General features: G+C 41.9%; 3 protein-coding genes across 5 annotated transcripts; all 3 read left to right on the forward strand.

Moving 5' to 3' along the window:
- Positions 1-41,340: 41,340 nt before the first annotated feature.
- Positions 41,341-42,582, forward strand: LOC308397597 (uncharacterized protein F54H12.2-like; the record flags this gene model as incomplete). Its single annotated transcript, XM_080883570.1, has 1 exon — positions 41,341-42,582. The coding sequence occupies one exon, from the start codon at positions 41,341-41,343 to the stop codon at positions 42,580-42,582; it is 1,242 nt and encodes a 413-aa protein (XP_080739696.1).
- Positions 42,583-58,775: 16,193 nt separating this feature from the next.
- LOC308397716 (uncharacterized protein) lies at positions 58,776-65,122 on the forward strand. Its single transcript, XM_080883794.1, has 8 exons — positions 58,776-58,789; positions 59,388-59,466; positions 59,774-59,818; positions 61,872-61,916; positions 62,710-62,754; positions 63,550-63,594; positions 64,507-64,636; positions 64,836-65,122. Exons 2-8 carry the CDS (start codon positions 59,464-59,466, stop codon positions 65,024-65,026), a joined length of 504 nt encoding a protein of 167 aa, XP_080739920.1. The 5' UTR covers positions 58,776-58,789; positions 59,388-59,463; the 3' UTR covers positions 65,027-65,122.
- Positions 65,123-78,611: 13,489 nt separating this feature from the next.
- On the forward strand, positions 78,612-110,679 carry map3k7 (mitogen-activated protein kinase kinase kinase 7). Of its 3 annotated transcripts, none has more exons than XM_080882451.1 (18): positions 78,612-78,884; positions 79,400-79,519; positions 79,638-79,748; positions 79,827-79,892; positions 79,972-80,017; positions 82,443-82,581; positions 85,119-85,243; positions 86,027-86,155; positions 86,482-86,612; positions 96,136-96,217; positions 99,844-99,974; positions 100,333-100,480; positions 101,223-101,303; positions 105,345-105,412; positions 106,001-106,100; positions 106,772-106,833; positions 108,757-108,872; positions 109,125-110,679. In XM_080882451.1, exons 2-18 carry the CDS (start codon positions 79,427-79,429, stop codon positions 109,303-109,305), a joined length of 1,809 nt encoding a protein of 602 aa, XP_080738577.1. In that variant the 5' UTR covers positions 78,612-78,884; positions 79,400-79,426; the 3' UTR covers positions 109,306-110,679. The 3 variants fall into 3 exon arrangements, with proteins under 3 accessions (XP_080738577.1, XP_080738578.1, XP_080738579.1); XM_080882452.1 differs by having other exon boundaries at positions 79,449-79,519; XM_080882453.1 differs by lacking the exon at positions 101,223-101,303.
- Positions 110,680-121,896: the final 11,217 nt, after the last annotated feature.

Raw genomic sequence — 121,896 nt, forward strand, 5'->3', positions numbered from 1 at the left:
TGTATGTCCAATTTTGAGTATCAGAAAATGGGGATTTATATGTAAGAATGCAGAATTTTTTAAACCCTTTGAACTGAAGTTGAAAAATCTGCATTTCAGTTCATTTTTTGTTTGATTTAAGTGGAATTAAAAGTCTACCGTGATAGCGTACAAAGACAAAATTACTAACACTGTGTCATTGTCCAAAAGAACAGTTAACCTAACAATATATTGGCTGGTTGCTTTCGACCATGGCTCAGGGGGTTGGGAAGTGCATCTGTAACCGGAAGGTCACCGGTTCAATCCCTGGGCTCTCTATCCTGGTCGTTGTGTCCTTGGGCAAGACACTTCACCTACCGCCTACTGGTGTTAGCTAGGGGGGCCGATGGCACGATATGGCAGTTTCGCTTCTGTCAGTCTGCCCCAGGGCAGTTGTGGCTACAACTGTAGCTTGCCTCCACCAGTGTATGAATGTGAGAGTGAATGAATAGTGGAATTGTAAAAGCACTATATAAATGCAATCCATTATTATTATCACATCACAAGAATCTGTGTTAATGACAATTGGCCCAACATCCTCATGTTTTTAGCAAGGTTACTCCAGGGTTAGACCTTTTCACCATTATTGTTTATGCTGTCATTGACTGTCAATGTATTGCTGAGTCAAGGACATCATCGTTTCAGATCATGCACTTTTTCACTTTCACTTGAGTAAATGTAAAGTACAATTTGTACTGAATGTCTGTACGTTTCCTATCTCTGCTAGTGAGAAAAGCAAATGAGAAACAAAAACAATATGGATCTTCTTCGTTTGCTTTAACGAAGAAGAGACCTTCCCTTCTGCTCTTTTGATTTGTGACCATGACACTAAACTAATCATTTGTATGCTGACAAAGAGAAACTACCAGTTGTAGTCAAAAATAAAGTGGTGAAAATTGAGATTTTTTCACCTTTTTTCATAATTTTTCTACAAGGGTTGACCTTTGGGTAACATTGGAGTTATTTGATTTTGATTGAATACCACGAGGAATATACTGTAAAAGTGTATTCTGTTAAGTGATTGTATTGAAAAATGCAACACTTTGGCATAGCTATGTAAAATTTACAGTGAACAGTGTGTTACAATCCACACAGTACTATTTGCTTTAAACAGGTTGAATTGACATTTTAATTACATAATTTGTGTAATTTGATTGCATTACTGCTTCAATTAGCCAGAAAGTATTTCTGCATAGTACTATTATTTCAAGCATGAACAGCTGATTAAGTGTTATATTCTAAAAGCAGAGTGAGACTGGCAACTATAACTATTACACTTGAAATAGAGCAGCACTGACAACACGTTGTTGCTGACCAGAAACACACACACAATATATCTGCAAATTCCTTCATGGTACTCTGCACTATATTTTGACATAGAGTCACCCCATATATGAAATATTAACTTCAACCAAATGTCCACACTTTACTGAGAATATGAGCATGTTGCTGCCTTTGTGTGTTGATGACTGTGGTGGGAGTTGGACAAAGAGCTGTAAATAAAAGAATCACGTTGCTCACAAATAATATGCAATTATCTTATTATACAGATAAATCTGCTAGCTTACAGTGTCAACATTAGTGTGGACTGGAAAACTGGAAAAATGTGAAGCTTGAAAGGTCAAGCTTTACATTTTTCCAGTCAAAGTACTTACTTGAACATTGACATTATTTTTTTAAGTAAAACATACCACTGCTTTGAATGGGTGAAAACATAGTACAGGCTAAGTTCAACCCAGCCAGAACTTAAAAAAAAAAAAAGTTATAATTTGACCATCTTGGAATCACACATGGTTTCATGTATGTGACGTATGTTGTTAATGCCACCTCTTTGAATTCAACTGGCTATTTCACATTTGGCTGCATGCACAGTGTGTGTATATTTTTTCTTACATAGAAAAGGATTTCCAGAAGAGAATCAGTGTCTTTTACAATACCTGTGTGTAAATGCTTAACTGGTGTGATGTTTATATAACTTCCAACACACCTTTTTTTTCTAATTAATTTTGCAAGTGAATGGACATTGTAGAAATGCAGTATGCAGCAGCATACAATTAATATGTTGTGTGAAGTTAACATGTAGCAGCTGGTGAGCAAAACAAGAAATGGAGTACGATTACTGAAAGCAGCAGTTGTGTTCATTAAATTTAAATGTCACTGATACAATGCAAGATTAATAAAAACAGAGGTAATGTAGAAAACAGGATTTATGACTGTTAAACAATCACTGAAAGAGTATACTGAAAAGACATGCCTTAAAAGTAGAACATATTCTGTATCATAAATTAATAAAAAGTCAAAAAAGGAATTCTGTCCAAAGGTCTGAAGACAAAGTTTTTTTTTCCAAAGTAAACCTCTGTGAGAGAATACGACAGCTCTTTATGCCTCGCTGGTAAGCCAGATTTGCAGAGTATGTCAGGCTGGAAATTTGTGGTCTGAAACCTTATCCTCTGCAATCTATGTCAGTCAAATCCATTTGACATGTGGCATTTGAGATAGAGGGCTTATTTCTTCATTTTTGCACAATCACAACACTTTTGTCTGGAGGAAATGGTTTCTGATGACTGAGGTATTTAAGCATGATTACTGAGTCTTTCATCTATCAAAATGGTTTTGCCGTTAAATTGCAACTAAATTTTTTAAAAATAATATTCCGATTGACAAGCTGGTCACTGGAAACATCAAACATAAAGAATGCTAGGAAGCAAAATAAAGAACTGGATTTTGCCAAATGGTTTTCACATTCAAACAAGGGTATCTTTCCCTCAAAGCACAGGCAGACACAGCATTTTATTCATTCTTAAAAATTTTCCAAATCTCACTGTAAAAATCCCAGGTTCCTGCCCTACACACCTGAGGATCATCTCTCACCTTTTCCTGATAAGTTGTTGCTCCCACTATGTAAGGTAGTGGCTGATTTTCCTTCCTTGCTGAATCATTGAAGTATCTCATCAGTGAAACTGTTGTTTCTCGAATTTTGAGAGATTGCTCCGTTTGTTTTTTCCTGGATAACTTTCCGTTTGACTTCCCCTTGTGTGGTGTGTGAGCGTTCCAGAGTCTGAGAGAGAGAGCTTTGTCGTGAACTGGATGTATGGACCTTCTTTACCACCTCGCTTGACCCCTTGGATAACCATTCCCCAGTGTTTTGTTTGGATGAGGTGACTGTAAATGAACCTGTTGAACATTTATGAGAGAGTGAGTATCATGTCTGAGTACTGCCTGCTCCACTGGATGTGACAGACCAATCCAACCTCTATCATGGCCTTAGTGGGCTCAGATCTGGTGCCCCTTTCCCTCTCCACCAAGGAGGTACAACCAACCAGCCAACCAATCCACTATGAGCTCCTCTGCCGCCAGTCATTCTCCATTTGGATCTTCTATTGGATATCAACCTCTGGTCTTCCCCCCAACTGTACTGTACTTTCTCAGGAGGCTGAGGTCTTTTAACATCTGCAGGAAGCTCCTGAGGATGTTTTACCAGTCGGTGGTTGCTGGAGTACTTTTCTATGCTGTGGTGTGCTGGGGGAGCAGCACAGCAAAGAAGGACTCATCCAGGCTGGAGAAACTGATCAGGAAGGCTAGCTCTGTGGTCGGCATGAAGCTGGACACTCTGGTGACAGTGGCAGAGAAAAGGACATTAAAGAAACTGTTGGACATTATGAACAATGCTGGGCATCCTCTGCACATGGCCATTAACAACCAGAAGAGTCTGTTCAGTGACAGGTTGCTTCTCCCCAAGACAAGAACTAACAGACTTAAAAACTCCTTTGTCCCACACGCCATCAAACTGTTTAACTCCTCTCTGGAGGGGAGGGGGGGGGGGGAACAGGAGGACAAAGGAGGGGGGAACAACTAAGCTGTAGTGCCTCTTCACCTCACTGTACAATACCTTGTGCAATACTTTTTGTAAATAGTCAATGGTGCAATAGACCTCAATACTTGAAATGTGCAATTCACTTGTATTTTAATTTTTATTCCTATTTATTCTATTTATCCCCTTCGTATATTTTATTTATATTTGTCTCTGTATTTATATATGTGTATGTGTGTGTGTGTGTGTATATATATATATATATATATATATATATAATATTCTGTAACTCTGTAACTTCTGTCGGTGCTGTGCTTTTTTGGAAATCGAATTTCCCAGAGGAACCCACCCGAGGGATTAATAAAGTTCTATCTTATCTTATCTTATCTTATCTTATCTTATCTTATCTTAACTGAAAGTGAGCTACTTGTCCCATCTGTTCAACATCATCGCTGCAGATGCCAGCACCTTTGGAAATCCACCCTTAACTGACACAACATCTGAGACACTGTTTAAGTAAACCTGTCTTTTCTCTACTGTGCAGGCAATTTTATTTTTTTTAAATCAAAGACACAGGTCAGATGATGTCATTTCCTATCAGCAGCGGAAGCAGTTCTTGTTCAAGGTTGCTTTGCACCCCGTGCACTAGTGATGTTCACCACCAATTTCCTCTCTTATCTGATATCAAGTAAAATTCAGCCTGGTGTCGACAATATTGGTCAGATACCTATACAAAAACTTACCTATACAAAAACTTTATGTGTTTGAAAAAACAAAATTAAAAGTATTGTATTTCAAATCACACCTGAATACAAGGCATTAGACTGAAGACAGACTGAAGAAGTCATTTGGATGAGTGATGAAACGTTTCTTCCACTGAAAACATTACATCCAGATGAACAGAATCAACTTTTGGGGACAATAATTAGACTACTTGTGTCACAGTACCAGGTTTGGGGACCCAGAGTTTGTGTTTTCAGTTTTTTGTTTATATTCTCTGATTTAGTGTTAATCATGTCATAGTCTTTTCTTTAGTTTCTAGGATTTCGGTTTTGTCTCTGTGCCTCCCATGTTCCTTGTGTCATGTGTAGTCACCATTGTCTCTATGTTCCCTCTGTCTTCCCAGTCAGTCATGCTCCATGTTTCATGGTCTAGTCTGTGTTTTTGTGAATTTCTCATGGTTCCTGTTTTACTTTGATAGTCTTGCATCCTTTGCTAATGTTTTCAGTTTTGCTTCCTTCCCGTCTCATTATGTGTGATTACTCCCAGCTGTGCTTTCCTCCTGTGTTTCTCATTTCCTCGCTATCCCTCTGTATATTTAAGCCCTGTGTTTTCCACTGCCCGTTGCTCTGTGCGTCATCTGTGCTCCTGGTTTTCTTTGTCCTTTGTCTCCCGTAAACTAGTTTTCTAGCTTCCCACTGTTTAGTTCGTAGTTTGGTTTGATTTTCTCGAGTTTATTTCATGGAATGTTTTTCTCTTTCCTATAAATCTCACATCAATAATCTCACCCGTTCTGCCTACTTCCATCTACGTAACATTAACAGATTGCTTCCTTCTCTTTCCACCCAGTCTATGTCCATTCTTGTCCATAGTCTTGTTACCTCCCGTATTGACTACTGCAATTCTCTTTTGCATGGTCTCCCCCAAAAATCCCTCCATAAGCTTCAACTGGTTCAGAACTCTGCTGCGCGCATTATCACCAGAACCCCCTCCTACCAGCACATCACCCCTGTTCTTTAGGAACTTCACTGGCTCCCTGTGAAATTCTGGATAATTTTCAAACTTCTTCTGCTCACCTTCAAGGCCATTCATAACCTCGCTCCTCCTTACCTTTCTGACCTGTTAACCACCACCTGTTCTGCCCGTTTACTTCGTTCTTCTTCTATCCAGCTTACTGTACTTTCCTTCCGCCTCACCACCATGGGAAGCAGAGCTATCAGCTGCTCTGCCCCCAGAAATAAGAAACATTGGTTCTCTCCCCCAGTTTAAATCCCAACTCAAAACTCATCTGTTCAAATCTGCATATTCACTGTGAATCCACTGTTTGTTAATTTTATCTTGTGCTTTTATTTTATTGTTCTTATTCTGCCATTGTTTTACTAAGTGTTTTATCCTATTGTAAAGTGTCCTTGGGTGACTTGAAAGGCGCTCATAAATAAAATGTATTAATTCAATTCAATTAAATTTTATTTATATAGCGCCAAATCACATCAAAAGTCGCCTCAAGGCGCTTCATAGATACAGAGAAAAACCCATCAATCATGGGACCCCCTATGAGCAAGCACTTTGGCGACAGTGGGAAGGAAAAACTCCCTTTTAACAGGAAGAAACCTCCGGCAGAACCAGGCTCAGGGAGGGGCGGCCATCTGCTGCGACCGGTTGGGGTGAGAGAAGGAAGACAGGATAAAAGACATGCTGTGGAAGAGAGACAGAGGTTAATAACAGATATGATTCAATGCAGAGAGGTCTATTAATACATAGTGAGTGAGAAAGGTGACTGGAAAGGAAAAACTCAATGCATCATGGAAATCCCCCGGCAGCCTACATCTATTGCAGCATAACTAAGGGAGGATTCAGGGTCACCTGGTCCAGCCCTAACTATATGCTTTAGCAAAAAGGAAAGTTTTAAGCCTAATCTTGAAAGTAGAGATAGTGTCTGCCTCCCGAATCCAAACTGGAAGCTGGTTTCACAGAAGAGGGGCCTGAAAACTGAAGGCTCTCCCTCCCATTCTACTTTTAAATACTCTAGGAACAACAAGTAGGCCTGCAGAGCGAGAGCGAAGTGCTCTAATAGGGTGATATGGTACTACAAGGTCATTAAGATAAGATGGGGCCTGATTATTTAAGACCTTATATGTGAGGAGCAGGATTTTGAATTCAATTCTGGATTTAACAGGAAGCCAATGAAGGGAAGCCAAAACAGGAGAAATATCCTCTCTCTTTCTAGTCCCTGTCAGGACTCTTGCTGCAGCATTTTGGATTAGCTGAAGGCTTTTCAGTGAGTTTTTTGGACATCCTGATAATAATGAATTACAGTAGTCCAGCCTGGAAGTAATAAATGCATGAACTAGTTTTTCAGCGTCACTATGAGACAGGATATTTCTAATTTTAGAGATGTTGCGCAAATGGAAGAACGCAGTCTTACATATTTGTTTAATATGTGCGTTGAAGGACATATCCTGGTCAAAAATGACTCCAAGGTTCCTCACAGCATTACTGGAGGCCAAGGTAATGCCATCCAGAGTAAGAATCTGGTTAAATACTATATTTCTAAGCTTTTCAGGGCCGAGTACAATAACCTCAGTTTTATCTGAATTAAGAAGCAGAAAGTTAGCGGCCATCCAGGTCTTTATGTCTTTAAGACATTCCTGCAGTTTAACTAATTGGTGTGTGTTATCTGGCTTCATGGACAGATAGAGCTGGGTGTCATCTGCATAGCAGTGAAAATGTATGGTATGTCTTCTAATGATGCTGCCTAAGGGAAGCATGTATAATGAAAACAGAATTGGTCCTAGCACTGAACCCTGTGGAACTCCATAATTAACCTCGGTGTGTGAAGAGGACTCTCCATTTACATGCACAAATTGGAATCTATTAGATAGATATGATACAAACCACTGCAGTGCAATACCTGTAATACCTACAGCATGTTCTAATCGCTCTAATAGGATATTATGGTCAACAGTATCGAATGCTGCACTAAGGTCTAGCAGGACAAGCACAGAGATGAGTTCACTGTCAGAGGCCATAAGAAGATCATTTGTAACCTTCACTAAAGCAGTTTCTGTGCTGTGATGAACTCTGAAACCTGACTGAAACTCTTCAAATAAACCATTCCTCTGCAGATGATCTGTTAGCTGTTTGACAACTACTCTTTCAAGGATTTTTGATATGAAAGGAAGGTTGGAGATTGGCCTATAATTAGCTAAGTCTGCTGGGTCTAGAGATGGCTTTTTGAGTAAAGGTTTAACTACAGCCAGCTTGAAGGCCTGTGGTACATAGCCGATTATTAGACATAGGTTGATCATATTTAAGATCGAAGAATTAATTAATGGCAGGACCTCTTTGAGCAGTTTTGTAGGAATGGGGTCTAAAAGACACGTTGATGGTTTGGAGGAAGTAATTATTGAAGTTAACTCAGAATATTACCGCGGAAGCACTAGCTGGTAGTCGGGCCGTACGCATGTCTTAGAGCAGTTGAACATAATCCACAAAGTCCGCTTGTAGTCGAAAAACAAACAGGCAAACATTTATTTCCACAGTTTTGAAATACAGTGATCCATTTGAATGTTCCAGTACACTGCAAACATGGTAAGAAACTGTTTTTCTCCACAGCTAGTTAAAGCCCCCGTTGCTCCACACTGCCTGTCGCCAACCCTCCCCCCGTGCACAGTTACCGTGTGTTAAAGGAACAGTACGTAAAAATTAAATAAGGCAAGAAAAAAAATACAATTTAACTGTAAATCTTACACTAAACAAATCATAAAGTAAAAACTGAAATTCCCCATTATCTTACACTTACCTTATCCAAAATGATTCAAATTATTAACAAATATACACTCTGTGCAATCTGAGTAAACTAAGAGATGATTAGACCTTTATCCTATACATTCCCGGCCCCTAATTGCTCTATAAACGTATAAACAATTATTAACAATTTGGCACAATGATCATATTAACAACATGGGCATTCAGTCCTTAGAACATAATTTCTTCTTTCTTCTGATGTCAGAGGTCACCAGTACATGACATACCGTGGGAGTCCAGCCTTTACCACTGACTCATACTGCCTCTAGGAGCAGACAGACCTTAGTGATTGGTCTATCCAGTTCACTTGTTTTGGTCTTCACACGAACCCTGCGAACAAGGCCATGTTCATCCGGCATGGCTTGAGTGACTCTACCAATGAGCCAAGAGTTTCTCGGTGCTGTTTCGTCCACGAGCAAAACGATGTCTCCAGGCACAAAGTTCCTAGACACCCGTGTCCACTTCTGCCGTGTCTGAAGCTGAGGCAAATACTCTCTCACCCAGCGCTTCCAGAAAACATCTGCCATATATTGAACTTGCCTCCATCGTCGGCGGGCATAGATGTCCTCCCTTTGGAACAGTCCTGGGGGAAGAGATGGCCTTGCTTTTAAGAGCAGGAGATGATTTGGAGTGAGTGCTTCCAAGTCATTAGGGTCATTGGAGGGTGTAGTAATAGGCCGACTGTTGAGGATCGCTTCGGTTTCACAAAGAAATGTCTGAAGGCTCTCCTCATCCAGACTCTGAGTTTTAAGGGTGGCACCAAGGATTTTTCTGACTGATTTAATCAAACGTTCCCATACCCCTCCATGGTGAGAAGCAGCTGGAGTGTTAAAGGTCCACTTAATGCCCTTTTGCGTCAACGTGCTTTCTATTTTACCGGTGTTCCACTCTTGAATAGCCTTCCTAAGTTCTCGTTCTGCACCGACAAAATTGGTCCCGTTATCTGAGCGCAGCTCTACCACTTGTCCTCTTCTTGCGATAAATCTGCGAAGAGCATTGATGAAAGAGTCGGTATCCAAAGATGCTGCCACCTCTAAGTGTACAGCTCGAATGGCCAAACAGGTGAAGATTACACCATATCTCTTCACAGTGCTTCTTTCACGTTTGACTTCAAAGGGCCCAAAATAGTCTACTCCTGTCCTCGTGAATGGCGGTTCGTCAGGTGTAACTCTGTTTTGTGGCAAGTCAGCCATCTGTTGTTGCCCAACGATGCCATGCAGTCGTCGACACACAGTGCATTTGGAAAGAACTTTCCTGATAGCGCTGTTGGCTCCGGGAATCCAGAACCTTTGCCGTAGCTTGGACAGGACATGGTTGCGTCCGCTGTGACCCACCTCCTTGTGTATTTCTTGTAGAATGAGCTCAGACACCCTAGAGCTCTTGTCCAGAATGACGGGGTGTTTGAACTCTTCCGGCAAGGCTGAGCGACTGAGCCTTCCCCCAACTCTCAAGATCCCATCCTGAAGAAGCGGATTGAGCTTGTATATGTGGCTGCTCCTTTTTAACAGGCTCACCCTTTAGTAGGGCAGTGATTTCTTCTTGAAATTTTTGTCCTTGGCAGTGGCTTATAATCTCAAGTTCAGCTTCTTTTAAGTCTTCCACTGTGAGGTTTTCTTTGCGATGGCTTAACCTGATGTTTGTCAGGGTTTGACTTTGCCGTGCTTTACTGATGTCTCGTGCAGTGTCAGCAGTCTGTTCTAGCCGTTCTTTGGCTCGAACCAGCAAGATATTCTTTACCTTAAGGATCCATGCCACAGCTTTCTTAAGGCGTATCCATGAGGAGTAGTGTTCTATCAACTGCTGCAGTACATCCGGTCCTTTATTTAATGCGAAGGTGCTTATGGACACATTCTTTTTGATCTCCGGGTCTGCTGGGTTAAGAGCTTCTAGATGATCAAGAGTCTTTGGCCAACTGTTGTTTGGTGCCGTGAGAAAGTCTGGTCCAGAAATCCAGATGTGGTTCCGTAGGAAAAGGCCTACGTTCTGTCCTCTTGAGACACAATCAGCCGGATTGAGATGTGAGTTGATGTGTCGCCATTGAGAAGCCACGGACACTTTTAGGATTTGAGAGACGCGGTTGGCGACAAAGGTGCGGAACCTTGTTGTCTCGTTGTTTATGTACTTTAGCACCGCTGTACTATCAGTCCAAAACACCGACTCTGCAAGCTGTAGTTGTAGCTCTTTCCTTAACATCTTGTCCATTCGTCCTGCCATAGTTGCTGCTGTTAATTCCAGGCGTGGAATGGTGGTGTGTTTGAGTGGCGCAACTCTTGCCTTCCCCATAACAAAGGAACAATGGACTTGACCATTCCAGCTTTTCTGCACCAGATAGGTTACAGTACCATAAGCCTCCTCACTAGCATCACAGAAATGATGAAGCTGAGCAAATGAAGTGCCTCCAAAATGTGCTGGCTGGAAGATCGCTCAACTTCAAATCCCCGGAGTAACTCCAAATCGTTAAGCCATTCATGCCACTGCTGAGCAAGATGTTCTGGAATGACGCTATCCCAGCTAATCTTTAGCCTACAGCACTCTTGCAAAATCCTTTTAGCCGGCAGAACCACTGGCGCCAAGATGCCTAGTGGGTCGTAGATGGAACTTGCAATAGAAAGAATGTTCCTCCTTGTGGGCTTTTTCTCCTGAATGGCAATTCGGAATTTGAAGCTATCAGACTGGACACACCACTGTACTCCCAGTGCTCTCTCTATGGGCAGTACATCCTGATCCAAGTCCAGATCTTTAACTTCCTTTGCCCTTTCAGTATCAGGAATGGATGCCAGCACCACGCGACTGTTGCTTATCCATTTCATCAACCTGAATCCTCCTGTTTGACAGGCCGCTTTCACATTGTGGAAAAGCAACACAGCTTCATCCTCAGAACCAACTGACTTCAGGCAGTCGTCCACGTAAAAGTTCTGCAGTATGGTTTCAATAGCTCTACTGTCAAACTGGTCCCTGTTGTCCTCAGCACACCGTCTCAGAGCATAGCTGGCACAGCTTGGTGATGACGTTGCGCCAAATAGGTGCACAACCATCCTGTATGCCACCAGAGCTCGGTTAATGTCTCCATTTAGCCACCATAAGAACCTTAAGAGGTCTGTGTCTTCTGGTGGAACCTTTACCTGGTGGAACATGGCTTCCACATCGGCCATGACAGCTACAGGTTCTTGGCGAAATCTTGTGAGAACTCCAATCAGAGTACTGGTAAGGTTCGGCCCTTGAAGAAGTTGCCCATTCAACGTGAACCCCTGATAGGCAGCTCCACAGTCGAATACAACACGCATTTTGTGCTTTTTGGGATGGTACACTCCATGGTGTGGGATGTACCAAACCTTTCCATCACTGCGCTTGAGGTCGTTGTCAGGGACCTTCGCGGCATAGCCCTTGGAGATCAGATCCTCCATGAAAGCAATATAGTCCTCACGAAATGTGGGGTTTTTCAAAAGCTTCTTCTTCAAATTTAAGGCGCGCTGTTCTGCTAGCACTCGGTTGTTGGCCATTTGAATCCCTTTGTTCTTAAGAGGTAGACCAATGCAGTAATGTCCGTTAACCAGCCTGGCAGAATGTGTTACATTGTCCATGAATTGGAGATCTTCCCTAGACATTTCCAGTTGCTCTTCCTGGTTGCATTCAGGAAAGTCATATTTGAGCTGCTGTTTCCACAGGTCATCCAGTTTGGCCACAGATATTTGATTTGATGTGATAGTTACTGCTTTGCTCCGTGCAGCTCTGCAATTGCCATCCCGCAGCGGCCCATTCACTGTCCAGCCAAGGCTTGTTTTTACTGCATAGGGTCCGTCGTCTATGCTGTGAATGACTTCCTCTGGCTCCATAGCCCTTGGTACATTAGTTCCGATTAGCAGACCTATTTCTGCATCGATGTAGGGTATTTGAACCCGCTTTAGATAAGGCCATTTGTCCACGTCTGCCTGCAGTGGAATGTTCCTTTTGTCGGCTGGGATTGCCTTCTGAGAAAACACCTCCTGCAGCTCAATGAAGTTGCAATTTTCTAGGCTGCTAACCTCTAGGCCTGTAACAAGATGACTGCTGACCATTTTCTGTTGCCCCATGATTGTCAACAGTATGTCCATTTTCTTTCGACTGAGATTAAGCTCATTCATTAGCCTTTCAGTACAAAACGTTGCAGTGCTGCCTGGGTCTAAGAAAGCATATGTGATTGCCGCCTTGTCGCCTTTCTTTGCCTTAACTTGGACTGGAACAATAGCAAGGATGCTATCTGCGTCTCCGGCCCCAGTACCAGAGCATAGTGTATTAGCTGTCTCTACAAACCCACTGCTCACAGACTGCTTCTCATCATGTTCTGGTGACTCCTCCTTTGGTGCAGGCTTATCCTTGGTCCTGATGTGCAACACGGTTGGATGAGTCAGTGAACAGAGCTCACAGCTCAATTTCTCCTCACAAGACCTACTCATATGGCCCTGTTTTAAGCAGCTGAAGCAAAGTCCCTTCCCTCGAAGAAATTCTAGTTTCTCTTTGTGTAGAGATTTCCTCAGTCTCTTGCATTGTGCCATGGTATGTTCACTGTGGCAAAACAAACATGGTGTTTTGAATGCGGAGATAGGATTAGTGAGTCCCTTTTTGCCTCCCTTTGCCTCTGCATCGATGCTGCCCGAGTGGTTTACAGGTGTGGCTGTTGTTGTGAAAATGGTCTTGCCACTCTTCCTCCCTAAAGTGACATTTGGTGGAGACTTGGTTGGTGCCTTGTTGCTGTCTTTTATATCTCCAAACACTGGGTGTAATGCTACTTCAGCCTGCGTGTTAATAAACTTGACAAGGTCCATAAACTTAGGCCGCCGAGCTTCTGTCTCCTCTATTTCAAAGGCGACACTCCTCCACCTTCCCCTGAGGTTGTACGGTAGCTTATTCACAATGGCACGCATGTTGGCAACATTATCCAACTCCTCCATGTACTCCATGTCTGACATTGCATTCCCACAGCTGGTGAGGAATAGTGCCAATGCGCTGAGGGCTTCACCATCTTCTGCCTTTATTGGAGGCCAGCCTAGAGCCTTGTTTATGTATGCCACAGAAATCCTGTATTCGTTGCCAAAGTGCTCTTTCAGGAGCCTTTTTGCTTCACAGTAGCCCTTTTCTGGATCCATGTGCAGACAACTGCGTATTAGCTCCCTGGGCTGTCCAGAAGTGTATTGCTCCAAGAAGCAAAGACGATCCTTTCTGCTTTCTGTTTTACACTCCACTCCATGCTCAAAGGCTCTGATAAACAGTCTATATTCCAATGGATCCCCACTAAAGATGGAAATGTTCTGAGGAGGTAGAGTAGAAAGTCTTTGTTGCGTTGCAAGGACTTCTGCAATGTCGTTCTGTCTTTGCATGACAGCTATCAACGTCTGTGAAGCTTCCACGCCCGTTGAGTGAGCAGAACTGTTGCCTGAAAAACAATGGCTGTTCTTTCTGATAACTGGCTGATTGACCTGTACAGTGTTAGCTGATTGAGGCTGGATGATGGGCATCCTGTTTTGCTCACCACCACAATCCTCAATAGTCACTCTGTGATGATCAGTCTGTACCCTAGCTGGCTGCATTTGGACGAAAGATAATTTGTCATCCCTATGTGACACATCTGATCCCTCAAACCTCTGCAAAATCTTAAGTTTAGCATCAGTTGCTGCTAAAGCAGTTCGTAAGTCAAGCTCTTCCTCCTCCAAAGTTCGCCGTTCCTTTAAAGCTGCTGCCTGTGCCAAGAGTGTAGCCTTCTCCAATTCTGCCTTCAAGCGAGCTGAAGATGCTGAAGATTGGCCAGTGCTGCTTTTGGACATTCTAGACTTCCTAGATGCTGCTACTGATATGCTGTCAGTGGGCTGAACACTCTCATCAGCCATTTTTGCTTCCTTCGTACGTTGATGGACTTCCTATATCCAAGCATCCACGTTGTCAACAAAGCTTCTCATTGCATCTGCTTTGGGCTCAAACCAATGCTGCTGATCATTATCCATGTCCTCTCTTGACACAGCTTGCTGAAAGAGCCCCTTTACAGATTTATTCAGTTCACAAAACTCTCCAAAGATGTGATTAAATTCTGTAGACAACTTGGTTTTAACTATTTCCACATTGCCATCATCCTCCATTAACTGCAGCATCTCATTCTTTTTCTCTGTTAGCTGACCCAGCTTAGCCTTTCTTGAGCCTATTTTCCTTTGTAATGCATCCTCCATCACCTTAGCTGTAGGCTTCACCTTCCGCTTTTCCACTGTTGCTGAATCTTTATCATCTTCCATGATTCTCCCATTAGTTTGTTCCACTTAGCTGGGAGCTCAATACAGCTAACTCCCCAATCTCCTCCGTGTCCACGAGTAACTGCACTTACTTTCTGTGCTGAAGGGCTGACTGGTGAATCCTCTCCTCGTATTTCATGTCCATGTGTTGCAGTTACATTTCCAATCCGAAGACTGCGGCCGCGAGGAGACAGTTTCTTACGAATATTACCGCGGAAGCACTAGCTGGTAGTCGGGCCGTACGCGTGTCTTAGTGCAGTTGAACATAATCCACAAAGTCCGCTTGTAGTCGAAAAACAAACAGGCAAACATTTATTTCCACAGTTTTGAAATACAGTGATCCATTTGAATGTTCCAGTACACTGCAAACACGGTAAGAAACTGTTTTTCTCCACAGCTAGTTAAAGCCCCCGTTGCTCCACACTGCCTGTCGCCAACCCTCCCCCCGTGCACAGTTACCGTGTGTTAAAGGAACAGTACGTAAAAATTAAATAAGGCAAGAAAAAAAATACAATTTAACTGTAAATCTTACACTAAACAAATTATAAAGTAAAAACTGAAATTCCCCATTATCTTACACTTATCCTTATCCAAAATGATTCAAATTATTAACAAATATACACTCTGTGCAATCTGAGTAAACTAAGAGATGATTAGACCTTTATCCTATACACAGAAAAATCAATTGGAGAAAAAGAGTCTAACTTAACATCAATAGCTGTAGATAATATTACATCTGTGGGATGATTATTGGTAATTTTTTCTCTAATGATAAAAATTTTATTTGTGAAGAAGTTCATGAAGTCATTACTAGTTAACGTTAAAGGGATGGTTGGCTCAAAAGAGCTCTGACCTTTTGTCAGCCTGGCGACAGTGCTGAAGAGAAACCTGGGGTTGTTCTTATTTTCTTCAATCAGTGATGAATAGTAAGATGTTCTGGCTTTGCGGAGGGCTTTCTTATAAAGCAGCAAACTATTTCTCCAGGCTAAATGATGATCCTCTAAATTTGTGACACGCGTGTTGCTGCCATGAATAGTGCTATTTACTGGTCAAAGAACAATCGAATGGTTAACGTAACTGCTTTTGAGAGGTCTCACGTGTCATTTCCTGGCTTGGAAACATTCATGGCATTAATCATAACATAGTACCCACCTACAGTGGCTTGCAAAAGTATTCGGCCCCGTTGAACTTTTCCACATTTTGTCACATTACAGCCACAAACATGAATAAATTTTATTGGAATTCCACTTGAAAGACCAATACAAAGTGGTGTACACGTGAGAAGTGGAATGAAAATCATACATGATTCCAAACATTTTTTACAAATAAATAACTGAAAAGTGGGGTGTGCATAATTATTCAGCCCCCTTTGGTCTGAGTGCAGTCAGTTGCCCATAGACATTGCCTGATGAGTGCCAATGACTAAATAGAGTGCACCTGTGTGTAATCTAATGTCAGTACAAATACAGCTGCTCTGTGACAGCCTCAGAGGTTGTCTAAGAGAATATTGGGAGCAACAACACTGTGAAGTCCAAAGAACGAACACACACACACACACACACACACACACACACACACACACACACACACACACACACACACACACACACACACACGTCAGGGATAAAGTTATTGAGAAATTTAAAGCAGGCTTAGGCTACAAAAAGATTTCCCAATCCTTGAACATCCCACGGAGCACTGTTCAAGCGATCATTCAGAAATGGAAGGAGTATGGCACACCTGTAAACCCACCCAGAGAGCGGCCCAGCCAGGCAAGATAAACCTGTCTCTGTCAGTCCCTGCATCCTTAAATGTTGTCTTGAGTTCTCTCTGGCTGTCACTTTGGTGCATTTAAACCCCTGTTCCTCCCTGTCCTCATCATCTGTTGTCTTCGTCTCCATTATCAGTCATCATAATTTTACCATCTCTCTGCAAGTCTGCAAATTTCTTTATTAAATCATAAGATTCTTAAATTCATCAAGTCTCTCTGTGCCTGGGTCCTCGTCACAAAACATGACATCACTGTTTTGTACATTTTAACACAATTTAATCCAACATTTGTGAAAGAAAAGCAAAACACTTTTTTGAAAAGTCTGTAACAAAACCATCAAATCTGATAAAGGTTATTTAAATGCTGCCAAAGAAGAATGGATTGGAATAAAAAAAAATACATATCCTAACCTTAATTACTGGGGGAGAATAATGAATGATACTCATAGTGAGTAAAAAGTAAACTGAGTGCATTTTTTTGGACAGAGATTCACTTTTAATGTGTATGTATAATATAATACAGATACATAAAAATACACTCCCAAAACAGAATCAATTATTACAAATAAATTATTACAAAATATTAATATAAAAACTATAAAAATGGAGGCAACTTTGCCTGTGGTAGAATGTATACAATGTATGAAAAAATCTTTATTGCAGATACTAATTTTACTAATTTAATAATACTAATTTTGTGTTGTAAGCTTTATGACTTTCATGCTTTCATCGTGGTCCTTGGGAGAGCTTGACATTTTTTTTATCAGGTGGTACACACTGTAAAAAGTTTGAGAAACACTGATAAGTTAAGTGTATGTGTGCTTTTGGAAAACATTTAAAGCTGCAGTACAGAATCTTTGAAACAAGCTTAAAACATTTTTAGAATATAAACAGAGCACTCTGCTTCTCTTTACAGCTCCTCACTCCACCAGGGCTGTTTGGCACTTTCTGATAGTGTGCAAATGTGATGTACGTACTGCGGCAGTCATACAGACAACTGGACGGTCCAAAAGTTGGCCTACCTATTACTGACTGAGGTTTTAGTAGAGTTGTGGCTGAACCACATAAAAATATATCATTAATTTTAATCTCCCCAATCAATTTTAAGTTATGTTGGAATGTTGTTAAAGATGGTCAAAAATGTTTCAACCTAGTTTGTTTTGCAGATTCTGTATAGCAGCTTTAATATCGGGAGAACACAAGTTTCAGATTGTGTGAGTAAAATCAGGTTTTTTCTCTTTGTCAGTTTAACAGTTTCTGTTGTGCCTGTCACTATTCCCTGTCTGTTTTCTTACCTGGTTCTTCCTGACCTTCCCCTCTTTCCTCTCTCCCTCTTTGGACTGACAATCATACATAAATAGATTGTATTCAATTAGTTGATTCTATTAAGATCACTAACAAAAAGTCCTCTCTCAGTCTACTTTCAACCAAAAGGCAAATAATCAAACCACATGAACATCTAATAAAAGATATAAACATTGAAACACTGATCCAACATTATTCTTGATTGATGGATCATTTGATCTTACACTTTTACCTGAATGTGGCTCCTTTTTTTGAAAAAACTTCCTTATATCCATCATGAACCTGGCTGTCTCTCTGTACACAAACACACACACAACAGGAGTTATAAGGTTAATGGGCATTCAGTCAGTTAGCTAGTTAGTATCCATTTCAAACAGGACAGTGGTAACAACAGTAGGCGGCGGACAATTTAAAGTTTTAGATTTTAAATAGGCTGTATACATTTCAATGGGAGCAACAGGACGGTCAAATGTCGCTGAATTTACTACAGAGCAGGACAGATTGTAGGGTAGCAAACATTGTCGGAAAACACGCTTTCAACACTGCAGGTTACCTGGGTGTAATGTTTTTCAGCTAAAAAGAAACATGGTCTGACTCCTACCTAACTATATAAAGAGTAACTGAAGGTTAAATGCAGCTAACATGTCCTGTTTTAAGCCAGGCACCCCCAAAAATGGGGACACAGCAAACATGTGGAAGAAGGTGCTCTGGTCAGATGAGACCAAAATGGAACTTTTTGGCCAAAATGCAAAACGCTATGTGTGGCGGAAAAATAACACTGTACATCACTCTATACACACCTTGGAAGAAAACCTCTTGGAGTCTGCAAAAGACTTGAGACTGGGGCGGAGGTTCACCTTCCAGCAGGACAACGACCCTAAACATAAAGCCAGGGCAACAATGGAATGGTTTAAAACAAACCATAACCATGTGTTAGAATGGGCCAGTCAAAGTCTAGATCTAAATCCAATCGAGAATCTGTGGAAAGATCTGAAAACTGCTGTTCGCAAACGCTGTCCATCTAATCTGACTGAGCTGGAGCTGTTTTGCAAAGAAGAATGGGCAAGGATTTCAGTCTCTAGATGTGCAAAGCTGGTAGAGACATACCCTAAAAGACTGGCAGCTGTAATTGCAGCAAAAGGTGGTTCTACAAAGTATTGACTAAGGGGGCTGAATAATTACACACACCCCACTTTTCATTTATTTATTTGTAAAAAAATGTACGATTTTCATTCCACTTCTCACGTGTACACCACTTTGTATTGGTCTTTCAAGTGGAATTCCAATAAAATTGATTCATGTTTGTGGCTGTAATGTGACAAAATGTGGAAAAGTTCAAGGGAGCCGAATACTTTTGCAAGCCACTATATATTTCATTTAGGGATAAATCCACATCTTCTCAGTATTTGAAAGTACTCAAGCTGTTTTCTTTCAAGGGCATGGGATAAAAGAGTGAAGCAGTGTGGCTGCTCACAGTTAATGGACCTTGAATGTGGAACGTTCCAAAGGAACAGCCTCCTCACTCTGAAGAGTGACAGGCCCTGATTACAGAAGTGACAGTCTGGACATCATGAATAATTACTGTGATTGTTCTCCTGTAGTCAAAAGAAAGGAGAGAGCATAAAGGATAAAGCACTCTTTATCTAGTCTATCAGATGATTCCATAGTGGAAAGAGCAATAACAATTTCTCTATGAGGACCCAGAGTATTGTGTGTGTTGCACCCATCAGTTTAAGAACCAGTATAGATAAACACAAGCTTTATTATGGATCTGAATTAGTTTTGAATCTGCTTTCTAAGTTACTTTTACCTGATGATTCAGTAGGCTTAAAAATTCAAAAAGAATACATTTGAATCATTTTGAGGTCTACAAACTGCCAAGCTCACTCCATGAGCTTAATGTGCTGCTTCTTTTGCTAATCCTTTTGTCATGCGCCGTGGTGCGCGGGCACGAAAGGATCCAGGCGCAGACTCCGAGCTAACAAAAAGACACTTTATTAAAACAACGAAAGGCGACCCGGGGAAAGTAGAGAGCAAAACAGAAACTAAAAATCCGGGGAAACAATGACACGAGGAAGGGGGGCTGCAATAGAAAGGGGAGATGATTACTAGGGAGCCAGGAAGCGGGGAGAACATATCAGGACTGAGTTAGAGTAGGGGCTTACGATAGAACGGAACCGTGGGAGCTCGGGAGGGAAGTGTGGCAGTCCGTGGGGGCAGGAAGTCCGTGGAATGGCGAGTGGGCCAGGTGAGCGCCGCGAGATCCAGTTGAGCCGGAGGACAGGCAGGTAGCAGACGCAGAGTAGAAATCTGGACAGAAGTAGGCAGGTTAAACAAAGTTCCAAGCAGAAGAGAATGCACACTTTTCGTGGAAGTCTGGTTACCACTGTGGGGATGACTACGGACTGGCGTGGAGCATCCGTCAGCGCCGGATTAAGTGGATCTCCGTGTAATCACCGGGATGGAGAGCAGGTGTGCTAGTGATGGCCCAGCCCGGGGGTGTGGCTACCCGAGCATCACGCATTCCACAGACCATGACAGTGCCCCCCCCTCAAGGGTCGCCCCCAGGCGACCGACCGGACTGCGGCCTGCGGAGAGAAGCGCGGAAATCAGCGATGAGGGACGGGTCCAGAATGAAGGAACGCGGAACCCAGAGGCGGTCCTCGGGACCGTACCCCACCCAGTCCACCAGGAACTGCCACCCACGCCGGCGCTCAGCCACGATGCGCCGGACCGCATAGGCCGGGTGACCGGCGACAAGCCGGGCGGGAGGAGGGGGCTCGGACAGAGGGCACAACGGGCTGCGGCGGACGGGTTTGACCTGGGAAACGTGGAACGTGGGATGTATGCGCCAGGAAGTAGGGAGCTTGAGCCGAACTGCCGCCGGGTTAACAACCGCATCAACTTCATACGGGCCAATGAAGCGGGGGGCCAGCTTCCGGGAGGACACACGCAGCGGAATGTTTTTGGCGGCCAGCCAGACCTTCTGCCCCGGCTGATAGTCGGGGGCGGGGGTGCGACGGCGGTTGGCATGGCGTGTGTGCTGTTCCTTCGTCCGCAGGAGAGCTTGGCGGGCCCTGAGCCAGACCCGCTGGCAGCGCCGGAGATGGTGCCGAGCGGAGGGGACTGCGAGACCGAGTTCGTCTTCAGGGAAAAGAGGAGGCTGATAACCGAGGGATGCCTCGAACGGGGACAAACCTGTGGCAGACGAGGTAAGTGAGTTATGTGCATATTCAACCCAGGGCAGAAAGGTGACCCAGGAAGTGGGGTTTTGGGACGCCATGCACCGTAGCGCAGCCTCTAGCTCCTGGTTAAGCCGCTCGGTCTGGCCGTTAGATTGCGGATGGAAACCCGAGCTTAAACTAACTCTCGCGCCCAAAATGGAACAAAAGGTCCTCCACACTTGTGAAGTGAACTGTGGGCCTCGGTCTGAGACGATGTCAAGGGGAATACCATGGAGCCGGAACACGTTTTCAATTAGGGCTAGGGCTGTGTCAGGGGCGGAGGGTAGTTTCGGTAGCGGGACGAAGTGGGCGGCTTTAGAGAACCGGTCGATGATGGTGAGGATGACGCTCTTTCCCGAGGAACAAGGAAGACCGGTAATGAAATCTAATGAGATATGAGACCAAGGCCGGTGAGGCGTGCTGAGCGGATGGAGCAGGCCCGCTGGGTGCTTAGTGGACAATTTGTTGCGGGCGCAGACAGTGCAGGCAGCCACGTACTCCCTCGCATCTTGTCGTAAAGTCTTCCACCAGAAATGCCGTTTGAGAAGACCAATGGTTCTGCTCACGCCAGGGTGACACGAAAAACGTGCAGTGTGGACCCAATGGATTACCGCTCCGCGGGCAGCAGCGGGGACAAAACGCCGTCCGGGGGGTCCGGTACCCGGGTCAGGGTCTCCCGGGAGGGCCTGGCGGATAACCTCCTCAACATCCCAGGAGAGGGCGCCCACCACACAGGTTGGGGGGAGAATGGTGGTTGGTGACGATGTCTCCGTGTCTGGGGAGTACTGGCGGGAGAGCGCATCTGGCTTGTCATTCCGTGAACCTGGGCGATACGAGAGAGTGAAGTTAAAGCGTGTAAAAAACAGGGACCAGCGGGCTTGGCGAGAGTTTAACCTTTTAGCAGTCCTAAGATAAATTAGATTCTTATGGTCCGTCCATATGAGAAAAGGCTGCTCAGCTCCCTCCAGCCAGTGGCGCCACTCCTCCAAGGCGAGTTTTATGGCCAAGAGCTCCTTATCGCCTACGTCATAATTTCTTTCAGTAGGGGTGAGCCGGCGAGAGAAGTAGGCGCACGGCTGGAGCTTACCTTGAGGTCCAGACCGCTGAGAGAGAACAGCCCCGACTCCGGTGTCGGACGCGTCCACCTTGATGATGAATTGCTTGGTGGTGTCGGGGTGGAGCAGAATGGGCGCCGTAGTGAACAATGCCTTCAATTTGGTGAACGCTGTGTGGGCCTCCAGGGGCCAGGTGAAAGGTACCTTAGGAGAAGTGAGGCGAGTGAGAGGCGCGGCGACGTGGCTGTAGTTTCGAATGAAACGTCGGTAGAAGTTCGCGAACCCGAGAAAGCATTGGAGCTTCTTCCGCGAATCCGGGACTGGCCACTCCAGAACCGCCTTGATCTTAGCTGGGTCCATCTTCACCTGTCCTCCTGCTAAGACATAGCCCAAAAAGGAAACCGATGAGGCGTGAAACTCGCATTTTTCTGCTTTGACAAACAGTCTGTTTTCCAGTAACCGTTGCAGGACGCTCCGGACGTGAACGTGATGCTCCTCCATGGTCCTGGAAAAAACGAGGATGTCATCCAAGTATACAAAAACAAACACGTTCAGGAAGTCTCGGAGCACATCATTCACTAGCGTCTGAAAAACCGCAGGGGCGTTAGTTAAGCCGAATGGCATAACCAAATACTCGAAGTGGCCCAGTGGCGTGTTAAAAGCGGTTTTCCACTCGTCCCCCTCCCTTATTCGGACCAGATGGTATGCGTTTCGCAGGTCCAGTTTTGTGAAAACGGTGGCTTCCTGGAGAGAGCCAAAAACAGAGTTAATCAACGGAAGAGGGTACTTGTTCTTTACGGTGATGTCATTTAAGCCCCGGTAGTCAATGCACGGCCGCAGCGAACCGTCCTTTTTCCCCACGAAGAAGAAGCCCGCAGCCACTGGGGAAGAAGAGGGTCGAATGATACCGGCCGCGAGTGATTCTCGGATGTAGTTTTCCATAGACTCCCTCTCGGGGCGAGACAGGTTGTACAACCGGCCGGAGGGCAGCGGGGCACCAGGTAGCAGGTCGATGGCGCAGTCATAGGGGCGGTGTGGTGGCAGAGAGCAAGCCTTGTCTTTGTTAAACACTTCCTGTAAGTCGTGGTATTCGGGTGGGATGGAGGAGAGGTCAGGTGCTTGTGTAACAGGTGGGGTCGGGTTAGTGGGTGGAGCGAGAACTGCTGATCTCAGGCAATTCGCAAGGCAGAACAAACTCCAACTGGCGATCTTGCTTCCTGCCCAATCGATGTGGGGATTATGTCTTTGCAGCCACGGGTAGCCTAACACGAGCGGGGTGTCGGGAGACGGGAAGGTAAAGAACGAAAGCGATTCGTTGTGGTTCCCGGAAGTGACTAATGTCACGGGCGCGGTCTGATGAGTGATGTAAGCAAACACTTGTTTATTCAGCGCTGACGCAGGGAGGGGAGGTTCCAACAGAGTGAGTGGAATTTCCAGCTCTTTAGCCAGTCTTTCATCCATGAGATTCTGCTCCGCCCCAGAATCCACTAATGCGCTGCATGTGACAGTCTTTTTATTGGTTATTATGGCAACGGACACAATCAATCGGGGTCTAATAGTATTCAATGTGCAGCCCACCCGTATCCCTGAACCTACCGGTGAGCTGGTCCGTTTGGGCGAACCGGGCAGCTGGCGATGCGGTGTCCCGGCTTCCCACAGTATAAGCAGTCCCCGGCCCGAAAACGGCGTTCCCTCTCCTCCGGCGAGAGCCGAGAGTGCCCGATCTGCATCGGCTCCGGCGGAGGAGGAGACTGTGAGCGAGCGCACGCCACTGGAGAGCTAAAAGGGGACAGGGGCAGTGACACGCGCAAGTCTGGGTGCAACACGGGTTTCGGTGGCTTGGACCGCCGTTCGGCCTCCCTCTCCCGTAGACGCTTATCGATCCTACGGGCGAGTGACACCAAATCCTCGAACGTTTTAGCCGCCTCGTGAAACGCGAGCTGATCCTTCATCTGATCGTTCAGGGAGCGTAAAAAAATTCCCCTTAGGGCCGAATCGGGCCAGCCAACAGCGGCTGCCACGGTGCGAAACTCCACTAAATACTCCGCAACGCTACACCGACCCTGGCGGAGCACCAGTAGCTTTTGAGCGGCATCATCCTCGGAAACTGACGGAGAGAAGGTTGCTTTAAACTCGTCGAGGAAGTCATCGAAGTCGCAGCGCTGTATCGGGTTAGCAGATAAATAGGCTTCAGCCCACGCCAACGCCCTTCCCCTCAGCAGTCCCACGAAGTGGGAAATCTTGGCCGCGTCAGTGGGGAAGGCGAGTGGCGAGCGACTGAAGAAAAGAGTACACTGAAAAAGGAACCCCCCACACTGGTCCAATTCGCCGTGGAAGGGTTCCGGCGGCGGAGACGTCACACAGCGGTACGCCGAGTCGGGCTGTTTAGCGCACATCTCTCCCTGTTTCTCGCTCAGCTCCTGATACTGATCCTGAAGCGAAGAAAGTAACTGATCGTGTCGGCCGAGCATGGCACCCTGCTTATTAATAGCTGAACGTATCGGGTCTGCTGGATCCATCTTGGCCAGTCCGTACTGTCATGCGCCGTGGTGCGCGGGCACGAAAGGATCCAGGTGCAGACTCCGAGCTAACAAAAAGACACTTTATTAAAACAACGAAAGGCGACCCGGGGAAAGTAGAGAGCAAAACAGAAACTAAAAATCCGGGGAAACAATGACACGAGGAAGGGGGGCTGCAATAGAAAGGGGAGATGATTACTAGGGAGCCAGGAAGCGGGGAGAACATATCAGGACTGAGTTAGAGTAGGGGCTTACGATAGAACGGAACCGTGGGAGCTCGGGAGGGAAGTGTGGCAGTCCGTGGGGGCAGGAAGTCCGTGGAATGGCGAGTGGGCCAGGTGAGCGCCGCGAGATCCAGTTGAGCCGGAGGACAGGCAGGTAGCAGACGCCGAGTAGAAATCTGGACAGAAGTAGGCAGGTTAAACAAAGTTCCAAGCAGAAGAGAATGCACACTTTTCGTGGAAGTCTGGTTACCACTGTGGGGATGACTACGGACTGGCGTGGAGCATCCGTCAGCGCCGGATTAAGTGGATCTCCGTGTAATCACCGGGATGGAGAGCAGGTGTGCTAGTGATGGCCCAGCCCGGGGGTGTGGCTACCCGAGCATCACGCATTCCACAGACCATGACACCTTTATTGCCTTGAGCTTTTGTGACATTGTCAAGGAGAGTAGATGTTCTGTAACATCTAATCCAAGATGTTACAGAATATGGCCCCGTCCATTGTGAAGTCTTCCTGTACCCTTAGCAATAATAATAATAATAATAACAGCCCCAAAACATGATGTTTCCAACTCAGTGCTTGACTGTGGGGATGCTGTTCTTTGTACCCAACATTTCTCTTCCTCTGAACACAGTAGGTTAAGCTGATGCCAAAGAGGTGGATTTGATTTCATCTGACCACAACACTTTCCTCAAGCCTTTTTCAAATCATTTAGATTTTCACTGGCAAACTAAAAGCCAACGGGAAATGATTTTTCAAGTGGCTCATTATGGCATATGGCACATGATAAAACTCTGGAGCAAATAATTGAGCCATTTTATTGGCTGGGCATTAGTGTCAGCTGGTTAACCAGCCAGCCATCCCAAAAGCACCTTTGCAGCCGTTACCCTTAATGGAGGTCATATTTTAGTACATTGACATGGAGATCATCGGGCCATTTCACCAGAGTGCAAGTGAATATTGCTTTGTATTGGTTCTGGTGGATTATGCAATGTGATAACCCAAAGCAGTGCCGCTGAGGACCACTTCTGCAAAGAGTATGGCGCAGGCGCTGTTTCAGGTCATCTCCCAAGTTGGCATTCCAAAAGAGATACTGACTGACAAGGGCACATGGTTCATGTCTTGTATACTAAAGCAGCTATATGAATTTTTTGGGCATTAAATTTGTTCGGATCAGTGTCTACCACCCTCCGGCTTATGGGCTGGTGGAGCAGCTTAATATAACTTTAAAGTCCATGATTCATAACCCCATTCACAAAAATGAACGCAGCTATTTTTTGCAGTGCGGGAGGTGCCCAGGCCTCCACAGTTAAGCTGGAGTTATTGCTCAGCAGAAAGTCACAGGGTTTGGACCTGATAAAAGCAAGCTGGGAAGAAGGTCTGAGCCAGGTTAAAAATTAAATTCAATACATTCTTGACCTGAGAGTAAAGCTGCACACTTTTGGGGAGGTTGTTACGAAAAAATTTGCTCGAGACCAGCAATGTCAGCACCACCTGTACAACAGAGGGTCTAGATTCAGGCAATTTTTGCTGGGAGATAAAGTGCTTGTATTACTCCCTTCTTCTAGCTCAAAGTTACTCACCAGTAACTTGCGCTTTTAAATGTCCCCCACGGGTGGCAAGGACCCTTTGCTGTCACACGGTAGGGGGGGGGGGACATGGACTGTGAAGTGGTACAGTCAGACAGGGGAGGCCACACAGATATATCATCTCAATCTCCTTAAAGAAAGGAGAGAGGCTGAAATCACTTCTCTGCTGAGTCTGGTGAAGGCGATAGATGATCTGGGGTCAGAGGTCCTAAATTCCACCATTCCTGCCTCCCTCCATTGTGATGACCATCTCACACAAATCCAGAGAGTGGATGTTGTTGCATTGCAACAAGGTTTTGCAGATGTGTTCTCCCCTCTGCCCAGCTGAACCAGTCTCATAGAACACCATTTTGAGACGCCAGCCATCTTCCAACGGCTCATGGACCAGGTGACTATGTGTCTGGGGTACCACTTTGATGGCAAGCAGGTGGGCCTGTAAATGGATGAAGCACCAGCCATTGCATCCTGCCCACGTCCAATGACCAAAAGGATGCAAGGCGGTTCTTGGGGCTGGTTGGTTACTACCGCCAGGCTTTGTGGACATGATCAGGCCCCTGGGTGATCTCACCCAAAAGGGTTGCCAAGATCAGGTCCACTGGAGTGGATTGAGCAGTGCCACATGGCATTCTTGCAGGTGAAGAAGGCTTTCTGTGGGGAACCCTTGCTCTACACCAGCGGTCCCCAACCTTTTTTGCGCCACGGACCGGTTCATGCCCGACAATATTTTCACGGACCGGCCTTTAAGGTGTCGCGGATAAATACAACAAAATAAAACTAGTACCGGTACCGAAAAAAAGAAGATTTATTCATAACACACGTGAAAAGACCCAGGAAAACCAAGTTAACGATAAAAACGATAATAAAATAACGCTGAAAACCGATAAAAACCCTGAAAACCATACATTTCACACCTGAGCCTCAACTCTCGCGGCCCGGTACCAAACAACTCACGGACCGGTACCGGTCCGAGGGGGTTGGGGACCGCTGCTCTACACACCTAACTTCTTCCTCCTTTTTATTCTGTAGACTGATGCCTTGAACGGAGGGCTGGGGGCCATTTTGTCCCAGCAGGTAAGGGGGGTCGACAACCCACTTGTGTACATTAGCAGGAAACGGTCTTTCACCCTCTGTTCATATCTCTCCAAACAGGGGTGTGGTTTGTGGCTCATCTGCAGGGGAGGGGTGGAGCAGTTAGTTCAAGGTGTGGTGTCAAGGGAGGCTAGCTAACACAGCTGTTCTCCATCACACTTTCATGCCACCCTACTTAAGTATGATGCCAGGACCTGACAAGGTTTACCTTGTTTCAAACCCCTGCGTCCCTCTCTATGTGTTTGTGTTTACAGGGAGTGCAGAATTATTAGGCAAATGAGTATTTTGTCCACATCATCCTCTTCATGCATGTTGTCTTACTCCAAGCTGTATAGGCTCGAAAGCCTACTACCAATTAAGCATATTAGGTGATGTGCATCTCTGTAATGAGAAGGGGTGTGGTCTAATGACATCAACATCCTATATCAGGTGTGCATAATTATTAGGCAACGTCCTTTCCTTTGGCAAAATGGGTCAAAAGAAGGACTTGACAGGCTCAGAAATGTCAAAAATAGTGAGATATCTTGCAGAGGGATGCAGCAGTCTCAAAATTGCAAAGCTTCTGAAGCGTGATCATCGAACAATCAAGCGTTTCATTCAAAATAGTCAACAGGGTTGCAAAATAACTGCCCATGAACTGAGAAAAGTCAAGCGTGCAGCTGCCAAGATGCCACTTGCCACCAGTTTGGCCATATTTCAGAGCTGCAACATCACTGGAGTGCCCAAAAGCACAAGGTGTGCAATACTCAGAGACATGGCCAAGGTAAGAAAGGCTGAAAGACGACCACCACTGAACAAGACACACAAGCTGAAACGTCAAGACTGGGCCAAGAAATATCTCAAGACTGATTTTTCCAAGGTTTTATGGACTGATGAAATGAGAGTGAGTCTTGATGGGCCAGATGGATGGGCCCGTGGCTGGATTGGTAAAGGGCTTAGAGCTCCAGTCCGACACAGACGCCAGCAAGGTGGAGGTGGAGTACTGGTTTGGGCTGGTATCATCAAAGATGAGCTTGTGGGGCCTATTCGGGTTGAGGATGGAGTCAAGCTCAACTCCCAGTCCTACTGCCAGTTTCTGGAAGACACCTTCTTCAAGCAGTGGTACAGGAAGAAGTCTGCATCCTTCAAGAAAAACATGATTTTCATGCAGGACAATGCTCCATCACACGCGTCCAAGTACTCCACAGCGTGGCTGGCAAGAAAGGGTATAAAAGAAGAAAAACTAATGACATGGCCACCTTGTTCACCTGATCTGAACCCCATTGAGAACCTGTGGTCCATCATCAAATGTGAGATTTACAAGAAGGGAAAACAGTACACCTCTCTGAACAGTGTCTGGGAGGCTGTGGTTGCTGCTGCACGCAATGTTGATGGTGAACAGATCAAAACACTGACAGAATCCATGGATGGCAGGCTTTTGAGTGTCCTTGCAAAGAAAGGTGGCTATATTGGTCGCTGATTTATTTTTGTTTTGTTTTTGAATGTCAGAAATGTTATATTGGTTTCACTGGTAAAAATAAATAATTGAAATGGGTATATATTTGTTTTTTGTTAAGTTGCCTAATAATTATGCACAGTAATAGTCACCTGCACACACAGATATCCCCCTAAAATAGCTAAAACTAAAAACAAACTAAAAACTACTTCCAAAAACATTCAGCTTTGATATTAATGAGTTTTTTGGGTTCATTGAGAACATGGTTGTTGTTCAATAATAAAATTATTCCTCAAAAATACAACTTGCCTAATAATTCTGCACTCCCTGTATGTGTGTTTGTGTGTCCTTGTGTCTTGTTTCCCTTTTCCGTTCCCATGTTCCCCCTCCTTATGTTAATTCCATTTCGCCCCTGTCTGTCATGTTTTTCCATGTTTCCCCAGCTCATCATTTCTTGCTCCCGCTCTCTCCCTCTTGGTTCTCTGCTCCCTCACTCTCTCTCTGTCTTATTTCCTTCCTTATCTCCCTAGTCCATCTAACTTCCCTGAGTGTTCTTTCCTCCTACCTCCCATGTCATGTTGTATGAATTAGTCTACGTCTCAGTGCATCCTGTTTTACTTTGATAGTCTTCTGTCTGGTGTACATAATGTTCAGTTTTGTTCCCCCTGACTCTTAGTTAGATCACATTCAGCTGTGTTTGATTTTTCTTATGTTTTTTTTTCTTATTTTAAATCAAGTTTCTTTCCTCCTGTGGTTTGTTCCCTTGTTTGCCCTTGTGTGTATTTATCTCTGTGTCTCCCTCTGTCCAGTGTTGCTATCTCCCTCATACCTTGCTGTGTGTTCCATTTGTTGGTTTAGGTTCCTGTAATCTCCAGTTCAGTTTTGTTTCTTTGACATTCCAGCAATAAAGCTGTGCTTTTGTGTTAAGTCCTGCCCACTGAGTCTGCATTTTGGGTCCAATCGTGCCTCCCTCACACACAGTTCATGACAAGCGAGGCAGCAGCACAAGCAATTATCACATTGTAAGTAAAGCATCCATGTACTGTCAACGCTGTGTGCCTTGGGTCTTTCATACCACAATGTACTTTTTCAGCTTTGGTTGAGTAATGAAATTGATTCATTACTTTAACTTTTACTGGAGTATTTTTTTTTAACACAGGTATCTGTACTTCTGGTTCAGTACGGGTATTAACTACAAACCCATATGGTAAAAAAATACATTTTTCCTGGCCAAAATATATTTCAAATATATGGTAAATATATGTTGTATTTGTGATGCTCAAAAATTGAAATTGAAAATATAATTTTTTTCAAACCAAAATACATTTCAAAAGATATTTCAGAGTGAAGAAAATACATTTCCAACCTTACAGTAGAATGTATATCAAAGTATCCTTTATTTAAAATGTATTTAGTGCAATAATGATGATGATGATAACAATAATAATACTAAAAGTAACATGTTTTATGTACATCTGCAAAAAACAGTTGGATTCAAACAAAACAGAGTCAAAGGTTTAGCAAGAATTAGGTTGTTTATTCATTTTCTTACAGTATTTCACATTACACAGTATCTCACGTTCACTGTAGCGTTCACTTGACTTTGAAATTATCTGTCAGTGATACAGTAAACAAGATAAAACAACTGCTATGTACACTTTAGTTTTTGACAATATATACAATATAGTACTTAAAGGAACACACTCCACTTTTGTTTTTTTGGAAATAGGCTCATTCTCCATCTCCCTCAGAGTTAAAAATGCAGCGTCTTCTTTCTAGATCTGTACGTTAATAGGGCTCTGGAGTGTGATCTTACCGGATGGGGCATAGCCAGGATTTTTGGTTGAGGCGCTATATTAGCAGGCCAAACAAATTTGCTGTGTGATCGGTTGTAATGTTAGATTGCACTACCGGCAAGGGAATAAGCTTGAAAATGGGCTCTCTTTTCATTGTTTCCTCACCTGGAAGAATCATGAGGGAGCTTATGTGTTGGATGTTACCAAAAGAAGGTGTCTAACCTGGATAGCAGCTGTGAGACGAGCTGATATTCAGTTCTCTACCATCCACAGATATCTGTTGGTGTGCTTCAGTATTTTCATTTTGGTAAGTTCTAAATAAGTTCATATTACTCTTTTTATTTTCAATGCACTCTGAGGTCATAGCAAATTAGAACAAACATGCAGAACTACCTTTATTTCTAGAGTTGCTAATTATTTGGCATTATTGCAGGCAAACCAGCCTATGAAATGAATGAAAGAAATCCAACACTACACATGGTTCACTACGAAATCTTTGTACATGCTACATACCAATCAGATTACTTCTTCCATGTGAGGGTGAAAAGGTGACCTTTCTGGATAAAATGGCAAAGGTTTGCTGCGTTTTGGTGAACATGTGCCCCAGTGTGTTGGTAAAACCAGGGAAAATGCCCTTGTTAAATACTCTTAAAAGTCTTGTGCTGTATATGTAGTGATACATTTTCAAAAGACACAGTAAATTACAGAATGCTATTAGTGGGTGATATTATATAAATGCTGTCATGATTTTATGTAAACATTTTGTCATTTGTAAATTATACATGACATTGATTCTACATTATAACTGATGTGATGTTCTATAAAGTGGTTTTAATTAAAAATAGGCAAGCATTTGTTTGTTTCTTTATTCAACTTTTGAACAGTGGTAATTAGTAAGTACATAATCAGTAAATGCAAATTATTTACAGCCCCCCCCCCCCCCCCTAAATTAAAACATTATGGGTTAATCAGAACAGAACTATGCTTGGAAAAATATTTTCCTATCAGTTGATCCAACTCCTCCACAGTAGCAGGTGGAATTATTTTGTTTTGAGGATGGCTTCTTTTACCTATTACTACAGATGGTCTGTTTATGTTTTGATTGAGAGCCTTTTTTTTTGGGCAGCTGAAGAGGAGAAGTCTATCTTATGGCCAACCTCTGGCTGTATCTTGGTCATATTACCCAGCAAAATCCAGTATGCAGGTTCATCTGTAACAGTCCTTGTGCCACAGATCAACACTGTTGCTTCTACATTAAACAGAAGAGCAGTGACGTGGGTGCAGGTCTCCACGACTCCGGCCATACAGCTGCAGCGGGCGCCTTCAACCTTCCCTGTGATGCTCACAATGACTCATGGCTGCAATGCTGGTTGATTCAGTCTTTGAGAGTGCAGTACCTGAAACACACACAGACAAAGTTCAAGACACGAACTTTAATAAGCCAAGGCCAACACAAATGTGTTGTATCTACGTTCAAATACATTAATCATAAATGTAACAAATAAAGTGTTTTTATGTATCCATCTATAGAAAGCTGCACGTTATATTTTAAATCTGCATATTTCTTTTTAGAAAGCATAAAGTTTGACTTTAAGTGACAATTGTGGACACCTAATATGATAAGCAGATTCTGCAGGTCATTAACCAATGTATAAAACTAAAATAAAATGTATTTTTAGTGACACAGCACACAAACACGGAAGCAAGATGTGTAATTAGGATTATTTATAATAAATATGAATTAATTAGTGCAATTTCTTTAACCATAGAGAATAACTAAATCCTTCAGAACAATGTCACATCAGTGCACTGAACTCACTATGTTATCCATCTAACAGAGCTTCCACATGTTCTTACTGTAATCTCCCCCTCATGAATGAATTTATGCTTGCACTAATCTGAATGTTCAGAGGGAAATCAAACGCATTTTATTCGCAGTACTCAGGCTGACTTACCTTTGTTTGAATGACGGCGTACTCACAATTGTACCCAGTCCTTGGTGAATTGGATGTGGGCCTCCAGAGATTTATAATGGCGAAATTGGTGCTCCGTGTATGCGCTGACTTTGCAAACAAGGTACAAGAATAGATCATGCTAAGTCAATAGTGGTTTGGTCTTCAGGGTTTCTACTCCACTGCCGGATTTCATACGGGTCCACATTTCCAATGCACGCTATTTTTTTTTTTGCAATTACAGTCTCTTTGCATCTGGACACAACCTGTCTCTATACCGTCCTTTTTCTTTTGAGCTACTTTTCAGAATTGCTCGTCCTTCCAACACAGTGGCTGTGTCCGAATTCAGGGGAAGGATGCTTAAAATGGCATATTTGGATGCAATGATGTCACAGCGACGTGGCGAAGGCTGTCCGAATTCAAAGAGCACTCAAAATGTGGCGACAAATGCGTCCTACCTCTCCGCAAATTTGAGGGTTAGCCGTGTCCGAATTCTGGGGAAGGATGCGCCAATGCCACATTTGGAGGCAATGACGTCACAGCGACGTGGCGAAGGCTGTCCGAATTCAAAGAGTACTCAAAATGTGGCGACAAATGCATCCTACTTTGCCCTGAATTCTAAGGATGGGTCCGATGTATCCTTCATGTCCTACTATATCCCAGGATTCATTGCGGGCCACCTGCCGCATAAATTCCAAACCAGTAGAAGCATTTTGGACCGGAACAATGGCGGGCAAACCGGGCGTGACAGTGGGAGAGGAATCTGCATTCACATGTAAGTACTTGAAAATCTGGTGTTACAAAAGTTAAACCCCCATAGCGGTTCTGTTGGTAGTCTCTGGGCATATGCCTGTGTTTAGCTTATAATCCATAGAATCCCCGTGATAGATTGCACTTGAACTAGTATGGTGACCCCAGCAGTTTGTCATGCATTGCCACTCTTTGAGAGTGCAGTACCTGAAACACACACACAAAGTTCTTGTCTTTAAATGAACTATGAGCCAAGGCTGACATAAATGTTTTATCTACTTAATCATTAATGTAACAGCGTTTAGAAAGTTAGCACATACATGTAATTTTTCATTTCTTTATGTGTCCATCTATAGAACGCTGCATGTTATATTCTAAATCTGCCTGTTCTGTCAGAAACCTGCCTGCAGAAAATGAACCTAAAGGATGTAATCACTTTCAAGATGGAGAAAGCATAAAGTGACAATTATGAATCACTTAATATGATAAGGAGATTCTGCAGGTCATTAATCAATGTATAAAATTAAAATAAAATGCATTTTTAGTGACACAAGATACAAATATGGAAGCAAGATGTATAATCGCTCAGTTTGGGGAAATTGTGGGTAGCCTGCAAGAGCCTCAACTTCTCCATACCCACAATGTGCAACAAATGGGCACAGCTGATCTTCAACAGTGGAACATCGGCCAGTTACTTCCAACTTTAACGCAGCTTGTAGTCTTGGAGAGCAGCACACCAAAACTGCATGCACAACTTCTGCTAACAGTGGAAACGGATTAAGAAATCCATGCAAACAGATTCATAAACCGAAAGAATATTATTTTACAGGATTAATGATCATATCAGCCGCTGGCTGATCACAAACCCTGAGGGTGTATACGAGAAGCAGAAGAAGCAGAGGGAATATCCCGTTTAAGTTTAGATAGTATTTGTAAAGATATTGACCATATCCTTTTCTGAAAGTGTGGATATAATGGATGGGGTAAGGTACTGACATGCTACAACTTTATAGTTGTTAAATTCTGGCTACAAGTATACATACCCATCTTGTACATGTTTTTTTTTTGTTTTTTTAAATTATTATTATTGTTATTATTATTATTATTATCCTACCCAATTATGTGTTTCTTTTAATCAGAGTATGCTGTTTTAATGACTTTACAATATCATTTACATTGTGTTCCTTACATTTTCCCTAATTGTATGTTATATTAATCCTATATTTCCATCCATCCATCTTCATCCGCTTTATCCGAGGCCGGGTCGCGGGGGCAGCAGCCTAAGCAAAGAGGCCCAGACCTCCCTCTGCCCAGCCACCTCCTCCAGCTTATCCGGGGGAATACCAAGGCGTTCCCAGGCCAGCCGAGAGATATAATCTCTCCAGCGTGTCCTGGGTCTGCCCCGGGGCCTCCTCCCGGTGGGACATGCCTGGAACACCTCACCCAGGAGGCGCCCAGGGGGCATCCTTGTCAGATGCCCGAACCACCTCAGCTGGCTCCTTTCGATGTGGAGCAGCAGCAGCTCTACTCTGAGCCCCTCCCGGATGGCCGACCTTCTCACCCTATCTCTAAGGGAGAGGCCAGTCACCCTTCGGAGGAAGCTCATTTCTGCCGCTTGTATCCGCAATCTCGTTCTTTCGGTCACTACCCACAGCTCGTGGCCATAGGTGAGGGTAGGGACGTAGATCGACCGGTAAATTGAGAGCTTCGCTTTTACACTCAGCTCCCTCTTCACCACGACGGACCGGTGCAGCGTCCGCATTACTGCAGCTGCAGCCCCAATCCGTCTGTCGATCTCCGGCTCCCTTCTCCCATCACTCGCGAACAAGACCCCGAGATACTTGAACTCCTCCACTTGGGGCAGGAACTCATCCCCGACTCATCCTATATTTCCGTTTTTATATTTCTAATGTTTGCCTTGTTTTCTTCACTGTCTAGTCTGCCTCTGTCTTGCCTGTATGGATGCATTTACACCGAAATGTCCCCAACAAAGGATGTTTTAATTCACCACTATTCCAGTGAAACACGAGTCTCCCATCTTCCTGCTACCAGTCTGGAGTTTTTGTTTACCAAAGCACACACCAACTTCATACTGACGGACAGATCACTGCCCTTTTGCCGCCTTGTCTGACCGTGTTTTGTGGCTGTGGTTCACTTCACCTCACTCTTCCCCATTCACTCTATGGCTCTATTCATGGTGTATTTTACCCCTTCACCAAAGGCCGTTCTCGTTTCCAACATTATATTTGCAGTGTTCGTCTATCTATCAATATCTGCGGAGTATTTTTTTTAACGAGTATCCCATTTTCTAAAGCACAGCATGTAAAGGGAGAGAGTTAATACCCTACAGCTTATGACAAAATTTGATCCGAAGTGATTGATGGCCCTAATCACGACCTTTTGACCTCCCGCCCCTCCCCCCCGGAAGCGTGTAATGAGCGTGACGAATCGCATCCTGAGAAGGGGGGGTGAACCCCGGAAGCGCGCCATCTGTTGCTAACCGTGTCGAATTGCATCCTGAGAAAGGAGGGGGGAACCTCCGGAAGAGCGCCATCTGTTGTTGGGAAAAAAAGTTTTTAGTGGGAGGGACTGCAGCGAGGGAGGAGAATAAAAAGCAGAGAGGAGGAGTCCGTCACAATTTCTAAGTCACACACACAAGATGGATTCTTTCCTTCTGCAGCCCAGCAGCGGTCCTGTTTACTTGGACGGTGAAGAAATCTGCTCTCCCGCAGAACCCTCGAGCATGGGCGGCAACAGCAGCGAGTGGGCCTCGTCGATTATCAGCGATACGCCTGTCTCTGTCTACAGTACCAGATCCGAAGCAACCGCCACTCCGCGGAAAGAAGGAAGAAGTAAGAGCGTCTTCATGTTCCGCAGCCAAATTCCAGCACCGAGAAACTTGCGAGGAGAATGGCCTCTGCCTGCTGAGGGTTGTGGAAAGTGGGGCTACATATTCAAATATGAGTCGGGGGAGCTCTGGTTTTATCAGTTGAACGAAGGAGAAAGCTTGACGGAATCGAGCAGCATTGTGAAGCTGACTCCCAGTGACTGGGCCGTGCTGAAGCTGCTGGTTGCGATGGCTATCGGAGAGGCAAACGAGGATTTTCCCATTCCTGAAGAGGAAGATGTTGCCGCTAAAAGACCCCGGACAGAGGTAGATTCTCCTCCCCCTCCTCCTCCTTCTCCTTTCGGCTTCGATGATGAAGAAGAGCATGATGCTGCTGATGATGAAAAAGATCCTCCTTCCCCTCCTTCTGTCTCCTCTGATGAAAAAGAGGATACTGACCCTGCTGTTGAGAATGATGAGGATAAAGAAAAGACCCCCTCTGTAGAGGATGTTTCCTCCCCCGATGAATCAGCTGTTGAATCAGCTGATGATGATGATGATGATCATCCTCTCTACACAGTTACAGAAGAAGAAGAAGAAGATGATGAGCCCCCGGCTGAAAAACTTCCAGAAGACGCCGATGTTCCCCTAGCTCCTGAAATAAAAGAGGAGAAAGCAGCTCCTGAGAATAAAGAAAACATTCCCCCAGCTCCAGAAATAAAAGAGGAGAAAGCAGCCGCTGAGAATAAAGAAAACATTCCCCCGGCTCCAGAAAAAGCTACGGAAGAAGAAATAGAAGCTATTCCCCCTCCCCCGCCGCGGAACGGAGGCATACGCTTCAATGATGAGCAACTGATCAAGACTAAAACAATCTTGTCAACCGTCTGGTCTTCAGGAACCACAGCCACGGGGAGATGGAGAATGAGAGCCAGCCTGCACTCTACTGATGAATCTGATGCGCCTGACATTTTTGTCATGGAGAAATTCAACCCCGACTGCGGATTATTTCGCAGCATGATGGTTATACCAGCCAAAGAGTGGGTCGTAAGAATGCTGCAAGTGAGGAAGGATATTACAATTCTTTTTCAAACTTGCCGCTGCTGGAGGGATGCTGTAGGAGTAAGGAAATGTCTCAGCTTCTGAAAATCCCCGCCCCTCCCGGACCACGCCCCCCTTCCTTCTGTTTTAAAAGTCCGATCAAAAAGCCTTTTTTAGCTCAGAGAGAGAGAGATGGACTCTGCACCCCTGCTTCGCGATGAGGAGACCAGCTCCACCGATTGTTTTTCTGACGAGGGCGAGCTGGTACCCGACACTCCCGGTTACTACGGGCCTCTGAAGCGACAGAGGCGGCAGCGGCAGCAGCATACCGACGAGATGGACGGCTGGGCGTCTTCTTTATTCATCGACACTGTGAAAACGGCTGTGTATCATCTGGTCAACTTGGTGATAAACAAGCACCGCACCGACGAATGTAATGGCTGTAAGATAGACCATCCCAGCCAGAGACAACACGAGTGCCTGCAAATTCTGGAGGATGATTTTTATTCCGACAACTATTATAACATCAGAAAGAAACTGCTCACTCCTCGCTTTGTCCCTTCCATTCAACGTCTGCTGATTGCCCGCAACATCAAGACTGAGGACGTTAAAGTTGGGATGGTTGCGGAGACTCTGCTTCATGAGCTGAAATCGGTGAGGAAAGTCTTTGACGCCATCACAGACGCTTATGACAATTTGGTGGGGCAAGACGTGGTCAAAATCGGGGAACTCCGTTTGGTTACGGAGTTTTACAAAGGTTGCTGATTCTTATCCTGCATGCTTCCTATATTTAACCTTGTTTTTTAAATCATGTATTCTGTTTCTTTTTAAAAAAAAACAAAAAACTACCTCGTTTTTTAATCCTACCTCATTTTTAATCGTGTATTCTGTTTTTTTAAATCCTACCTCATTTTTTAATCGTGTATGCTTTAAAAAAAAAGTATCCTGTTTGTTTGTAACCTTTTAACATGTTTACCTCATGTTTTTAAAAAAAGAAAAAAAAAGAGTTTTTGTAACCGTTTGACTCTATAAGTGTGTTTTATCTCAGGGTTTTGAATAAAAGTGTATTCTGTTTCTTTTTAAAAAACAAAAAAACAAAAAAACTACCTCGTTTTTTAATCCTGCTTTATTTTAATCATGTATTCTGTTTTTTAAAATCCTACCTCATTTTTTAATCGTGTATGCTTTAAAAAAAAGTATCCTGTTTGTTTGTAACCTTTTAACATGTTTACCTCATGTTTTTAAAAAAAGAAGAAAAAAGAAAGAGTTTTTTTTGTAACCGTTTGACTCTATAACTGTGTTTTATCTCAGGGTTTTGAATAAAAGTGTATTCCTGTTTTTTTTCGCATGTTAAACCTTCTGGTTTTGAATAAAAAAAAAAAAAGAGTTTTTCTATTCTATAAGTGTGTTTTATCTCAGGGTTTTGAATAAAAATGTATTCCTGTTTTGGTTTTTTTTTTTTTTTTTTTTTTTTTTTTGTAACTTACTTGTATTCCTGTCTGTATTCTATAAGTGTGTTTTATCTCAGGGTTTTTGAATAAAAATGTATTCCTGTTTTTTGCATGTTAAACCCTCTGGTTTTGAATAAAAAATATTTAAAAAGCATTCATCTCTGGTTTTTGAATAATGTATTCCTGTTTTCTGCACATTAAGCCCTCTGGTTTCGAAAAAAAAATAATAATAAAAAACATTCATCTCTGGTTTTTTAATAAAATAATAAAAGCCGACTCCTGCGACGTTATAACGCAGACGAGCTTTTTATCAGAAGACGAGATGGCCGAGAAAAGTGAGATGAAAAAAGTGTATTACGACCCGCATCACCCAGGTAGTTTCGGAGGAGTAAATAGACTCCGTCGTGCTTTAGAAGATGAAACTGGTAAAAAAGTTGATATCCGCAAGGTGCAGAATTTTTTATCCGAGCAGGACGCCTATACTCTACACAAGCCGGCGCGAGTAAGATTTAAGAGAAATAGAGTGTTTGTGACCAAACCCCTGAAGCAGCTTCAGGCCGACCTGTGCGACATGAGACACCTGTCTGAATACAACGACGGATTCAATTATTTATTAACCGTCATAGACGTATTTTCAAAAAAGGCTTACGCCCGCCCCCTGAAAAGGAAGACGGGTTCGGAAGTGACTGAAGCTTTCGAATCTGTGTTGAGAGAGAGTGAAATACCGGAAAATTTACAGACCGATGCGGGAAAAGAGTTTTTCAACAAGAGTTTTCAAGCTCTGATGAAAAATCACAGCATCTCCCATTTTGCTACCGCCAGCGACCTAAAGGCCTCGGTGGTGGAGAGATTTAACCGCACCCTGAAAACGAGGATGTGGAGATATTTCACCGCGCACAATACCAGACGCTATCTGGAGGTGTTGCCCGACCTGTTAGAAGGATATAACCGCAGTTATCACAGCAGCATTAAAATGGCACCTGCCGAGGTGCGCCCCGAGAACGCGGATCAGGTGTTTCGCAACTTGTATGGAAAGACACCCGCCCGTCCTAAAATAAAGTTGAAATTTAAGAGGGCTGATCTGGTGAGAATATCCAAATTGAGAGGAGTATTTGATAAAAAATACGAACAGAGTTTCACGGACGAAATCTTTACTGTGATCCGGGTCCTTCACCGATCGCCACCCGTGTATAAGCTAGAAGATTATGACGGCGAGCCTATCGAAGGGTCGTTTTATGAGCCCGAGCTGCAGAAAGTGAAACTGACCGAGGACAAAGCGTTTCATGTGGAGAAGATTTTAAAGCGGCGCACAGTCAGAGGGGAAAAACAGGTTTTTGTCAAGTGGAAAAACTGGCCGGATAAATTCAACAGCTGAGTGAAAGCCTCGGAAGTGGTAGGCGTATAAAAAAAGAGACCCCTCGCATCATTCGGCTCATTTTTTAAAATTCATCATGGAGTCCGAAGGGTTTTACGTGACCCTGCCTTCCAACGCCAGCAAGGGCTTATTTAAAGATAACACCAGCGGCTGCTACACGGTGGATCTGGCCAAACCCCTCGAGCTGACCGGAGAATGGAGCGTGGGCTTATGCGAATTCATTTATCCGCGCACATGGTACAATCTACCGCCGGACGCCTCCTACTTGGAGCTGATGCGGACGACGGAGGAAGATCAGCCCCTGGTGATTTTAAAATTCGGCAGGGGAGGTCATTACGGACGCGTTAAAGATCTATTGGATCACCTGGTGCCGGCGATCCAAAAGTACGACCCGTCCTTCGAGGCTTCATTCAACAACATCACCAAACGTCTGGATGTCAAAGGAGTCGGGAGCCATAAAATAAAGGTCTTCCCTCCTCTGGCTTACATGCTGGGATTGAAAACGAACGAGTGGTGGACTCTGTCGAAGCGCTCTACTCCGTATCCGTGCGATATGAACGCGGGCGTATATAACCTGTTTCTCTACACCGACATCGTTCAGTACCAGCCGGTCGGTGACAGTTACTCACCGTTGCTCAGCGTCCTTAACGTGAAAGGCGATTACGGAGACGTGATCAGCATCAGACATAATACGGTCCATTACTTGCGCGTATCTAAAAAATACATTAAAACCATACGCGTAGAAATTAAAACGGACCGCGACAGATTCGTGGATTTTGTTTACGGGAAAACGATAGTCAAGCTGCACTTTAAACCGGCTTGAGAATGGCGGCGCGTCTCCCGCAGGACCCCCACCGTTTTGTGAGGTATTATGAGGGGCAGGTGGGAGGTTCCCTTCCGGGTTTTTACGGAGCGCCCGTGATGTACGGCAGAGGGATAGGATCCATCTTCTCCAGACTGTTTCGTTTCGTGTCTCCTCTCTTCAAATCCGGGTTCGCCGTAGCTAAACCTCACCTGAAAACGGCCGCAACCAATATCGCTACAGACGCTGTGAAAAGAGTGATGGGTAAGCTGACAGAGCCTCGCCAGGAGGGGGCGGGGGGTATGATGGTCCTCTCCCGCAGGAAGAGGAAACGCCCTCCGGGCGAGCGGATTAAAAATAAAAGCGTCGGAGTAAAAAGTAAATCAGTCAAGGCTGGCAGTGGGAAGAGAAGGAAGCCCCAGAGGAGCTCGGACATATTTTAGAAGAAAATAAATAAATAAAAAAATGTCTCTCTTACACAAGAAATCTGCCGAATGCACCCTTGCCGAACTGGATCTATTTTCGGCTCCCATGACCCAGCTATCCATAGAGGATAAAAAATATCAAGAATGTCAGCCCCTCTCTGCTTTGAACGACAACTCACCCATTGAATTTTTCATCCCCGGAGACGGGGAAAAGTATCTCGATCTGAACGACACCATGCTCCATCTGAGAGTGAAAATTACGGAAAACGACGGGAGCAACATCCCACCCGATACAGGGGTAGCCCTCATCAATTATCCTCTCAACACAATTTTCAGTCAGTGCGACGTTATTCTGGGGGATCGATTGATTTCGCAGTCCAGCGCCACCCATCCTTACAGGGCCATGATCGAGACGCTGCTCAACTTTTCAGAAGACACTCTAAAGAGTCAATTCAGCGCCGGTCTGTTTTACAAAGACACGGCCGGAGACATGGATTCTATAGTTATAAGCAACGGGCCGAACAAAGGGATAAAACAGAGAGCCGTTTTCACGGCCGAGTCGCGAGAAGTGGACCTGCTGGGTCCCCTCCACGCAGATATTTTCTTCTGCGAGAGGCTCCTGCTGAACTCTGTGGATTTGAGAATTAAATTGATACGCAACAGCGATGCCTTCAGTCTGATGGGAACTCGGGATTCGCAGTTTGCCCTGAAAATAACTTCGGCCTCTCTGTTTGTTAAAAAGGTCACGGTCTCGCCGGCCGTCAGGCTGGGGCACGCCGCGGCCCTGATGAAAGGAAACGCTCTCTATCCTCTTTCGCGCGTTTCTGTGAAAACCTACTCCATCCCTGAAAATTCCAGGATCTGCAACCAAGAGAATCTCTTTCTGGGAGCCATGCCCAAATACGTGGTCCTGGGCATGGTTCATCACGACGCCTTCACCGGGAGGAGGGATCTGTCGCCTTTCAACTTTAGACACAACGATGTGGAGTATCTGGCGTTGTGTCAGGACGGCAGGCAGGTGCCCGCCAAAGCTTTCCAGCCACAGTTTGACCGCGGAAATTCGGTCAGGGAGTTTTATCACATGTTTTCCGCCACGGGGAGACACCTCAAAGATTTACCTCTGAGCATCGACCGCCGGGAATTTAATGAAGGTTACGCCCTGTTTGCCTTTAATCTGGAACCCAGCGAGGATGCTGACGCCCTGTCTCCCGTCTCCAACGGGAATTTGAGGCTGGAGATGAGATTCAGAGTTCCTCTGCCTCAGACCACCACTCTCATAGTGTACGCCTGCTACGACTCAATTTTGGAGATTGACTCTAAAAGACAGGTGCTGGTGGATTATTACTAAAAAAAAAATATACATGGATAACCTTCAGCTGGAGCACATTCTACATCGCGCCTTGGGAGACGTTTTCTGCGGGGTTTGGGCCTCGGACCAGCTGGCCTTTTTGAGGCGCGACTTTAAACCCCCCGCCTACTTTATAGTAAACACTCACCCCTCGCACTTGAGGGGAGAACACTGGCTGGCTCTGACTCTGGAAAGGAACGGCTCCTCCACTTTTTTTGACTCTTACGGATTCCCTCCCGACTTTGCTCACTATCCCTCGGTCATCTCAGAGTTTCTGGAAGGCCGCTCTGACAAAATACTCTATCACGATCGTCAACTTCAGCACCCTATGTCTGTCGTTTGCGGGCAACATTGCATTTTTTATCTATGTCACAAGGCTCAGGGGTTATCCGTCGGTAAAATACTTTCTCTGTACTATAACGATGTGTTTAAAAATGATGACATGGTGTCTGACTTTCTGAAAGGACGCTGCCCCGCTCGCTCTCGCAGAGGTCATCACGGGGCGTGCTCCTTACAAAAGTTTAAAGATGTGTGTATCGAATAAAGAAACGTAAACAAAAAAAAAAAAGTTTGTTGCAGCGTTTTTTATTTCATTTGTAAACAAAAAACATTTGATTTTACATAGAGGTCCAGGTCGGGGAAAGCGTTATTTTGACCCGAGAAGGTTTTCTCCCCCTTCGCGCAGGTGTCTGTCCTCCCTCCTCCTCCACAGATTTAAGACGCGCATACTGGTCGCGAGCTCTACGGTTATGTATTGAGGATGAGGGTATGTTTGTTTCGACCAAAGTAGTTAAAAACGCGTTCCATCCTTTCGGTCGCGTTTGGTTTTTACTTTTAAAAGAGAGGGAGAGGTTTTTAAATAGATCGATCATGTGCGAACCCCGCACCGCATCCCCCTTGTAAACAAATTCACCCCTCTTTGTCCATCCTCCTCCACCCTCAGGTAATTTCTGCATAATGTAGCGGGCGTTTTTGCGATCTCGAGGGGGTAAGGATTTTAATACTTCTTCCATCATTTCATCATCCTCCTCTCTGGGTCGCTGCACTTGTTGCTGCACCTGCTGCACTTGTTGCTGCACCTGCTGCTGCACCTGCTGCTGCGCCTCCTCGGGCGGGAGGTGGAAAGTCACCCTACTCTCCTCGTCCCGGCCCTGTTTAGAGAGTGTGAGATATCTCCGCAGCAGAGACTCGTATCTTTTGATTTTTTCATACGAATTTAGCCGCGGATCCTCCAGTATGGCTTTCATCTTTTCGTCCAAATCGTCTTTGGCAGTTTCTCTGACGGTAGGCTCGGTGGGTCGGGTCAGTTTTTTCAACTCGTGAGAGGGAACGAGAATCATTTTTTTAAACATCTCAGCGTTTTTGAAATATTCCTCCCAGCAGGTTCCCCAGAATGGGTACGGCTGCGGACAACAGAGGGAAAAGAAACCCGCCCGTTTGTTTCTTTAAAACTTGACGTTTACGGTTTAAACTCGTTTTCTTGTCGGCCAGCAGCCTGATGATCTTTTTCTGGCGTTTCAGTTTTTGGTATTGAGGAGCGGAAAGAGGTATGTTTCCCCTTAAAAGATTTAAAGCTATCTCGCACAGCGCCTGGAAGAAATCCGGGGAGCTGTGAGCGAGAATGTCTTTGCATTTCTGCGGCGACGCGTGGTACAGAGCTTGCAGTAAGACTGCGTTTCTTTTTATACGCTGAGACATGGCTACTTGGGTTTAGGCAGGTAAATGACGGGGTACTGCCCCGGAAGCAGACCGGCGCGCACTCTGTAGCGTTCTGGGCACGAGGGAGTGAGATCGAGGATTAAATACCCGTGGGGCTCCTCGGTGGCGTCTTTGAAACTGTCGGAGAAAAATGTTTTTTGCGAAGGGAAAATCTGACGGGCCAAAATCTCAATCTGCAGCTTGTCTCTGGGGTTTTTAAACAACACCATATAATTGGAGTTTAAGCTGATGGTGCGGCTGTATTTACCCTGATGGAAAACATTCTGGGTCAGCATCATGACCGAGACGTTTTTATGGTGGCGGTATTGAGTGAAAATTTTAACCACTTCCTGGTGATCCGAGGCCTGAAAGATGACGTCATCCAGCACCACCAGAACGTCTCGGAAATCTTCAAAAGAATCAGGCAGCCCCTCGACAAATTTAATGTTTTTATTGGTCTTTGAAAGCTCCTCATACATGGGTTGAAAAGAAGTATAAATCCACACAATATTCGCGGGCACAGTATCCATGACGCGTTCACAGTTTTCCAAAACACACTTTACAAAATGAGTTTTCCCACACCCGCTAGGACCCACAACTAGACAGGAAAAAGGCACTTTCAGTCTGTGATCAAAATCAGTTTCCTCCATTTTTTTTTTTTTTAAGAAGAAAACTAAAACAAAAACACTAGTACCCGAAAGGCAGAGTTGTGCCGTCTGGAAAGAGACGTCTCTTGTCGTAAACCACGCGAAACTTTTTCTGAAATGTTCTGTTTTTGAGCACAAAGCCTCTCTTATCCCTCTGAATCCCGTTCTGAGGGGTCCCGAGCTCCGCCTCTTTCATACCAGAAAGGTAACTTTCCACCAACCCGCTCATACTGTCGAAATTGACACGTTCGCAACATTCTCTCGTCTGCATTATTCCTTTCATTTTTACCACCAGTTTCTTTTTGTTTCTGGTCCGGTAGGCGTAACTCTTTGGACTCGCGGAGACAAATTCCTGGATGGTGTCCCCGTCTAATTCGTCCGTGAGATCCCCTAGATAGTTGCCCAGCTCTAAAGGTTCCTCCCCCTCTTTCACTACGTAGATCAGAGAGTCGGTGTCGGTGTACAGAACGCTGCGCTGCAATTTTTCTAAATACTCGTAGAGTTTTAGACGGGCGTAGGCTGTGGTGAAAGCGGCGATGAAAACGTTATTGGTAGCGCCGGGAGGTATCACGCACCGCTCGTTATAGCTCCACTGAATTAAAGCCACTTCCTGTTTTTTGGTCTTTAAAAAAGAGACGTGTTTAAAGACGTACTGTCCTGAAAAGACGTAGTTAAAAAACTGACTCGGCTTTCTGACCAGAGTGGTCTGAGTCATGTTGGTTCTCTGAGCAAACTTTCCCCAGAAACTGTTGAGACACAATTTCGAAACTTGTCTTTTGGCCGGATTCACCTCTATTTTTGACGGGTCTAAACGTATGCCCTGATGCCTGTGGTACTCTTCCACGTATTTGTTCCTCTCATCCTCGTCGCGAGCTTCCGGAGGATAACCGGAGGCTTCCTGTTTGCCTTTGAGAAAAGTGTTAATATAACCGGCGAAAATATCGCTGCTGCGACTATCAAAGTGCCAGACCTCTGTGATTTTAGCCACTCTGTAACCTAATTCTAAGGCTTTGTTAAACTCGACGGTGACCCAGACCCCGGTGAGAGCTCTGGCCTCGTCGTCGTGAAGGCACGGACCGCTTTGTTGATTAGTCTCGGCGCAGGTGCGACAGAGGGAGAATATTAATTTACCTCCGGGGGGTTTGTACGGTAGAACGGGGAAATAGAGCCCGCGCGGCGGGTAAACGGTGGCTCTGATCAGCCCGAAATAACTGCGAGGGTCTGCAAAATTCTCTCTGATGATTTGGGGGAGATGCAGAGGGTAAGCGCGCTTGGCGTTGACGTAAGGGTACAGGGATGTGACGTCTACGTAATACACATTTTCTCCTGGCGAGGCGCTGTAACGCAGCCTCAAGGCCGAAGTGCGGCCTCCGTAAAGTCCCGAGCGAGGAGACAGAGGTTCCGGGACTTCGTAGCTCCGCATAAAATTTATAACCTCCTCGTTCGATTTTTTCATCTTGTTCCATTCGTGCTCCCACAGAGTGACCGTGCGGACTCTGTAAACGTTTCTCAGCTCCCGGAGCCTCGCCTCGGCAGAGGCGTGCAGGTCCCCGTAAGGAGCGCGGGTCAAAGGGCAGATTTCCTCAGGCCTGTAGCATTTTGGACAGCCGTGATAAAAGCATCCCAGAAATTCCCACACCCACTTTTCCCCGTTAATCAGCGCGTATCCGTCGACAAAGTACGGGCCTATTTTTTTCTCCCCGCCGGTTGTGAGAGCGTGTTGAACGGGAATTTTCTGAGAGTGAGCTACCCACTCCAGCCACTGAATGGACGCGTGCGAATAGGCTTTGAACCTGCGCCCGTAGTTGTCGGGCGAGGGAATGGCCAGACTGTTTTCGGGTAGGAAATTGGTGAGAAACACTTTCATGCAGGCTGAAGCTATAGTGACGCAGCTGAAAGGGTCTACTTTAGTTTCGCCTATAAACCCGTCTCTGAACTTTACGCACGCCTCCCTCAGGATATTAACGTCGTTTCGGCAGTAATACAGGGACTCTTTTTCAAAGTTAAACACTCCCCGGGAGGCCTCGCAGTGCCAACGCAAAAACTCAGCCCGTTCGGGGAGTGACATGCGCTCCACCCCGTAATCTGAAGGAGGAGGATACGGACCCGAGTATTTTAATCGGTCCCGCGAGCTGAATTTGTGAGGAAAAAATCCCTTGGATTTGTCCTCGAAGCCTAAAGCTTTGGGCATAGCGCTGAGACGCATGGTGAGAAAAGAAAGCGAGTCTATGAATTTGAGAAGGAAATCGGATTCTGTGAAACATATAATTTTACTGCCTTGCATGATGAGAGAGGGCGTCATCCCACCCCCCACCAGGTGACTTAGAATTAAATAGCTGTCAAACCCTTTCGCGTTGTGCGCAACGAACGTGGTCTCTCTATATCTTTTCCTTCTGTATCTTTGGAGAAACTTTTCAACACAGTCTACACCGTAAGCGTGCCACTCTTCTCCTTCTAGAGATTTTGTGCACACTAGGTAAGGGACGTGCGCCCCCTCCCTGTCTGGGAAGGTTTCAAAGTCATAAAAGATTATGGAAGCGTTATCAGAGTTTTCATGTTTCAAAGGTTGGATGTAACACAGGTGTTGATCGTTGTCGGGAGGAAGCTCCGCGCGACAGATTTTACATCTGGCGGCTGTGCACCTGTGCTTTCCGCGACGGGAGAGGAACTTGCAGTCCGGACATTTATACAATTGTTGACAAACGCTGAGGCCTGAACCGGAGTGAATTCTAGGTTGTTTGTGCTTTAAATAACATGCGCGTGTGCGACATGATCTGTTACAATCCGTACAGATTACAGAGTCCAGAAAGTGAGAGGGGCATGCGGGGTCAAAACAGAGGTTGCAGCGGTTTTGACAAAAGTGTTCCTCTCTTTTATAATACCCGCGGTGACATTCCTCGCAAATGTACTGGATTCCTAAAAATGTTTTTAGATTTTTTATCCCGTAATAGTGATGGTGGAATAAGAATAAGTACAGCGGGTGAGGCGTGTTCGGGTAGTCTGTTTCGATTAATGAAAGAGTTCTGTCCTCGGGCGGGCGGTAAAACATGACGATTTTACGTTTTAGTATTTGTTCGAATTTACCTATGTCGGTGAGAGTTACCTGAGTGCGATCGCTCAACCCCGCTAAACGCTGCAGCTCTCTGCCGCGTTCCAGGGCCTGTTTATCTGTGAAATGAGGTTGAGTGAGGTGAATCAGGTTGATGGCAAAACACAGATTATCGTTTTTGTTTTTTACCACGTACAGACAGCGACGCTTTTTGACTAGAATTTCATCATCTAACATTTTGTGAATCTTTTTACGCGGGTCATTACTGCCACCGCCTCTAGGATTTCTAATTACTTGCACAACAATTTCTAGGGGAGAGCCTGCGACGATCGCTCCGTTTGATTGTATCAGCCTGGCTAGCAGGTCCTCAAAAACCGGTACAATGTTTTCAACGCTTTCGTCGTCGACGTTAAAAACAGAGTGATTTCGCGCGTGCTCGCTGATGATCTCCAGTTGAATCCGGTCATTACGACTAACTTCCGGTCTGACCCTATCCGCTAGATCTACAAAATTATCCCTGACGTCGAGGTAAAATTGAGCGAGGTCGCTCGCTTCATCCGGAGAGGGAATGTTAAATACTCGCCTTATTTCGAAATTATTAAAATGTTCGCGGCGAGTCACCGCATCGTTCTGTACCCAAGATCCTCCTCCTCCTTGTTGATGCTCCGCAGGCCGGTCCTCCTCTTCCCTGGGCTGCTGATGATGATGCTGCTCCACCTGCACCTGCTGCACCTGCTCCTCCCCCTGCTGCTGGTCGTAGAGCTGAAGAGCATTTTCTATCGGCTGCAGAGGGTCAAAGTTCAGTAGACCGGCAAGCCGTTCGTTTTCAATGTTTTGAAGGAGGACCTGCAATGCGTTTTCTAAAGGTTGTAGTGGATCGTTTGGTGGTGGGGCTATATTGTTTTCTATCGGTGGGGCTAAATGTTCATCGTTTCTGTTTAATTCTGCCACGGCTTCCAACAAAGCCTCAGGAATGCTGTGTTCTTCCGACATGATTTTCTTTATTTCTTAATTCACAGACTTTTACATGCTTTTTACTTTACAGGTCCTTGTGTCTGTATATCGATGCATATGTGCGAACTGTTATGGCGTACATGAAAGCGAGGTTTTCAAGGATTCTCTTCTTATGAAGCAGCCGTCGAGCTGTAAGAAAAGACGGACAGAATGTATTTTTAAACCTTACATTTTTTATTTTTATTTTTATAGAGCAGAGAAGTTTAATAGGATCGATTCATCCCCCCGTCAATTACCTCTCAGTCTCCTGAGAGGAGCTCTCAGTCTCCTGAGAGGAGGAGCTCTGGACGGTTCCTCCTCCTCCGCCTGATTTTCTTCCGCCTGATTTTCTGTATCGGTCTCTGTCGGGGAAATAAAACAGAAGAGATTTAAGAAAACAATCTCCTCCTTCCTATTTTTTGAGAATGAAAAAACTTTTTATTTACCTCGCTCCTCCGCCTGATTGTCTTCCGCCCGATTGTCTGTAGCGGGGGATTGGTTAGGTATATCCGCAATCTCGGCTGCCGAGAAATAAAACAGAAGAGATTTAAGAAAACAATCTCCTCCTTCCTATTTTTTGAGAATGAAAAAACTTTTTATTTACCTCGCTCCTCCGCGCGATTGTCTGTAGAGGGGGTTTGTATAGGTATATCCGCAATCTCGGCTGCCGAGAAATAAAACAAAAAGAGAAAGATTTAATAAATAAAAACTTTCTAGCACGCTTTATACCACTCCAAGTCGGGAGGGGCGGTATAGCACACTCGGATTACTCCGTCACATCCTGATATTTATCGAAATGACGGATATTGCATCATATTGTTTACCTTTTGGTTTAAAAGGTATTTTCCTGCAGTTCTCCGGGTATGCGTTGACGAAAATAACGTCGTCGTCTTCTTCTTCTTTTCGCTGCGGCGGGGTCTGTATATTCTCGATTACCTCTGTCGAGAAATAAAGCAAAACTTTTTAAAAATCTGCTCCGGGTCGGGAGGGGCGGTATAGCACACTCGGATTACTCCGTCACATCCTGTTATTCAACAAAATGGCGGATAATGCATCATATTGTTTACCTTCGATTTTAAAACTTTTTTCTCCGCGGTTCTCCCGGTATGCGGAGACGAAAATAGCGCCGTCTTCTCGTTCTTCTCTTCGACGCGGCGGCAGCGGAGGTTCTGCGGGGGATATGGCTTCTAATTCGCCGCGGAAAATGGCCGGATTTTTGCTGTTACTCACTGCACTATCGATTGCTTCTGTAAGTATCAGAGCTTGGTTAAATCAAGTCTATCTAAACTTATTTAAAAAATGGTATATACTTATTTAATCGTACCATAGTCCACTTGCGTGAAATCATTGATGTAGAAATCTAAAAGAAAGTAATCAAATTATTGACATCTCTGTTGATATATAATTTAAAGTCGTAAAGAAAAAAACTTACCAGGGTGAGGTATGAACAGTTCTGGTGAGATGGCCCTGGCGCTCTGATCGGCGGCGTTGTTTGAACGGAATGCTGACATAATATTCACGGATTCTTCCTCGCGATTGGTAGAACAGTCACAGTATGGGGCTGAGCAGATAGCGACTCCCCTCCCGTTTCTTCTCTCATTTTTATCCTAGTCTAGCGAAGCATCTGTTTTTCGCATCTTTCTCTTGACAATACCGATAGTTAGAGAGGGTTGTTTTTTTTTTGATTGCCTTCTTGCGAACGCCGTCTGTTTTCCACATTCTGCAACGGTAAAATATGACTTTGAGACGGGTATTTGTTTTACCAAATGGACAATTGCTGTCTGACCTTGTTCTTGCTGTTGACAAAACTCGCCTCATGGTTGACTCTTTCCCACAGAGGGGGGTGCTTTAATAAACTTATTCGAATATGAGCTTTTTTCCCCGCTAAGACTTGTTTTATGGGGAGATGTACGAAATTATTTACCGGGTTACAAGCAATGATAATATCGGATGTTGACTCCTCAGCGTCATCATTTTCTATCTATTGAGAAAACTTATTGTTAAAGTATTGAAGAAAAAAACTCCTCCTTGGCCCGCGGGGGGTGTGTGTGTGTGTGTGTGTGTGTGTGTGTGTGTGTGTGTGTGTGTGTGTGTGTACACTTGTTTTCGTGACATCTTAGGACAATTTTATGATAACACACTCACAAAATGAGGACACTCACAAAAATGAGGACATTTTTGAGGTCCTCATTTTTCTGAGCCTTCTAAAGTGTTCTAGAGGCTCACAACATGCTCCCAAACCAAAAATCTCAAAAGTCCTGAAACATCACAATTTTATGAAAAAGTGTGTTTAAGTGTGTTTAGCGTTTTTGCTCACTTTCAGTTTCGCCGCCTACTGGCCAGTTTTGGAACTTAACACACTTTAAACACACTTTCAGTGACGTCACTCTGCGAGTCCTCATATTGTAGGTGTGTCAGACACAATAACACATTTGACCCAGGTTATACCCTTCTGGGGCTTAGCGGACACATGCGTGGACAGCACCTTTTAGTTCTTATGTCCAAAGTCGTATTCAATGTTGAAATGGAGGTGAACTTTATTTCAATCATTCGTGGAATAGTAACAGATGAATTTTGAGGCTTCTGAAAATTGTTCGTTCAAACCTTGCCAATTAAACAATCATTCTAACACACATCAAAAACTTTTCACATTTTTATACATATTAAGGTGAGCTATAAGCAAGGGTAACAACAGTTAAATCAGGCAAATCTTGACAAAAATGAAGGTCTTTAGATTCAGTTATCAGTACCTGCACAGCTTGGTTTCTTTTGTTGTTGACAAAATGTATCGAAATATAAAGTTTCAACATTTGTCTAATTATATTACTATTAATTAATGAGTCTTACTTGTCAAGATCAATGCACAAATTGTCTGACCTTCACTATGCAGAATGATGTGTGTGCAGATTTTGACCCTTGAAGAGTTTATATTAATCTACATTAATATAATTGCATCTGCAATCTGCAGTTGAACTTGGAGATTCCTGCCGCTGTCATCTGATTCAGTATGATCATCAGGCTCAGTCTCGACTCTGTGTATCTACAAGAATTGATGAAAAAAGTCAACACTTTATTAATTATATTTTAAATTCAACTTACCTTATACTTTTTACAATATAGTATAAAATGCATATTGTTTCTTTAAAAACTAATAACACACTATTAAAAACTGCAGAATGCACAATTCCAGCTTCATTTAGTAATTCAATTAGTAAATAAAAGTGAGTAATTAAGTCACTTAATTAACTAAGCAACTGTAAATGTCACAGAAGTACAATTCAATTTCAATTCAATTTTATTTATATAGCACCAAATCACAAAAAAAGTCGCCTCAAGGCGCTTCATAGATACAGAGAAAAACCCAACAATCATATGACCACCTATGAGCAAGCGCTTTGGCGACAGTGGGAAGGAAAAACTCCCTTTTAACAGGAAGAAACCTCTGGCAGAACCAGGCTCAGGGAGGGGCGGCCATCTGTTGCGACTGGTTGGGGTGAGAGAAGGAAAACAGGATGAAAGACATGCTGTGGAAGAGAGACAGAGGTTAATAACAGATATGATTCAATGCAGAGAGGTCTATTAACACATACTGAGTGAGAAAGGTGACTGGAAAGGAAAAACTCAATGCATCATGGGAATCCCCGGCTGCCTACGTCTATTGCAGCATAACTAAGGGAGGATTCAGGGTCACCTGGTCCAGCCCTAACTATATGCTTCAGCTAAAAGGAACGTTTTAAACCTAATCTTGAAAGTAGAGATAATGTCTGTCTCCCGAATCCAAACTGGAAGCTGGTTCCACAGAAAAGGGGCCTGAAAACTGAAGGCTCTGCCTCCCATTCTACTTTTAAATACTCTAGGAACAACAAGTAAGCCTGCAGTGTGAGAGCGAAGTGCTCTAATAGGGTGATATGGTACTACAAGGTCATTAAGATAAGATGGGGCCTGATTATTTAAGACCTTGTATGTGAGGAGTAGAATTTTGAATTTAATTCTGGATTTAACAGGAAGCCAATGAAGGGAAGCCAAAACAGGAGAAATATCCTCTCTCTTTCTAGTCCCTGTCAGTACTCTTGCTGCAGCATTTTGGATTAGCTGAAGGCTTTTCAGGGAGTTTTTAGGACATTCTGATAATAATGAATTACAGTAGTCCAGCCTGGAAGTAACAAATGCATGAACTAGTTTTTCAGCGTCACTAAGAGACAGGATATTTCTAACTTTAGAGATGTTGCACAAATGAAAGAAAGCAGTCTTACATATTTGTTTAATATGTGCATTGAAGGACATGTCTTGGTCAAAAATGACTCCAAGGTTCCTCACAGTATAACTGGAGGCCAAGGTAATGCCATCCAGAGTAAGAATCTGGTTAGATACCATATTTCTAAGATTTTCAGGGCCGAGTACAATAACCTCAGTTTGATCTGAATTAAGAAGCAGAAAGTTAGCGGCCATCCAGGTCTTTATGTCTTTAAGACATTCCTGCACTTTAACTAATTGGTGTGTGTTGTCTGGCTTCATGGACAGATAGAGCTGGGTGTCATCTGCATAGCAGTGAAAATGTATGCTATGTCTTCTAATGATACTGCCTAGGGGAAGCATGTATAATGTAAACAGAATTGGTCCTAGCACTGAACCCTGTGGAACTCCATAATTGACCTTAGTGGGTGAAGAGGACTCTCCATTTACATGAACAAATTGTAGTCTATTAGATAGATATGATACAAACCACTGGAGTGCAGTACCTGTAATATCTACAGCATGCTCTAATCGCTCTAATAGGATATTATGGTCAACAGTATCGAACGCTGCACTAAGGCCTAGCAGGACAAGCACAGAGATGAGTCCACTGTCAGAGGCCATAAGAAGATCATTTGTAACCTTCACTAAAGCGGTTTCTGTGCTGTGATGAACTCTGAAACCTGACTGAAACTCTTCAAATAAGCCATTCCTCTGCAGATGATCTGTTAGCTGTTTGACAACTACTCTTTCAAGGATTTTTGATATGAAAGGAAGGTTGGAGATTGGCCTATAATTAGCTAAGACTGCTGGGTCTAGAGATGGCTTTTTGAGTAAAGGTTTAACTACAGCCAGCTTGAAGGCCTGTGGTACATAGCCGATTATTAGAGATAGGTTGATCATATTTAAGATTGAAGCATTAATTAATGGCAGGACTTCTTTGAGCAGTTTTGTAGGAATGGGGTCTAAAAGACACGGAGGATTGGAGGAAGTAATTATAGAAGTTAACTCAGAAAGATCAATTGGAGAAAAAGAGTCTAACTTAACATCAACGGTACTAAAAGTAGCTGTAGATAATGTTACATCTGTGGGATGATTATTGGTAATTTTTTTCTCTAATGATAAGAATTTTATTTGTGAAGAAGTTCATGAAGTCATTACTAGTTAACGATGGTTGGCTCAAAAGAGCTCTGACTGTTTGTCAGCCTGGCTACAGTGCTGAAGAGAAACCTGGGGTTGTTCTTATTGTCTTCAATCAGTGACAAATAGTAAGATGTTCTGGCTTTGCGGGGGGCTTTCTTATAAATCAGCAAAATATTTCTCCAATTATGATGATCCTCTAAATTTGTGACACGCCATTTCCTCTCCAGCTTACGAGTCATCTGCTTTAGGCTACGTGTTTGAGAATTATACCACAGAGTCAGGTACTTCTGATCTGAGACCTTAGTTTTCACAGGAGCTACAGTATCCAGAGTCATATGTAGTGAGGAGGTAAAATTATTATTAACAAGATAATTGACCTCTGTTGGGGTAGCGTTCAGATAGCTGCTCTGCTCTGTGTTGGTACAGGTCATTGAAGATGATAACAGTGGGTGGATTACATTCTTAAACATAGTTACAGCGCTTTCAGAAAGACATCTGTGATAAAGTCTACTCTCCACTGCTGTGTAATCAATTATTGTAAATGTAAATGTTATCAGGAAATGATCAGACAGGAGAGGGTTTTCAGGAAACACTGTTAAATGTTCAGTTTCTATGCCATATGTTAAAAACAAGATCTAGAGTGTGATTAAAGTGGTGGGTGGGTTCTTTTACATTTTGAGAGAAGCCAATTGAGTCTAATAACAGATTAAATGCCATGTTGAGGCTGTCATTCTTAGCATCTACATGGATGTTAAAATCACCCACAATAATTATTTTATCTGAGCTGAGCACTAAATCAGATAAAAAGTCTGAGAAATCAGAGAGAAACTCTGTGTAAGGCCCAGGTGGACAATAGATGATAACAAATAAGACTGGTTTCTAAAATTTTTCAGCTGGGGTGGACAATGCTAAGCATCAGGCTTTCGAATGAATTAAAAGTCTGTCTTGGTCTTTCATTAATTAATAGGCTGGTGTGAAAAATTGCTGCCACACCGCCCCCTCGGCCTGTGCTTCGAGGTTTCTGGTAGTTAGAATGACTCGGGGGTGTTGATTCATTTAAACTAACATAATCATCCTGCTAAAACCAGGTTTCTGTAAGGCAGAGTAAATCGATTTGTTGATCAATTATTAAGTCATGTACTAACAGAGACTTGGAGGAGAGAGACCTAATATTTAATAATCCACATTTCACTGTTTTACTCTTTAGTTAGGATGTGGATACTGTATTGTTCTTTCTTTGTAATTGTTTATGTTTAAGTTGTTTGTTGCTGGTTTTTAGTTTGTTTTTTGTCTTTTTGGAAGCTGACACAGTCTCTATGGAGATGGGTTTTTGGGGGGGTAGCAGGAGGAGAGAAGCTGCAGAGAGGCGTGTAAGACTGCAACTCTGCTTCCTGGTCCCAACTCTGGATAGTCATATTATGGGGGGTTTAATTAATTTGTCCATATTTCTAGAAATGAGAGCTGCCGTCTCTCCTTATAAGACCAGGTTTCCTCCAGAAGGTTTGCCAATTATCTATGAAGCCCACATCGTTTCTGGGACACCACTCAGACAGCCAGCAATTTAAGGAGAACATGCGGCTAAACATGTCACTCCTGGTCTGATTGGGGAGGGGACCAGAGAAAACTACAGAGTCCCACATTGTTTTGGCAAAGTTACACACCGATTCAATATTGATTTTAGTGACCTCCGATTGGCGTAACCAGGTGTCATTACTGCCGACGTGAATTATGATTTTACTGAATTTACGTTTACCCTTAGCCAGCAGTTTTAAATTTCCTTCAATGTCGCCTGCTCTGGCCCCTGGAAGACAATTGACTATGGTTTCCGGTGTCTCTAGCTTCACATGTCTGAGAACAGAATTGCCAATTACCAGAGTTTGACCCCCGACGGGTGTGTCGCCGAGTGGGGAAAAACGGTTAGACATATGTATGAATTTGAGGAGTGGACCCAAAATGCTGACACAAAGGAACGTGAAAGAAATTTTGAATATTAACAGAAAGCAAGCCGTTTATTAATCTCTACTTTTAAGATTAGGCTTCAAACTTTCCTTTTTGCTAAAGCATATAGTTAGGGCTGGATCAGGTGACCCTGGATCCTCCCTTAGTTGTGCTGCAATAGACGTAGGCAGCCGGGGGATTCCCATGAAGCACTGAGTTTTTTCCTTTCCAGTCACCTTTCTCACTCACTGTGTGTTAATAGACCTCTCTGCACTGAATCATACTTGTTATTAATCCACAGCATGTCTTTGTCCTGTCTTCCTTTTCTCACCCCAACTGGTCACAGCAGATGCCCGCCGCTCCCTGAGCCTGGTTCTGCTGGAGGTTTCTTCCTGTTAAAAGGGAGTTTTTCCTTCCCACTGTCGCCAAAGCGCTTGCTCATAGGTGGTCCTATGATTGTTGGGTTTTTCTCTGTATCTATTATTGTGCGATCTACTGTACAATATAAAGCGCCTTCAGGCGATTGTTGTTGTGATTTGGCGCTATATAAATAAAATTTAATTAAATTAAAAGATTACAAAACAAAAGGCAGAGGTGAAGCTAAACAATAACCTAACCTGGGGAAAATATTTTTTATTAAAAAAAACAAACAAACCATGAAACCTGACATGGATACAAAGATACCTGGAACATGGAAACGTGGCACCAAAGACAACAGATGACCTGACACTGAACAAATGAGGACAGGACTTACAGTGGCTTGCAAAAGTATTCGGCCCCCTTTAACTTTCCCACATTTTGGCACATTACAGCCACAAACATGAATCAATTTTATTGGAATTCCACGTGAAAGACCAATACAAAGTGGTGTACACGTGAGAAGTGGAACAAAAATCATACATGATTCCAAACATTTTTTACAAATAAATAACTGAAAAGTGGGGTGTGCGCAATTATTCAGTCCCCTGAGTCAATACTTTGTAGAACCACCTTTTGCTGCAATTGGATTCCATTAAAATTGATTTGTGTCACGGCTGGGAAGGCGAGCTGTGTGGTGTGGAGGAAGGAGGACCCAAGATGCAAGCAGTGGATGAAAATGCTAGTGAAGTTTATTTACAAGGTGTAGTGGCAAACAAGCAGTGGGGCATGACAAATAACTGAAGACACCTAAACTGGGAAGAACTAAAATAACAGACCTGGGTGCATACGACAAAGGGATGCGCGGCAGCCGCCGAGCAGGACACCGAGTAACAGGCAGGAGAACACACAGGGCTTAAATACACACACCAGTAATCAGGGGATGAGAGACAGGAGGGCAACACGGCTGGGAGGAATCAGAGCTGACAGGACAGGGGAAACGTAAACTGAACACACTCACATCAGACAGAGACCTTCACAATAAAACAGGAAACTCAGACACGGGGAACCAAACATGACACAGAACTAAACAGACAGATTCACAAACAGACGGGGTGACAGCATAGACAGAGACACAGACTCAGAGGCAGACCAAATATAACACATAGAACTCAAACAATAATAATCATCATCATCATCATCATCATAATAATAAACTAAAAGCGCTGGGTCACCGACCCAGGACCATGACAATTTGTGTTTGTGGCAGTAATGTGACAAAATGTGGAAAAGAGGGACGAATACTTTTGCAAGCCACTGCAAGTACACAGAGAGATAATGAGGGGATGAGGAACAGCTGGGACAAGGGGAAACAAAACTAGACTCACTGCATATAGGACAAAGACTTTCCCAATAAAACAGACATCACAAGGGTAATCTAATAAACAAATGAACTTAGCAAACCTAAAGAACTTATAAATAAACATCGACATCTAAACAAACTAAAACTTAAAACGCTGGGTCAACAGACCCAGGAAAGTGACAGTAAAATCATTTATTATACACATTATACTTATTTTCTTAAATTGCTTATCTATTATCTGTATTTTAACTTGGGGGTCTAGGGGTGCTGCATGTTTATGATAACACACTGACAATATCAGGACAATTTTAGCCTTACTCTATCAGTGAACAGCATGCCCATGCTAACTTAAACTAGACCAGCAAGCTAACCCCATGTGTATTAAGTGTTACTTCAGAATAGGAACCAAACAAATTAACGGAACGAAATTAACTGTAACAGCAGTTTGCAAAACATTGTGACAGTTCTCAAGTGTTCCTACCTCAAATCCAGCACGTGTTGCTGTGTTTTTGTTGTTAAATGGACGAGGAGAGACCGGTGGCTGGTGAGAGGATGCAGCATTTCGTCAGTGGAGCATAGAACGACGTCTCTGATTGGTCAAAAAGTGAGTAAAGATGCATCTGATTGTTCGAAAGCGTCAACCAAAGAGCTGCTGGTCACGGCAAGATACAAACTCGCCGGAGCGCTGCGTGAACGGCACATCCGGGACCTTCAGCACTCAGGAGAGATTTATCTTGAGGTATGTATTTACCTTTGATATCCATGCGTCGACGCAAGCTCCGCGAGGTAAAGTTGTATGTTTAACAAGCTAATTAAGGTTAGTTAAACGGAATTAAAACAATACACAACCGATTTGAACAAATTGAAAGTGGTGAATGATGATAAATGCTAAAAAATTACTTAAGATTTATCTTTAACAATAGATATTAGAAGTTAAATTTAACTGTTTTTAAATTCCCACCGGAGTTAAAGGGACCTGCGGCCTTGCATGTGCTCTGCATTTTCAACTGCAGAGACAGTCAGTCTAAGCTCAGTGTAGCTAACTGCAACACACTTTTTTTTTTCAACACAAGATATGCTTGGGGGGATTTAAATGATAATATTAATGTTTTCTTATTCAGCACAAATCAATAATATTATAGTTATTTGCTCACGGTCTGGGTCTCTGGCCCAGCGTTTCTGATGTTATTCTAAGGTTTTTGAGTTTCTTATGTTTAATGGCGGGTTAGTTGAGTTTGGCTTAACGTTATTAATATCGTTTTAAGGAGTTTATGTTAGGGCTGTATATTACCACGTTTGTATTTTCATGCCATGTTTCCTGTTTTATTTTGAAAGAGTCTGTTGCGTTCAGTTCATTAATCTCACTTCCCTGTTGTGTCAATAGAATCATTTGTGCAAGCTACTACCCTGCTGTCCCTCTGTCGTGTCTCAACCTCCAACAGGAAAGTAGAAGTCCTCATATGGTAGGACCAGTGATTGTAGTGTGTGTGTTACACTGTCCTCATATTGTTTTAAGCTGTGAAGGACAGGAGTGTGTTTCAGTTGCCTTCCTCATGTGGTAGGACCAACAACTCTAGTGTGTGTTACACTGTCCTCATATCGTTGGGTAGCAGAACCGTACAGTGTTAAGTTTCTATAGAATCTGGTATAAGGAAGTCAGATCCTTCTGTAATAATATTCACTGATACAAATATGATCTGTAGTTAATTAAATAGTCGGGATTTATACTAGAGAATGTTTCTGACGTTATATTGTTGTCTTTTGTTGCAGACACCAGGTGCCGAGGTCCTGCCTCAACCTCCTTCAGACCAATTGGTGAGTGACACACCCACTTCATTCTTCCAACAGGTTACACATTATTTTTTTGTATTTGGCATCAAGTATATGTGTCAGTTGGGCCTAGTGCATAAATGAAATGCACTTTAATTGTACTAAAACAATCAGTTTTAGTCGAAGTTAACCGAAACCAACATTAGCATTAGGATAAAGTAATTGTCTATACCATTTGTTAGTCCAAACTTTCCCTTAAAGCATCAGCTTGATCTTTATTCTGACAAAATTTGATATTTTTGTCGTTTTACACATGTTTTTGTCAAAATAAGCTCCCGCTGATCAGTTTACATGATTTAATTTCTGGGGAAATAGATGGCTGTACATCAGTGTTGGGTTTAGAGCTTTTATTGACAACAGCAGGAGAAGTTAGAAGTCAGGAATGTGAACTCTACATGTGTTCAGTCGTCATGTCCTCATATTGTTTTAAGCTGTGAAGGACAGGAGTGTGTTTAAGTAGAAGTCCTCATATGGTAGGACCAGTGATTGTAGTGTGTGTGTTACACTGTCCTCATATTGTTTTAAGCTGTGAAGGACAGGAGTGTGTTTCAGTTGCCTTCCTCATGTGGTAGGACCAACAACTCTAGTGTGTGTTACACTGTCCTCATATCGTTGGGTAGCAGAACCGTACAGTGTTAAGTTTCTATAGAATCTGGTATAAGGAAGTCAGATCCTTCTGTAATAATATTCACTGATACAAATATGATCTGTAGTTAATTAAATAGTCGGGATTTATACTAGAGAATGTTTCTGACGTTATATTGTTGTCTTTTGTTGCAGACACCAAGTGCCGAGGTCCTGTCTCAACCTCCTTCAGTCAGACCAATTGGTGAGTGACACACCCACTTCATTCTTCCAACAGGTGAAGATGGATGTTGCAGACAGGACATATCCTAACTTTTGCAGCCGTTACGATAATAACGCGCTGTTTGCACGATGAGCACAGCTTCCAAGCTCCCCTAAATTGACCGTGCGCTTCGTGTTGTGTGTGCGCGAGTCTGTGCATTTAGTGGCGTCTGTGCAGAAATGACTAGTAAGACAAGGCTGCAAACTATTCTCACAGACTTCAAGTGTGCACTTGCATCCAAAACGATCTCTCTCTCTCCCTCCGGCTCTGTTGAGATGCCACTGGGAGAGTAACGACTGCCCCTCCCCCCCTCTGCTCAGCAAACAGGTGGCTGTTTTTGCACCCCTCTGCTCTGCAAACACGTGGCTGCTTTTGCACCCCTCCCCCCTCTGCTCAACAAACACGTGGCTGCTTTTGCACCCCTCCCCTCTCTGCTGAGGGCAAAAACAAGGCTCATGTGCAAAGTGAAGCAAAATAACATTGACAGAGGTTCAGAGAAAGGAGAAAAAAACGGAGCAGGCTCCCGTTGTTCACTTCAAGGAGGCGGCTCTACGGGCCGTTTTGTTTGTGACCGACACACACACACACACAGTGTATATATATATATTCTCAATCACATTCACACCACTCTCTTATATCAGTTCCACTACATCAAGACTATTTTATGGTGGTCAGCTGTTTTATTGTCATGTATTTTGCATAGTAAGATAACCATGTCCTGCATTCAAAAGCACTGAAAATGTCTATGGTGGTGCTGTACCTAATATTGTGCTCATTTGATCCAAAACCTATTTTTCCTTTATTTTGAAGGCTGAGGCTTAGATCCATTAGGTATTCACGAGAAAGGCATTATCGCATGTCAGGATTACAGTATATCGAAAATATGTGATTATAATGGGAGTCAATGGGGCCCAAACGGATACAAGGGTAAAAGGAGGTAGTACATATGTGAATCTTCTTTACTATACACCACACCATAGAGGGGATCATTGAATTTCAAAAATAATCCTAAAACACACATCCTGGCCAAGTTTCATGCAACTAGTCTTTAAAATGACTGATATATTGAGAATCAAAAATCCAAAGTTACCCAAGCGGGTCCCTTTTTTCGCTAGGGTAAAACGAGGGTTAAATAGTCGGGATTTATACTAGAGAATGTTTCTGACGTTATATTGTTGTCTTTTGTTGCAGACACCAAGTGCCGAGGTCCTGTCTCAACCTCCTTCAGACCAATTGGTGAGTGACACACCCACTTCATTCTTCCAACAGGTTACACATTATTTTTTTGTATTTGGCATCAAGTATATGTGTCAGTTGGGCCTAGTGCATAAATGAAATGCACTTTAATTGTACTAAAACAATCAGTTTTAGTCGAAGTTAACCAAAACCAACATTAGCATTAGGATAAAGTAATTGTCTATACCATTTGTTAGTCCAAACTTTCCCTTAAAGCATCAGCTTGATCTTTATTCTGACAAAATTTGATATTTTTGTCATTTTACACATGTTTTTGTCAAAATAAGCTCCCGCTGATCAGTTTACATGATTTAATTTCTGGGGAAATAGATGGCTGTACATCAGTGTTGGGTTTAGAGCTTTTATTGACAACAGCAGGAGAAGTTAGAAGTCAGGAATGTGAACTCTACATGTGTTCAGTCGTCATGTCCTCATATTGTTTTAAGCTGTGAAGGACAGGAGTGTGTTTAAGTAGAAGTCCTCATATGGTAGGACCAGTGATTGTAGTGTGTGTTACACTGTCCTCATATTGTTTTAAGCTGTGAAGGACAGGAGTGTGTTTCAGTTGCCTTCCTCATGTGGTAGGACCAACAACTCTAGTGTGTGTTACACTGTCCTCATATCGTTGGGTAGCAGAACCGTACAGTGTTAAGTTTCTATAGAATCTGGTATAAGGAAGTCAGATCCTTCTGTAATAATATTCACGGATACAAATATGATCTGTAGTTAATTAAATAGTCGGGATTTATACTAGAGAATGTTTCTGACGTTATATTGTTGTCTTTTGTTGCAGACACCAGGTGCCGAGGTCCTGTCTCAACCTCCTTCAGACCAATTGGTGAGTGACACACCCACTTCATTCTTCCAACAGGTTACACATTATTTTTTTGTATTTGGCATCAAGTATATGTGTCAGTTGGGCCTAGTGCATAAATGAAATGCACTTTAATTGTACTAAAACAATCAGTTTTAGTCGAAGTTAACCGAAACCAACATTAGCATTAGGATAAAGTAATTGTCTATACCATTTGTTAGTCCAAACTTTCCCTTAAAGCATCAGCTTGATCTTTATTCTGACAAAATTTGATATTTTTGTCGTTTTACACATGTTTTTGTCAAAATAAGCTCCCGCTGATCAGTTTACATGATTTAATTTCTGGGGAAATAGATGGCTGTACATCAGTGTTGGGTTTAGAGCTTTTATTGACAACAGCAGGAGAAGTTAGAAGTCAGGAATGTGAACTCTACATGTGTTCAGTCGTCATGTCCTCATATTGTTTTAAGCTGTGAAGGACAGGAGTGTGTTTAAGTAGAAGTCCTCATATGGTAGGACCAGTGATTGTAGTGTGTGTGTTACACTGTCCTCATATTGTTTTAAGCTGTGAAGGACAGGAGTGTGTTTCAGTTGCCTTCCTCATGTGGTAGGACCAACAACTCTAGTGTGTGTTACACTGTCCTCATATCGTTGGGTAGCAGAACCGTACAGTGTTAAGTTTCTATAGAATCTGGTATAAGGAAGTCAGATCCTTCTGTAATAATATTCACTGATACAAATATGATCTGTAGTTAATTAAATAGTCGGGATTTATACTAGAGAATGTTTCTGACGTTATATTGTTGTCTTTTGTTGCAGACACCAAGTGCCGAGGTCCTGCCTCAACCTCCTTCAGACCAATTGGTGAGTGACACACCCACTTCATTCTTCCAACAGGTTACACATTATTTTTTTGTATTTGGCATCAAGTATATGTGTCAGTTGGGCCTAGTGCATAAATGAAATGCACTTTAATTGTACTAAAACAATCAGTTTTAGTCGAAGTTAACCGAAACCAACATTAGCATTAGGATAAAGTAATTGTCTATACCATTTGTTAGTCCAAACTTTCCCTTAAAGCATCAGCTTGATCTTTATTCCTACTAAATTTGATATTTCTGTGTTACATTGTCCTCAGATTGTTTTAAGCTGTGAAGGACATGAATTTGTTTTTTTTTAGCCTTTCTCAATTGGTAGAACCAACAACTCTAGTTTGTGTTACATTGAAACTGAACAGCAGGGATGTTTGTCATGAAGATAATAACACTCTATCCGATTTCAAACAATCACACTGTGATGAGTATTATTAGTAGATTATGTTCACATGTAAAATATTCATATCAAATGGTAAATATCCTATATTTATATAGCGCTTTACTAGTCCCTAAGGACCCCAAAGCGCTTTACACATCCAGTCATCCACCCATTCACACAGACATTCACACACTGGTGATGGCAGCTACATTGTAGCCACAGCCACCCTGGGGCGCACTGACAGAGGCGAGCCTGCCGGACACTGGCGCCACCGGGCCCTCTGACCACCACCAGTAGGCAACAGGTGAAGTGTCTTTCCCAAGGACACAACGACCGATACTGTCGGAGCTGGGGCTCGAACCGGCAACCTTCTGATTACAACTCTTGAGCCACGATCGCCCCTTAGCCCCTTAATGTAGAATTACACACTGCCCAACACTGACTTTGCCTACAATGCAGAGAAAAAAGCAAACAGACCTATTGCATGCATTGATTCTCATATTTCACTGTTACTTTTCAAAGGCTCAAGGACCAAGTAGTCCGGGGGTTCCAAGCCACACGCTTTACTCAGCTGCCCTGGACAACATGAAGGGCACCTCTGCCTCAATCACCCTGGACAACAAAAACATTAGCAACACTTCACCAAGAAGGGGTAAAGGCACCAAAATACAAAATGTTTTAGGTTAATATACTTGTGATCAAAGAACAAGTTTGTTTTCAGACATGACACTATTCAGAGCTTTTATCATAAATCATTTCATCTTATTTGATTCCCAGCAGAACACAGCACTTCAAATGGTTCATTCCAAGCATCCTTAAAGGAGCAATAAGCAATATCTTTTCACTGCTAGGTGTGCTGTTTTGCACTGCCTGTGAACCAAACCAAAGTCTATGGCTGGAGATCAACACAGAGAGAGGGATTGTGACTTCATGCTGTACTCCAGATGTAATTACACCTCTAGTTCTTCACATAGTCATTTTTAATTCCTTCAACCTAAGTATGATGAATTGTGCTTATTGCTCCTTTAAAGTGCTCCAGTAGAAAGCAAGGTTTAAGAACATTTTGTATTCACATTATAAACTAGAATATTTTCTATCTTTTCTTGCATTCACATTAAGATATTTTCTTTTGTTTCCATTTATGACAGCTGGGACGGTGAGAAGCAAGTGGACAAATGATGAAGTGAAGGTTGCTGAGCGGCACGTTTCACTTCATTAAAAAGCTGCAAAGTACCAGGTAAAAAGGAATGTGACTGCTGCCTCCAAGCAGAGCCGGCAGCTCTGAAAGGCAGAGACTGGGTTGTCATAAGGTACTACAGCCACAACAGGATCATAGCATTAAAAGAAAGATGCAAGAAAAAAAGAAACAAGCAAGAGAGATACTTTGTTACTTCCACAGTTATGTCAGTATTGCAGTTTTCTGTATTGCATTGTTCTTACTCATAAATCTGTGGTTTATGCTGGGTGCTTTTTGCAATTAAATGATAAAAAAGGCAGATAATGTTCCACGTTTTTATTCACATGAACATTCACTACAAAATGAATTAATGCATTACAATATCAAGACTTAAAAAGTAGACTGACCACATTTGACCCATGTCTTTTTTTTTTTTAAAGTCTTTACACAGCTCAGATTTACTGTTTTATTAACACATAAATGTCTGATATTTCTGTCAGAAGTTACCCAACTGGTGAGCATTACTATTGTGCATCCATGTCTATTATATTGTAATCTCAAAAGGAGCCAAGCTAAAAATGCAGAACCTACCGTTACCTGGTCCTCATAAGTCATGTATACTTGAAAATTATGTGTTTCCATGGGCTTCACAATTCACCTAAACATGAAATATCTGTGTGTGACCTTATGGTACTCATAAGTCACATAAACCTGACAGTGTCCTCACAAGTAGCATTAAATTCAGGTTTGACCAAAATTTAGCCCTAGCCAAAATCTCAACAGATGGGTGTGTTCCTGGAAGCATGGGTCAAATTTTTTGAGATTCCCATGCCTCTAGGACCTTCGGAAAGGCACGTTCCCATTTGTCACATTTTTGTCATACGTACTGATATATCATGAAAACACGTATGTGTGTGTGTGTGTGTGTGTGTGTGTGTTTAGCAGTGACTGGTGAAACAAATTCAGATTAACAACAGCTCAGTTCCTCTAAGTGTTAGATTGAGCTGTGACAATGAGCCAACATCCAACACAGCTGACTTCCCCTAAATAAAATGAAGCCATCATTGATAATTAACTTTTCCTACTATGACATGCCAAATATTCTGCTGTGATGCCGGTCAGTCACTATTTATTAATAAGGTTTTAAAATAAAATAAATTTGCTGCTTGTCACTTTATTGATAAACATATTCAATTGTCTTGTTGTTGATTTTATTTGCTCATCAGGAATTCGCCATCTTCACACTGCAGCATGGATCTAAGTTTTTGACCATACTTACTGTGTTATTTTTACATTTTTAGGTGATTGATATATTATCAACCTTCTTATCACTTCCTGTAAAAACATTAAATGAATGAAGCTAGCCTGTCTAAAACTGACTTAGTGCAGTGACGCATTTAGAGAAAAACTTGCTACAACTATTACATGGACATTTATGTCTTTTTAAAAATGAAAACATTCAGCATTTTAAAAAAAAAAAAGAAATAAAAGTAAATTAAATTCAGTAGGGCAAATAAAGAAATGTGTAGGGCAGCTGGGTATAATAGTTTTGCCTCATTAAACATAAGAAAAGTTTATTAAGCACCAAGCCCATCACAGATGTATCGCCACAACAACATTAAAAGGGTCTAAAAACTCTCCCAAAAGGTAACATTAGTATTAGTGAATGAAAAGGTTGGCCAGATAAATCTGATCGGGTTCATTACAACACGTGAGAAACTCATCACACAGAATGGAAGGGAGGGTAAGGCAGCATTGTCCCACCTTGCTACTCCTCTCAAGACAGCATATCAACTGTGATACATTGGAGGAACAATGCAGAAAGGTCACTCTCAGCTGGTTATCTGTGGTGGTACTGCCACCACCAACTATGTAGGGCTGCAGCTGTTTTGTCACCCTGTGAACAGGAAGCAGTTAGAGGGGGCGCAATCCAATTAAAATCAACTCTTCAAGTGAGAACAGAAAGACGAGAAATAATACATTCATTTCTGCTTGGGCTCGAAACATACCTTGGCTGTAATAGTCACATTGCTTGACACTTTTACTGGACTTAAGGCATCCTTTCAGGTTTAGCTCTTTGATTCACTCTGCTGAGTATTCAGCCATTTGCACACTGCTTGCTCGTACTAGTACTAATTAGACTGTGGGATTATTTTTTCAGGTTATGTGTTTCACCTGTCAAATAAATTCAGCATAAGTGAAAGAAGGATTTAGATACATTTTTAAATGACTTGGCAGCAGTTCCCAGTGTCTAACCTGTTTACTTGTTGGGGTTGGAGGGAAACTGGCAGCGACAGGAGTTGTTGTATTTGTTTTGTTTGTTTGTTTGGATTGGTTTTTTACCATTCACTCTAATGAAATAATGCAAGTCTTCTCGGGGAAAAGATCTCCATAACACCAAACGGCAGTGGTCGTGGCACTTAAAAGCCATAAACACAAGATAAATGTTCATCAGCTGCATGAGTGAACCACAATCAATCATCCAAGTTGCAAGAGGAAAAAGATTATTTAAAATGTAGCAGAGTGCTGATGGTGACATAAGAATGAGTAAATGAATCCATCCTAATTGTGAGGAATTTCTTTGTAAGTGGCATACAAACAGATGAAATATGCTGGCCTAATATAAGTGGAGAAAAAGAGGGAACTGTGACTGATCGCTATTAGGCTCATCTGAAAGAGAGGCCAGCTGTTGGAAGTACAACAGCAACACCCTGTGGCTGTGATAACTCATAACGCTGACTCCTGACTTTAAACATGGCCCAAATTTCTTCACAGTGAAGGTACATTACAATAATGCATATTGACAGCCAAAACTAAATCAATAAAATCATCTTTGGCTCAGGAGGTAGAGTGGGTTGTCCACCACTTGGAAGGTCAGTGGTTTGATGTCTGTCTTCTTGATTTTGTCAAAATTACCCCAATGTATCCATGCGTGCAAATGTTAGACAAGATGCTATATACAAGACGGTATACTGCACTCTGTATAAATGTGTGTGGATGAGTGAGGCTAGCAGTTAAAAGCGCTCAGTTACAATAGCAAAATAGTTTATAAATATAAAAAGAGTAACTTTAGACTCTAGATTTCTAAAACTTGATGACTGATAATGTTGTGCAGTTTTTGCCTGCTAATGTAGTGGGTTAGATTTTGTAGATGTTCTGTTCATGCATGGGGTCTGTGAACTCAGCATGAACGTTCCACTTCTCTCTTTGCTCTCTAATGCTGGGCAGACACTGTGCGATTTTTTTCAGTCGCGCGATTCAGCTCCTGCTCAAACTGTACGATTGACTCGCAGGGGTTAGAAGTTCATAGGTCACGATGCAGGGTCTCACACTATACGGCCTGATGCTCTGATGCGACCTGAGTGCTCAAACTATGCGTACATAAAATGAAGGTTATAACAGAAATTCTGTCGCTCGCTCTCCCTCTCTGTCTTTCACTCACACAGACACGCACACCACCACCATCAACTTTGCTAAATTGCTCATGAAAAACATTGATCAGGCAGCTGTGATTGAGCAGCAGTGTAGATCCAACTATTTTCAAGGTTGTTGTGTCGTGATAATTTTTTGAGGCCACATCAAAAAGGCTCGGATGAGCTTTCCAAAGTTCTACAAGTTGTGCCTCCATCGCTTGTGTCCAGATCACACGCTGCACTGCCGTGCTGCGCCGTCTTTTTCGCTGACATTTGTGTTTGCGCGTGCGCAGTGTGACAAACTGCGGTGACACCCTCACGACCAAGCGATTGATGATCGGGAGCTCGTTGTGAGGTGTTAATCGCGTCTCGTTACCCCACGTATACTACACGATGCACGACGCACGATGAAGGCCAAAATCGGGCCGATCACCAAAACGGTCGCACGACTCAAAAATCGGCTCAAAATGGGCCAAAAATCGCACAGTGTGAGCCCAGCATTAGGGAGCGCTAACACAGTCCAAGGATCTACCTCTATAAACAGACTACACAACTACTATCACCACTGTGCAAGACTTAATTTACATGCAATAACCCACACTCTAAATGTATGACACTATTCTTTCCCAGTTTGTATATTTGTACATTTTTTTAAATATATTTTTCATATGTATATAGTGCTTCAGAACTGTGCACCTCACCCCCCTTTCTTTTCCTACATGTTTGCGCTGAGTAGGAGATGCTCTGTATTTCATTGTACATGTGTGTAGTGACAATAAAATGCATTCTATTCTAATCAGAGGCTGGTTATAAGAAGCAGCTGAGTCCTGGAATTTGGCAGTCATTCCTGCCGTAGCTGGCGATGATCACAGCCTGTTATTAAGCATTGCAGATTAGATTCATTTCCCCAGGCAATTGTTAAGCTGTGTACCTGTTAAAGGGTGGTGAGTAGGATCCTCATAGGTTGTCTGCATTTTGACTTATAGTCAGTGTTGGGACTAACGCGTTATTAAGTAACGCGTTACAGTAACTACATTATTATTGTTATTGAGTCGTTTGGTACCGGGCCGCGAGAGTTGAGGCTCAGGTGTGAAATGTATAGTTTTCAGGGTTTTTTAGCGTTATTTTGTTATCGTTTTTATCGTTTCCTCGGTTTTCCTTGGTCTTTTCACGTGTGTTATGAATACATTTTATTTTTTTCGGTACCGGTACTAGTTTTATTTTGTTGAAAAAGACACAAAGCTGGAGTTATTCTGTCTTTACACTGCAGCTGTTTCTTCTTCTCTCATTCTCTCCCCCTCCCTCTCTCGTTTCTACTTCAATCATGAAACTGATCAATGATCAGCTGATCGGCTTTTCTCTCTTATTTGTTTATCGCCCACTTCGCGCCAGAAAGAAGAAACCAGCGGATGTCGCACTAAACAACAGCTGCACGTTTAAGCTTGATCAGCTGTTGTTAGAATTTATTTAATATTAATTTCTAGTATCAGCTGGTGTTTGCTGGAGCCACAGCTGTAAAAGCTGCTGCTCATGATGTCGGTTTGGATATGTGGTGAGAGGGAAACATGAAGATGAAACCTGGAGATGTCCTTACTGAATCATCAGAGCTCAACAGGTGATGGAAAAACTGGTTTACCTTTTACCTGACATTAATGAGTTGAAGGGAAGTTATGAACTGTTTATGAGAGACAAATAACACCAGCATCCTTTTTTTTAACGTAGCTGACAGCTGGTAACTGTGCGGAGGCAGGTCTAGCAAAGTTTTGCCAGGAGGGCCAGGTAGGGCATTAACAGGGAAAGGGGGCACAGAGAAATACTTTTCTTTCTTATTCTCATTTAAAATGTCTAGCTTTTATTAAATAATTATCTAAATCTTACAACAAACAATTGATAGATTGATACATATATACCATCAAGACAGTGAACATCACTGTCACAATAGCGTTTTTTTTTTTTCATTCAAAGGCTTTATGATTTTTCCTATAATGGCGGGCCGGTCTCTAGTCAAAATGCCCGGGACGATTTTTTGTCCCAGTCCAGCTCTGTATGCAGCTCATCTGCAGTCTGGTGTTACCTACATCTTCCTATTCAGAAGGCAGAATTTCCGAGTTCTGAGTACAATCAAAGGACCACAACTGCAGTTTTGGTGTTGGATGTAAAAAGCGCACATGACGCTGTGACGTAGGCTAGAATCATGGCAGCGGTCAACGACGGTCCAGGTGTGGGATTTCTCTCGTGGAAATATGCACATTATTTTTTTCCTTTCTATTGGTAGGTGGCACAGTGCACTTGTGGCAAGTAAGCAAGCTAGAAGACTGGCAATCTTGCTGGGTATCCAATTACAGAAGCAACACATTAACAAGAGAATTCTGAGTAAAACCAAAGTTACTTTCCCTAGTAACTAGTTACTTTGAAACTAACGAGTAACTTGAAGTAACTGAGTTACTTTTGATAAAAGTAACTAGTAATGTAACTAAGTTACTAATTTAAAGTAACTTACCCAACACTGCTTATAGTAGGGTGGACCCCAGATAATTGTTCTTCTCTTCCTTGTTACAGGCCTACTCTGCTGCTATCTTGTTGAAGGCTGATTGTTGCTTTGTTGTGTTGTGTTGTGTTGTGTTGTGTTGACTTGCATGTCACTGTGTGTGTGTGTGTGTGTGTGTGTGTGTGTAGACAAACTATTGTATAAATGGGTACATGTGGCTAGCAGTAAAAGGTTCTTAGTGTTCAGATGGAGTACGAAAAGTGCTATCTGAGGTGCCAGTCCACTTTGCTTTATTTGGGACGTAAAAATGTAGTTTAAAGAGTGGATATCACCATTTATAACACAAAATCTTGATTCTTTGCTGGTAAGAATATACTTCTTTCTTCAGGCATGGATGCAACATGCAGTCATGTAGTTCAAAATTTGCCAAATTTAGATCAGTTGTAATTTTGGATTATTATTGGTGGAATCCCAAAATTTTATCAACACACCTCATGCAGCACTGATGCTGATAAAATAGGGCCACAGTGGCTCTCTGATATAGGCGGGTGCACATGCACAGCTTAAAAGCTTCACTGAGGTGAAAATAATTTTTTCCATATCACTCCCGCCATCAGGATGTCATTAGATAACTGGAGAAGCTCTTTCCCCGGAGTATAGAGACCAGAGAGAAATGTATCAAGAAACCTAGCACATCTTAGGGAACTGAAGGTTGCTTGTAAGTATGAGCCTTGTGAATTTAATGTCAAGGATTTTTAAATTAATCATCCAGCCCTGAAGACAGATCAATTGTCCTTTTAAAAATCTCAGTAAATACCATCCCTAGCTACTACATGAAACTTTGACATTGCAAGGGACTACTCAACTTCTATTGTGATGCTGCTGGATGATGACACATGAATTCAAGGACATATCTTTTGTAAACAACACAAGTCTCCTGCGCAGAAGTTGTGGAGGAATCACTCTTGAAAAGATTTTAGGCAACATGCACCGAAATTTTGACTGTGCTCTCAAACCATATGTCTATTGAGGTAGGTCTAAAAAAAAACCTTCCAGGTGAGACCATTCTAATCACCTTTGAAATGAGTGATTAGAATAATTATTTCAGGCTAGAGGGATGGCTCCTGCTATTAACAACCCTCTGTTCAATATCACAACAAATTAGTTCATGCTCATTAGTATGAGTTGTGCTTGCTTAGTGGTTTGGAAAGCCTCCATTGGGAACATGCTTTATTACTCCCTGTGTGTAGAGCATGTAATTAACATTCATCAAATGCTGTGTTTATATAACGTCCCTCCTCAAAAATGTAATTTTGACATTATGTAAGTGTTATTTTCCTTATCAAGGAGGGTCTTACTGCTAAATTTGCTAAATTGTTGCATCAACGATCAGCAGAATCTGCATCTGTAGATACAGGGAGTGCAGAATTATTAGGCAAATGAGTATTTTGTCCACATCATCCTCTTCATGCATGTTGTCTTACTCCAAGCTGTATAGGCTCGAAAGCCTACTACCAATTAAGCATATTAGGTGATGTGCATCTCTGTAATGAGAAGGGGTGTGGTCTAATGACATCAACACCCTATATCAGGTGTGCATAATTATTAGGCAACGTCCTTTCCTTTGGCAAAATGGGTCAAAAGAAGGACTTGACAGGCTCAGAAAAGTCAAAAATAGTGAGATATCTTGCAGAGGGATGCAGCAGTCTCAAAATTGCAAAGCTTCTGAAGCGTGATCATCGAACAATCAAGCGTTTCATTCAAAATAGTCAACAGGGTCGCAAGAAGCGTGTGGAAAAACCAAGGCGCAAAATAACTGCCCATGAACTGAGAAAAGTCAAGCGTGCAGCTGCCAAGATGCCACTTGCCACCAGTTTGGCCATATTTCAGAGCTGCAACATCACTGGAGTGCCCAAAAGCACAAGGTGTGCAATACTCAGAGACATGGCCAAGGTAAGAAAGGCTGAAAGACGACCACCACTGAACAAGACACACAAGCTGAAACGTCAAGACTGGGCCAAGAAATATCTCAAGACTGATTTTTCTAAGGTTTTATAGACTGATGAAATGAGAGTGAGTCTTGATGGGCCAGATGGATGGGCCCGTGGCTGGATTGGTAAAGGGCAGAGAGCTCCAGTCCGACTCAGACGCCAGCAAGGTGGAGGTGGAGTACTGGTTTGGGCTGGTATCATCAAAGATGAGCTTGTGGGGCCTTTTCGGGTTGAGGATGGAGTCAAGCTCAACTCCCAGTCCTACTGCCAGTTTCTGGAAGACACCTTCTTCAAGCAGTGGTACAGGAAGAAGTCTGCATCCTTCAAGAAAAACATGCCTAATAATTCTGCACTCCCTGTAGAAGCTAGCAAAGATACTTTAAACTAAAACACTCTATTTGACACAAAGTTGCATCAAAATCCAAGCAAACACTGGCAAAAAGTATTCAGATATTTAGTTTTGCAGACAATTGTGAGCAAAATACAATCACAGTATTTGTTCAATAGCTTTTCAGAAATTCTGGGTGAGTTTATGGCAACTATTACAGGGAGTGCAGAATTATTAGGCAAGTTGTATTTTTGAGGAATAATTTTATTATTGAACAACAACCATGTTCTCAATGAACCCAAAAAACTCATTAATATCAAAGCTGAATGTTTTTGGAAGTAGTTTTTAGTTTGTTTTTAGTTTTAGCTATTTTAGTGGGATATCTGTGTGTGCAGGTGACTATTACTGTGCATAATTATTAGGCAACTTAACAAAAAACAAATATATACCCATTTCAATTATTTATTTTTACCAGTGAAACCAATATAACATCTCCACATTCACAAATATACATTTCTGACATTCAAAAACAAAACAAAAACAAATCAGCGACCAATATAGCCACCTTTCTTTGCAAGGACACTCAAAAGCCTGCCATCCATGGATTCTGTCAGTGTTTTGATCTGTTCACCATCAACATTGCGTGCAGCAGCAACCACAGCCTCCCAGACACTGTTCAGAGAGGTGTACTGTTTTCCCTCCTTGTAAATCTCACATTTGATGATGGACCACAGGTTCTCAATGGGGTTCAGATCAGGTGAACAAGGTGGCCATGTCATTAGTTTTTCTTCTTTTATACCCTTTCTTGCCAGCCACGCTGTGGAGTACTTGGACACGTGTGATGGAGCATTGTCCTGCATGAAAATCATGTTTTTCTTGAAGGATGCAGACTTCTTCCTGTACCACTGCTTGAAGAAGGTGTCTTCCAGAAACTGGCAGTAGGACTGGGAGTTGAGCTTGACTCTATCCTCAACCCGAAAAGGCCCCACAACCACAAGCTCATCTTTGATGATACCAGCCCACACCAGTACTCCACCTCCACCTTGCTGGCGTCTGAGTCGGACTGGAGCTCTCTGCCCTTTACCAATCCAGCCACGGGCCCATCCATCTGGTCCATCAAGGCTCACTCTCATTTCATTAGTCCATAAAACCTTAGAAAAATCAGTCTTGAGATATTTCTTGGCCCAGTCTTGATGTTTCAGCTTGTGTGTCTTGTTCAGTGGTGGTCGTCTTTCAGCCTAATAATTCTGCACTCCCTGTAGACGAACCTTCTTGCTATGAGACAACAGTACTAACCCCAAAACAAAAGACAAAATTACAGAGACATTAAAGAATGTTACAAATAGTATAAAATAGTAAAAGAAAAGAAATGAAATGACAGGTTTAATTTATTTTCTTCTTGAAGAATGTGGACTTCTTCAAGATTTTAATGGTAAATGAGAAGAGGAGCACCATAGGGGGAGAAAAGTGTTGATGATTCTAAGGGCCCATGACTGACAGGGTCCCTAGAAAACAGTAGAAGAGTCAACTAGTCTATTTTTTATAACTATAAACTACAGCATATACCATATTTTATTTTGTGTTTGGTAAAAAACAAGTGGTCCAAGTGCACACGCTCCTAGCTGATGCTGAGTGCTAGAGCTGTAGATAGTAAAGTGGTTTTATAGTCCTGCAAATGTGTCTGTCAGCATGCAGCAGTGCTGTGTGATACTGCAAATTTGGGCATTGATCCAATACCCAATAAATATCAGTATCAGTATTGGCAATACCAATACTGATACTGATATTTTTTTAATTTCTAAGGGCAACTTATGTAGGTGAGAGCATTGCGATTTTTGCTTTCCGTAGTAATTAGTTAACACAACAAGACACACCTTTCAGCTATTCATGCATTTTGAAACTGGGTTTTTTGGAGACCTGGAATGTAACTGTGCCTATTGTTAAAGCACTTTGGGTCAGCATGTGTTGTTTAAATGTGATATAGGCTGGGGAAAAAAATAGACGTGTAGTCAAAACAAACAGGTTCAGATATTTTTCATTATGCATATTCTTCTCATTTCCAAATAACAAATTAATTTAGTTGGGCCAAATACTGAACTTGGAGGACAGAAAAAAATATTGATCCTATATTGCTAATATCGATCTGATATCAGTACCACCATTGGTATTGATACTATTGACATTTGGACCGATCCACCCACCTTTACCATACAGTTTTCATTTGGACAGAGGAGGGAGAGGGGTTTTCTCTTCAATCCATCAAGATCCTATAGCTGCGCGTTGCTGGAAGCAGATAACGTATGGACTGCCTAATGTTGATTGGTTATAACGGAATAACGGAGCTCTCTGGGAAAGATGGAACAGTGAAAAACACCAAAGATCACAAAATAAAGCATCAAAAGCACTGACAGTGGCTGCAGTGAGGCTTTTCATTGTCTTTAACACTCAGTTTCACTACAGCTCTGTGCATGTTATAACTTTGCTCTCCTCCATGGTCCAATGGCACATCATGAAGATCTTGGAACAAATGATTTTACACCAAGACTGTCCTTTACAGGTGTCACCGAGCCCTAACTCATCTGGAGGAATCTGGCCCTTATGTGAGAGTTTTGTTCTTTGATTTTTTTTAAGTGGTTTCAATACCATTCAATCAAATATACTCAAAGACAAGCTCACCATGATTCCTCCTTTGTTTCCTGGATCGCAAACTACCTGACAGAAAGGACACAGTTTGTCAGGTTGGGGAACTGTGTTTCTAGGAAATTAATCAGCAGCACGGGGGCTTGACAGGGGACTGGCTCAATTCCTTTTCATTGTATACAGCAGAAATAGAAATGCTTGGACGACACTGCCATTGTAGCGTGTATCAGGAATAGACCAGAATCTTAATATGGGAATATTGTAAAAGCCTTCAGTGACTGGAGTCACAAAAACTACCTCATATTGAACAACTATAAGGCAAAGGAAATGAGAGTAGATTTCTCAAGACTCCCAGACCCCCTGTTACGACTGATCGTAATCATATGTAAATTTGAGTGTCCAGGTGCTCCTCTGGGATTGGTGCATCCAGGGTGGATGGCTCACACCGATTGGCTGAGGACCGGGAGGCAGCGGATATGAAGAGACCGCCGGCGACTGCCACTTCATTCATCCTCGGCCCAACCCAACCGGCAGACCGTTCACTGTGTCACGATGTTACCATGTTGGTTAATGTAAGAGCATGTAGGGGTGGACCGCCTTTTTGTTTGATCAGTTTTCTCCTGTTTTTGTTAGGCAGGGAGGAAAGTGATTGTCGTTTGGTTTAGTTCCTTTGAGTAGGTAAGTTGTGTTTATTCCTGAGATAGCCTACCTTTTGTTTGTTGTTTTGGCCTTGGGTTCACCCTGAAGTTATGATATGCTCCCTTCCTTTGTTTAACTGCACTTATTGTAAATAAATCACTGTCACAAAATATTAAGTGTGTGACGTGCTGCTTGGGGTTGGACGGGGATGGATCACCCTTTATGTTGTGGTCTGGCCGTGCCTAGACGGGCCATAACACCCCCTCTTCAGCCTGTGAAAGTTTGTGGGATGGACATAGAGATGGTAACAAAATACAAATATCTAGAAAACACCTAGATAACAATCTAAATGCGTCCCTGAATACCAACCTATACAAAAAGTGGCAAAGTTACCTCTTTTTGTTAAGAAAACTAAAATCTCTTGATCTGCAGTAAAATATTAAAGATGTTCTATCAGTCTATGGTGGCAATTGTCCTGTTCTATGCTGCAGTCTACTGGGGAGGCAGCATGAGTAACAAGGATGCAAGGAGACTGGACAAACTAGTGAGAAAAGCTGGCTTTGTAATTGGTGCCAGACTGGAGATGCTGGGGAAGGATGCACATTAAAGACATTAGAAGCCATCCTGAATAACGCTGATCACCCACTTTATAAAATCTTTATGGAACAAAAGGCATCAGTACTGGAAGACTCCTCTCTCTCTGTTGTAAAACAGAGTGATATAAGAAATCAAATACACCCACAGCTATCAGGCTTTTCTCATACAAATAGCAGATGAACAATTTCAGACAGGAGTTTTTCTATTTCTTAAATAAAGCTTAGAACAGACACCAAGGGTGTGTTCCAATAGCCCGATTTACTTAGTAAGGTTTCTAAACTTAATAGGTCTTCCAATTCTCCAAATACTAACAGAAAGAGCTTCAATGATTTCTTTTTGCTTCCTTTAGCATAGGATACACTGGAACATCCTTATGAAAGGGGAGGTGAAAACGATGATATAATGATATAACCCTGATATAGACCTGCTTATATATTTCAAGTTTTAAACAACAGCCTGTTAAATTCACAGCTGAACTTTGAACCTCTCACTTGCTTTCCATGAAGAATGCAGAATCCTGTATAAGCCCAAGATTATGATGTATAAGTGATAAAAGCTGCACTTAAGCTTCTGTATTATCATTGTTCATTACTAATGTTCCTTTTCTGAATTGCAGTATTTATATTTTTTTTTTCTTTTGTACGAGTAAGCTGGGATAAGTGATAGACAGAGGGAATTTCACAGAAATACCAAACAGAAGGGAGGAAATGAGCTGCCCTGGATCACAGCAGGTAAATGTAAGAAAACAAGATGTATTTAATCTTATATTCTGCCAGCCCTAAAAATAAAAGACTGTACAGATGTTGAGTCAATATTCTGCTTAGATAAACGGAATTTTTTGCTTTCATGCAAGATTGACGACATGTGCAAGACACATTATTACATTTACATGTTTTTAATGAAAACATTCTTTTTTATTTTTATTTTTTATATTGATTGGTACCTTACACTAAGGACAAATACAAAATATATGTTATCTTGGAAGTAAATTTAAATTCTAATCTGTAAAATGGCATAGAAGTATTTTTACTGCTTCAACATTTTTATTTATAATATTAAGTATCGGAAATTTTCAGAAAATAACTGAAATAATAATTTTTCAAACAAACTAAACAACCAAACAACTGTCTTTGTCCTGAGACCTAGTTTAGGACTTGTTCTAGAAACATCTTTACAACAAAGAAATATTCCACACGAAAACAAATTTCTTACTTTTTCTTTGTGTGTTATATCCGAACTAATTATGTCATTTACGGGGGAAAAAATGCTTCATTTTCTGAAGCTAATGCATTACGCTTCCGTACCTTTTTTGGGTTTCGGGGGACAGAATTACAATACGCACACACTTCCTGGTGGAGCTCCCCCTCTCCCCTGCGAAGAATCAAAATACATTCCTAGCAAGCCAGCTACACAAGTTGTCAAAAAGTTATGCTTGTTTGTCAAGTGGATAGACAAAACAGTTTTTATAAAAATGGACGTTATTCCAGGTTTTTTTTTACATGAATAGTAGAAAATATCCCCATGTCCACATAACCGGCACTGGTGACAAGTCATCTACGAAGAGTTGGATTGTTGAAGCTAAGAAAGTCCTGGTAGCTAGCGTTACCAACCGGGCCAGCCAGCTAACGTAAGCTGCTATTTTAACAGGCCTCGAATTGCTTGTCTTTTTTAAGGTTGTGTTGTGACAGTGTCAGACTCTGGTGAGGAATGGTGTAGTCTTATTCTGTCGTCCCAGATCTTTAATTATGCAAAAAGCTAACTTTAAACACCTATTTTCTCCAGTAGTTTTTCGTAGCAGCTGCATAACTGAGCTAGTTATGCTATGCGGTTAGCCTTGACTGCATCAAGGGAACTGACAGTAGGTAGGCAAACGCCGATCCGTTTTTCGGTGCTTGACAGCCGGCCAAAGAATGACAATTTGCCATTTTTGAAGGCTGTAACGTGTTTGTTTTATTGAGTAGCCATGTCTCCTTACGGCATCAGTCATAATTACGCAGTTACGGTAAAAAATAAAATAAAAAAAATACGACTGCGTAATTGCAATTGATGTCTTGAAACCTATCTAAGTATCCTTGTGCTGATTTATTTATTATTTATTAATATTGAGCTTTTTACCTATGTGTTGTTTGCTCGTTTTCATAGTAAGTTACTAGCTGACCTAAGCTAGTAATGTCTCTATCGTTACCACCAGCGGAAATGCTTGAAACACCACCTGGGTATCCCTTTGAAGAAATCAATTATGAGGACATTGAAGTTGAGGAGGTAACTTGGGATTATTTTTGCTGTTTTTCGTGTCACTAGCGCATGACAACAGTTAGTGTCAGCTCGATGAAGCTCTTACCTAGTGAGTGTAACTTTGATGCTAACTACCTGTTCTCAGGTGGTGGGGAGAGGAGCTTTTGGGGTCGTCTGCAAAGCAAAATGGAAAGGAAAAGATGTTGCAATCAAGACTATTGAGAGTGAATCAGAGAGGAAAGCCTTTATTGTTGAGGTATTTTTTCGTTATTGAAATATTCTCAAGATTATTTCAACAGCCTGCCTGTGTGTAACCTTTCCTTTTCATCTCCAGCTCAGACAACTTTCACGTGTGAATCACCCCAACATTGTGAAACTGTATGGCTCTTGCAATAGTCCAGTAAGTTCACTAGGATAACAATGACTATTTGGTCTATTTGGTTGATTTTGAGTTTTTGATGGTGTTCTTTCCACCGCAGGTTTGCCTTGTGATGGAATATGCAGAAGGTGGATCATTATATAATGGTGAGTCAATATGTTTTAATAGAAAACACTATGGTTGTGTTACATGTTACACCATTTATTTTGCTTTGCTAGTAATGAACACTGCTTTAGACAGACACAGCCCTGTTGAGTTGATCCTCCAGTTGTTTGCATGTTCAGCCACTTTTCTGATTCGTTAGAAGTCCATGTTTGCACAGCGACATGCAGTCCTTACATGCACATACCTAAATATTCAGATAAACCTGGGAACTGGTGGGGTATAAAATTGATCAGTAATAAAATAATTTGTGTGCGTACAGTTAAGACAGTTAAATTAACATTTTCAGTAAGAATGAAAATTGAGTATTTGAACCTTCTGCAAATAAATTACATACATATATTTCTTACAGCCTTATTTTCAAATAAGTTAAAAGACTTATCCTATGTATATCTAGGCTTGTTGTTTCTTATGTTTACCATGAGTGCTTTTATAAGCAATTTGTTGTCATGTAGCAGCAGAGTCTGGGATTACTGGATGTCAGATAGGTGCAGGTTTATTTGAATTTTTCCGCCTAATGATGGCCTCCCTTTCTTGCAAAATCTCTTTCCCCCTAACTTTCAAACCATGAAAAGCAAATTCAACACTTCAGAAATGAAATATCATGAAATAAGAGGGGAGCAGCCCTCACCTGGCCCAGCTGGCCAGGTGAGGGCCAGTTTCCTGGCCAGGTGAGGGCTTTTCCTCTGCAAAAGGGGGACAAATTTAAATCTCTGACCTCAACTAAAAGGTCAAGGTCAGAGGTCAAGTTTTTGAAAATCTTGTGAATGTGATAACTCAAGAAGGATGCCATTTTTTTGTTTTAAAAAAATTGAATTAAAGCTGTCTCCACTTCAGTCACAACTGTTTTATATATAATTCATTTTGGGTAGCATTCAGAGACAAAACGTCAAAAACTTGTGTCTTAAACATTATGGAGGGCACTGTTAGTACTAATTTGTATCATGTTCATAAAATATTCTGTGCTCAGTTGTACTTAAAATTTGCCAGAATTGTTATGGGGCAAATTTCGCTGAATTTCAGTGAGTTTGGGGTTTTCCCCTTGTAGCTATCAGGTTTACTTGAATGAGGTTTTGGGACGAAGTAGTTTGCTGTTCTTAGTGGTTTGCTTATAATACATTTTCATAAACTACATTTTTGGACATAGTTTTGTGGGACATTGCGGGCAGTGAAGCAAATATAACAAATGCTGAGAACTATCGAAAAGTCCTGTTGTTCTTGATGATATTGCGTGTGTTTGTGCGCAAATGGAATTCCTGGTCTCTGACTTTGGCTGGCAATTGTTGTGATGATGGAAATATGCTTACACCAATGGCATCATGGTGGACATGATAGTGTAAAAATGACTGTGTGAAGATGAGTTTGAAATTAGTTTTGCGGAATAAATTTGGACAAAATGAAGTGTAAAGTGAGTTTTTCTAACAAGGCTGCAGATAGCTCAGTTTGTGTTGTGATTACATTTCATGGTGAAATATGCTGACACTTTGAAATCCAGTCATAAGATATTGTTGAAACAATGCTTTTGGATGTCTACAAATTTAGAGTTTGAACCTCAACCTCTTTTCCACTGCAAATGAGACTCTAGGCAGTTTAGTCTTACTACAGAGTCAGGTCACATGTATATGGTTGAATGAGAAAATACACATTATTTTATATCAGTTACTCAAAATTAATGTCATTAATATTATAATTTTTTCTTAAAAATATATATGCTGTTAGAGGGTCATTGTGGGTATTTAATGTGCATATATGTTTCTTCGTGTGCTTAGGCCTTGTATCTGTTAGCTGTTCTGGCGAACATTTTTGGTTGACAGAATGTTTATTAAGGGTCACCCTTTATTGATAATCAGTAATGATAATATCCCCAATGAGTTTGAAATTTTATGTTGACAAACACTCATTTTTATTTTTATTTTGATTGGTGAACTAATATACACTCCTGGGATGTCTTGTAATACTCGATTGAATTTCAAATTAACCTAGTAAGTTGTAAGATATTTCTCCAGCATTTTTAAACATGCTGCTGTCATTTAAAAAAAAAAACATTAATATGAATTATATTTTTAAATATGATTGTATAATAATGATCATTATTTACAGGTATTCTGTTCCTCCTGGTGTCAAAAATACTAAATTATGTCTTGGAAGCTGTTAATGTAACACTCTTCTCCTTGTGAAAATAACACCAGGCTGTTTCAAATTTATAACATAGGTGCATCTGCTGGGACACTGAGGGCTAGTAATAGCTTTTTGTCAGTACTCTTAAAGAAGCTATAGTGAAAATGCACATGGGTGTTTCAGTCCATATGACAGTGTCATAATTACTATAGGGACCCCACACTTTGCCTAGTTGGTTTGAAGGTATGCTGTCTGTGGTCGCTGTTTGAGACTGTGTTTTCTTGTCCACAGTACTGCATGGTGCTGAACCCCTCCCCTATTACACTGCTTCCCATGCTATGAGCTGGTGTTTACAGTGTTCCCAGGGTGTGGCCTATCTCCATGGCATGAAACCAAAGGCTCTCATTCACAGGGACCTCAAACCACCCAAGTATGCACCTTTTCACCTCACACACTCCTTTATGTTTCCAGCAAATTATTTCTTTAAAGTAGTTTGATTCAGTTTGTACTATATTGTGTTCTTGTTAAAATATCTGGTATCTTTTGAGAAACATGTAGAGGCTTTTTTTTTTTTTTTGGCATGGCATTGTAAGCCACTTAGTTGAAAGTTACTCAAGATATTAACTAGGGCTGCCACAAACGATTATTTTGATAGTCGACTTGTCACCAATTATTTTTGCGATTAGTCGACTAATCAGATCATGCATCCATTGGACGTAAAACGTACAGCTTATTGCACCAGCACGCATCTGCTCTTGTATAACTAACTCATTAGCTTACAGTTTGAAGTGTTTATGGTATGTGCTAACTAAAAATAAAGACAAGATGATAGTTTATTAAATTTTAATTAAATCTGCAGGTTGTTTCAGTGAAGTTTAAATAAACTCAGCCGCCTGCTCCTTGCTATCTAAAATATAACAAGACACCGGAGTATATTCTCGAGCATCTCACACTTCTGATAATCAGTTGTTTGCTTGACGTTTATTCAGCTGTGTAAAAACTATAACTTTATTTCTCAGCCAAACCGATTTACTCAGGAACAAATAAAATACTAAAAAAGCCAAACAATAACATTTTTAAGTTCTCTAAGTGACTTATATTACATGTTTAACCTGAGTAGTGAAAGACGGCGGTGGGTTTGAAAACGATTTGCCGGGAGTCCGGTGTTCTCACAGGCTCTAATGAGCCTTGAACCCCGGCTAACTATCGAGCTGGTGAGACGTATGTTACCCACTAGCTATCGAGCTAGTGGGTAACGCACGTCTCCGAAAACGTCAGAGCGCTTTTGAAAATATGTGGTGTCTTGATAAACTGAGCAGATATTTGAGGTTTACACAGCTACATTCTCACCTGAAAATATGTTAAACTTTATTTTGTGACCCAAAAAGAATAATAAGAGTAATATTAAAACTAACTAGCTGCCGCCATTGTTGACTACTGCGCTGGGCCGCGCTATGAATTCTGGGGCACAGCTTCTTCTTCTTCGGGGTTTAACGGCACCTGGCATCCTTGTACATGCAGTGCTGCCATCTTCTGGTTCAGTCCGTTATTACACTCTTAAATTCTACTACTTATTCCTGCGTCTTTTGTGATCTTACAAAGCTTCAAACGACGCGTCGAGTATTAAATCAGTCGTCGACGATTTTACTAGTTGACTAATCGTGACTAGTTGACTAATCGTGGCAGCCCTAATATTAACAGACATTTATTGCGACCTATCAGGAATGCTGAGGTGTGTGGAAGTGTCACAGTAAGATGTGTGTTGTATTTTGTTTTTCTTATTTTATTATGGCTCTTTTTATTTACCTTTAGGATGCTAATGAAAGTTTGGAATTGTGACATGTTCAGAATATATCATTTTTCTTTCTCTGTCATGATACGAATCCTACTATCAGAGAATTTGATAAAATGCTGTATTTTTCAAAAAAGAAGAAGAAGAAGAAGAAGAAATTAGCAAGACAGTGTACTCCAACCCTTAAATAACTAGCCAAAACATTTTGGCCATAAATGAACGACATTTGGATGTGTCTGATACAGGCAAAATGGGAAGGTGTAAAGACATTATTTACTTCGATATACATTTTGTTTTGGGCTTATTCAGATTATATTCTCATTGATTATGGAAAGCCTAGATGGAAAAAAGGGAAATGAAAAGCAGTGGTTGCAATTCAATCTGGCAGCTTCAGGATTCAGGGAATGGCATTACATGCCAGCAATGTAAAATCCTGATCAAAGGAAGTGGTAAATACCATGAAGAAAACCTGTGTTATCAGCATATAGAGTTACTCGCATCTTCTTTATAACAGCTGGATCAGACTAACACACCCTCTATAAATGCCAACTCTTGCAGGGCATCCACACAGGATGGAAATCTCATTATTATGTGAAGACTGTCTTTATTCTTATTGCATGGTCATTTCCTCTGTGGAAACCCTTTAAATGTGTTGCACTAAAAAAAAGAAAACATGTGGAAATACAGAATAGTGGTAGATTTGATGTAATTGTTTACTGCTATATAGGATGCAGTAATTAATGAAATATGTTGTGATATCTGGATTATATTCCATTGTCTCAGAAGGACCAGAGGCAACACTTCCAGCATTAATTAAAAAAAAAAAAAAAAGCAAGAAAACTAACCTATTACTAGTAAGTATTCTGTAGGAAGAGAGGACCAGCTTACCTGTTCTGTGTAGATCATTTGGAGAGTTTATAGAATTAATGAAGCCTCTCATAGTCACAAATTGTCACCTATCCAATATTGTACAGGAATTTATTTCCTGCATTATTACTATAGAATTTCCTTTGTCTCAAACAGTCGTAAGAGCCGAGCACTGTCATTCCTCTAGTACTTTTTAAAAAGAAACATTTTAAACCAAACCGGGCTGAAGTTAGGTACAGTTAGTCCTATGTTGTTTAGTTCAAGGCACTTTTTTGCTGCTAACAGGATGTATGTCTTCCTTGTTTCAGTCTACTTCTGGTGGCAGGAGGCACTGTGCTGAAGATTTGTGACTTTGGAACAGCATGTGACATTCAGACACACATGACCAACAACAAAGGAAGTGCAGCATGGATGGCCCCAGAAGTATTTGAAGGCAAATATGAGTAGTATTACAGCTGTTTGAAATGTTTTCCTATTTTTTGACCAAGAAAAACTGAGATGTGTTTTTCTAATTACCTCAGCCTCATCATCTTTGTCATGTTTCATCTAATTGGAGATGGGTCCTGCTATTATTATTATTATGATTATTATTATTATTATACTATATATTACTTCCACCATACTCTTATTTATTGATAGTAGCTACCGAACCAGTGACAGTGAGATGATGAATGGAGTCATGCTGTACTGGCTTTTCTTCTGTAAACGCAGAATTTTTGTTCTTACACAACCAAGAGCCTAATGTAAGTCTACAATAAGAGACTGATTAGAGGATGTCACAGGGAAAGATGAATTACTCCTAGTCATTGCCTTGTTTTTGGATGCATGTTGCAAGACTCCAGTGCAATTAAACAAGCCGCTTTTGCCCCCTCAGTGAACCCTTCACAACTAATTTGCATCAGTGTGGAATGTTATCAGAAAAACCCAGCGCAGCAAGTTTGAAATAGGTGTATGATGTGCACTTTAATTCTTCAATAACAGGCTCCATAATTAAGCAACACAGGAGCCGTTCCTTGGTGAAAATGGCTCCCTTATTTTCATCCTCCTCCCCACTGAAAGCAAGAGAAAAGCTGCTGCCTTTGCCAGGCACATTCCTCGCTCTCTTGTCAAATGTTCCGCAGAGAATTTCCTTTATCAGTCAGTGATGTCAGACTGAGCCTTTTCCCCCTCTTTGAAAAGGACCTAAGTGTTGCTGTGGGTTTCTTTCTACTCACAGGCAGCAATTACAGCGAGAAGTGTGATGTGTTCAGCTGGGGAATCATTCTTTGGGAGGTGATCACCCGCAGGAAGCCCTTCGATGAAATCGGAGGGCCAGCTTTTCGCATTATGTGGGCTGTGCACAATGGTGAGTCACTCTTCCTGTCTGACTGTGTGGGTCTGTGTGTTTGTTTGTGGTGGGTGATGCAGAGGTCACATCCAGCTGTCGGCCACTAAGAGTGCTCAGGCATGCATGCTAGAAGATTGTCAAAATAAAGATGTTGGCAGAGGGGGTAAAAGACATGTTGACCTTTTCAGCTCTCCTTGCAGTTTATTGCATCCTGGATGCAGCACTACTGACTCAAAAAATGGGAGGCAGTAATATATAATATTTATTTCTCTTGTGTTGTGTGATGCAGATATGTCTTTCCCTGTAACTGCGTGTGACCAGTTATTTCTTTTTATTGTATTCAGGCACAAGACCACCTTTAATCAAGAATTTGCCCAAGCCCATTGAAAGCCTAATGACTCGCTGTTGGTCCAAAGACCCCTCTCAGCGGCCTTCCATGGAAGAGATAGTGAAGATCATGACTCATCTAATGAAGGTATTCTGCCTTGTGTACTTTTAGTAAATTGAAGTAAATGAATCAAAAAACTGCAGTCTCCGGGGGTCTCATCAGTTTGTTAAAATTAGGGATGTACACCTCTAGCTGACAGCAATGTTTAATCATTGCTGTCCTTGCTTGTCGGCACCAGAAAAAGTAGCTGGTCGAATATATTCTAAACATATTAGTTTATAAATGGCAGTTACCAGTCCAGAGATGTTATGACTAGGGATGGGTATCGTTTAGGTTTTATCCGATACCGGTGGCAAACCGGTACTTTTGAAACGGTGCCGGTGCTTAAAAAATGGAAAACACAAACTTTGTCCAAAAACCTCTCATGTTTATCTGTTTTTTTGTAAAAAGATAACAATGTTAGCCTTTTATGCAGCTATAGGTCATATATGGTATCACTCTTGGCTGGAAGCAGTGCTTAAACAATGGAAAAAACACAAATTTTGTCCAAAAACCTCTCATGTTTAACTGTTTTCCAATTTTTCTTTGGTCATTTTAGCCTTTTTGGCCAGGGTGAAGGGAGTATCTGCCATCAAACAAGAAGACAGCCGCATGTAACTACGACGGTGTTTTCTAGTTTACCTTACATGCATTAATGTACAATTACACACGAACAACATTAAGCTACTCACGCAGAGAAGAACGGCTGCTGCTGCCATCATCATCAGTCATCATTTCTGCTACACTGGCAGGGCTAGGGGCCAGGGCTCTCCTCTTCCGTTTCTTGGGGGATGTTGATAACTCCGGGTCCGATAACAGGCACCACACACGGAGTAGGTACGGTGCATTTCTCGGCTTTAAAAAAAAGCGGTATGCGTCGCCAGGTGTTTCATCAGATTCAAGGTGTTACCTCCTTTGCACAGTATCACCTTAAAGCACTTGTTGCAGGCTGCTGAGTTTGCATCTTTTGCTGTGAAGTACAGCCAGACTTTTGACTGCTTCACCTTGGGCATTTTTAATCTGTAGCTCTGCTCTAAAAGAACGTACGTACCTGGGCCCATCTACTATCCTTGGAAACATAAAATGATTGGCTAGAATCTGAAGTGTATCAAATCTCAGGGAAAAAAGCACCGAAATAAAGCACCGAAATGTGCGCTGCTTTTCGGTCTGGTTACTACCGTTTATGTCAGAACCGGTGCCATCATGGCACCGGATACCGGTACCCATCCCTAGTTATGACACCACTATCCATCTCTCCCTCTATCTCTCCGGTCAAAGGGGAAGTAAACAGGCGACGAGTATTAAATGGTGAAGTTGTGCAGATTTTTGTGCTTTTTCAAAAAAAAATTGAGCAGCTGTATTTTTGCCGTTCAAAATTAATAATTTCATTAAAACCAAGCAACCAAATTTTGCACCAGGGTGTGGACACTAGCATGAAAGAAAACAGTTTAGTCTGTTTTGCATTTGGGCTGATATATACACCATTTGTGAAAGAATGGGGCACTCTCAGGAGCTCGGTGTATTCCAATATGGTATCGCGATAGGGTTCCGAGTGTGCAACAAAAATGTCCTTGCTACTAAATATTACACAGTCAACTGTTAGTGGTATCATAACAAAGTGGAACCGATTAGGAATAAACCTTGTGGAAATTCTTCCTAAAGGAGTTGAAGCTGTTATAGCTACAGGAGTAGGGCTGCACGATATTAGGAAAACCTGCGATGTGCAATAACTTTGATCAATATTGCGATAACGATATGACTTGCGATAAAATAAATAGCAAAAAAAAATGAAATGAATACATAATTTCCATAATGGAAAAATACATAATTTCCATTTTACTGCAACAGTTTATTTAAAGAAAGCTGCTGTATGAGCAGTGTAACAACAAAGTGCACTTTAACATTGAAACATTACCCCCATAAAAAAAAGACATCCTTCCCGGTCTCTATCATTAGTTTTAAATAAACATAACTTAAATTATACTGCAAATGATCTCAATGCAGTTGTTCATCATTTTACCACTCACCTATGGAACGCCAGGACTGCCATAATGAATTAATTAAATACACCATTAAATAATTATTTAAATGTGGCAATAATTAATTAAAATTGGAATTAATTAATTAAATAAATAGTTATGACACATGTAATTAATTAATTATTGACACATTTAATTAATTATTTATGTATTTCACATTTTAATTAATTATTGACACATTTAATTAATTATTTAATGATATATTTATTTATTTCATTTTGGCAGTCCTGGCGCCTGGCTCTCATCATGAAATAATTTTATCTGTCAGCCTCACCCATCAAACTCAGGGGGCGGGGTTAACGCTGCCCATGCAGCTTCTCTAACATTTGATTGGTTGCCGTGCAAAGTAAGTCAAAACAGGTCGATCCTAGATAATCGATTGCTTGTGTAGACTTGGGGCAGCCAGGTATCCCAGAATGCAGATCAAATCACAGGCAGCAATGGTGGTGGTGTAGTTTTAAAATACCCCGTTTTTCTGTCACCAGCTACACTTTTAACAGTGTTTTAGCCGCGAATGTCGCAACGTATGTCTGGTCAGGTTGTCAACATAGAACATGTTTGCAAAAGTGCTCCACCCTGGCCGGAGTTTTTAAAATCTCCGTTTTCAGTGACCGAAAACACAGTTTACGTGTGGACGAAAGGTACAAACGCATAGAAAAATACCCGGGTACGTGTGGACATAGCCTGAGACAAAATAGAGGAATCACAATTAGCTGATGACTGGCAGCTGTGGCCGCCCGACTCCTCCGACACTGTCTCCAAAACCTCTCCACCCATTCACCACACCCACCCACTCTAATTATCAAGTTAAGTTTGCTGTTAGCCAAATTTAGGTTACAAATTTGGTGTGATAGTCATAATTTTAAAAGCATTAACTAACTTTTTGGCTCAGATAATGTAATTTGGTCAGTTGGAAGGTTGATCCTATAACATTTATGACGAAACAGGAACCTTTCATGACTGGAACAAAATTTGTTTTTTGTTGAACCACACAAAAGAAAACCAGCTGGACTGCAGCTGCTTTCACACTTCAGCTCTGCCTCAGTCTGAGACTCATGGACTGATATTATTCTGCTCCAGGGCTGTGCAGAGATCTTTAAAGGGGCGGGTACTCAAAGTTAAAAAGGGATGTTTTCAGAGATTTCACTAGCTCTGCTAACAATTAGCATGCAGAGTGCACCGAGGGGGTTACGTTAACCGGTTTGTTTACATATTCCACTCTCCGTGTTCCACATGTTGCATTCGCAGATTCTCATTTTCACCGAACGATCGTCTCTTTCCGCCTGGTCTTGTGTCTCTGTGCTTCTGTAACATAAAGAACGAGCTGACATTTTTCTCACGAAACCAGCGATCAGCTCAACAGACCCTCAGTTTACCTGCATGCATCCTCCTCCTCATCTGTCAGCTGTTTAACACCTGCTGCTAATTCAAGAAACACGCCTAGTTACCTGGTGATAGTCACAGTTTAACTGGGCAGCCGGTGCTCGATATAAAGCAATGTCAGCGCATTTTTCTGCACAAGATAAGTAAATATAGTGTTTTCCCCGAGCGCAGAGCTGCTGGAGCTTGTTTCCTTACAGAGCACTTTATAGGCGAACAGCTTCATCAGCGGCTGATGTCCAATCACCGGCACACAGCTTTGAAACCTCAGCTGAGTTTTAGCTCTCAGTGGTTAAACGCTGGACTTCATTCACTCAGGTTCTGTCTGTCGGGTCACGTTTACTTCGCTGTTTTATTTACAACTGAGCAAATCGGTTTGGCTGAGGTTAAAGTTACGTTTCATAACTGCATAGTTTCACAGACGTTTAATGGTTCACTGGCACATGTGTTAGACTGAACTATCATCTAAATATCATCTGTTTTTTAATAGTTATTCAACTGTATTCTAAGCACCAGCTGTCTGTTAGAATGTGATTTTTTTTCTCTCTCTGTTGGCACACGTATAAAAATGCGCAGGAAAATCTGACGTGCATGGCAAACTTCACCGACGATATTTAGGGAGGAATAAACACACATCAAACATAAATGAACCATTTGCCTGTCTCCATAATTGAGAGCATTTTCTCTTCTTATCTCAACACTATCTCTCTCTCTCTCTTTTTTTTTTTTTTTTTTTTTTGCTTTTTCGGTCATGTTATGTTTACCTGTCAAAGGCTTGTTACAAACTATGAAACACATCGTGCAGACTTCTGGATGTTAGAAGAAAACTAATACTGCTCATGAATGAGACTAAAGGCAGGAAGGTGTCCTTTAAGACTAAACATGTTAATAGGACCTCCCTATTTATATCATAGTTTATGATATAGCACGTGTATTTCAGTAATAGCCTGCTGAGGCCACTATACGTGCTGGCCTCATATCAAATGTGAAGGCAGACTGAGTCTATGTTTGACGTTTTTTATATCTAATCTTCCTTTTCAAACATTTAAACAGTCTGCAGCTGAGGGAATACAAACTCAAATTGTCGGAACAGGTTTGCTCGTTTCTTAGACTGTTATTCTAATCTGCTGCTGAGTCTCTTACACTTTTCTTTATGCTGTATATTTTCACGTCTCTGGAATAGTTGGCAGTTAGATAGTCAGCTGGGAAACTTTGTGTTAACTCATGGAGCTGAGGATATCGTGGATATGCTGACCTCGCTGCGTGGTGTACAGAGCGAGGTCAGCATGATTAATATTCACAATAAAAATATTAGCCGAACATCATGAAGTCTGTATGTGTTTCATAGTGTCGAACAACCTTTGTACAGTTAAAGCCAGCAGTTACTACATGACGGAAACACCAACGTTATCTCTTTTATGTGTTTATACACAGGTCACGCTGATTACTGAACAAAAACCCAAAGATCAGATGTTAAACAGATTTATTTGCTCTCTCTCCTCCTTAAACATGTTTTTAATGTTAGTTATAATTCAGAATTGGCGACTGAAACACGTAGGACACATAAGAACATCAGGAAATAAAACACCGATAAATATAACCTCAGTAAAAGAAGTCAGCGGGGGTTACTACAGCTGTGTACCGGGGCCTGCGCTTTGTCGGTGGGATTGCTTGCGAGGCGAGCGGGTCTATCCCACGCTTTGCCGTGAGACTGGGCAGACATCTCCGAAATCATCGAAACACTTTTGCAAAGAGGCTGTATCTTGACAAACCGAGCAGACACATGAAGATTAAACCACTACATTCTTGGCTAAAAAAATATTAAAACGGTATTTGGTGACACACAAACAGGGTTTTTCAAAGCTCAGTTCTGTTAGCTTCCACATGCCGGTTGTTGTGTGCTAGAAACAATGGCCACCAGGCCAAAGCAATGGTTTTGACTCGATCAGCGTTAACCCCGCCCCCTGAGTTTGATGGGTGAGGCTGACAGATAAAATTATTTCATGATGAGAGCCAGGCGCCAGGACTGCCAAAATGAAATAAATAAATATATCATTAAATAATTAATTAAATGTGTCAATAATTAATTAAATGTGTCAATAATTAATTAAAATGTGAAATACATAAATAATTAATTAAATGTGTCAATAATTAATTAATTAAATGTGTCAATAATTAATTAAAATGTGAAATACATAAATAATTAATTAAATGTGTCAATAATTAATTAATTACATATATCATAACTATTTATTTAATTAATTAATTCCAATTTTAATTAATTATTGCCACATTTAATTAATTATTTAATGGTGTATTTAATTAATTCATTATGGCAGTCCTGGCGTTCCATACTCACCAAGTAGTTATGATGTAAGTCAAAACTGGAGAGGAAACTTTACTGTAGTGCTTGCGTAGTTTTCAGCTTGGCTTAGTTCAAACATGACGGTCTTGCAGCATGTTTCGTACATTTGTGGAGTGGCGACATGGGAAATGTAGTTTCGTGAGGGGATGCGGTATCTCCGGTCCACTTTATGTATTAGACTGGTGAAGCCCTCTCTGCTAACTGTATTTATAGGCATCATGTCTTTAGCCAAAAAATGTGTAATGGCCTCTGTTATTTCTTTATACCGCTTCGACGTTTTCTCATAAGGAGTTCCACTTGAAAAATCTGATACAGAGACTGCTGTTGGATTGCTGTGCTCTTTGTCTTAACATTAGCAACCTTTGTTTGGCTAGCCCTATCTTTCTGGAACTCTTCAAACAGTTCTCTGTGGTTGTATTGAAGATGATGGTGGAGATTAGTCGTGATTCCTCTGGTGGTTGCCACAAGTGTTCAGGAAGTTTTGCAGAGTACCTGTGTTTGGAGAACGTCGTCTTTATCAAATCCAAAGTACCTCCAATTAAGCGAGGTACTATTATTATTATTATTATTTTTTTTTTTTTTTTTTTAAGCCACGAGTTCATAGTCAGTAGCATTCTTGTCATGTGTCTCGCTCTCAGCCATTACAACTCTGACTCGTTGCTGCAGTGTTGTTCACTCCCCACCTCTAATCCATGTGATTGGTTAATGCCGTGAAGGGCTCTATTCGACTGATCAAATGTGTAAAGGGGTTTCTTTTATTGGTAAATTCTTTAAAGCACGTGTGTAAACATTTTAAGGTATCCAATTATCGCCGTTTACGCCGTCTTTTGCGATGGGCCCATCGCACAGGCTGATATCGCGATGACAATAAATTTTCGATTTATTGTGCAGGCCTATACAGGAGGCAGGCCAACATAATTTTAAACGCTATTAATTAAGAATGGGACGTTTATATACGTGTGAACTAAGCCTGGGCAATATGAGGAAAATCTAATGTCACAATATTTTTTTGATTATATCATGATACACAATATATATCACGATATGTTTAAATAACCTCCAAAAAACAAAAATTGTTTTCAACCATACAGTGCCTAAATTTGCACTGGTATGCTCATTCAATATTTATTTTTCTGCTTTGAATACAAGAAATCTGAATGAATTAAAATGTTTTATTTAAACCATTTTTTTTAACCATCAGTTGCACGCAGAGGTTTTTGACCAATGACAATACTGTCACAGCAGGTGGTCAACACTAGACCTTTAAAAAGCAAACAAAAGATCATAACGAAAAAGGACATCGAGTAATAATAAAACAATTGAAATTGTTCTTTTGTGCTTATAATATATAAAAATAGTAAAATTAAAATGTGATGACCCCAAATTACAGAAAAAAAGTCTAGACGGTGACTATAAAAACGATTGACAAAGAATCAGGTATCACAGCTGTTTTATTTAACATTTTCTTTGGTGTGTGGGAAGATGTTGACATGCAGAGTTTAAAACATTCTTCATTTTGCAGTGGATGACTTTTCGGCTGTTGGAATACATTTGTGCTACTGCTTCCCGTTTGCGGCAATAGTTTTACGGCACATTTTAACCATTTAACACCATTTTAACAGTCTTACATTGATACCAAACGTGTATACTAAGAGGTTTGAGGGGTAGCACTGGTGGCCAACAGTATTTTTGAACATTGATGTAATTATGCAAATTATAGATAGTCTTGTGTATTATTTTATAACACTTCTAAAATACATCATTCATATGTTTGAAAAACCATTATACTATTCTAAACAAACCACATCTTTATTCATATACAGTGGGGCAAAAAAAGTATTTAGTCAGCCACCGATTGTGCAAGTTCCCCCACTTAAAATGATGACAGAGGTCAGTAATTTGCACCAGAGGTACACTTCAACTGTGAGAGACAGAATGTGAAAAAAAAAAGCCATGAATTCACATGGTAGGATTTGTAAAGAATTTATTCGTAAATCAGGGTGGAAAATAAGTATTTGGTCACCTCAAACAAGGAAAATCTCTGGCTCTCACAGACCTGTAACGTCTTCTGTAAGAAGCTTTTCTGTCCCCCACTCGTTACCTGTATGAATGGCACCTGTTTGAACTCATCATCTGTATAAAAGACACCTGTCCACAGCCTCAAACAGTCAGACTCCAAACTCCGCCATGGCCAAGACCAAAGAGCTTTTGAAGGACACCAGGAAAAGTATTGTAGACCTGCACCAGACTGGGAAGAGTGAATCTACAATAGGCAAGCAGCTTGGTGTGAAAAAATCAACTGTGGGAGCAATCATCAGAAAATGGAAGACATACAAGACCACTGATCATCTCCCTCGATCTGGGGCTCCACGCAAGATCTCATCCCGTGGGGTCAAAATGATCATGAGAACGGTGAGCAAAGATCCCAGAACCACACGGGGGGACCTGGTGAATGACCTGCAGAGAGCTGGGACCAAAGTAACAAAGGTCACCATCAGTAACACACTACAACGGCAGGGAATCAAATCCCGCAGTGCCAGACGTGTTCCGCTGCTGAAGCCAGTGCATGTCCAGGCCCGTCTGAAGTTTGCCAGAGAGCACATGGATGATACAGCAGAGGATTGGGAGAATGTCATGTGGTCAGATGAAACCAAAGTACAACTTTTTGGTATAAACTCAACTGGTCGTGTTTGGAGGAAGAAGAATACTGAGTTGCATCCCAAGAACACCATACCTACTGTGAAGCATGGGGGTGGAAACATCATGCTATGGGGCTGTTTTTCTGCCAAGGGGACAGGACGACTGATCCGTGTTAAGGACAGAATGAATGGGGCCATGTATCGTGAGATTTTGAGCCAAAACCTCCTTCCATCAGTGAGAACTTTGAAGATGAAACGAGGCTGGGTCTTCCAACATGACAATGATCCAAAACACACCGCCCGGGCAACAAAGGAGTGGCTCCGTAAGAAGCATTTGAAAGTCCTGGAGTGGCCTAGCCAGTCTCCAGACCTCAACCCCATAGAAAATCTGTGGCGGGAGTTGAAAGTCCGTGTTGCTCGGCGACAGCCCCAAGACATCACTGCTCTCGAGAAGATCTGCATGGAGGAATGGTCCAAAATACCAGCTACTGTGTGTGCAAACCTGGTAAAGACCTATAGTAAACGTTTGACCTCTGTTATTGCCAACAAAGGTTATGTTACAAAGTATTGAGTTGTATTTTTGTTATTGACCAAATACTTATTTTCCACCCTGATTTACGAATAAATTCTTTACAAATCCTACCATGTGGATTCATGGATTTTTTTTTTTTTTTTCACATTCTGTCTCTCACAGTTGCAGTGTACCTCTGGTGCAAATTACTGACCTCTGTCATCATTTTAGGTGGGGGAACTTGCACAGTCGGTGGCTGACTAAATACTTTTTTGCCCCACTGTATACTGTGCTATATAGTGTCAGAACTATAGTAAACGAAGGTCACTTAGCAGTTGACCAACCCTATCTCTTTTCTGCAAGGTAAATATGGCTTTGTGTCAGTGATCTCTGGTAGATTCATTCTTGGTGTTCTCTTAGTGTTTGAGGTTGTAACATTAAGCCAAATATAGCTTAAACTTTCCATATATTATTTATTATATATATTACATATATATACATAATACATATATTATGTCTCAAAATATCACCAAGTCCTACTCTCCTGAATTAATTATACTAATAGGATTTTTTTCATTCATAGTAAGCCTGAGTTGAGAACTCCCAACATTATGTGTTGTTTTCATTCTTTTTGCAGTACTTCCCAGGGTCTGATGAACCCCTTCAGTATCCATACCAGTATTCAGATGAGGGACAGAGCAACTCTGCAACTAGTACAGGTACATCTCATGTTAAGGTCGTGTGAAGATGACGCTCTAGATTATGTTTAAATAATTATAGTTCCTCTTACTGCTGCTAATCGCTTTTCTTTACAGAAAAACTATTATGTGCGTCGTTAACTTACTTCTTCTACCACATTTTTTTCCTTTGTTAATTCAAACTGTTTTCTCTGCCTGCACAAATACCATGGATGTTTACAAAGGTGTACCATGAGCAGCATGTTGTTGACCAGCACAGCAACTCCAGTGTATCCTGGTATCTATACAGTTGCCCAGTACTGAGCTCAAGGTCACATGTGTTTTAGAAGTTCTCAGAATAATATACCTTCAAAAGAAAGCAGCCTTGGCTTAAGTTTGTGGGCAAATGATTGCAGTAAAATTCAGGCCAGTACACATAACATTAGCAGCTGGATTAACATTAACATGAAGCAGTAAGATAGATGTTCCTAAGTACATAAGTACTGGAGTACACCAAAACATCCTCAAAAGCCAGACATCATTCCGCGATCCAAGAAAATTCAGGAACAAATGACAAACTAAATAAAGCCATATCTAATTCAATTCAATTCAACTCAAATTCTTTGTTGTCCCAAAAGGGAAATTAGTTTAGCAACAGGATAAAAGTAAACGCAACAATAATATAAAATTACAATAATAGTAATAGAAAAGCTCTGGGACTCCAGAAAGCCACAGTGAAAGCCATTATCCACAAATGGGGAAAACATGTAAGAGTGGTGAACCCTCCCAGGAGTGGCCACATGACCAAAATTACCCCAAAAGTGCAGTGACGACTCATCCAAGAGGTCCCAAAAGACCCCAGAAGGACATCAGAAGAACTGTATGCCTCAGTTAAGGCCGGTATTCATGACTCCACCAGAAGAAAGAGACGACAAAAGGAACATAAAGGCTCTTCTCAGTTTTGCTGGAGAACATCTTGATGATCCCCAAGACTTTTGGACAAAAGTGTGTGTCCCCTTGCATCTTGCATTACTATAACACAGCATTTCAGAAAAGGAACATCATACCAACAGTAAAATATGGTGGTAGTAGTATGATGGTGTGGAGCTGTTTTGTTGACTTGCTATAGTAAATGGAACCATGAATTCTGTTGTCTACCAAATCATCCTTGAAGGAGAATGTCCAGCCATCAAGCCGAAGTTCACTTGGGTTCTGCAGCAGGACAATGATCCGAAACACACCAGCAAGTCCACCTCTGAATGATATAAGAAAAACCAAATGAAGACTTTGGAGTGGCCTAGTCAAAGCTTTGAACTGAATTTGATTGCCATTCTGTGGTATGACCTAAAAAGCCGGTTCATGCTCAAACTCTCCAGTGAGGCTGAATTACAACAATTCTACAAAGATGAGTGGGCCAAGATTTCTCCACAGCGCTGTAAAAGACTCATTGCCAGTCATCACAAATGCTTCAGTGCAGTTGAGGGTGCAGTGACAGTAACACTGAACAGAGTACACAGAAGTGTGGCATTTTTGTGAATTTATAGGACCAGCACTGAATCAGTGTGGCATACAGTCAGGTCCATAAATATTGGGACATCGACACAATTCCAACAAATGAAACAAACAAGATGTGCTTTAACTGCAGACTGTCAGCTTTTATTAGAGGGTTATTACATCAAAATCGGGTGTAGGAATTAAAACAGTTTGCATATGTGCCTCCCACTTGTTAAGGGACCAAAAGCAATGGGACAATTGGCTTCTTGGCTGTTCCATGGCCAGGTGTGTGATATCCCCTCATCCCAATTGCAATGAGCAGATAAAAGGTCCAGAGTTCATTTCAAGTGTGCTATTTGCATTTGGAATCTGTTGCTGTCAACTGCCAAGATGAGATCCAAAGAGCTGTCACTATCAGTGAAGCAAGCCATCATTAGGCTGAAAAAACAAAACAAACCCATCAGAAAGATGGCAAAAACATTAGGCGTGGTCAAAACAACTGTTTGAAACATTCTCATGAAGAAGGAATGCACCGGTGAGCTCAGCAACACCGAAAGACCCAGAAGACCACAGAAAACAACTGTGGTGGATGACCGAAGAATCCTTACCCTGGTGAAGAAAACACCCTTCTCAACAGTTGGCCAGATAAAAAACACACTCCAGGAGGTAGGTGTATGTATGTCAAAGTCAGCAATCAAGAGAAGACTCCACCAGTGTGAATACAGAGGGTTCACCACAAGATGTAAACCATTGGTGAGCCCCAAAAACAGGAAGGCCAGATTAGAGTTTGCCAAACGACATCTAAAAAAAACCTTCACAGTTCTGGAACAACATCCTATGGACAGGTGAGACCAAGATCAACTTGTACCAGAGTGATGGGAAGAGAAGAGTATGGAGAAGGAAAGGAACTGCTCATGATCCTAAGCATACCACCTCATCAGTAAAGTATGTTGGTGGAACTGTCATGGCGTGGGCATGTATGGCTGCCAGTGGAACTGGTTCTCTTGTATTCATTGATGATGTGACTGCTGAGAAAAGCAGCACGATGAATTCTGAAGTGTTTCGGGCAATAATATCTGCTCATATTCAGTCAAATGCTTCAGAACTCATTGGACGGCGCTTCACAGTGCAGATGGACATTGACCCAAAGCATACTGCAAAAGCAACCAAAGAGTTTTTGAATGGAAAGAAGTGGACTGTTTTGCAATGGCCAAGTCAATCACCTGAACTGAATCAGATTGAGCATGCATTTCACTTGCTGGAGACAAGACTGAGGGGAAAATGCCCCAAGAACAAGCAGTAACTGAAGACGGTTGCAGTAGAGGCCTGGCAGAGCATCACCAGGGATGAAACCCAGCGTCTGGTAATGTCTGTGTTCCAGACTTCCGGCTGTGATTAACTGCAAAGGATTTGCAACCAAGAATTAAAAAGTGAAAGTTTGATTTGTGGTTCTTATTCTGTCCCATTACTTTTGGTCCCTTAACAAGTGGGAGGCACATATGCAAACTGTTGTTATTCCTACACCATTCACCTGATTTGGATGTAAATACCCTCTAATAAAATCTGACAGTCTGCAGTTAAAGCACATCTTGTTCATTTCATTTGGAAACCATTGTGGTGGTGTATAGAGCCAAAAATGTTAGAATTGTGTCGATGTCCCAATATTTATGGTCCTGACTGTAAGTACACGTGAGCCTCCCACCTCTCCCAGGAGCCACAGATGCTCTGCCCCCACCCAACTCCTCCATAGAGATGGCCGTGGCAAGACGATTCAAATACAGCCTCAACTCAAATGAGACAACCACCTAAGTTTAAGCATATAACTAAGCAGAGGAAAATGCATTGTAGTAATATTTTCAGTCTATTTCAGATTTCTATATTTGTCTGTTAGTTCTTTATTTTCATTATTTGATTTTTTTTCAGTGTTTTGAAAACTCAAAGACAACAAAAATCCACAAAGTTAATGTAAAGATGCATATTGTATATTTAAAAAAATATTGAAACTGTCTCTGTGCCAGTATAAATTTGAGCAGATAGCCCTTGTGCCAAAAATTTACTGCAGTCTTGTTCTCGATCGCTCCTTTCCTGCCTGCCTGCTTTGCTGTCCTGATATTAAAACTGATAAATAAATTTAACTTCTGTCCTGTCCTGTCCTGTGTCTATTGAAATGACAGGTTCATATGTAGACTACACTGGTAACAGCACAAGCTACAGAAGTGATGCAAACATGGAGCACAGTGATTCTCAAGGGAGCAATGACACTATTAAGATTACGCCTCAGTTTGCACCTCATTTCAAGCCAAAGGTAAGACCATATTAAAAAGGGACGTTTTTACTGTACATGTAATGATTTATCTTTTTTTTTTGTCTTCTGTTGACAACTCTGCTGGTTTCTGTGTTGTGGTGTTTTTTTTAACATAGTTTTTACATAGTTTGGATTCATCATAATGCATATGTCAATGAACAATGAAACAAACATAAAGGTCCTTAAAGGACAATTTTTTATATTAGCTGTTATATTGACTGGTAAAAAAATGTATATCCCAGGTTTGCAGAACACTGAAAACCCAGAGTCAGCCATGAAGTTGCACTGATAAGCACTTAATCCTCATTTGTAATACAGTCTTCTGTGGTTCAGTAAAAGTTTCGTGTTTGTCTTTCAGGGAGACACATTAAGGAATGTGTCTCTTTCCAGAGGGGGCAGCGTTGAGAGTCTGTCAGCACGAACACAGTGCCTGTCTTCTTCTGACAGCAAAAGAATGAGTGCTGACCTGTCAGAGTTGGAGCCCAAGATGCAGTTTGCACCTGCAGGTAATGCCAGACAAAACTTGGCACAAATCAATACATCAAATACATTTAAGAAAAGAAAAAAAAGACCAGCTTAACAAAGCATATTGGCCTGATCATGCCATTACTTCAAATTTAAAAAAAAAAAAAAAGGGGGGGAGTGCATGCAGTATTAATATTGAGGCAGTCTTTGCTGGTCCAGTCTGGAAGCTTCTTTTTGGCACCTAGGTCGCCCTTTTATGTGATTTCATCACTTTGAATTGAAGATTGATTCCTCATTAAAAGTGTCAATATGTCTCTGAAGATAGGGCCTCTCGAAACCAGCTGTCGCTAATCTCCTTTCAGCAGATGTACTCGTGCTGTCATAGAGAAACTAAATCAAGAACTCCTCTGGTGTAGTTTCGATTTCAATGTGAATGTCTGTCAGTTTTCTTTCTTGTTTGTTTGTTTGTTTTAAATGTTGTTCACAATTAAATATAGCTTCAGTGGTTGGGGTTTCTAACATTTAATTATTGAAAACTCTGTTCTCAGATCACCTTGTTGAACTTTTCCAAAAAGCAAAATGCCTGCTCTTGTCTGTGCTGAGGAAGGTAGTGCATTCTCTGCTGACTGTCTATGCAGTACTGATTCACAGCTCCTGGAATGAATGGTGCATGTTTCCTCTGCATGCACAGCTATGTTCTGCATGTGTATGACCCACATTTGCAGTCCAGCTGTGGGCATGCTTGTCCTGTATGCAGCTATATGTGTATATGTGTTTTTGCAGCAAACCCCCCGTATAAGCGAGGCCACCGTAAAACTGCATCATTCGGAACCATACTGGATGTCCCCAAGATCGTCGTTACAGGTATCACTGGACTACTGGTCTTTCCGGTGACACGGTGGAACTGGCTTGAATGAGCCTGTGGGTTACTGTCATCAGACATGGCTTTTTGTTGTGTGTCACTCCATATGATCCCCTCAAGAATGCAGATAATGTTCATAACATTTAAATTTTTTTCGAATTTGCCCTCTGATTTAAAAACACAAACCAAAAATTTAAAATTTAAAAAAACAACAACACAGAAGTCCTTGAAGCTGATTTTGGAGTTACATACATCATAGCTGTGTCATGTCCTGTTTTCTGTTTTTTCTTTGTTTTTCGTAAAATATTGAAGTTTTCTCATCTGTTATCAACACATTTGTTGGAGCTGTGTGCATATTTGTCCACTAAAAGCAAGTGGTTGTTAATCAGTACGTTATAGTCAGTATTTTGACATAGATGAGATAACTTTCCTAAGTCCTGGCCCTCTCCTGTCTCTTATATCCCTGGCTTGGCTGCAGCAAATCACGGGTAGCAGTAGTAAATTAGTGCATTTGAGCTTGTCCTTGACTTTCATGCTTAGAGGACATTGAGAAAGCATGGCTATTTTTTTTTTTCCCCATTTCTCACTCACTTTCCATCCATCCACATCCACTTTGAAAAAAGTCATTTTGATTAATTTCCCTCACAGTGAGGGTCAGAGCTATTATTATAAGTTGAGATATGGATCAAAGGGAATGGGGACAACTCTGCCTGTCAGAAATACTTCTATTTTGAAGATATATGAGAGACATTGAGTAAGTGTTTCATTTAATCAAGTGGTGCAGGGAGTCTGCATGGAATTGTTATAGATGGTAAGGCACGCACCTTTGGATCTGCAAACCTGTACAAGGAAAAAAAATAACCAATTTATGTAATGAGTGTCAGTAAAATGTGGTCTGATCTTCATCGAGTCACTTTTCCATGATCCCTCCAGATCACCGCTGACTCACCACCAAACCAATCACGTTGGTGGTGAGTGAGCGACCCGACCGTGGGGTGTGCTTTGATCTGTGAAACGTTACATGTGTAACACTGTCTATGTGACTACATTTAAGAAGTGCTTAAAATATTTGAAAAATGTTTAGTGTCATCTTGTCAGTACAGAACATGACATCATCAGGTTGGTTGTTTGCAGTCAATAGGTTTATATTAGTGTATGTTATCTAACTAGTAATAGAACCAATAACTCTAAAACTAAAAATTTGTCTTAATAGGATCACTTTTCATGGATGTAAATTAGAAATTTGGGGAATGTCCTGACTATAGAAGAATCCCTTTTCCAAGTGGGTGGTGTTAAAGTTGATATCGCTTATTTTATTTATTTGTTTGTTTGTTTGTTTGTTTTAGGCGTCAGTTAATTGTGAATCACACAGGCCTAGAGATCAGTCAAATCCACCAAAATAAGTCTGCACTGGTCGTGACTTGTGACCAGTTGCAAATGGTTGCTGTGAGACTCATTGCTATAGAGCCATCCACGGAGACCTAAAGACTTCATTGACCACTGACCCCTGTGACCTGTTTGGCAGGCGATTACTGGATGTTGCGGCCAGTCTTTCATGTGATATTAGTTGCAAAGATGTATACAGTGCTACACCAAAAGCTTCCTGGGGATTTCTTTGGTAACTAGCAGGTCGCCAACAGTTTGCATAGAAGATGCTGACCAGTCTGCAAACTACTTGCCAAGCAGTTGTGCGTTTTTAAAATGTGTTGGTTGCAACATGTCATTGCTGGTTGGTGAAAAGTTTATGCAAAATGTCACATTTTTAATCGTTAATTGCATTGTTTGCCATAACTTTGATTACAAGTATTGCTTTTTTCAGTCCATTATGAATGTATTATTATTTAGAGGCCCTGTCACACTGTCCTAGAGATTAGATAACAAACACCAGCAACCGCAATTTTAACAGGAGGACATTTTATCTTAGACTGTCCCAGTTCCCATTTAACATTGCCATTTCAGAGATTGTGACCATATATAATACAGATTAATGGTATGTTGGTAAAATGTCAAAAGTCTGATGTCTTGAATAATATTTAGCATTTTTGGGAGTCCTAAAAAGTTTAATTCCATTCAAAGCTTAGTTGATTTTGGTGTGAAGCCCAGAGGGACCTGCCTGCTAATAAAATATCATTTTAGGTTAGTACCTGTGGCTAATTGTCATGTTGTTGCTCCAACTGTCAACTCTTAGCTTCAGAGTGACTGTTATTCCTAAAGACAGATATGTAAATTATTAGTGCTATTATGAGGAGTGGTAGTAGTATTACTCCATGTACTATTGGTTGCACTCGTGTTTTGGTGCTAGTTTGTGACTCTGTGTAACATATAGGGATGGATATCGTTTAGGTTTTATCCGATACCAGTACTAAACCGGTACTTTTGAAACGGTGCCGGTGCTTAAACGGTGCTCGAATCGGTGATTAAAGAATGGAGAACACAAAATTGGTCCAAAAACCTCTCATGTTTAGCTGTTTTTATGTAAAAAGATAACAATGTTAGCCTTTTATGCAGCTATGGGGGATTTATGGTATCACTCTTGGCTGGAAGCAGTGCTTAAACAATGAAAAAAACAAAACACAAACTTTGTCCAAAAACCTCTCATGTTTAGCTGTTTTCCACTTTTTCTTTGGTCATTTTAGCCTTTTTGGCCAGGGTGAAGGGAGTATCTGCCATCAAACAAGAAGACAGCCACATGTAACTACGATGGTGTTTGCTAGTTCACCTTACAGGCATTAATTTAATAACGTGGTTAGCCTACTCAACGTAAATTACACACGAACAACATTAAGCTACTCACACAGAGAAGAACGGCTGCTGCTGCCATCATCCGTCATCATTTCTGCTACACTGGCAGGGCTAGGGGCCAGGACTCTCCTCTTTGGGTTTTTGTGGGATGTTGCTAACTCCGGGTCTGATAACAGGCACCACACCCACAGTAGATGTGCTCGGTGTGAGGTCTCGCAGTAAGCTATCAAATACGCCGCATTTTTTGGCTTTTAACAAAATGCTGTACGTCGCCAGGTGTTTCATCAGATTCGAGGTGTTGCCTCCTTTGCACAGTATCATCTTAAAGCACTTGTTGCAGGCTGCTGAGTTTGCATCTTTTGCTGTGAAGTACAGCCAGACTTTTGACTGCTTCACCTTGGGCATTTTTAATCTGTAGCACTGCTCTAAAAGAACGTACGTACCTGGGCCCGCCTACTACGCTTGCAAAGGTAAAATGATTGGCTAGAATCCAAAGTGTATGACATCTCAGGAAAAAAAAAAGCACCGAAATAAAGCACCGAAATGTGCGCTGCTTTTCAGTCTATGGCACCAGTTCTGACATAATACCGGTACCCATCCCTAGTAACATGTGTGGAGAAAACACTGGAATTCTGTCAGAACTTGAAATTGCATGCAACTGAAGAGTCTTGTAGTTCCTGCAAGGTGATCGAGCTGATGTTCTGATTGCACCTAATGTCATCCTGGCATAGTGTTAACCTGACCAGCAGATGAATTGCTGATTACTAGAATGAGTACTGTGACATTTTGTGTTTTTGTCTGAGCCGCCCCCAACAACCTTTTTTGTATTTTTGTCTGGAGTGGTGGTTTGTGTGTATGCTGTGTTCTCTGTCAATGGCGGTTACTTATAGCCCCGCTGTTTTTGTTCTCTTCTACCCATCCCTGAGTCTGATTCTGCTGCAGGTGTCTTTATGTTAAAACAGAGTTTTTCCTTCGCACTGTTGCCAAGTGCTTGCTAGGGGGATTGTTACAGGGAGTTGGGTGATTGTTTGGGTTTCTTTCTAATATTGTTGGGTCTTTACATTTCAATATTGTGAACCTTGAACAAGTGGCACAACATAAATAGAATTGAATGGATTGGTTATGTTCCCGCCACACCACAACTTATGATGGTTAAGTAAGTGCAACTGTTACAGTATGGCTCTGTGGGTCTGGATCCCCGTCAAGCCACAAGCAAACACAGGGATTAGTCCCCCAGTACCACTATCCATAGTACTTGAGGTCTCACTCTTTCTCTTGTCTGTCCTTTACGCTTTTCACAGCCACATGTGAGTCTCAGAGACGTCGGTCTGTACAGGATCTGCCAGGCATCTGCACAGAATCCAGCCAGGTAAGACATGTGCAGAGGACCTGTGAGGTTTTAGCTTTTTGATGATTAGTGACTTTAGGGATTGAGCGTTTAAAGAGATCTAACTTAAATCACATTTTTTAGTTTGAAAGATAACAGTTAGCTTTTCTAGTTTCACGCTCTTTATGGTGTGCCCAGAATTATAGCTTCACTGTTCAGTCCTTAGCAGTTCAACAAAACCATATTCACAGATCACGTCACAGCATAATGCGATTGTCTAGTATACCATTAAAGTATCAATGCATTAGATTCATTAGTAAACTTAAAACCTGCACAATCAGAGTGCACAGTACTTTCGTGTCAAGCTTAAAGCATAACAGCCACATTGTGGGACACAAATGTGACAGAACTGCTTAAAGTGGCTGTTAAATGGTGCGCTCATTATTCTTCACTATTGCTGCTAACAAAACACTGTGGAGCATCTTCAAAGACATGACATTACTAAAAATGTCTCCATGTTGTCTACAATGAGTGCACTATTTTGCTCATATTTTGGTCCAGATGTCATTTTCTCACTCTGAGACTTGGAGGGTATTATTGACTTTTTGGCTTCTTTTGTAACCTTTGCAGGGGAGTAGGAACAGCAGTCGATCTTCCAGTCCAAGTGTGAGAATGATGCCGCCTGACAAGACAAGTGGCAGGGGCTATTTCTCCCCCGATGACCCCACAGGTAATGACAACTGCACAAATTCCACTACAGTTAACTACTGTTTACTACATTGGGTAGTGCCACCCAATGTACAGCCACAATTGAGAAGGGAATCACTGTTGAAAAGTTTTTGTAAGCTATTTGTTTGAAATTATGAGCAACAGTACAGAAATTATTATATAATTATTGTAAGTATTAAGTCTCAAACTGCCACATTGGGAAAGTATTATTAGGACTGAACATATGAGTCATATCATGTGCAGTAACAGCTGGGAACTCCTGGCATCTCAGTTTCTGATGAAAACTGCTAATTGGTAATCCTCAAAAAGCTCTCCTCTTCCAAATCCATGACAGTCTAAGTGAATTGAAACAAATCCTTTCTGGACCATATCAAAAAGTTTAGTTGCGAAGAACTTCTTGTCAGCTGTTCCCACTGAGGTATCCATGTCAAATGTCAGAGTGAAAAATTGTACCCCTCAGTGATTTATTACACATCTATTAAACACAATGACTATACCACCATCAATATCACTGTGGCCCAACTTTATAACTCATTCAGGCTACCTTTATAAATGTTAATGATTTTTCTGTTTTTTGGCCAAAGATGTGTTTAGGACGTGTGTTGCTAATTTCTGACATTTCTGTTTCTATGAAGTCCCAAAACAGCCTGTTATATATCTTTCTCCCCTCAGATACAAATGGCTCAGACAACTCCATTCCCATGGCTTATCTCACCCTAGACCATCAGCTGCAGGTACACCATCCTATCAGGCACTTGTACACAATGCACTGATGTGTAAATAATAGGGGTGCAACGATACACAAAATTCACGATTCGGTTCGATACTTTGGTGTCACGGTTCGATATTTTTTCGATACAAAAAAATGTTCATTCCTTTTTAATTTGTCATTTATTAAAATTATAAATATATATTTTAACTCAAAAGTACAGTTTTTAAATGTAATGTTGCTGAAACAACAAAATAATTTAAAAAAAAAATCTTATCTGGTCGAGAAATCACTCATCTTTGGAAAAGAGTTTATTTCAGAGAAATGGCTCTTTCCAAAATAAAAGCTATACTATACGCTTCTTCTGGGCTATATTCTCAGCAGCATATTAAACATATCAGGTCCCCATAAGGAGAATCATGTGCTAACGGCTGTCTAGTTTGTAGCATACGTACTTGTTGTTTTTGTCTGCTTCCACTTGTCTTTGCACTAGGATGATGTCGGCGTAAATGTGCAGTCATATTCGTTGTGTTCCCACTAGTGCTGTCAGCGTTAATCTCGTTAAAATTGACATTAACGCCATAACGCGGCAAATCTCCGTTAACGAGTTACTGCGGATCGCCCCGTGTGTGGGGCTGGACGGCGTCAACACGTTAACGAGCTAACTGCGCTAACGCACTAATTCCCAACAATGTAATTGAGCATTGCGTGGCACATCTAACATACTGTTTTACTTTTGTCCATGACGCGCTTACCTTCAGGGTCATACTTCACATGAAGACCAAAATAGTTCCAAACGCCAGATCTGAATGAGGGTGGGGGAGGTTCAATTTTGGCTAGCGTTGAGGAAGTTGCCATGTTGCAACGAGCTTAACATCTGTCTCGCTAGCTTGCGCTGAGCTCAGTGGATCTACGCTCGACAGTGCAGCCTAGACGGAGTAGTTGAACGCAGATACACTGAGCTCTCAACACAGACAGCATCATCAGAAGAAAAGTTGATAAAATAAATTAAAAATTTTGTATTGTTCGATACATATGCGTACCGAACCGAAAGCACTGTATCGAACGGTTCAATATCGATACGAGTATTGCTGCACCCCTAGTTAATAACCCTTCCTTCCCACTGTCACCAAAAGTGCTTGCTCATAGTGGGTCATATGAATGTTGGGTTTTTCTCTGTATGTATTATTGTAGGGTATTCCTTACAATATAAAGCGCCTTGAGGCGACTGTTGTTGTGATATGGCCCTGTGTAAATAAAATTGAATTGAATTATGCTTTGTAATGTAAATGCTGTATTGAATCTGATGCGGCTCAGCTGCACTGGTATCAATTCAAGTTCACTGAGTTTTATTTTTAGAGTGCCAAATCACAACAACAGTTGCCTCGAGGCACTTAGCTATGAGGCGACTGAGGCCATGGGACATCAGCCATCTCATTATTATTATTATTTGTAGAATCCCAGTAGAGCACTACGATCTTCCAATCAGATGCTCCTAGCACAACCTAGGTGTCGACTGAAGTCCAGAGGTGACCGGGCCTTTGCAACCGTGGCACCTAGACTCTGGAATAACCTCCGTGTTCATATTCGGACCGCCGAGTCTATCCAGTCTTTTAAATCATGTCTTAAAACCCATCTTTTTACTTTGGCTTTTGATTCTAACTAGTTGGCTGTTATCTGGCTTGTTGTATTGTCACCTATTGTTTCCTGCCCTGTTTTCTTACCGTTTTGTTTTAATTGCCTCATGCTTTTACTGACTGTGAAACACTATTGTCAACTTTGTTGTTTTTAATATGTGCTATATAAATAAATTTTGATTAGATTATTATTATTATTATCCCTGAGGACATGATGCTCTGTAAACAGAGTAATGTAAATTTAAATACGCACTAGCTGATACTAATGCCTGAGCAGAATATTTTTAAACAGCGTCCATTTTCATTTCCAGCCCCTTGCTCCCTGTCCCAACTCCAAAGAGTCCATGGCTGTTTTTGAGCAACACTGCAAGATGGCCCAAGAATACCTGAAAGTGCAAACTGAGATTGCCTTGCTAATCCAAAGGAAGTAAGTGTAGTGACTAAAGTCAAGTGTTGCTTAATTATTTTTCTTAAATTCACTTTCATTCAAAGACCTCACATAAACCCCAGTGGAAGATGCTTATTCATTGTGTCTTAACTGCCAAATCTCACAGCTGTAATGTGTGAATGTTTAAAATTTTAATTGCATAAAAGCTACCAAAGCTGCATGCATAATCTCGTAACATAATGTTGAAAATGACATGCCTAAAAACGCAGCCCCCCCCGACTATCTGCACAGGAAGGAGCTCATTGCTGAACTGGACCAAGACGAAAAGGACCAGCAGAACACGTCCCGTCTGGTGCAGGAGCACAAAAAGCTGCTGGAGGAGAATAAGAGTCTGTCCACATACTACCAGAAGTGTAAAAAACAGCTGGAGCTGATCCGGGTTCAGCAACAGAAGAGACAGGGCACGTCATGATGAGACACAAACTCTGCCACTCCCCCTCCCCCCCCCCCCCCCCCCCCCTCCTCGTCACCTCCACCCTCCTGCGCTCCTCAACATTGCACACCAACACTACCCGTCATCTGCTCTGCACATACACTGCTCCCAGTCCAGCTTTGGAAAGAGACCTCTATTCTACTGTCTGCTGCATGTTGCATTGTAGACCCAACAGGAAGACCTTTGTCTCCTGTACATACATTTGCACATCCTCACAGTGTCTTCTGTGAGCGCAGACCAAACAATCACTGGTCCTCCATTCAGATGAGCCCAGACACTGCTGCTGCCGCCACTGCGCTTCAGGACGGAGCGAGGTGGCTGACGTCTATGACCGAGACAACTTGCTGATGAGACGCAGGTTGTGTTTTCTCTGTGTTTGCTCTCAGGGCCTGTGGGCTAACCAGTCAGTGTCTGTTTGCGCTCCTCAGTGGTTAATGGCCACACCATCCTCCTCAGAATGTGAAACTCAAAACAAAGGCTTTGAAGCAGAATGTGCAAAAAAATCTTTCTGCAGTGCGTGCTAGGAATCCCTGTTATCCAAATCATAGCCCCTTTTTAAATTCACCCATTATCTCTACCTTTTTAATTGTGAGCATGAGCCTCTCCATAGACCTCCAGTCAGATGTGTCAGCAGAAGGAAGAGCTTCACATTAAAATACACATTAAAAAGTGGGCTAGCTTCCAGAGTAAATACAAGGAGCTGTGGTATCCCTTCTTATTTGACCTCAGTGTTGTTTTGCGTTTTGTCTTTTCTATTCAGTAGTTCACTTTGTGTCATTTGTTTGCAATAGGACATATTTTATCTGGTCTGTGAATGGCCTAACGGACAAAATAGAGGAGGGTCACCTCCCTATACAGTAGAAGTTGTTTTTAGTTCACATGTTGCCTTAGAAGTTGCCTGCATTTTAAGTGCTTGTGTTATGTGATATTTAGTGGGGATAAAAAAATTTTTTTTTTTTAAAGATATTTTTGATCTACTGAACATGAATGAAATAATAACGGAAAGAAGAGAGATAGATGTGTATCATTGAACTGATAATGTAAATGTCTGCCAGCAGCTTTATTCCCAGGACTATGAAATGTACGTTTTTTTTCTTGGTGTCTCACATCTCGTAAGTATTTTTGCACAGTTGCTATTTAATCAGGTTATATTCAAATTGTATTTCTCATTATACTGGTTCTGGTTTTAAACATCCAAGACTTAACAACATCTTTCTTTTTAAGTCCTCCTGTTGAGATTGAATTATAACACACACACCTCTTTTTCGAAATGTTTCATAAGTTATTGGGAAGGGGGTGCAGCATATGACATCAAGGAAGGCATTATGAAATAAACAAAATGGTGAAACGATGTGATGTGTGTGTTATTATGGAGGATGAAACTACAGAGACTAAAACCAATAGAATATACTTTTTAAGGCTATACAGTTAGACATTTTAACATGGGGGGGTCATCTTTCAAGGTGGACATTTTATTCAGATTATTATTTTTTTTATGACAAATCTAACAAATTTAAAAATGTAACAAACCCACATACAGATTCAAAAAACACAACCAACCTGTACAATCATGTCCAACATACCCAAGATTCCTTTTTCATTCCTGGCTTCTCTTACTTTAGAATACTTAAACAGTCCTGCTACAGTAAGAGAGATTTCAACCCAATAAGTCGACTCAGGGTGACATAAAAGGCAGTACTGGCAGCAAATAGTCAATCTTAAACACAGACAGGTCAGTTGGCTGCTGTCTAAAACTATAATATATGATAAATAATATATGATATCTAAACATAATAATCCAAAGAGGCTATAATGCAAACCAAAAGCTACAACGATGCTGCAGCCACTGAATCACTAAAATTGGAGGAATGCTGCGTAAATAAAGTCCCATAAGTGCTCTTGAGGCAACCTGTCAGCCAGCAGACAGTGTCATTGTCTCATCATTAAAACACAAGGAGCTCAGACTGTGCCTTTTTTCGTTTGTTTGTTTTTATCTTCACTTACAATTTTAGATGTATTTCTTTAGTCAGTAGGGAGAAAGTGTCTGCATGTTAAGACAGACACTCCAGTTAATAGAATAATCAACAAACTCTAAAGCTTTTATCAAAGAAAATTTATGTTTACTTAGGGAATAATATGTCTTGTTGGTGCAGAGTGGGGAATATTTCTGCACACTCAAACTAATAGATCTATCATTTATTCATGTATCCAGTAAAACAATTCAAATATTCTGTCATTGTAGTTCATAACATGAGGAAAAACAAGACATTACAGACATTTTAAACAGCAGAATTTTGAGCCCAAATCTGAATCTCTGCTGCAGTGCCTCCAGGCAGACAGCAGGTGGTACTAAACACACAGTCTTTGTAATGGAGCCACATAGCTGTGGATCTATTCTTCCTCAGATAAAGAACCATACATGCTCTGCCTACTGATTGCCACAATGAGTGTGAATGCCTATTTTCACACGCTACACTATATCAATTTTGTGCAATGTGCGCTCTTTTGAGTGGAGCAAATTTGGCCACCAAATCTGTCTCACATAAGACGCATCTGGCCATTGACAGTAAGGAGCAACCCTCCAACCACCCCCCTGGCTGCTGGTCTAGATTTCAGCTCCAAATTCTGACAAAGGGGTTTTTTTTGGTGGAGGGGCATTTGTGAGGGTGCTGCTTGTGTTTGAAGTTGAAAGCTAAATAGGGAACAATGACTCACTTTATTGTAGAGAAGTGATGTCATCTTCCTTCTCTTGCCAGGTATTCTGTGTGTGTGTGTGTGTGTGTGTGTGTGTGTGTGTGTGTGTGTGTGTGTGTGTGTGTAAGCTACTCCTCACTGAACTGGTAAACACAAGGAAGACAGAAGGTTGTTGCCAGCTTTGTCCAGCTCTCTTTTGTCTCAGAAGGCCATGTAAGGTTTGGCCAGCTGTAGGAAATCCAGTTTGATGGTTTATTTGTGTGTGCAAACAAGGAAGGAAGGCTTCTGTCCACAGGGCTTGTGTGTCGTTGGCTGAATTGTATTTTGTAATTATGATGTTTTATTTTCACAAGGAAACCTTCATGTCTGCAACTGGTTAGGACTTAAATTTAAAAAATAAAACAGCATGTAGCTGGAAAATAGTTTGTATATTCTTTAGTAACACAACTGATACCAAACCAGAACTCTGGTCACAAACCAATTTTGGTAAAGTTAAGTGCAAAAACATAGCAATATATGTCATCAAACTAAAAAAAAACAATATTAAAGTAATAGGGCACCTGGCACGTGATTGATTTTGATTCTAGTGCCGGTACATTTAATTTCATTGCACTTGAAAGGACTTTGCTTCAGCTGACATCAACATTTTGTTACCAAAAAGCTGTTCTAGGTCCTTTGTAAGGTTTGACACCCAACCTTAGCTCAGTAGTTTCTACATCTGTTTAACTGTGACCACACAATTATAAAATGTGTTCTTTCAGAATAGGCTTGTTTAAGCTCTCACATTTTCCAATATGCTAGCACAATTCCCAAGTTTTTGCACAGAAGATTCCATAGTTGTACAAACACAACTATAGAGAAAACATGTTAATGTAAGATATCTGCAAAAGTGCTCTAGGTCACATTTTGATTTGTTAAATGCTTGCACGCAGGTTGAGGTTCAGTAATACTTGTATAATATTTTAGTTTTATTGTTGCAATTCAAGTGTAGTGTATGTTTTTGTTCTGCCTTCTCAAACCTAAACCAAATCAGAATGCAAATTATGTTCTCTTATTCATATATATGATGATGTAATACGCAATCCTGAATTGTCTTTGTTGAAGCGCAGTACTGAATGCAGCGGAGTAATGTCATCCCTCTCCTCACTGGAAGGGAAAGTTGAGGTTGCATTGGAAAACTGTGTGTGCTTTATGTTTTATCTATGGCATGGTAGCCATGGAAACTGGATGACATAAATAGGCTAGCAGTGGCAGAGAGAGGGATGTTGCAGTTTTTAATAATGGACAGAATTTGGGTCATGATATCTTGCTTGATCTGATCTTGTTAGATCCATAAATTGCATCATGTGCCACTTAAAATTTCATTAATTTGCATGAATCCCTGCTTGGTCTTCAAATCAGCTGCAGGCAGTCATTTAAGAACTGAGTGATGTCTCCTTGCAATCATTAAAGCAATGTTAGAGGAGGAAAAAGCCACATGTTCTTACACCAATTTTTTTTTCTTTGTTTACTTCATGTCTTATGTAATTACATACTGCAATTCAGCGACATTAACAGCTTAAGCATGGTAATTGAGATCATGAATCACTTTGCTATTTGGAATAGCACTCAACACAATTATTTCCCATTCATAATTTCACTGCAGGTTTATTTAGAGGGGCACTAATAAGAGTGAGGGAGGGAAAGAACAGTAGCTGCTCTAGTTTCTGATGCAGAATTGCAAGGAAAAGCTCTGACAAATTTTCTGTGATTATTAGCATATCAGTGGTTTGTTTCTGTTTAATTAATTTTCATGGAAGAGCATCTGAGAAACGTCTATGGGATTTTATAGTGGCAGAAAAAGGTCAAAGTCTGTGCAGCATGCTGGAATATACAAACTATGGTTCCTTAATGACAAGACGCTGCTAACAAGCCAGCAAGCAAAGCAGACTTAAAAGCATCTGATGTTAAGGTACAGACCATGGAATACATTTCAAAATCACAGCAAAGAGATGGGTGATAACCTAAACAACTAATCAAATGATTTTAATTAAATTGGTATTTAAGAATCAATAGAAGAAAATACTGAAAGAAAGTTTCATTAACACAGGAGAAAGTACTGATATGAGCTGAAGTTAGTGTTAGTAAACACACAAGTACTGAATTCAAGTAAGGGCTGGAAGTAGTTGAAGTCTCATATGAAGCCAGTGCTGAAAGTTAAATGCGTAAATGATCTGAAGTGTTCATTGAAAAGTCCCAAAATGAGTTAACTTTCTAAAAGAGGTTATTGTGTCAGTGAAAACACCAGTGTAGTCAAAGGCAAGTGCTGAACGCAACTGGTGTTTCTTTATTTAGGTTCCCTTTTGCTATCACCTGCTAAACTGTTACTTTTTCTGGTGTTGCTAGGAGGGGAAAAAGACTGCAGCAGCATGATAATCCTAGTAATAAATACATAAAAAAAGGAGCTCTGTGGTAACTGGCAGTCTGTTGCAGCAACTGTTGTGTTTCTTGCTGTTTTTCATCACTTCTGAAAAATGAGGTTGAGTAGCTCATCTACTAATCGGAAGGAATATATATACATATATATATGTGTGTGTCAGTAAACGCTACCATCAAACTGACTAATTTCTGCCTAACAGGCCACAATATGTGAGACTGGGCAGTGCTCTGTCTGATTTGGAGATGAACATGTCAGGAGCTCCTTATGGCTGTCTTCCTGTTCAACTTGTATGCCCCTAGACCTTCAGTACAACTCATTCCAACTACAAAAATACTCTGATTCTGCAGTGGTTGAGAACAGAGCACTAATGTTTTGTTTTGTTTTTAAAAAATTCACTTCTGAAGGTGAATAAATCAGAGAAAAGCTAATGGACTTCACATTGAAGAGAACACCTACATGGCTCCCGTCTGGGGGTTTCCTCCTCCTCATGGTGGGATGGACGTGCGGTTGTCATCAGGATGTGAGGCCTCAGGGGGGGCTGCAGTTGGCCCGGATCTCCTGGATCTATCTGTGTCTGCCTCTGGCTCCTGGGGACATTATTGTGCTTTCCCACCCTTTTTATCAAGTACAATTTATGGCAAAGGCACATACAGAGACACTTGCTCACTTCTTACAGCTGCAGCAGTTTGTGATACATTGTGCTTTTCTATTTGTGCTCTATCCCTTTATTATATTTTCTCATATTTTTTACCCCCTTCATTCTTTTTTTCTTCCTCCTGCCTGTCAGCTTAGACATGGTCATACTACACATATAATGTAATAACTGAAGCCTAAATGCATCTGACATAAGACGCATCTGGCCACTGAGAGTAAGACTGCTCCTCCCAGGCTGCTGGTTTACATTTCGGCTCCAAATTCTAAAAAAACAAAAAACAAAAAAAAAACGCATGAATATGAGCAGCCTATAGAGCTCATCTTAGAAAGAACTAATTCAGGCTCTAATAACTGTAACAAAGGCTCTGGCCACTACATTGAAAACATATACCAGAGAAACAGGCCAAGACAATAAATAGCCTGTTCTCCAAAGATCCATCCAGCATGTACCGGGGGAATAGGGTAGACTTACCCAGAGCTGAAACTGGAAGAATATCAGGAAACAAGAAGCTTTAAATAACACCAGTGCCAAGTGGCTGGTAAAGCCACAATCAGACCATAGCAACCTCCCAGAGCTATATACACCACCAAGACAGACATCCAACAACAAGTCTCCAGAATGAAGAGCTGTGCAGCACCAGGACGTGACATGATCCGTGCCTACTGGCTGAAGAAGCTATTCTAATCTGGGATCACCTGGCAGCACAAATAAGGGGTCTGCTAACAGAAGGTACTCCTCCAACTAACACAGAGCAGAACAATCCTGGTAATGAAGGATCTCATAACATCAGCCTATTGCCTTTCTTTCCATGGCATAGAAGCTCCTATCAGACATCATAGCAACCAAACTGAGTAGGCACATGAGTGAATACATGAGCACAGCTCAGAAAGGAATTGGAAATAACACCAGAGAGCCAAAACACCAGTTCCTGGTCAATAGAGCAGTATACCAGGGCTAAGACCTGGCAGGCAGATCTGAGCAAGGCCTGAAAATTGCCCCACACATGGCACAGGTGGAGGCCCTAAGCATCAGATCCAGAGAGGCAGCAGTCTACCACAGGCAACAGGACCCAAGTTGCAGATTGGTGCCCTAGGCAAGGCAAGGCAAGTTTATTTGTATAGCACAATTCAACAACAAGGCGATTCAAAGTGCTTTACAGAGACATTAGAAACAAGAACAAATAAAAAGCATGATTTAAAATTGATTAAAACAAGCAAATAAACTAACTAACTAATTAACAAACAAACAAACAAACAACAGTATATAAAATCAAAACAGATAAAATCAGAACAGTAGATAAAATCAGTAGTTAAATGTAAGTTTTGAAATTTAAGCTTAAAGTGTGGATTTGGTGCTTTATTCAAATGCAGCTGAGAACAGGTGAGTCTTCAACCTGGATTTAAATAAACTGAGTGTTTCAGCTGATCTGAGGCTTTCTGGGAGTTTGTTCCAGATATAAGGAGCATAAAAGCTGAATGCAGCTTCTCCGTGTCTGGTTCTGACTCTGGGAACTGATAAAAGACCGGATCCAGATGACCTGAGGGATCTGGAAGGTTCATACTGGGTCAGGAGGTCACTGATGTATTTTGGTCCTAAACCATTCAGAGCTTTATAGGCCAGCATCAGAACTTTAAAGTCTATCCTCTGACGGACAGGCAGCCAGTGTAAGGACCTCAGAGCTGGACTGATGTGGTCCACTTTTTTGGTCTTAGTGAGGACTCGAGCAGCAGAGTTCTGAATGAGCTGTAGTTGTCTGACTGATTTTTTAGGTAGACCTGTAAAGATGCTGTTACAGTAATCAAGCCTACTAAAGATGAATGCATGGACTAGTTTTTCCAGGTCCTGTTGAGACATCAGATCTTTTATCCTTGATATATTCTTGAGGTGATAGTAAGCTGACTTTGTTATTGTCTTAATGTGTTTTTCTAAGTTTAGGTCTGCATCCATCACTACACCCAAATTTCTCGCCTGGTTTGTGGTTTTTAGATGTATAGATTGAAGTTCTCTGGTGACCTGTAATCGTTTTTCTTTGGCGCCAAAGACTATTACCTCAGTTTTGTTTTTGTATAGAGACTGTACAGCACATAGTAGCTGTGTGTGAAATGCAAGCTAAGAGAGCGTACACTTAGAAGAAAATCCAGGTGGCCGGGATAGTGTACAGGAACATCTGTGCTCCATATGGACTAGAAGTCCCCAAAGAGACTCCACCAAAGGGGGTGGGGAACAAGAGGGCAAAGGTCCTGTGGGACTTCAAGTCCCAAACAAGCCAGACATAGTGGTGCAGTTGTGGTAGATGTGGTAATCATGATTTTAAAGATGAGAAAATAGAGAAGTACCAGAAGGAAGAGCTGGAGCAAATAAAGATAAGATAAAGAAAAAGCAAAAGATAAAGTTCAAAATGGTCCCAATGATAATAGGAGAATTAGGAGCTGTAACCTTGAAACTGGAATAGTGTATAGATTCAATAGATTCAAGCCACGGCACCAGAGGTCTCTGCCCAGAACAGAGCGCTTTCTTCTTGTATCCTCTTTTCTTGCTCCCCACAAAGACACATCTGGCCTTAGAGGTGACTGAACATTCTCACATGGTTTGTAGTGACACATTTTGGTTCGCTGGGAGCTCACCTGGCTTTTTCTCTATGTGAAAACAAACCAAACCAAGGGGGAAAGCTGCAAGCTCACAAACTCGTCAACCAATTCGGACAAGGGTAAACTACGTATAGGTGGGAAAACGCCCTAAGATACTGTGCAGAACCCTCAAACTGCCTTTGGAAGTGGACCCGAGCATAAGGAACACACACATATCGTGTGTGTCTGTGTGTGTGTGTGTGTGTGTGTGTGTGTATATATATATATATATATATATATATATACATACATACATACATTTATATGGTAAGGAGCTTTATATATATGCATGGTAAGAAAGCTCCTTACCATGCATGGACGGCTTCACCCCAAGTCCAGCACCCTGAGGCTGTACGCTAAGCGCAAGGAAGGGGGCCGGGGACTGGTGAGTGTCAGCACCACAGTCCAGGATGAGACAACGAACATCCAAGAATACATTGGGAAGATGGCCCCAACTGACCGAGTGCTCAGTGAATACCTCAGGCAGCAGAAACCCAAGAAAGAGGAGGGAGACGAGGAACCATCATGGAAGGACAGACCCCTGCACGGTATGTACCACCGGCAGATAGAGGAGGTGGCTGATATCCAGAAATCCTACCAGTGGCTGGACAAAGCTGGACTGAAAGACAGCACAGAGGCACTAATCATGGCAGCACAAGAACAAGCTCTGAGCACAAGATCCATAGAGGCTGGGGTCTGTCACACCAGGCAAGACCCCAGGTGCAGGCTGTGTAAAGATGCCCCAGAGACAATCCAGCACATAACAGCAGGGTGCAAGATGCTAGCAGGCAAGGCATACATGGAACGCCATAACCAAGTGGCCGGCATAGTGTACAGGAACATCTGTGCCGAGTATAATCTGGAAGTCCCGAGGTCAAAATGGGAGATGCCCCCAAGGGTGGTGGAGAATGACCGAGCTAAGATCCTGTGGGACTTCCAGATACAGACGGACAAAATGGTGGTGGCTAACCAAGCAGACATAGTGGTGGTAGACAAACAGAAGAAGACGGCCGTAGTGATCGATGTAGCGGTTCCGGATGACAGCAATATCAGGAAGAAGGAATGAGAGAAGCTGGAGAAATACCAAGGGCTCAGAGAAGAGCTCGAGAGGATGTGGAGGGTGAAGGTAACGGTGGTCCCCGTGGTAATCGGAGCACTAGGTGTGGTGACTCCCAAGCTAGGCGAGTGGCTCCAGCAGATCCCAGGAACAACATCGGAGATCTCTGTCCAGAAGAGCGCAGTCCTGGGAACAGCTAAGATACTGCGCAGGACCCTCAAGCTCCCAGGCCTCTGGTAGAGGACCCGAGCTTGAAGGATAAACCGCCCGCAGGGGCGTGCTGGGTGTTTTTTATATATATATATATATATATATATACACATACAACCTTTAATATTAATTTGTTTTGGCCACAATAAGTCTAGATAAAATTCAATATGGTGAAAGCCTTCACATGATGGCCCTGCTTTGTTTCAGATCACCTCTGCTGAGACTCAGTAGGATCCCAATGATGCTGTAATAATACAGCTGACAGGCTACTGCTGCGTCATGCTGGAAAGAGATGCACGAGTTAGTGGTGAGGGATTTGTGTGTTACTGTAAGAAGAGCATCTTGTTCCCTCATGCCCTCTGGTTCACGAAGCAGGAACAGACAAGAGTAGGGCTATAAAGGAAAATGAAATAACAACAGCAAATATTCCTGAATACATGATCACTACAACATCTTTTTGCCCGTTGCACACATTTGATTGACACAGTGCACAAGCTTATTCATAATTTAAGCTTGCTCAACATAAAGCTGGGATGCAGTAATATGCTCACATTTTACCTTCCTTCTCCACTGACATTGTGACTATAACATTTCAGTACAGAGCATCTGTTTGGTGGCAGGTGAAACTAAATGTAGGAGACAGGCCATGGAGTTCAAAGTGAACTTTTGCCATGTAAACACAAAACCTCACAGTTTTCCAAAAGCAGAGGTCTAGGAAAAATAGAAACAAGCAGTCAAATGTGAAGAGGGCTTTATTCACCAGTAGGTTTGCTGTGACGCATGATATGCACATGTATGCAATGTGACATGTTGATATGTAAATATATGTACAGAAAGGCAAGCAAAGACAATTAACCCCCAGTACAGATTTCATGTTGCATATTTAGATTTCAGATTTATTTATTTATTGTCAATAGTTGCTTTGTGGGGATAGGTCAATTGAAAAATCTAAATTGCCCACAGGTGTGAATGTGGGAGTGAATGTGAGTGCAAATGGTTGTCTGTCCCTGTGTGTTGGTCCTGCGACAGACTGACGACCTGTCCAGGGTGTACCCCACCTCTCGCCCTATGACAGCTGGGATAGGCTCCAGCAACCCTGAAAAGGATAAGGGGATGCGAATGGATGGATGGATGGATGTTGCTAGAACATAACAAAAATTACAGTGGTGCCCTCTGTGATAAAGAAAATACAAAAAAAAAAAAAAGATGCAGCTGCTGTACCACAGTCGTACTGTGGCAGAGGATGTTCTCGATTGCAGCTCTGTAAAAGTTCTGAGCAACTGGGGGGAGAGTCCAGCCCTCTTCAGTTTCCTGAAGAAGAAGAGTCTTTGTGGAAGCTTCCTCACCAGAAAGGAGGTGTTCAGTGGCCAAGTCAGATCTGGAATTTGATGTTATCCACACACTCCACCACCTCCCCTTGGATGAGGTGAGGTGGCTGCTCTGTCCTCCTGAACCTTCTGTAGTCTACTGGCCTTGCTGGTGTTAAGCAGCAGATTGTTCAGTAAACACCACTGGGGCAGGTGCTGGATCTCCTCCCTGTGGAGGATTTCATCATTGTTTTTTATAAGACTGACTATAGTGGTGTTGTCTGGAAACTTCAGAACGGTTTTTGATGAGCAGATAGCTGTGCAGTCGTTAGTGAATAGTGTGAAAAGAGTACTGTATTCAGGACCAGAGTGGATGATGTTCTGTCTCTTATTCTCTCATCTTAGCCGCTATTGTGCCTGATATATGACCCCTATTAGCAAGCACTTTGGCAACAGCGGGAAGGAAAAGCTCCCTTTTAACAGGAAGAAACCTCCAGCAGAACCAGGCTCAGGGAGGGGCGGCCATCTGCCACGACCAGTTGGGGTGAGAGAAGGAAGACAGGATAAAAGACATGCTGTTTTATACAAGTTTTATACAAGTTCTTACTAAAGCATGTCAGTGATGCATGCTAAGATACAATATATGTTGATATCTCACTGAGATATCAACATAATACCAAAGAACTTGTCCAGGACTATTACACTGTCCCATGAAGCTGTAGTCCAAAAATGTAAATTTCAGTCTTCTGGGAATGTTTGCATTTCTGATAGTAGGGATCAGTTCATTAGAAATGGTAGTGTTACTTACTACAATTTATTTTCCAGAAAAAAATGCACAGAAACATTTAAAGCTGCAGTAAGGTAGATGTTTTATTTCTGTCTGGGTGTAAAGTTGGTATAGTAGTGCAACAAAATTCACTCTACTTTTAGCTGTTTGTTTCCACCAATTCTTGAGAAAGTCATCTGACATTTTAAAATAATGAAAAAAAAAAAGATCAAATAAAACTGCTGGACCGCTCCGTGAATTCATTGTTTTAAGCAACATATCATGTATCCACTGGTTGTCTAAAAAGGTTGATTACTGTAGTTTTTAAAATATATAGCGAGGTTAAAATTAGGTAGTGAGTTAATTTAAAACTGTGTATTGGTTCATATTTCCAACATGTAGTCAGATTTTCAGTAAGACTGATTTCAAATGTAGAATGACTACTTTTAGGATGCGTACAGTGTGAGCGCTCTCAGTGGTGCACACATATGTGCGTGTTTGTGTGTGTTCGGGGGGGGGGGCGTGTTGGGCTGAGCTGCAGAGTGCTGGCAACAGCCTGTTATTACAGTCCATGTGACTGACAGTGTGTGGGCGAGAAGGTAATTGCTGGAGTATGCCTGTGGTGACGAGGGCCTTCAGGGGAGCGGATGTTGAGCAGACTGAGGCACACAGAACGCACAGAGAAGGTGCAGGCAGCCCAGAACTGATGACTCATCTCTCACAAACCATTCCCTCTTGATTGTTTACTCTGCTCTTCTGCAGCCCGAGTAAGAGTGCTGACAGACAAGGGACTGTCACCCAGTGACTGGGCCGTCTTAAAGGATTTCACCTGTTT

Source organism: Rhamphochromis sp. 'chilingali', assembly GCF_963969265.1.
Source record: "Rhamphochromis sp. 'chilingali' genome assembly, chromosome: 5".
Classification (NCBI taxonomy): domain Eukaryota; kingdom Metazoa; phylum Chordata; class Actinopteri; order Cichliformes; family Cichlidae; genus Rhamphochromis; species Rhamphochromis sp. 'chilingali'.

Bases quoted from the DNA above. Each gene is read 5' to 3' on its own strand.
- map3k7 (XM_080882451.1), top strand. From the start codon at position 79,427: ATGTCTCTATCGTTACCACCAGCGGAAATGCTTGAAACACCACCTGGG. The intron at 85,244-86,026 runs GCAAATATGAGT...TTCTACTCACAG, and splicing joins GGCCCCAGAAGTATTTGAAG to GCAGCAATTACAGCGAGAAG. The intron at 86,613-96,135 runs GTATTCTGCCTT...TTCTTTTTGCAG, and splicing joins TCATGACTCATCTAATGAAG to TACTTCCCAGGGTCTGATGA.
- LOC308397716 (XM_080883794.1), top strand. The intron at 61,917-62,709 runs GTGAGTGACACA...CTTTTGTTGCAG, and splicing joins AACCTCCTTCAGACCAATTG to ACACCAGGTGCCGAGGTCCT. The intron at 62,755-63,549 runs GTGAGTGACACA...CTTTTGTTGCAG, and splicing joins AACCTCCTTCAGACCAATTG to ACACCAAGTGCCGAGGTCCT.